The sequence below is a fragment of the Felis catus genome, chromosome E2, assembly GCF_018350175.1.
Source record: "Felis catus isolate Fca126 chromosome E2, F.catus_Fca126_mat1.0, whole genome shotgun sequence".
Classification (NCBI taxonomy): Eukaryota; Metazoa; Chordata; class Mammalia; order Carnivora; family Felidae; genus Felis; species Felis catus.
The window spans coordinates 862,199-978,993 of NC_058382.1; the positions used below are offsets into that span (position 1 = coordinate 862,199).

The 116,795-nt window shown below is 43.1% G+C and overlaps 2 protein-coding genes, 1 long non-coding RNA gene and 4 pseudogenes across 5 annotated transcripts; 6 read left to right on the forward strand and 1 right to left on the reverse strand.

Moving 5' to 3' along the window:
- The first annotated feature begins 2,572 nt into the window (after positions 1-2,572).
- On the forward strand, positions 2,573-18,206 carry LOC123382178. The gene is made up of 3 exons (XR_006590157.1): positions 2,573-7,827; positions 8,618-8,736; positions 17,221-18,206. It is a non-coding gene; the product is annotated as an uncharacterized LOC123382178 (long non-coding RNA).
- FELCATV1R-PS36 (vomeronasal 1 receptor felCatV1R-ps36 pseudogene) lies at positions 19,045-19,937 on the forward strand (annotated as a pseudogene).
- Positions 22,763-35,925, forward strand: LOC101091741 (zinc finger protein 256). The gene is made up of 3 exons (XM_045045546.1): positions 22,763-22,894; positions 24,767-24,893; positions 30,896-35,925. Exons 1-3 carry the CDS (start codon positions 22,862-22,864, stop codon positions 33,211-33,213), a joined length of 2,478 nt encoding a protein of 825 aa, XP_044901481.1. The 5' UTR covers positions 22,763-22,861; the 3' UTR covers positions 33,214-35,925.
- On the reverse strand, positions 26,948-27,745 carry LOC102901780 (annotated as a pseudogene).
- A 1,724-nt stretch (positions 35,926-37,649) lies between the features above and the next one.
- On the forward strand, positions 37,650-45,463 carry LOC101091981 (annotated as a pseudogene).
- Positions 40,836-41,591, forward strand: FELCATV1R-PS49 (vomeronasal 1 receptor felCatV1R-ps49 pseudogene; annotated as a pseudogene).
- Positions 45,464-47,716: 2,253 nt separating the features above from the next.
- LOC123382177 (zinc finger protein 418-like) lies at positions 47,717-69,416 on the forward strand. Of its 3 annotated transcripts, none has more exons than XM_045045544.1 (3): positions 47,927-48,110; positions 50,965-51,091; positions 64,016-69,416. In XM_045045544.1, the coding sequence occupies exons 1-3, from the start codon at positions 48,078-48,080 to the stop codon at positions 66,817-66,819; spliced, it is 2,964 nt and encodes a 987-aa protein (XP_044901479.1). In that variant the 5' UTR covers positions 47,927-48,077; the 3' UTR covers positions 66,820-69,416. The 3 variants fall into 3 exon arrangements, with proteins under 3 accessions (XP_044901478.1, XP_044901479.1, XP_044901480.1); XM_045045545.1 differs by lacking the exon at positions 47,927-48,110 and adding an exon at positions 57,500-57,649 and having other exon boundaries at positions 50,962-51,091; XM_045045543.1 differs by lacking the exon at positions 50,965-51,091 and having other exon boundaries at positions 47,717-48,110.
- The last annotated feature ends 47,379 nt before the right edge of the window (positions 69,417-116,795 follow it).

Below are 116,795 nucleotides of genomic sequence, written 5' to 3' on the forward strand. Positions count from 1 at the left end.
CTTTTTCAGATTCTGTGTCTCCCTCTCTCTCTGCCCCTCCCCCATTTGTGCTCCATCTCTCTCTGTCTCTCAAAAATAAATAAATTTAAAAAAAAATTTAATATATAAAATGGTTAAGTGGCACATGGGTGGCTCAGTCAGTTGGGCATCTGAGTCTTGATTTTGGTTCAGGGCATGATCCCAGAGTTGTGGGATTGAGCCCCATGCTTAGCTGGGAGGCTGCTAAGATTCTCTCTCTGTCTCTCTCCCTTGCTCATGCACTCTCCCTCTTTTTCTTAAAAAAAAAAAGTAAAAAAATAAAATGGTTAAGATGGTCAATTTTATGTCTATTTTACTACGATAAAAATGTAAAAATACTCAAAGGTGACTTTCTCAAATGGTAGTATCACTCACTACTGAAATTTGAGGGTTTCATGATAATGCTGTGGATGGAATTTTCAGTGTTTTGGAGTTCTGAGATGGAAACTGTTGGGGAAATATAATTATCAACAAAATCTGCTGCTGACCCAGAAAACTTCTCCACACTAGCAGACAACAGTCTTATTCTTGAACAGGATGTAATGTGCATCAGGGACTACCCACTAAAAAGACAATAAAATCAATAAGAACTCTCTGCTTTTTATAGGTCAAAGAAATACAACCTAAGACATCCATGTTCTTAAACAATAACTAGACGTCAAGTAAGATGACTTCATAGCACCATTTGTTGCACAAAATCCATCTTAAACTCACTTCACAATTAGAATGGCTGTTGGTGTTTGCTGATTGCCTTATCCTAAGGAAAAATAAATTTCTTGTATCTTTATGGCAGGAAGGAATTTTGTAACTTGGACCCTGGCTCCTGCAGAAGTTAGGCTCCTATCTTCCCTTGGAATCTAGGAGATGGTATCTTAGTTTTCTCCATATCATTTCAAAGAGATGCCCTTCAGATCTTCAAGAAAAAAAAATCCTGGGTTTTAAAACTGGCATGGGGCTTATCTAACTTTTATAAATATTTATATACATTTCAAAGAGCAAAGGAAGAATTCACAATTATAAGTTTTGTAAAGCAAATACTCTAAGAAAAGTGATGGATAGATGGAGTCTCTTTCTCTTCTTACCTCAGGTTTTTTTTTTTCTTTTTTAGATTTATATTTACCCTTACAAAACTCACTGCTAATCTGAACTTTAAACTAATGACTAAAAGATTTATTTGCATTTTCTAAGCATATAGGGTGAAGGTCCTTTCAAATGGAGAGAAAAGTCATGGGAATACCCAGATTATGGAGGCTGATAATAAAGACTTCAGAAAACTGAAGGGAATTTAAGAAGTATGTGAGTGCATATAAGACAAAGCAGAGGAAGTATTGATCATTTCTTCTGTTAGGTCTTGATGGATATGCCAAAGATGAGAATCTTTACAGAGGGGACATGATGGGTCAATAAGCATTTATTCGCATAGGTGAAATGATCATATTTCTTTAAAAATTTAATTAAATAAATTTACTTTATTGACTGTTACATTTAACCACCAACGAACCAGGAAAAATACTAAAGGAATAGTTTGGAATTTTTTATGAAATGAAAACAAATTTTAGAAATATTTGGTGGTCACTGGCGCATAATGGCAACTTTCAAAGACCTGGATTTTCATTTCCTCATTATCTATATTTCATAACCATTTGTCTTTTATTTATTTTAAAAAATTTAGTATTTATGTATTTATTTACTTTTTTGAGAGAGAGAGAGAGAGAGAGAGAGCGCGCGCACACAAGCAGGGGAGGGGCAGAGAGAGAGGGAGAATCCGATACATGTTCCAGGGTTCAAGATGTCAACACAGAGCCAATTCAGGGATTGAACTCACGGAGCAATGAGATCATGACCTGAGCAAAGTCAGATGATTAGCTGACTGAACTACCCAGGCGCCCCCCCCTCCCATTTGTCTTTTATGATGACTAACATAAAAATAATTCTTGGTCATTGAAAAATAGTCTTATCTGTGGCTAAATGTAGTTCTGTGATATCTGCTTTAAAAAAATCGATTTGAAAATTGTTTGAATTTTAGTATTTAATTACTGTTTAAGTAAATATGAAGCACATGTTTGCCTAAATAGCACTTTAATCCAATATATTTAAGTAACATGGGTGTTATAAATGATAAATCATGGTGATTTAAGTTATATTTAGTATTTCTAATAAACTCAATAACAACATAAATTTCCATAGGAAGAGTTGTTTCTTTTCAACATTAGTCTATATTCTAATAGAAAATAAGAAACTGCATGATTTCCTTGAAGCTTTTTTCTTTTGAAGTTTTTACTTTGATGTTTTAATAGTTTTCACAGTCTAAGAGTTTTTAGTAAATGCTCAGTGGCTTACCTAGATGTCATCTGAATGAGATGCAATTATTTTGAAATGTTGGATCTTTCCATTGTTTTCACAAATACTGACTTTGAAATCTGGCCTAATGCAAGACACTCAAATTACATGTTCATGTATTGCATTTTTCAAAAGTACATATATTATATGAGGGTTTTTGTGCCTATGCACCTTGTCTGTTATATTCCAAAACTTGGGGCATCTGGTTGGCTCAGTCGGTAGAACATGCGACTCTTGATCTCATGAGTTCAAGCTCCACGTTGGATGTAGAGATTACTTAAATAAGTCTTAGGGAAAAAAAGAATCCAAAACTTAACTCCAATTTGTCTCAGTGTAAACAAAGCTCCACTTGAAAAATTGGTTTATGAAACTCTCAGAATCACTTTTCTTTTCTATAAATGTGTTGTAGGTTCTAGTAATGATGGAGTTACACGATCTGAATCACACCCTGCACAGTGGAGAGCAGATTATGTATGAGGTTAAGAGAGGAGGGAGGGAGGCCAGAAGGAGGCTACTGCAATAGTCCTGGTGAGTGTTGGTGAACCAGAGTAGTGGCTGTAGAGGTGGGAGAAGTGGTTGGTTTCTGGGTCCATTTTATGATTTATTGTTTATTTATTTATTTCACACAATTGGAAAGGAAGAAAGAGAGAGAATGGGTCTATTTTTAAAGAAAGACCAAGTAGACATTTTGATGATGTAGGTGAGGGAGAAAAGGGAGGAGTCAGAAAAGACCTTAGGGTTTTTGGTCCTAGCAGCTGAAACAGTGGAAGCTCCATCAACTAGGATGAAGTTGGTGGAAGATTAATTTTTATTGGGACTATCAGGGGTTTTGTTTGGCTCTGTTAAGAGTCTATGATATTTCATAGAATGCTAAGTGAGGTCACCAAGTGGGCAGTTGGACACACAGGACTAAAAATATGGGGAGCAGTTCAAGAGGGAGACATCCAAAAGTGGTGAACCTGAGTGGAGCTTTGGGTCACATGTAGGAGGGGGAAATTTATGTTATGGTGGTGATGCTCTTTTTTTTATGGTGGTGATGCTCTTAATAGGTTAGGAAGATGGTACCCAGGATTGGGCACCATGGTTGAGTGTGGAGGGCACAAAGGTGAGGAGAGGATGGTCTGGCAGGTGACCAAGGCTTCCCTGGGATGAGTAGATATGAGACAGATATGAGGACAGAATAGTAATTGAGTCAAGATGACACTGAAGGCAAGGCTCCTGCTTATTCTTACTACTATACCGAATCAGCATAATTTTGTGATGAGCTTTGGTGAGGTCTGGGATTTTTCAGTCTTGCTGGTGGATAAGATCTGGAGCAAAGGTTGTCATCTGTGAGAGATACTATGCCTGGCATAGTAGTGCTGGGATTTTAATGGAAGTTTTGTAGAGAATGGTGGGTAATGGCTGCTGAGGGGATACCAGTGCAGCACAGAAGTGCAAGAAAGCTATGCGTGTCTCAAACTCACTTGTAGTTCTGGGTGGTTAATATTGAAGAAAGATTCAGAGGCAGGCTATGAGGCCTTCAAAGCAGCATTTGGGACTTTTCCTGACTGTGGGATCCATCAGAGGTCTGGGGTTGTGCTGGATCATGTTTGAACTGGTCAAGCACTCTTTGGATGCCATGTGCCCGGTACCTGGGTGAGTCCAGGGAGATACCTGTGAAGGGGGGCAGGGAGGTGGTGGTGACTATAGTGTCTGGAGATGTGAGAGTATGGTCCACAGAATGATGTGCATATAGGGGGGAAGCGTGATCTGATGGCTCCAGGGCCTTGCTATGGGGACTGAAGGTAGAGTTGTGAAGACAGGTTTGGTTGTATCTGGGAGTCATGATCTTGGGGGCCCCAGGGTTATTGCCTGGCAGGAGGGTTTGCACCCTGCAGGCCAGGCTCACTGCTTAGATGGGGTCTATCTCCCCACCTGCCTGTTGTTAGTGAGGTCTGAACAGTATTAATGTGACCAAGAGGAGAGCATAGTCATCAGTGGGACCAACGACTGGTATCTAATCTGAGATGTGGATCTCTGGAGGAAGATGAGCTTGTATTGTGGGACCTCAGAGAGGCTACTCCTGAATTCAGCTGTCCCTATAATGACAGGCACTATGACATTTGGGGACATGCTTTTGTATTTGTGGGAGGAGTGGGGGTTCCTGGATGAGTTCCAGAGATTCCTGTACCACAATGTGAATCTGAAGAACTTTGCACTTATATGCTCATATCCTCACTGGGCAAGGCATTCATGCCCTCCCCAGTGCTCTGGTCTAAGCTTTGTATCCCCACTCTCCAACCCTGCTTTCCCCAGATGGTGCTCTGTCCTTCTCACATCAGGACCATGGACACTGTTTCTGTTCCCAGTTCCTGAGCAGGTGCTGTGGTTGATAGGGCTGGACTGTTTGCACTGACCTCTTCCCTCCTCATGCCCCAACATCTGCCTCATAGGGAAATATTCAGGGTCAGTACTCTTATAGTGAGCCCAAGGATCTCACTTGCTTGCCCTCTCCCTGGCCAGTGACTGTGTTTAGGTCCATGGAACCTCTGTACCTTAGGTTTTACTCCCTTACTTTAACTGACATTTCCTTGTGCAGGCTCGTGCCACGAATTCCTTGCATTCTCATGGCCTCTACTTACCTGGACCATGAGCTGTTTTTCAAGCCTCCTGCTCAGTTCCGTTTGTAGTGTGGAGATCTCTTTTGTGGTCTGTTGTGTGCTGAATTGCCCTGGCCCGGTAGTGACCACTCACCTGACAGTTTTTTCCTTCAGTGCTTGTATCCTCCATGTCCCATGTAGTTGCTCAAGTAGGGCTTCAGAAGAGTCCTTTCTGCATCACAGGATGGATATGACCTTAGCCGTGACAGGGTGGGCTCAGAGGGGGTCTGCCCCTGGTGGATGGCAGCTGGGGAGTGTGTGATGTCTGGGCTATGTTCAGATCATACCAGCAACCTGTCCTTTCCAACCAGGGTTTTGGTGCCATTGCCAGTGGCCACACCCCATTTCTATTTTTCTGTTGTTGGTACTGTGCTGACTTGTTGAAGTCCAGGGGAAATCTCGAATATCTCTGTATTCCACATCTTACCTATCCCTCTCAACAATCTTTCTTAAGTGCTCTGCCACACTGACCTGCCTATGTTGTACCCCAAGGTGTACAGTATCCTGACATTGGCCTTGAACTCCCAGTCATTTGTTGCAGTTGGATTTTCCTGGGCTCTCACATGCCTCTGCATGGCCTTCAATGTCACCAGCAGACAAGTTCCTGCTGAAAGCCTTTGGTGGAAGAAGATGTACATCTGCTTTGCTTCCCTGTGCCACACCCTGTCCCATGTCCTCCTGGTGAAGCCTCTACTATTCTGTGACCTTATGGTTTCAGTAATGCTCAGCAGCCACATCTGCAACCAGAACCCCACTCCCATTTCTCAAAAGCATCCCCTGAATTATTCCTGGTTGCAATTCAATTGAGTAATTCAACTGGATGTGATTCATTGAGTCAGTGTAGACACATTACTCCAATAACGTCAACACATATTTCACTGTTACTTCTTTGCTTTAAGGTTCTTGGTGCAGATCAGAGAACAAAGAGGTACCTTATGAACAGAGTGTTTCTGTAGGAGTAGCACAGATCAGGATTTTCAAGGCAGGTCCCTTCATCCAGAAGATCCACCCCTGTGATATGTGTATCCCTATCTTGAAACACATTTTACAGTTGTCTAAGCACCATGGAAAGCATCATGGACAGAAACTGTTTACAAGAGAACAGCATGTACCAAACAATTTTATTTTAGTGCAAACCCTTAGTGTCACCAGGAGCAGCATTTTGGTGAAAAATTTCAGAAGAAACATGGAAAGGGCCTCATGTGTGAAGAGATGCAAGTTCCATGTGTTAAGGAAGCCCTTTACCCGTGGGGAGGTTAGGAAGGACTTCCTGGCCACCTTGGACTATGTTTATAAGTAGGGCACTTATACTAGGGAGAGAGCAAACAAAACCATCAAGTGTGGGTTGGTAGAAAAAGTCATTAAAACTGGGAAGAACGCAAGACAGCCTTCAGCTACACCGACACACTTGCTCAGAATCAGGGTGTCTACACTAAAGAAAATCCTTACAGTATAGTGAATATAGGACATCTTCTGGCGATAGCCTCACCTTCAATTATCAATGGAGAGTTCACACTAGAGAAAGACCACAGTTTGGAGGAAATGTGAAATTTCCTTGTTCAGTATAACAAAAATGGATCAAAACCTCTGTGAGTATCCATCTGTCTGCTTTGAATCTCATACATCTGAACCTCCATAAAGGGAAGATGCCCCATAAATTTCATTTATGTGGGAAGCATATGTGGCTATGTTGCACTTTCTAACCAGCCCAGGGCTCTTTCCAGATTCATGTCACTGCCAGTTTCTGTGGCCAAAGCCACTTCATCTCAACTACCTGGCAGGTTCCCCTCCGGGAAGCTGGCATCTGTTCTGCCATGTATTGGAGAAAAGTAGTAGTAGCCTGAGCCCTTAGAAGGTCCATATCCCCTTCTCTCTGATTAGTTGGCATGGACCTCACCTAGTGTTGTCCCAGAGGAAAGCAAATGAATTCTACTGGCAGCTTGCCAAGAGCTACCTTTTTCAGGTACGTTTGTCTCACGCGATACTTGCGATTAATTTTTCCCACTCCCAAGTCTCCAACTTGGGGACTGCCTATCACATATTGCTTTGGTTTGTACCATAAGAAAGACCTTATTTTTAAAATACTCTCTAAATTTGGGGTTTCTAGCTACTATGCAGTGGTTTATGATAGATTTGGGCTTTGCAAGCATTACAATTTTTGTCGATTCCCGAACTCTGTGTGCCTCTAAGGGAACAGTATGGAGGAAATGGCACCTCAGTGTTGGGCAAATTTGCATCGCTGCCCATAGCCTCTTGGCAAAGATTTGTTATCCTAATTCATGGCTTGGACACCTGGGTGATTAGTCTCCAGATATCCGCACATGGCCTCCTTAAAGAAGGACCGCCCAACCTCTACCCTTGAACAAGGGCCTTCCATTTCCCAGAGGCCCTCTCAGTAAATCTTGGCCTTTTCTCCTGGAGTCAGGTGGAGAACCCTCTTTCCTAGGCCTTGGGAATCTGTGGGAACTAAATTTCCCAGAACGCCCAGCGTTAAAGACGGCATCGCTGAGCCAACGAAGGCTTAGAAAAGAGGTGTTTCCGTTTGAGCACAAAGGGTTGGGGCGGGGCTTCCTGTGTCCAGTCTGTGGCCATCGTTTTGGCTGTCGGCAGGTGTCTTCGCCTTGTGAGACGTTCCGGAGGGCCGGGCCGCGGCGAGAAAGGAGGCTTTGTCCCGCCGTACTGAGGCGAGTCTGGGGGCGGGGACCTCGTCGCCAGCGAGCCCGGCCTGGAGACTTCTGTGCCCGTGACCGTCGTGTTCACTCAGTTGTCATCACTTCACTCCGCCCACAGTCCGATGGCGGTGGCCGCGCCCAGGGACCCGGCTGAGGTAAACCCGCGGCCCCCGGGCCCCCGCCTCCGCCCCTCCAGGCCAGAGCGCGGGGCACCTGCTCGGGTCTCTGCAGCCCAGGCCCCAGTGTCCGGCCCCGGGGAGGTGCTCGTGGGCGGGGGCCCAGTGTCTGAGCGCTGGCGTGACGGGGTGTGGGAGTGGGCTGCAAGGAAGGGGCCGGCTGGTGCAGGGCTGCAGGGGGACCTGAGGGGGAGGATTCGGGAGTGTGGGGTCCTCCTTCTGCCCTCGGGGAACATAAGTGCCGCGGAGTCACGGCGGGGGGGGGGGGGACTGGCGGGCTGGAGGGTTGTCCTTTCACGTGAGGACTCTAGACGCCAAGGACTCTAGACACTAGACGCCAAGTTTTGGCCAAAGGAGGGACACGATCTCCGTAATGAGGGGTGAGGGGTGGTGAAGACCTTGTGGCCCTGGGAGGTTGAGTCTCTGTTCAAGGTCACACCTGGTAAAAGGCATAACTGAGTACTCAGGCACAAAAAATAGAAGCCAGCCTGAGGTCAGCTGGCTAAGGTCCTAAGTCCATGTCAGGGGTTATATGTGGATGTTCCCTTTAATGGCGACCGTTTTAAGCAGGTGTGGAAGGTTAACCCAGGACTGGGTACCAAGATGTGCAAGTGCCTAGAGGTAAAACTAAAGTCAGGAATGTTCAAAACCACAGGTCTCCGTTTCTTTCAAATAGGAATAAATAGCAAGTGGATAGGTGTCATGACAAGAGTGACTGCCTGCACTTCTGGGTGTGTGTTCTAGAAGTAACGAGAGGTTTTGATCACAGGAAGGAGGTGATGTTACCAAGGTCTTAGAAGACTTCATCTGGCTTCAGAGTGGAAAACAGACTATGAGCTTGAGGGAGCAAGAAGGACAATCACTGTGGTGGCTACTGCTATAGTCCAGGTGAGGGGTAATGGACCAGGGTTGTTGCTTAGGAGATGGTTGTATTCTGGCTGTGTGTTAAAAAATTTTTTTTATTAATGTTTTATTTTTGAAAGAGAGAGAGAGGCAGAGCACGAGCAGGAGAGGGGCAGAGAGAGAGGGAGACACAGAATCTGAAGCAGGTTCCAGACTCTGAGCTGTCAGCACAGAGCCCAACACAGGGCTTGAATTCATGACCCATGAGATCATGACCTGAGCCAAAGTTGGTCGCTTAACAGAATGAGCCACCCAAGTGCCCTGTGTCTTTCTTTATTTTTTATTTTGTATTTATTTATTAAAATAAAATTTTTTTTGTATTTATTTTTGAGAGACAGAGAGAGACAGAGCCTAGGTGGGGGAGGGGCAGAGAGAGAGACACACACACAGAATCTGAAGCAGGCTCCAGGCTCTGAACTGTCAGCACAGAGCCTGACATGGGGCTCGAACCCACAAGCCGCGAGATCATGACCTGAGCTGAAGTCGGACACTTAACTGACTGGACCACCCAGGTGCCCCTGTGTGTTTTTAAAAGGGGCAACTAGACTTTCTGATGTGGACAGTGAGAAAATGAAAGAGCTAATCAGTGATGACCTCAAAGATTTTGGTCTTAGCAGCTGTAGGAATGGAAGCTGCATCAATGTGTTACCGAACTCCAGTCCTTGGACCCAGTGAGAGTAGAAATGAACCTGGACCCACGATTTAAAAATACAGACAAAGCTTTATTGGAGCAACAGCTGTAACTGAATGGAAACACAGTCACAACAAGTTAGACTGGCTCTCTGAAAAATAGGGAATTTTAAAGGACCTAGGGCGGAAGAGGAGTGACGTGTAAGCATGTAGGGGTGGGGAAATACAAGGAATTGGGCACGCAGGCGCAGTTGACAGAACATGCTTCTTCATACATTGGGTGTTTTGTTTGCAGTTAAGCCTCCACCTCTGGGCGTGATTTTCAACATTGTAGTGAGTTAAAGGTAACTCTTGGTCACTCCATGATCCATCTGTGCTGGCGTGAGTTAGGGGTTAAGCTCCAACTGGTCTGGGCCGCAAGAGCTCTTCCTCCAGGCAGTCGTGATAGCTTGAGGGGTAGTTTTGGTTTCCATCATGGGATGCTCTGCCTCTTGGGTCTTTGGCCTGAGTTAGGAGATAAGCTGGAAAGAAGAGCCTAAGAAAAATGTGGGACAAAGGTCGGTGGATACAAGCAGGTGAGAAGTAAAGGTCAGGTCTTGGGATCTAGCTGGTAGCACATTCAGATGAGCAAGTTGGTATTCACCGAGGATATCAGGAGCTTAGTTTTGACCATGTGAAGAGTCTGAGGTGTTTCAAAAATCAGTGACTGGAGGCATCAAATGAACAGCTTACAGGTCGGGAAATCTGGGGAGGGATTCAGGTTAGAAACATCCAAAATGTGGAAACTACAGTGGGGACGAAGAGGACTGAGCGGTGGGTCGTATTTAGGCAAACTTGAGGTTGTGGTGGCAAAACTATTTGGGGGCCAGGTGTGGAGGGTGAGGGCCAGGACTGGATCTCTTGCTTGGATACCTGGGTGATGGTTTCGGGCTGCACAGATGCAGGTAAGTAGACATGAGGTTTGGTGTATCAGACAGAATACTCTGTAGATGGCCAGAGCTTCCAAGGGAAGAGTGGATTTGCAGTGGATGCAAAGAGACGAGAGATAGGGGACAAAAGATGACGCCCAGGCCAGAACTGGTATTTATTAGCCACTTTTTAGACTTAGCGAGATTTTGTGAGGACTTTGGTGGGACCTGATGTGTTTCATTCAGCCTGGTCAGGGAAAATAGGGTCGCCTGTGAGAATCACTAGGCCTGGGGTGGGCAATCAATGGAGTTGGTCTCGAAGGTTAGGGGGACAGAGAAAATTTTTATTTGCTGAGGTGATAGCAAGTGCATCAAGGAAATAGGATGGGCCTATGGATATGTGAGATCTGCCCATGGTTCTGTGTGTCTAAGTCAGGCAAGGATCAGAGCCACAGGATGATCAGAGCCATAAAATGATTTGGAATAACACTGCTGTTGGGACCCGTATGAGGTTAGTGGTCTTACAGGATCCTGTTTGAATTTGCCACTTGAATTGTGGGTGCTGTGTGCCAAATTGTGGCATAAGGCCTAAACCCTGTATGATACGCTTCCTTGACGTGTGGAGGTACCTAGTGCTCTCAGATGGCCTGAGTGCAAATTCTCCTTCCCACATTGCTTCATGGGATAATATCTCCTAGCCTAACAACCCTTTTCATAAAGGGAACAGGGCACGGTTCCTGCTCATCTCTTTGTAGCAGGTTTCAGTCCCCTCCCAGCCCACAGACTTATTCACACAAGCCAGTCACAGCCTATGGGATTCAGAGGGCTCCCAACCTTTTCATCCTACAAGGATAGCATCTCACAGCCCCTATTTTCTCACTTTTTTCCAGAATGCAGCCCCTATGTGGGCCTTTATGGTGAGTAGTATCCTGTTCTCAGAGGGGTGAATTTGTGATAAACTGCTGTCAGTCACATCTGTCCAGTCTTAGGTGTTATGTGTTCAGCCATCACCATAATCTGAGGGTGGGGTGAGGAGGAAGCAGTTTAAATATAGGTAACTTCTGGGCAGGTCAGGGAGCTGTCTTTGGAGTGGGACAGTGAGGCGGTGGCAGCCGCAGTAATTTGACTGTGGGTTACGGGCACTAAGGGATGTGCAGCCTAAAGAAAGATGTGGATTTGGAGAGGGAACATGTCAGATGATCCCAGGGCCCTGCATTGCTAATTACATGACAATGACCATACCAGGGGAATTGCTTGTCAGGAGGTTGTGGATCCCTGTGTGCCAGGCCCACAGCTCAGGTATATATTTTTCTGCCTGTCTTTTATTGCTGGTGGTTGAACCCAGTGGCCAATGGGACCATGAGGAGACAATAACACCAGTGGTACCAGGGCCTGATTTCTCCTCTAAGTTGGGAAGCTTGGGAGATGGATGGTCATAGGGAGATGTGCGGGGGAAAGGATTGTTGTGGCTTCTCAGAAGTAGAATGTAGTTTTATCTGTCATCATGCAGGGCAGTGTGACCTTTGAAGATGTAGCTTATAGTTGTCTACACTATAAGCAAGATGAAGCAGACTTACTATCACTGTTACTGAATTTTGAATAAAAATATCCTGGAAGACTAAATGACATGAAATGTGAGCTTACAAATATATAAAGTTGATTAGATAAATAATGAGATGTTCTAGAGGGAACTTAAAGCCTAGAGACTATACTTGGAACATTTGTTTTTCTTGCCCAGCAGGTAAAGCAGGACTGAGACACCCACATGTCACTGTCAGAAAGCATGAAGGGGTGAATGTTGGGGAGGCTGAGGAGACCAGTGTAGAGGTGTTCATTAGACTATGTTGTAGGTTCATAATCAGAGTTATTCAAAAAGATGAAGTAGAAGAAAGTAAAAGGCGACTGACGTATTCATTAGGATGAGACATGGCTCTTGTCTCACTGAGATGAGAATAGAGTTTGGGGCTTTGGTTTCACAGGAAGGTCTGGGGGAAAGGCCGTGGCTGTGAACATGGTGGGCTTGTTGCTTGTACCCGATCAGGACAAGGACATGGAGCCACTTGGTAGATGAGGCCAGAGCACACAATGTCAGTGGATGACAACATGCATACATGCAGTGAGGTGATATGTCTAGAATATCCAATGAATACTACTATATATTTTTTTAGTAGTTTTTATTTATTTTGGGGCCATTTACTTTCATAGCAGTAAAGTTACTTAATGTAGATTCAGGCTGCAGGAGAAACCAGTGACACTTTGGAGACATCATTCTAAGCTCCAACCACTGCAAAGTATTATGGCAAAGCTTAAGGTTCTGAAAGCCACTCAGAAAGCAGGCAATGCTGAGAAAAACCTGCCCCTTGTGTGAAAATAAAGACAAGGTAATATCCAACATCATTCCAGAAAACATTTCCTTCCAAAAGCTGTCATTGGCTGAGAAATCTCATTAGAGGGAAGCTTTATTGAGTTTAAAGATAAGTTGGTTGAAATTCAAGTCTGTTAATAACACCTTCTGTGCTGTGAGAAAAGTAAAATTATAAAGATAATATAAGGATCCCACATTCAGTATGGTTGAGGAAGATAATATCCAAATTTTAGTAGAAACCATTTTATCAGTTTAGAGGACTTGGGCGGTTTGATTTTCCTTGAATCAGAGAAATATGTAAACTTTAAAATAAAATTGGATTGGGGCACCTGGAAGTTGGTGGAGCATGTGACTCTTGATCTCAGGGTTGTGAGTTTGATAAATAAATAAGGCTTATTATCTTTACACTCAGAAGTCATTTTTCATGTAACCGACTTTTCCAACTCAGTATAAATAAACATTAACATCAGGTCTTTCACACACACAAATTTAATTTTTGGAGGGTTTTTTAATACTACCAAAGATTGAAACTAATTTGATGTCTGTCAATGGAAGATTGAATAAATCATGACGGATACCAAGATGGAGCATTAGCTTTGGAGGAAGTTCTCCCAACTGCTACAGCTCTGGAACATACTGTTAGGTGAAAAAGAAGAGGGAGAAGGTGTCATAATATTTTGTGCAGGTAGCTGTATTTTTCTAAGAATGGAAGGAAAATTTTGTTTGTTTGTTTCTCTTGAGTGTCATTAGGAGCTTATTGGCTCCTAAGTAAGAACTTACTGAATATATTGATACTGACTTGATGAAAATAGAGATAAGGAGATAGTATGTTTTTTGGAATGTCATATAGAGAAAAGTAGCAATGGTAATGGCCCCATATGAATAATTCTACCCAAGTACCAAATCTAATTTTGATCCCACCCATTGATTTTAAGTGACTGTTTAAAGGAACAATGGGGCATCGAAGATTATATTAAAATACATTATGAGTAAGCAGTAAGCCAAATTAATATATGTGAAATTCTATAAGATATATGAACCCTTTCATAAAATGTAATATGTTAAGATAAAAGGGATAGGATATATGTAGAATATAATAAAATCTAGAGAACATATAAATATGATACAATGGTCAGAAAAATATTTGAGTGCTGATTCCAACAAACAACTCTAAATATTTAATCAACACATCACAATTGAATACTGACTTGGTAATTGATGATTTTAAGCACCTATTATTTAATTTACATGTAATAAAAATACTTTATGTTAAATGAAATATTCTTTTATAAAAAACATTCATTTATAAATATTCACATAAGTGTTTAGAGGCACAATTATATGGCTTCTTAAATTATCCTTAACATGAATTGGCTTTGGAGGGAAGTTGGGTGGGTTTATAAGCGAAATGAGTTTGGCAGTGGGTAGGTTCTGTGAAACTGTTATGGGTTCACATGGTTCATTTTATTAACCTTTCTCTTTTGTAGATGTCTGAAAATTTAAAGTTATTGTTAAAATGTCATTATTTCAATAATTAAATACAGATAAAAATGTTTTTCCTCTATTTGCTAAAATCATTTTCTAGGGCACCATTCATCCTTATATTGCATTATTTAGCCTTCAATTTTGAGAGTATTACATTGAAGTCTCTTTCTGTTACTCTGTTTCTCATCATTTTTCCTAAGCAAGAATCAATAATTTATATGCTTTCTACGTTGGGAGGAGAGGTCAGTGAAAGGAGTAAGGTCAGCCATGTGGGTAGAGCTTGCATACTGGAGAAGAGAAGACCCCACTAAGTTAGCTGTTATTTTGTATTTATGATCAGTTTTTTACTTGTTAAGCAGGTCATCAAATCCAGATTATTATTTTAAAAAAAAATTTTTTTAACGTTTTATTTATTTTTGAGACAGAGAGAGACAGAGCATGAACATGGGAGGGGCAGAGAGAGAGGGAGACACAGAATCGGAAGCAGGCTCCAGGCTCTGAGCCATCAGCCCAGAGCCCAACACGGGGCTCGAACTCCTGGACTGTGAGATCGTGACCTGAGCTGAAGTCAGACGCTTAACCGACTGAGCCACCCAGGCACCCCAGATTATTATTTTTTAAATTAGACTTTATGATTTTAGGGCAGTTTTAAGTTCACAGCAAAATTAGTGGAAGCTACAGAGGTATCCCGTATATGCCTTCCCCCACAAAAGCACACACTTCCTGCTATCAACATCCCACGTCAGAGTGATATGTTTGTTCACAATCTATGAATCTGCGCTGACACATCATTTTCACTCAAAGTCCACAGTTAACATTAGGGTTCACACTTAGTGTTGTGCATTCTGTGGATTTTTACTATCTCCATAGTTCAACCTTTTCCAGAATGTCATATACTTGCAATCCTACAGTATGTACCCTTTTCAGATTGGTTTCTTCCACTTAGTAATATGCCTTTTCATGACTTGATAACTTCTTTTTTTTAATAATTTAAAAAATGTATTTATTTTGAGAGAGAGTGCAAGAGAGCACATGTGCATGAGCAAGGGAGGGGCAGAGAGAGATGGAGGGAGAATCCCAAGTAGACTCCGCACTGTCAGCGCAGAGCCCGATGTGGGGCCCAATCTCACGAACCATGAGATCATGACCTGAGCCGAAGTCAAAAATCTGATGTTATCCAACTGAGCCATCCAGGTGCCCCTTGATAACTTCTTTTTAGTGCTGAATAATATCCCATTGTCTGGATAGGACATAATTTATCCATTCACCTATTGAAGGACACCTTGGTTGCTTCCTAGTTTGGGCAGTTATGGATAAAACAGCTAAAAATGTCTATCTTCAGGTTTTTATGTGGACATACATTTTCAACTGCTTTAGGTAAATACCAAGGGGCACAATGCCAGATTGTATGATAAGAGTGTGATTAGTTCTGTAAGAAACCACCAAACCATCTTCCAAAGTGGCTGTACCAGTTTGCATCCCTACCAGTAATGAATGAGAGTTTCTATTGCTCTGTATTCTTGTGAGCATTTGTTGTCATCAGTGTTCTGGATTTTGGCCATTTCTATTAGATATTTAGTTATATCTCATTGTTTTATTTTGCAATTTCTAATAATAAAATGATGTTGAGCATCTTTTCATATGCTCGCTTGCCATCCATCTGTCTTCTTCGGTGAAGTATCTGTTCACGTTTATGTTAAAAAAAAAACAGTTTTATTAGCTACATTAAGTTAACGACACCTAAACCATCCAAATTTGAGATTCTCCCAGAGAATTCAAATTAGGATTCATCACAGCATCACTTACTTCAAATCCATAATAATATTTTACTTGTTTACATTAATAGTCCATAAGTTATTAAATAACAGCAAATTATTAATTGGAATTAGACTTCAGGGACCGTCAGATGTTTGGTAAACTACAGGTTAGTTACCACGAATATATGCTAACAAATAAGTATTTCTGGAGGGATGCACAACAATTGATGACAGAACTTAACTCTTGCGTTATAGGAGATAGGGCGTCAAGTAGGAGAAAGAGGAAATACTAGGTATTGTATGTGTATGCACATAAATCTCAAAATTTTCTAAACAAAAAGATTGTATACATACTGAAAAATAGTAAGGAAAACAGTAATAAACTAGAACAAACAAAGTGTGTGTGTGCACGCATGTGCGTGTGAAATTAATCAATAAACATAAATAATAGAAAATTATAGAGGAATTGTAATAAAGAAAAAGTATGAAATGAATTTAAATAATAATCAGATGTAACATGTAAGTGGGAGTCAGAACCACAAGATTTGGGTACATAAAGAGATCACAAAAGATCTTTGAGTCCTGGACCAGTTGTGGTTACCTGTCTCACTCCTACTAAGAACTATAGTCATTTGTGGAAAAAAATCAAGCCTGTGTCCTGTCTTTTATCACATAGTTTCTGTAGAAGGACACTTAGGGACTAAATTGGCACATCTTATTTTCAGGAGAAGTAACAGGAGACTCCCCACCTCACAGCTCTGTGGCTTAAATTCTAGAGGTCAGATCAGACCAAGTTGTCACTGCTCAGAGGATGAGTGGGGCAGCTGCTTTAGAAATCCTTGCAGATTTGGAGCAGGTGCTGATATCCAGGGGCCATATAAGTGCCAGAGAAACACTTGGGCCTTGACACCGTCATACACCTTTGTGATTCCTGGCCTCTGCACTCGGTGATCTTTCACTTGTTCTTTCTCTTATCCAATGAGGTGTTTATTCTGAGTGAGAACACTTGTGACAGCACTCCGGCTGGTTTTAAAGGTTAACTTGCTTCTAGTTGACCCGCTCCTTACTTGCTGACCTGAGGTCCTTGATCTATAACAGCTCATTTATACTCTCTTTGAGATTTGCAGACCACCTGTCTTGAGGTGTGAGGAACTAGAACTTTCCCAGGCCACAGAGGCCAGCAAATTGGTTTGAAGCCACCTCGGCTTTCTGATTAGCCTAGCAATTTTCTTTTCTTTTCTTTTCTCTTTTTTTTTGTAGAAAAACTTTTTTTTTTTTTAGGTCACAGAAATGTTTTTCCTCACCTCCCTTTTTGTATCTGTAGACCTTGCCCTCCTTTGCAGAAAGAACAGAGTCCTCCTGCACAGCACATAACCAGGACCCCGTCGCACAACTACCAAGCACCGAGACAACATCTATAACTGGCACCATCGAGTTTGCCCGTGACCAAGAAATGTTGCAGGTCACGGCACTCCCTTTGCTGAGTAGCTGTCCTAAACCCTTTTACCAACCCCTGGGCCAGGTAGAAACCTCAGAGTTGGCGTTTGGACAAGAGTCCTCTTCTCCCCAGGTTGCCGGCCTTGTATATAAAGCTCAAATTCCTTTCCAATTAAAACTGGTCTCTTGAGTAATGATCTTTCAGGCGACTGCCAGCCAAACTTGGGTTCAGTAACACTTTCTTTGTGCTGATCCCAGAAATTTGCTATAGACATAAAATACAGATGAAATAATGTGCACCCAGCTCCCCAGGACCAGTAATAAAGTACACGGGGTGTGCAGTTTTGTAACTGATCACAGAAAGTTTTCAAAGACTATTCATTCATCGGGCTCTCCAGAGCAACAGAACCGAGAGAGAGAGAGAGAGAGAAACGTCATATTCATTTTTTCCTCGGTAATATTGGCTTAATGGAGACACGAGAGAGAAAGGAGAGAGATTTTAAAGGAACTGGTTCACAAAAATGTGGAGGCTGGAAAAGTCTAAGATCTTAGATCTTAGATCTAAACTGGAGGTCCAGGGAATAGTGGATGTTCAGCGCTAGTCTGAAGCCAATCTAGAGACAGAATTTCCTCTGTCTGTGGAATCCCTGACTGTGCCCTTCTCATCTGAAAATATATTGCATATTTTAGCTATTTGTTTTGTTTGAAGTTTATCTTTCCTGATGGTAACATTGGCTTAATAGAGGCAGGTTCTTTGCCAGACATTTTCTTCCTCCTACTTCTCATATACAAGAATAAGGTGTGACACACATTGCATGCTTAACATGTACCTATTGAAGCAGTGAATAAAAGTATACCTACCTTGTCCCTGTTCATTTTTAAGAATGTGAAATCTTTCCTACTTCTTTATTTTCATCTTCTAGCAGGCTGCAATGATGCACAAATAACAGAAATTTAAAGTAATATATTTTTAGGTGAAACACTTGGGTTGACCAAAAACACATCCCAGTAAACACATCTTCCATCTTAGCTGTCTTCTCTCAATGATTAGACCTTATCTTGCCTGTCGTTTTTACCTGGTGTTTTCCAGGCATTTTAGATATGTTATAGGCTGGCTGTTTCTCTCGAATAGTTTTTTAAAATTTTTTTAACTTTTTAATTCTTTGAGTTTATTTATTTTTAAGAGACAGAGAGGGGGCGCCTGGGTGGCGCAGTCGGTTAAGCGTCCGACTTCAGCCAGGTCACGATCTCGCGGTCCGTGGGTTTGAGCCCCGCGTCGGGCTCTGGGCTGATGGCTCAGAGCCTGGAGCCTGTTTCCGATTCTGTGTCTCCCTCTCTCTCTGCCCCTCCCCGTTCATGCTCTGTCTCTCTCTGTCCCAAAAATAAATAAACGCTGAAAAAAAATTAAAAAAAAAAAAAAGAGAGAGAGAGAGAGACAGAGCATGAGCAGGAGAGAGGCAGAGAGAGAGGGGGAGACACAGAATCTGAAGCAGGCTTCAGGCTTTGAGCTGTCAGCACACAGCCTGACCTCGGGCTCCAACTCATGAGCTGTGAGATCATGACCTGAGCCAAAGTCTGATGCTTAACCGACTGAGCCACCCAGGTGCCCCAAAAAACACTCTTAAAAAGTTGAGTTGTAAAGGGTGTGAGTGAGAAATGGTAGAAGCAGGAAATGTACCGGATGGAAGAGTGAAGTATAAATGTTTTAAGGTGTCCAACAAAGTTATTTTAAGTTTTTATTTAAGTAATCTCTACACCCAACATGGAACTCAAATTCACAACCCAAAGATCAAGAGTTACATGATCTTCTAACTGAGTCAGCCAGGCACCCCCAACATAGTTATTTTAAGAGATTTAAACAACTTGTCTTTGCCAACTCCTTACAGCTTCTCTCTAAAGAGTACCTTCCGACAGTGGTGGCTTTGGAAGGAAATATTTTCTAGGTGACGTTGGACATAAACTTGTCCTTCATTTTCACAGAGGGGCAGAAGGATCTGTCTCAGCACTACATTCTCTCAAGTGACTTCTTGGCCAATACACTTTGCCCCAGGATTCTGAGGTGGGTGGAGCTAAGAATGATGTCTCCAAAGTGCCTTGGACTCTGCTCTTTCCTCTAGTGGGCCCTGTAACTCCTGCTAAATTCCTTTCTTGCCATGAATAGACGGGAGCAATAAAAAGGAAAAACAACTCCAGAAAAAAAAAATAATTCATGGAAACTGTGATGCAGGCATTCCAGAAAGATATATAGTCCCAGTACATGAATTCATGTTGTTCGTCATTCACATTGTATGTTCTCACTTCATGGTCTACCAAGTGGCTCCAAGGGACTTTGGTGCAGACACAAGTGGAGAATCCAATACAGTCACAGGAACCGCCTTTCCCCTAGACTTTCTCGTAAGCAGCATTCTTATCCTGGTGAGACAAAAGCCACATTCACCATTCTCATCCTGGTGAATACGTTTGTCACCCTTTATCTTTCGGAATATGAACCTACACCATGGTCTGATGAATAGCTTTACACTGATTTCTTCAGGCTCCCTGACATTCATCCCTTTGTGCTCGTTGGTAGTGACACCCAGGTCTCTCAGTTATACTTTGCCGGCTAGGCAAGAAAAACATATGTTCCAAGTGTAGTTTCTGGGCTCTAAGTTCTCTCTAGGACATCTCACCATTTCTTTAAATAAACTTTACATGTTTGTAGGCTCAGATTTTATGTCATTTAATCTGAGAAACTTTAACTCAAAGGTGAATAACAAAGATCATAACTCTGTTCTATATTGCTTATATTGTGGAAAACATGAAGGCCACTCATTCAAAAGTAATTTTCTAAAATTGTATGATGTAGTTCACTAGAGGCTCAGGTAATTTTATGATCTAACAGTGGGAATGTTCAGAATATAGGAGTTGAGAGTATAAAACCACTTCTGATTAGAAATTTATGCTGACATTTAAAAGATTCTAATTAACAAAGCATAGTGGCAGGGGAGGGGGTGTTTCAATTGGAGAAAAAAAGACCTGGGAATACTCTGAGATGGAAAGGCACATGGAATTCAAAAGACTGAAGGAAGATCAATGGGTGTTTAGTACAATGTATGATGGGGACTGTGGTGAGAAAAGCAGCATAGAAAGTGGGTGAGGCTTTTTCTACGAGGTATCAGAGGACACCTGAACTGTAAGAATGATTAGAACTTTGGGTAAGGGAAATAATGGGTTTGTGAGAGATTAATCAGATGGGATCAATAGTATTGTTAATGATAACATTTTAAGTATCCAAATAAATGTATTAAACTTTACATTTTAGCACCTTTTAATATTTGTTTTAATTGAAAGGTTTTTGTTTGTTTGTTTTTTTATTTTTTTTTTCAACGTTTATTTATTTTTGGGACAGAGAGAGACAGAGCATGAACGGGGGAGGGGCAGAGAGAGAGGGAGACACAGAATCGGAAACAGGCTCCAGGCTCTGAGCCATCAGCCCAGAGCCTCACGCGGGGCTCGAACTCACGGACCGCGAGATCGTGACCCGGCTGAAGTCGGACGCTCAACCGACTGCGCCACCCAGGCGCCCCGAAAGGTTTTTGTTTTAAATAGTTCTTATAAATGCATTTACAGTACTTAGTATGAAGCTTTTGGAAATTGTTTTTATAAAAGTCAATTTTCGTAATTATTGTGAGCCATTGGCACCTGGATGATACTTTCAAAAAGTTGCTCTTTTTCTCTTTATTACATATCGTTAGTAAGCCATTTACCTTTCATTACCACTAAAATGTTTATTAATGTAATATTAATATTTGAAATCCTAAGCCAGAATGTGTATTTGGAGAAAGAGCATTCATAGAGGCAATTAAGGTAAAATGACATCATAAGGATGGGGCACTACTTCATTAGGACTGATTTCTTTATAAGAATAGACACCAGGAGTATGCTCACAGAGAGGAAAAGGCCCTGTGAGGGCACAGCAAGATGGCCATCCACAAGCCAAGGAGAGAGGCCTTAGGAGAAACCTTCATCTTCAACTTCCAGCATCCAGAGCGGTGAGAAAATAAATTTCTGTTCAAGCTGCTTCAGTCCATACTGTTTTGTTATGACAGTCCTAGTAGGCTACCACAATTGTCATTTAATGTGTTCTTCTCACCAAAAAAATAAATAAGCTGGACATCCAAAAAGATACAGTTAGGGGACACAATGGTCACAATTCTAAAAAGGCTACACCTGCCCTGGCTGGCTCAGTCAGTGGAGCATGTGACTCTTGATCTCACGAGGCTGTGGTTCCAGCCCCACCTTGGGTGTACAGATTACTTAAAATTTTTTTTAAAAAAGTAAGGCTACACAATTATAAATTAGCTTTTACAAAATATAGAGGGTTTAGTATAGAGCTTTTACAATTTTACTTCCGCTTCTGTTGATTTTTGCTTCCACTTCTCAAAATCACTTATGATACAGGTAAGGGAGAAGTTTTCTGTGGGAGCCAGAAACAATTCCTCTTTGTCCACCTGTGTCAGGGTGGTGTAATATGCCTTTTCTTGCTTTTCTGTGATGGCCCTGTGTGGAGTCTTTTTTCTTCTTCCTGACAAACACACACATAAAACTGAGTAATGCTTCAGGCCATATACATTTGAGGAACAATACCTAATGTTTCCAGCTATGTGTGAACTCTTTTATGTTTTAATGATGTATGGAATCAGATGCCATTTTAAAAATTTGTTTGTTTATTTAGACCAAGTGAGCACATGTGAGCAAGCCAGGGAGGGGCAGAGGGAGAGAGAATCTCAAGTAGGCTCCATACATACTGCGGACCCAGGAGTGGGGCTCGATTTCACCACCCTGAGACCATGACCTGAGCTGAAATTAAGAGTGGGCCGCTTAACCCACTGAGCCAGCCAGAAGCTCAGCCGGGCGCTCCTAAAATTAATATTATTTGAGATGTGCCCAAATCCTCTTTCCAAATGGCATCTCTGGCACCTGGATGGCTCATTTGGTAGAGCATCCCACTCTCGATCCCAGGGTCGTGAGTTCAAGCCTCACGTTGGGCATGGAGCCCATTTAAAATAATATTTTTATCCTCAGGGAGCAGGCTGAGCTTTATAGAGTCGAAATAATGTCTCTAAGCCACGTTTAACAATGAGCAAAAACCCCTTCTCCCCACTGACTCTGAAGCGTCACTAACCTTGCCTGCGTGCCGTGTGGCCCACGCAGGTAGACACTGCGGACCGTGTGCTACTACTACATTTCCCAGAAGATCCTGCGCTGGGCGGCCGCAGTCAGGAGCCAATGAGGGGCCATTTCCGTGCGTGCGCGTCGTCTCGGGGCGGGACTTCCGGGGCCGTCATCCTGGTCCTTTTGGCACGTTCTTTCACACAAATTCCGGAGCTCCGGGTTCGGACTGTGGATGACCGAGAAAAGGCGGGAGGAGGCGCCGTACGCGGCGCGCCGACCGGGATTCACGGCTCGGCGACGCCGCCCGTGCTGCCCCGCGCCGGGGCCGGGACAGGCACCGCCCGCCCGGGTGTCCGCTCCGCCCACAGAGTCCGATGGCGGCGGCCGCGCGCAGGGACCCGGCTGAGGTAAACGCGCGATCCCCGGAACCCTCCTCTCTCCACCCCCGACCCTCAGGCCCGAGCGCGGGGCGCTTGCTTGCGTCCCTGCGGCCCCGGTCCCGGTGTCCGGGCCCGGGAGGCGCTCGTGGGCGGGGTCCCAGTGTCTGAGCGCCGGCCTCAGGGGGTGCGGGAGCGGGCTGCAGGGGAGGGGCCGGCTGGTGCAGGGCTGCAGGGGGCGCCGAGGAGGAGGAATCGGGGGGTGTGGGGTCCGCCCTCTGCTCTCGGGGAACAGAGGGTGTGCGGCGAGGGCACTGGCGGGCTGGAGGGGTTGCCCCTTCATGTGAGGACTCTAGACGCCAGGGAGAGTTCTGGCCTAGCAGAGGGGGGAGGGTTTGGTCCTAGCAGCTGAAGCTACGGAAGCTCCATCAACTGGGATGGGGACGTTGGCGGTGGGCTCATTTTCACTGTGAATGTCTTAAGTTTTTCGGCCCTGTTAAGAGTGTGAGAAGTTTCAAATGGGCCACTGGACACTCAGGTCTGGAATCTGGGAGAGGTCCAGGATGGAGACATCCAAGAGTTCTGGCTATTGTGTGGACCAGGTGGAGCTTTGGATCACATATAGGAGGGGTGAGATGCAGGTGGTGGTAGCGTGGTGGCAGTGCTGTTGGTGGGCTGGAAAGAAGAGGGTGCCTGCTGAAGGAGAAGTGTGATAGCGGGAACAGTGTGGGAGAGAGGACCATCTGGCAGGTGGCCAGGACTTCCCTGGGAGGAGTGGACAGGAGACGGCTGCGGAGGCAGAACTAGTCGTTGAGTCAGGATGACAGTGAGGCCTGTTTATTCGCTACCGTGCAGATTCACCAGAATTGTGGCGAGATTTTATGGCATCTGCAGTGTTTTAGTCTTACTGGTGGATAAGGTCTGGGGCAAATCTGTTCATTTGTGAGGGTCACTCCGCCTGGCATGGAGACCAGTGGGGTTTTGATGCACTTTTTTTTTCCCCCGTTTATTTATTTTGGGAGAGAGCACAAGCAGGGCAGGGGCAGAGAGAGAGAATGGCAAGCAGGCTCTGAAATGCCAGCGCAGAGCCCGATATGGGGGTCAATCTCATGACTGTGAGATATGAGCTGAAATCAAGAGTCGGACGCTTAAGAGACTGAGCCACTCAGGTGCCCCTTGATGCACTTCTAATGAAAGTTAAGTGGAGAAAGGAGGGTTGCTGCTGCTCTGGGGCCAGCAAGGGCAGCACAGAAGTAGAAGAGGGTCATGAGATTCACTTGTGGTTCTGGGTGACTAATACTGAAGCAGAGATCCCAGGCAGAGAGATGGGCAGGCCTTCAAAGCAGCACTTGGGGTTTCTTTGTCATTGGGATCCCATCAAAGGACGGGGGTTATACCAGATCATGTTTGAAACTTTCAAGCACGCTGGATGCGGTGTGCCCAGTACGTGGGTGAGTCCAGGGAGATGCCTGTGGTGCGGGGCAGGGAGATGATAGAGCTTGGGAGTGCATTTGAGGGATCCGTAGATGTGAGAGAGGTCTACTGAATGATGTACACGTCAAGAGTAAGTATGAGCTGAGAGCCCTCCGGCCCTGGGATTGGGGACCTTGGGGTGAAGCATGAGCCCATGTGGCCGTATCTTGTATGTATGATCTGTGAGATGTAGGAGAAATGCTTGGTAAGAGGGATGGGGCCCTGAGGGCCAGTCCCAGAGCTTCCTTGACATCATGTGCACTGCAGCTTGTTGTTGCTGAGAACCGCTGTCAGTGGCACTGGGGCCCGGTACCTCCTCTAGGGTGGGGAGTTCTGGAGGAGGATGGATGTGGAGTAGATGTGTAGGAGGTGGATTGTGGGTTCTCAGAGAAAGAATGTTCATGGTTTCATCTGTCCTGTTCTTGACAGGGTGGTGTGACCTTTGAGGATGTCGCCGTGTACTTCTCCCAGGAGGAGTGGAAGCTCCTTGATGAGGCTCAGAAACGCTTGTACCACGATGTGATGCTGGAGACCTTTGCACTTATATCCTCACTGGGTAAGACCCTCCCCAGTGATGTGGACTAGGTTTTGCACTTCACCATCTGTAACCCTCTTTTCCTTTTTTTTTTTTTTTCCTTGTCCCTCTTGCCCCTGGGGTCTTCTCTGTCCTTTTCAACATACAGACCATAGGTACAGCTGGCTTTCCCCGTTTCCTGGATAGTTGCTGTCCTAGGTAGGGCTGTTTTTGCACTGCCCTCTTCTCTCCCCACAGTCCCAGCACTGTCCCTACTGAACTTTTACAAGAAGGATTTGATTTCGGTAGTTGTGCAGTAAGGCTAACGGATGGCATCTTGTTTGTCCTCTCCCTGGCCAGTTCATCTCTCTAGGTCCATGGCTCTTCTGTGTCCTTGGTTTTGTTTGCTTATTTAATCTGAGATTTCATTGTGCTTGCCTGTGCTGGGAATTGCAGGCATTATCATGACCATTATTTACATGGACCGTGGACTGTCTTTCAAGACCATCCCGGTTCTATTTATAGTGTTCAGACTTCTTTTTTCTTTTTCTTGTTTGCCAGCTTTATTGAAGTATCATTGACCAATAATTTTGTATATATTTATATTTATAGTGTATAGTGTTATGACCTTGATATTCATGTATATTATGAAATGGTTACTACAGTTGATTTCATATCATCACTTTACATATTTTTTGTGAGTATAAGAACCCTTAAGATCTATTCTCTTAGCGAATTCAAGTGTACAGCACAGCATTATTAATGATAATCACCGCAGTGCATATTAGATTCACAGAACTTGATCAGTTTGTAACAGATCAACATCTCCCTGTTTCCCATAGCCTCCGGCCCCTGGCATTCTACTCTTTGTTTCCTTCCTTCCTTCCTTCCTTCCTTCCTTCCTTCCTTCCTTCCTTCCTTTTTTTGATTCCACATAGAAGTGATACCATATAGTATTTGTCTTTCTCTGTCAGACTTATTTCACTTTGCATTATGCTCTCCAAGTTTATTCATGTTGTCATAAATGCATGATTTCCTTTTTTATGGCTGAACAATACTCCATTGTATATATATACACCAGGGTTTATTTATCCATTCATCCATAGATACTTACCTTGTTCTCATACCTTGGCTGTTGTGAACAGTGCTGCAATAAATACAGGAGTACAAATACCTCTTTGAGATACTCAGTTTTTTTAAGGTTTTATTTTTTAAAGTAATCTCTATACCCAAAGTGGGGCTTGAACTCACAACCCTGAGATCAAGAGTCTCATGCTCTTCTAACTGAAACAGGCACTGCTATTTTTTTTTGTAATTTTTTTTTTAACGTTTTTATTTATTTTTGAGAGAGAGTGTGCTAGCAAGGGAGGGGCAAAGAGAGAGGGAGACACAGAATCTGAAGCAGGCTCCAGGCTCTGTGCCTGGATGCAGAGCTCGTACCCATGAACCTTGAGATCATGACCTAGCCAAAGTTGGACACTTAACGGACTGAGCCACCCAGGTGCCCCTGGTGCTGCTATTTTTAATTTTTGAAAGCTTTTCCATTCTGTACCGATGTGTGTACCAATTTATCTTACCAACTGTGATGATTTCCTTTTTTTCACATTCCTTACCAACACTTATTCTCTCTTGCATTTTGATAAGAGCTATCCTAATAGGTGTGAGGTGATTTTTCATTGTAACTAAGATTTGCATTTTTCTGATGTTAGTGATGTTGAGCACCTTTTCATGTACCTGTGGGCCATTTATATGTCTTTGGATAGATGTTTATTCAGGTCCTTTGCTCCTTTTTAATTGGGTTATTTGGGTTTTGTTGTTGAGTTTTATGAGTTCTTTATATATTCTGGATATTAATCTCTTGGCAGATATTTTCTCTTTTCTTAGGTTGTCTTTTCATTTTGTTGATTATTTCCATTGCTATGAAGAAGTTTTTGGTTTGATACAGTTCCACTTATTTATTTTTGCTTTTGTTGCAAAACAAAATGGTGTCCTATCCAAAAAATCATTGGCAACACAAATGTCAAGGAGCTTTTTCTGTATGTTTTCTTCTAAAACTTCTATAATTTTAGGTCTTATGTTTTAAGTTTTTTAAAAAATCCAATTCAAGTTAATTTTTGTGAGTGGTGTAAAATACAGGCCCAGTGTTTTTGTTGTTGTTGTTGTATTTGGTAGCCTTAGGGTTTATTAAGCTGTGCCTTAGTATAGATAGGCACTGGGGCTTGCCCATGGTGCTCTTAACATGGAAAACCCAGGTGTTCTGCCAATTCTTCTTGAGCACTGACAACAGGAAATTGACAGCTAAGTAGATATTGTCCACAAGGTCCTCATCTGTCACCTTCACATGGCCAATGGCCACTGCCCAACACAGCATTTTCTTCATCTGGAATTTGATTGTGAACTTCATCCACATAGGCCACGTATTCTCATTATGGGTCAGCAAGGAAGGGAACTTATCAGCCTTATTCAGGCCTGGGCCCAGGATTTGTGTAATCTGCTTGATCAGAGATTCTGAAAGCAAAAAGGCATCATAGTTCTTGGCCAGCTTCTTGACTAATTTTTTTATTCTTGTTGAGTTTCTTCAGTGCCTCAATATCCATGTAGGGAATATCCACAGCCTTGGCCTCATCACAGTGCTGCTGGCACCCAAATTACATATGGAGAACTTGGGGTGGGGAGTGGACAAAAGCCTGCAATGTCCACATTCACCGACAGCTAGTCTGGCTTCTCAAACCAGCTGGCAGGCTTGGCCAAAGTCTCCCCATGCCTCCCATCTTATTTTAAGACCCAAGGTGGAGGTCTTTTTTCTTTTTCCATGTGGATATCCATTTATTGAAGAGACTGTCCTTTCCTCGTTATGCATACTTGGTGTCTTTATCAAAGATTAGTTGACCCATGTGTGCAAAGGTTTATCTCTGGGCTCTCTATTCTGTTTCATTGGTCTGTTTTATGCTAGTACCATACTGTTTTAATTACTATAGCTTTGGAATATTTTGAAATCAAGAAGTGTGATGTCTCCAGCTTTGCTCTTTTTTCTCAAGATTGCTTTGGCTATTTGGAGTTTTCTGTGGTTCCATATGAATTTTACAATTGTTTTTTCTATTTCTGTGAAAAATGTCATTGGATTTTGTTATGGATTGCATTAAATCTGTAGATTGCTTTGGATAGATTACTGTGGTAAAATGGACATTTTAACTATTAATTCTTCCAGTCTGAGAACACAGGATGTTTTTCCATTTGTGTCTTCAATTTTTTTCATCAATTTCTTATAATTTTCAAGATACAGATCTTTTACCTTCTATGTTAAATTTATTTTGAATATTGTTTTCTTTTTGATGCTATTTTAAGTGGGATTGTTTTCTCAGTTTTTTTTCCCCAGGTAGTTTATTATTGGTGTATATAAATACAATTTAGTTTTGTATGTTGATTTTTTTTTTTTTTAGTTCTACAACCTTACTGAATTCATTAATTACTTCTAACAGTGTTTTGGTGTATTCTTTGATTTTCTGTATGTTAGGTTGTATCACCTGCAAACAGACCATTTTACTTTCATTCCGATTTGGATGCCTTTTATTTTTTTTCCTTAATTACTTGGGGCTAGAACTTCTAGTTCTAGGTTGAATAAAAGTGAAGGTGGGGCACCTGGGTGGCTCAGTCAGTTGAATGTCCATCTCTTGATTTCTGCTCAGGTCGTGATCTCATGGTTTGTGGGATTGGGCCTTGCATCAGGCTCTGCACAGACAGTGCAGAGCCTGCTTGGGATTCATTCTCCTTCTCCCTCTCTCCCTCTCTCCCTCTCTCCCTCTCTCCCTCTCTCCCTCTCTCCCTCTCTCCCTCTCTCCCTCCCTCCCTCCCTCCCTCCCTCCCTCCCTCCCTCCCTCCTTCCCTCCCCTCCCTCCTCCTCCCCCACTCACACTCTCTCAAAATAAATAAACTTACTACATCTATTGATGTGATTATATGATTTTTACCTTTTAAACTCTTATTCCATTAAGGTGGTATATTACATTTATTGATATGCACATATTGAACTATCCTTGGATCCCAGGGATAAATCCTGATTGATTGTAGTGTATGATCCTTGTAATATGCTTTTGGATTTGGATTTGGTTTGCAAGTATTTTTTTTTCTTTCTTTGAAGAGTTTTGCATTCATGTTCATTGGGGATATTGGCCTGTACTTTTCTTCTCTTGTACTACCTTTGAGGTAATACTGGCCTCATAAAATGATTTTAGAAGTGTTCCTTCAGTTTTTTGGAAAACTTTAAGAAGGATGGCATTGATTCTTTAAATATGTAGTGGAATTTCCAGTGATTCTGTCTGGTTCTGGGCTTTTCTTTGTTAGGAGATTTTTTTTTTAAGTTTATTTATTTATTTTAAGACACACAGAAAGAGAACATGAGCGGGGGGTGGGGGCAGAGAAAGGGGGAGAGAGAGAATCCCAAGCAGGCTGTGTGCTGCCAGTGCAGAACCCAGTGTGGGGCTTGAACTCATGAAGTGTGAGATCATGACCTGATCCAGAATCAAGAGTCGGAAGCTTAACTGACTGATCACCCAGGCACCCCTGGGAGATTTTTTTTTTTAATGTTTATTTTTGAGAGAGAGCAAGTGGGAGAGTGGCAGAGAGGGAGACCGAGAATCCCAAACAGGCTCTGTGCTGTCAACACAGAGTCCGATGCAGGGCTTGAGCCCACGAACCGTGAGACCATGACCTGAGCCAAAATTAAGAGTCAGAAGATTAACTGACTGAGCCACCTATGTCCCTTGTTGGAAGATTTTTTATTACTGATTGACTCTCCTTACCAGTTATGAGTCTGTTGAGATTTTCTATTTCTTCAGTATTTAGTATTGTCAGGTTGTATGTTTCTGTGAATTTATCTGTTCTAGGTTAGCCAATTTGTTGTCATGTAATTGTTCATAGTAGTCTCTTTTGTTTGATTATATTCCTGCAGTATCACTTGTGATGTTTCCACTTTCATTTCTGGTTTTGTGTCTTCTCACATTTTTCTTAGTCTAACTAATGGTTTGTCAAATTGTTTATCATCTCAAAAACCCAACTGTTAGTTTCATTAGTCTTTCTATTTTTCTAGTTTCTGTTTCAATTATTTCTACTATAATTTTTATTCCTTCTTGTAACTGATTTTCTTACATTCCATAAGTTTTAATGTATTGTGTTTCTATTTTCATTTGTTTGAATATAGTTCTTGATTTCTTCTTTGACCCATTGTTCAGGATAATGTTGTTTAAGTTCCACATATTTGTGATATTTTCCAGCTTTCCTTCTATTAATGATTTCTAGTTTCATACCACATAGTTGAAAAAGATCCCTGGTATGTTTTCAGTCTTCTTAAGTGTTAAGAATTTTTTTGTGATCTACATGTGAGAGAGTCCTAGACATGTTCCATGTGTACTTAACAAGAATGTACAGTTGGGGCGCCCGGGTGGCTCAGTCAGTTGAGTGTCCAACTTCGGCTCAGGTCATGATCTCATGGTTCGTGAGTTCAAGCCCCACATCAGGCTCTGTGCTGACAGCTCAGAGCCTGGAGCCTGCTTCTGATTCTGTGTCTCCCTCTCTCTCTGCCCCATCCCCACTCATGCTGTGTCTGTCTCTGTCTTAAAAATAAATAAAAAAAAACATTTAAAATTAAAAAAAAGAATGTACAGTTTATTGCTGCAGTTGGATGGCATCTTCTGTGTATGTCTGTTAGGTCTCTTTGGTATCAAGTGCAGTTCAAATCCAACATTTCCTTACTGATTTTCTGTCTGCATAGTCTGTTGATTGTTGATAATAGGATATTGAAGTCCCCTACTATTATAGCATTGCTGTCTATTTCTGCCTTCTGATCTGTATTTGCTTAATATATTTAAGTGCTTGGATATTGGGCACCTATATACTTGTAATTAATTATTCTATCCTCTTGATAAATTAACTATTTTATCATTATACCAGACCTTGCTCTTTTTTGGTTTTTATTTGCATATTTGTAATTGGGTTGCCCTCTTCCAATAAAGTCAGCGTGTATTTCACTAGTGTTTCTTTGCGTTCAGGTTGCTGCTGTGGGGCAGAAGATGCGGAGGCACCCCTTGAACAGAGCATTTCTGTAGGTGTGTCACAGGCCAGTGTGCCCAAGGCAGCTCTGTCTTCCCGGAAGACCCATCCCTGTGAGATGTGTGGTCCGGTCTTGAGAGACGTTTTCCACTTGGCTGAGCACCAGGAGAAGCCAAGTAGCCAGAAACTATTCAAGTATGGGGCATGTGTGAAGCAAATCTATTGCAGTGCAAACCTTCAAGAGCATGAGAAGCAGCACATGAGAGAAAAATCCTTCAGAAGCAGTGTGGACAGGGCCTCATTTGTGAACAGCAGCAATTTCCATGATTCAGAAAAGCCCTTTACCTATAAGGAGGTTGAGAAGGACTTCCTGACCACCTCAGAACATCTCCAACAACAGGCAGCTCATACTGGAGAGAACAGAATCACCAAGTGTGGGATAACTTTTCAAAGCAAAGAAAGTCATTACACCTGGGAAGAATGCGGTAAAGCCTTTGGTCCCAAACACACACTTGTTCAAGACCAGGGTATCCACACTGGAAGACAGTGTTTTGTGTGTCCTGAATGTGGGAAAACATTCAGGTACAGATCTTCACTTGCTATTCACCAGAGAATCCACACTGGTGACAAGCTTCATGTGTGTAGTGACTGTGGTAAATCATTTATGGGAAGCTCAACCCTCAGTCAACATCGAAGAATTCATACTGGACCAAGGCAGTACAAGTGCAGCAAATGTGGGAAATCTTTTAGCCAAAAATTTGTCCTCCCTTATCCTCAGAGAAGTCACACTGGAGAAAACTGTTACGTGTGTCGTGGCTGTGCTCAGTCTGTTAGTCAGAGCTCCATCATTATTCGACAACGTACAATTCACACTGGAGAAATGAGTTATGAGTGCACTGAATGTGAGAAATCGTTTCGACGAAAATCCGATCTCATTGAACACTGGAGAGTACACACAGGAGAAAGGCCTTATGAATGTAGTGAATGTGGGAAATCTTTTACTTCTAGCTCTGCCCTCCGTTATCATCAGAGAATTCATACTGGAGAAAAACCTTATAAATGTAGTGAATGCGGAAAGTCTTTTACCTCTAGCTCTGGCCTCCGTTACCATCAGAGAATTCACACAGGAGAAAGGCCATATGAGTGTAATGATTGTGGGAAATCTTTTACCCAAATAAATCACCTCATTATACACCGAAGAGTTCACACAGGAGAAAGGCCTTACGAATGCAGTGAATGTGGGAAATCATTTAGCCACAAATCTTACCTCTCTCAACACCAGAGAGTTCACACGGGAGAAAGGCCTTATGAATGTAGTGAATGTGGAAAATCCTTTACCTCTGGCTCTGCCCTCTGTTATCATCAGAGAGTTCACACTGGAGAAAAACCTTATGAGTGTAGTGAATGTGGGAAATCTTTTACCAATGGACCGATACTTATTCGACACCGTAGAGTTCACACGGGAGAAAGGCCTTACGAGTGCAATGAATGTGGGAAATCCTTTACCCAAAGAAATCACCTCAATATACACCAGAGAGTTCACACAGGAGAAAGGCCTTATGAGTGCAAGGAATGTGGAAAATCCTTTACCTCTGGCTCTGCCCTCCGTTATCATCAAAAAGTTCACATTGGAGAAAGGCCTTATGAATGCAAAGAATGTGAGAAGTCTTTTACCTCTGCCTCTGCTCTCCGTTGTCATCAGAGAGTTCACACAGGAGAAAGGCCTTTTGACTGCAGCGAATGTGGGAAATCTTTTAGGGATAGTTCCCAATTGAATCAACACCAGAGAGTTCACACTGGAGAAAAGCCTTACGAATGTAGTGACTGTGGGAGATCCTTTAGTCAGAACTCATATCTCTCTAAACATCGGAGAGTCCACACTGGAGAAAGGCCTTACGAGTGCAGTGAGTGTGGGAAATCTTTTACTTCCGTCTCTGCCCTTGGTTATCATCAGAGAGTTCACACTGGAGAAAGGCCTTATGAGTGTAGTGAATGTGGGAAATCTTTTACCAATAGCTCCATACTGATTCGACATCGCAGGGTTCACACAGGAGAAAGGCCTCATGAGTGCAGTGAATGTGGAAAATCCTTTACCCAAAGAATTCACCTCATTATTCACCGGAGAGTTCACACAGGAGAAAGGCCTTTTGAGTGCAGTGAATGTGGGAAATCTTTTACCTCTCGTTCTACCCTCCATTATCATCAGAGAGTTCACACAGGAGAGAGGCCTTATGACTGCAATGAATGTGGGAAATCTTTTAGCCGAAAATCAAACCTTTCTCAGCACCAGAGGGTTCACACCGGAGAAAGGCCTTAGATGGGTAAGAAGCATACAGTTTCCTTGCTCGGTGTAATGATACCAGAGGCAACTCTTTGTAAGGCACCATTTGCCTGAATTCAATCTACTGCATCTAAATGCCAATAGTAGAGAGGTTTCTCATAAGTTTCAGCTATGTGGCTGAAGCATGTGTGGCTATGTTACAGTTTCTAAACTGCTGAGGGCTTTCTCCAGATACATTTCACTGCCAGTCTGTGGCCAAAGCTATTTACTCCTCCCCTGGCAAGTCTCTACATCATGCATCATTCATCACCCCCCTGTGCTCAGGGAAGCTGACCTCTGTTCTCATTGCTAGAGGAAATTAGGAGTAACCTGAGTCTCTGGGGGACCCACATTTACTTCTTTCTGACTAATTGGCATAGACCTGGCCAATGTTGTCCTAGAGAACATCAAATCAGTTCAGCTGGCAGCTTGCAGAGAAGGATGAGCATTTGCAGGGACATGGTCTCCAGAGACATTTGTGATTAATTTTTCCAGCTTCCAAGCCACTCACTCAAGAACTGCTAGCCCCTGTTGCTTTGGTTTGTGCAGTAACAAAGTCCATGTTTAAGTCCTTTTCAATCTTGTGTGTTTTATCTACCATGTGTGGTGGTTTATAAACATTTTGCGATCTACAAACATGAAGGGGTGAACAGCTTTCATTGGGGAGGGTCTCAAATTTCTGTGCCTCAAGGGGACAGTATGGTGGCAGAAATGAGCTTACCAGTTTTTGCCAAATTTGTACTGCCCGTGACCTCCTAGGAAAGACTGCATAGAGATCACCCTGAGGAGGGGCAGGTGTGAGAACCTCAGGTGCTTCTGCGAGCAGCATGATTTTTTTTTTTTTTCACAGGGGATAGCACAGGGGATGTCAGCACTGTTGAGGGACACCTCTTTCCCAGGTCCTGCAAAGAGCCATGTGTCCTGATATCCTGTGTTTTGTCATTGATTGTAAGGCCATAAGGTTCAGGGGAGACCAGAACTGCTATAGAAACACTGACTTAACAGGGAGTGGAGGAGACTGCAGCCAACTAGACAGAATGTGCCTCTTCTAAAAGTGTGCCCACATATACTGCAGCAGAGGCTGTGCAGAGCTGGGGTGTGCGCAAGTCCATGGACCTCCGGGTGGATGGATCTGGTGTAGCTTACATCGTTGCCATTGGAAATAATTGAAAGGTTTTGTGGATTCCTGCAGCCTCTTAGTGATGTTCATCTCAAGACCACTGCTGCACAGGCAGGAAAACAGATCGAGAAAAGGGGGATCTGTAGTCCGGGGATGCGGCTTTTGTGACCCAGCCAGCAGTCCTCTTGACTCTCATGGAGAGTCCTTCGTTGATCGCTATATTTGCTTTCACAGCAAAACTAGCCTCCGCGGGGTGAGACTGTGTTGAATGTAGGGTTGCAAAACCTATTTTCCAAAAAGAGTTGGACAAACAGATTTTTTATCTTGAATTATTTAAGAAAGGTTTATTAAGGTATAATTACATGTAATAAACTGTACATATTGGAAATGTAGTCTTTAGTAAGTTTTGATATACTTATAAACCTCAGAAAACATCGTGGTCTTATAGTGATCATATCGGTCATCGTATATTTACCTCATGTCCTTTATCTGCCTTCACAGCACTCCAAGTAATCATTGATTTACTTTCCATTAAAGGAAAAAAAAACCTCTATTTTCTATGACTTATATAGTGGGAATCAAAGTATTTTTTTTTTAAGTTTTTAAAATTTTATTTATTTTGAAAGAGAGCAAGGGAGGGAGAGAAACTCACGCAGGCGCTGCCCTGGCAGCGCAGAGCATGATGTAGGGCTTGAACTCACGAACCATGAGGTCATGATCTGAGCCAAAATCAAGTTGTATGCTTAACCAGCTGAGCCACCCAGGTGCCCCCCCGCCTTTTTTCCTACTTTTGTGTTGCATAAATAATTGTAGATGCATCAATGATATATAAGTAGGTGATCTTTTTTTTTTTTTTTTTTTGGCTGAGAAATATTCTTTTGAGTTATACCACTCTTAGTTTACCCATTAATTTGTTTACAGGCATTTGGGTATTTCTAATTTTTGCATATGGAAAATAAAGTTGGTATAAACATTCATGTGTAATTATTTATATGGATATGTGTTTCACTTATTTTTTGTCTGTAACTCAGAGTGGAAAGTCTGAGTCATAGGGTAAATGTTTAACTTAAAGAATTTAGCATATTGTGATGTAAATGGTATACCTTTTTGTACTCTTACCAGCAGTGTATGAGAGTTCCATTTCCTCCACATCCTACTGAATTGTTTGGTTTGGTCATTCTTAATTTTAATCCTTTTTATAAGTTTATAGTGCAGTCTCAGTGTTTTAACTGCATTTTCCTGAGGAGTCATGATGAGCATTTTTTTCTGATGTGTATTTGCTATCTATATTTTTGCTAAATGGTTCATATCTTCTGCCTATTCTATGAACTTTGGTTATTTTCCTTTTACAAAAGGATGTGAAACAACAGATGTACGTTGGAATTTCATTTTGTGACTTTTACTTTGTGGGATAATTATTTTTAATACTGAAAGTATATGTTCTCATTGTTTTCAGTTTTTTAATGCTATTTCAGTTTTTAATGCATAATGGACACACATAAACACTTTTAATCTACATTAATATATTCTCCTTCACTTTCTAAAGTCCAGACATTTAATAATACAATAAAGCCTTGCTTTGTAGTGTCCACCCATTTTCCTGGTCTGTCATTATGGAGGTTGGTAGGCTGGAGCAGGACTCTCGGGGCACCAGGTGGACTCAGGATGGAGAAGGTGTTTTTTGAGTCCTAAAGCCAAACAGAGAGGATATAAGGCACTGATCAGGATCCCTAAGCCCTGGGTTTGAACCCCAGATCCCCAGGACACATTCCCATCTTCTGTGGGCCTCAGGTTCCTCTTCTGTAAAAGGCGTGTAAGGTGTAGGCTGCTCCTGAGCATTTGGAGGTCATTTGCTGTGCAGTGGCACCTGTGGCCTATCTAGCCCTGAGCAACTCCAACTTCTGCCTGCAGTGGCACCCCTGGGCCAGGCAATGTTTCTCCAGTGCCCCAACAGCCCTCTATCCCTTGGTGTGTTTGAGAAAGAAATGGGGCCTTCCAGTACCTGCTAACCTGCCTGCAGGGGAAGCGGGGCTTCACCTGGGAATCTGGGCAACTTGTTATTGCTCCCGGAGTCTCAGCTCCCTGACTGACAGGGAGGCAGTGATGGTGCTTACCTTGGCCCCTGTGGGAATTACTAAGACTCGCACCCTGGGCATTTATCAGTGTCAGGACTCGCGGGCTTGCATTGTGAGCATCTCTAATTATGGCAACCTGAGGAGGTGAGAATGATTTTTGTATTTCCAGGGAAGTCCAGGGTTGGAAAGATGGAGTTGGTTCCTCAAGGTCATATAACAGACAAGTGTCGGATTTGAGAGACTGGATTCAAACCTGAACAACTAGCTCCAGCCCTGGGTGTGTGTAACCCCTGTAGCACAGTTCACGAAGCCCTCAGCCCAGGGCAGGTGCATAGCAAGGACCAAGGAGGTGCTGTTGCTGCTGCTGTTCTCCTTGGAATGGTCATGACTGTTTTCCCACTTGTCCTCTGCCCCCACTGTCCTCATGGGGAGGCCATTGTCATCGCCAGTGGCCTTCCCCAGGGAGGGCTTTTCTCTCAGTCACAGTAGCATTATGTACACGACTGCATTAGCCTCCTCCTTGAGCCCAGCACAGAGCTCAAACCTTAAGACACCTTGGTGATTCACGGTTGGGTCTCTCTATCTTTATCAGCAATGGAGTGATAAGCTCTGATCCCACTCACCAACCCGAAGGCCAATATGATGCCTTAGTTTGACTTCCAGGTGTTTATGACCTTCACTCTGGTGGGCTGGGCACAGCCCAGAGAATCTAGTACCTGGAGGTGATGCTGGAGACCTTTGGACTCCTGGTCTTGCTAGGTAAGGGCTCACCTCCCCAAGCATCATCTCTCTCCCTTGCTGCATCTCTGCTTTTCCCATAGGAGGAAACACTGAGCTCTGGAAAGAGCCAGGTCCCAATGCAGCCTCTGTCTCCCTAGCTGTGTGACCTTGACACACACACCTGGCCCAATGAAGGCCTGCCGGCAGCTGCTTCTGAGGGTCCACCATCGGTTATCCTCTTGCTTCTCAGAGCCTGTAACACCGACATGGGACATGGAGAACAAAGTTGTACCAGCAGGCGAACACCAGGCCACTACGGCAGCAGGATGACAGCCATGGGGTAAAGTTGGAGGTTATAAAATCGACAAATATTGGCCATCGCTTGCCTTAGAGAGAGTTTGGGAAATCAGAAGAGCACAAGGGAGACTGCAAGGGGTAGTGGAACAGGGATAGAATCAGGTGGCAGAAGCCCCAGGCCCTCCCTGCCCTGCTGCTTCCTGCTGTGTGATAGCCTCTCATCTGCCCGGTGGAGGTTATAACCTATGCCCCGCCTACCTTACGTGGCCATTATGAGAAAGAGGAGATAATGGCTGCCAAAATACCAAACCGGTATTAGCTTTCATTTTTGCTACAATTTTTAAGATCTGGTGTCTGACCCAAATGCGTTCACAAGGGGGGAGGGGAGAGGGGGAATGGCCAAACTGCTTTCCATCTTGGTTACAGGGTTCTACATCTCCACCACTAGTATTACTGAGAATTTGATGGAAAGAAGCCTCAGTTCTCGCTGCCACAGGAAAAAATTACAGGACAGCAAAATGAATGTAAAGGTGAGCAAAGTGTTACTAAAGTACACTCCAAGGGAGACAAAGCTCCCCCTCCCCCCAGGTGGCCTTCGGTTGGGGCTCTCCATCAGGACATCTAAGGTCCATCCTCCTGTTGCGCATGCCTAGCTTCCTGCCCAACAGTAGCCTATGAATTTCAGTTTCTTTAGATGCTCACCAACCCTTGCTGTAATCGATCTTTTTAGTGTTAGCCATTCTGATATTTGTCTCTTGGATCTCCTTACAAAAATGTGGAGCACGGAACCTGGTAGGCTTCTTTGTCTTTAAGAAGCAACATTTCCTCAACTAGAAACACTTGTCCTATGCCAGAGGATATGGAGGCCATGGATGGGGTCCTATGGGAAAGAGCTGTGCAGCAGATCTGGGCTGTGGTGGGAGCAGTCCTGTCCACTGGGCCACAAAATTGAGCAGACCACCTGGTAGGAAACATGCAGTGTGGGGTTTGAGTAAGAGTCCAAGCCAGAGAATCACAAGACAGTCCCCCAGGGCTCTGGAGGAAGCCTATGTGTCTGTAGTACAGACTTCTACATCATTTTGACACCATTCCTGTTGAGTCATTGTCTCCAAATAAGAACTGAACAGTGAATAGGGTGTATAAATATCTGTGCATCCAGAACAACCCACTATGAGGAGAGTTCTCTTGGACCAACCAAATTATAAAGTCAAAGGACTCCGGTGTATTTAATTAGAAGGTAGAAATGTGCAGTCAGGATTGAGCCAAATCAGATCTAGAGAACACAACTGGGCTTCATGAGAACCCACCAATGTGGCAATAGCTCACTATAATGGCTGTACTGGGCATTAAGGGCTTGAGCTTGGGTTCTGCTTGGCTCATTTTGGTTTATGGTTGCAAGTAAAATCAACGGTAGCTGCATCACAGCCATATTCAAGGTGTCCCTGAAAGACAATGAAGAAGCAGCATTTTACCTATGCTTTGGTCTGGCCATCCACTTTGTGTGGAACAATTATTATCCCAAGCCGATAATATGTGTAGATTGCAGGTAGTAGCCAGTGATCTGCCCTGGTGAAGAAGGAAGAGTGAAGAAGATTGGAAACCAGGGGGTCTGTAGTAGAGACATGCAGATGTACTTACAGAAATGTGCACACAGGAGGGAGATTTCTGTCTGGCTTACTAAAATTTACCAACCAATTCAAACAACAATCACATCAATTGTCTTATACTCCAGGCAAGCTCCTGGTCCTGGGACATTGTACTGGCTATTTCTTCTCCATGGAACATCTTCCCCAAGATTCCAAATCTCTCCTTTCCCTCCTTTAATTGTGTGGTCAAATATCTCCCTATAAGAACAACCCTGACCCCTCTATTTCCTATCGAAATCCTCCTGAATCCACATCCTTGCCATTACTTGGTAATGCTTATTTCATATTTCCACAGCACCTGCCACCTTATAATTTAGTATAATATAGAATAGTCTCTTCACTACTTATTGGTCACTCCCCTCAATAACTTTGAATGCAGGCTACGGTAGGGCACATTTCTTTCTTTACTGATGTGTAACATATCTAGACCAGTCTCTGAACCAGGTAAGATGTTGAGTGAACGTTTTTGAAACAATGAAACAGCACAAGACTATATAGCTTTCCTTCCACTTTTCCATGTATTTCTATTCTCACTTGATTATTTCCTTCCCTCTAAGTGTAATTTTCCTCAGAGTTCTCAAAGTGAGAAAAAAATAAACAACACGCTTTTTAGAAAGAAGAATTTCCTGGTAGCCAAGTTTCCAGTGTAGCCGTGGGTTCAACTTAATTCTTTTACACCTTAGAACTCAATGGTCTGTGCTTACTGCCTGAAGGTTCTGCACTCTTGTCCAGTGTCAGTGGTACTGGGGGTATGCGTGGGGGATGCACACCAAGCAAGTCTCTGACACCATCTGGGTGTCCTACAATTGAAATCGGTTCTGACGCTATCTACCTGGAGATAGCGGGGATCCCACAGGTTGAGGGCTCAGTCCTACAAGACTGCTGCCCCTCCCCCACTTCAGATACCAGTCACAAGCCCATGTTGTCACATGTCCTTCTCACCTACCTGTGTTCCATCTCTCTGTGAGCTCCTTTCGAGGCATTAATGTAATTTTGGATTTCCCTCATTACATAACTCATTTGTTCAATCCTTTGAAAATTACAAAGATGCAGAAGTAGAGGGCTTTACACCAGGTGATACATCCGCATTCACTGTTAAGCCTCAGTTTTGCCAGAGAGGTGAAAAGGTGACTATCACCAGAAAATTATAATGGTTTAGAAGGTTTGCATCAGGAACCAGGGACAGATATATATTATTTCAGATGTGAATGAGAAACGGTAGTATTAGAGGAAGTAATCAAGAAGTCACCATTGGTTGAGTGAAGAGATGGGCCTGGGCAGTCAGAGGCTCCAAACCCCTCCCCTGTCCTGGGAATGTCCACTCTGCTTGCCTTCCCTGCACTAGAAGCTGCCCGAGGACACAGCCTTGCGATACTAAGTGTTGTTGATACCATCCGGATGGTATATGCAGCTGAACCCAGTGAAGGCTTCTATATACATTTTAAGATTCCGGCGGGCAGATGCAGAGATCTGTTTATCTTGCAGTCACCCAAGGTAAGCCTCACACATAAGTTTCCTTGCTTAATTCTGCCACCTAGCAATCTGGAGCGGTCTGCCTCTGTCCTCTGTGTACAAGGGCCAGTTTCAGATGATACCCAGGAAGCTCCCCAAATTATGAACTAATAGGTAGAAACAAGAAATGTACTGGATAGAAGAGTGAAACTATAATTGTTTTAACGTGTACAACATTTAAAGATATATTTTAAAAAGAGACTCAAAGAGAGTGAATAGTACTGATGGGGAGAATATCTGTTAAGAGATATGGTTAAACAACTTGTCTTTGCCAACTCCTTGGGGCTTCTCTCTAAAGAGTTCCTTCAGACAAGGGCAGCGTTGGAAGGAAATATTTTCTAGGTGACATTGGACATAAACTTGTCCTTTATTTTCACAGAGGGGCAGAAGGATCTGTCTCAGCACTACATCCTTTCAAGTGGCTTCCAGGTCAGTAAGCTTTGCCCCAGTGTTCTGAGATGGGTGGAGCTAAGGAATGATGTCTCCAAAGTGCCTTGGATTCTGCTCTTTCCTCTGGTGGGCCCTGTAACTCCTGCTAAATTCCTCTCCTGCTATGAGTAGACTGGACCAAGAAAGAGGAAAAACAACTGCAGAAAAATATTCATAGATACTGTCTTTCAGACATTCCAGAAAGATGGACCATCCCAGTACACACATTCATGTTGTTCTTCGTTAATGTTATGTGTCCTAACCTCATGGTTGGCCATGTGGCTCCATGATCTTTGACCTACACAGGCACAGGAAGCAAGGCCGTAGAATTCACAGCAACAGCCTTTCCCCCAGACCTTCCCACGAGGCTTAAGCCCTCAGCACAATTCTTGTTCTGGTGAATGTTTGTCTCCTTTTACTCCGCCTTCTATTGTATATTTTCACATAGCCCTGATTATGGGATTATGAAGCCACACCTCTGATGAATGCCTCTGCATGGGTGTCTTCAGGGTCCCTGACAGTCATCCCTTCAGTCTCTTTGGCAGTGAAACCCAGGTCTCTGTTTTGTTTTGCCCACTGGGCAAAACCCCAAATGTTCCAAATGCAGTTTCTGGGCTAGAAGTCCTCTCTAAAACATCCGATCATTTATTTAGTCAACTTTATGTATTTGTAGGCTCTCATTGTATACCATTTAATCTTCCAGGACATTTTGATTCAAATTGAGTAACAATGATAATAACTCTGCTTTGGATTGCTTATAGTGTGTGGAAAACAGGAACGCTATTGATAATTATTTTTAAAGAATTTTCTAAAATTGAATACTGTTAATCACTAGAGATATTCAGGAAATTTTATGATAGTATAATATAGGGAATTGTCACCTTAAATAGGGAGGTAAACTGGAACAAGCTTGAATTACCAGAAATTTATTTTATTTAGGAATGACAGAGAAATTGCAATTCAGCACATATAATGTAGAAAGATACAGGCAAGTCCAATGGGGGTTTCAAGCAGGCTGTATTTAGGGCTTGCAGTGCAAAGATAGAGGAGTCAAGCCCAAGTCCAAGCAGGAAGTTCATTGTCTTGAGGATGGAGATTCTTGGGGGATGTTCATTGGTCAGGTGACAAGTCTTCTGTAAATCAAATGTTTACAGCAAATCAGTCTCTCAGTTCTTTTTTGTTTTTTTAATAATTTTTTTGAATGTTTATTTGTTTTTGAGAGAGAGAAAGAGAGAGACAGAGCATGAGCATGAGCATAAGCATAAGCAGGGGAAGGGCAGAGAGAGGAGATACAGAATCCAAAGCAGGCTCCAGGCTCTGAGCTGTCAGCACGGAGCCTGATGTGGGGCTTGAACTTGTGAACTGTGAGATCATGACCTGACCCCAAGTCAGATGCTTAACTGACTGAGTTACCCAGGAGCCCCGGGTTTGTTTGTTTTTTTAATATTTTAATGTTTATTTATTTTGAGGGAGAGAGAGAGAGAAAGCACAAGTGGTGTACAGGCAGAGAGAAGGAAACACAGAATCCCAAGCAGGCTCCTCACCATCAGTGCAGAGCCTGATGTGGGGATTGAACTCATGAATCATGAGATCACAACCTGAGATGAGATCAAGTGTCAGATGCTTAACTGACTGCACCCCCCCAGGAGCCCCAGTCTCTCAGTTCTTAAGTTCCACTCTTCTGAGAGTCTGTGTGTGAGAGTCTCCATTTCATATTTTCTGGTTCCATTTTAAATTGAGATCCTTTCACAGAATGTTCAGGATTTAGGAGTTTAGGGTAGAAAACACTTCTGATTTGAAATTTATGCAGACACCTATATATAGATATATTTAAATTTACAAAGCATAGTGGGGGCAAATGTTTTAATCAGAGAGAAGGAAAGCCAGAAGTACTCTAAGTTGGAGAGATGCATGTGGAATTTAAAAAACTGAAGAAAGATCATTGCCTCTGTGGAAAAATGTATGATGGAGACAGGGGCGAGAAAAGAAGCCCAGAAAGTAGGTGAAGGGTTTTCATGCCAGGTATCTGAGGACACCGTAAAGACCAAAATGTTCAGAACTTTTCTTAGGCCAGATGATGTGTTTGTGAGGGTTTAATCAGGCTGCATAAATAATCAGCGTTGCTTATGATACAAAATGATGAAATTCGAAGTGGGGTTCATGAGCAAACAGCTAAGAAAGAATTCTTGAGACATTTTTGGAGAAAAAAGGTGATTTTATTATAGCACGGGGACAGGACCCATGGGCAGAAAGAGCTGCACTGGGGTTGTGAGGAGTGACTGATTATATACTTTTAAGTTTGCAGAGGGAGTGGGGATAGAGAAATTTTGAAGCAAGGCTTTCAGGACCTTGAGGGGCTAGCTGTTAAGGTTACTTTTAGACTTTAATAAAATATAAACATAAAGTCACTAAGGCAGCCATGAGTTCCTTGGGGAAGGTCACACTCTGCATGTTTCAGGTGTCTGTCAGTGGACTGTGAGCTGGAAAGAGATTTAATTTAAGCTACATTTTTCTTGCCTTTGTTTCCATCATCACAAAATACTAAGTTTCAATTGAAAGAAATGTATTTTACTTTATTAAACTCTATGTTTTAGCACTTGGTAATATTTGCTTTATTTTCTTAAGTATTTGAATTTTTTAAAGTTTATTTCTTTTGCGGGGGGGGGGGCATAGAGAGAGGGAGACAGAATTCCAAGCAGGCTTCGCACCATCAGGGCAGAGCCTGATGCAGGGCTCAAACTCACGAACCATGAGATCATGATGTGAGCTGAAGTCATACACTTAAGTGACTGAGCCACCTAGGCACCCTGTTTTCTTTAAGTAGTTCTTAGAAATAATGCATTTACAAGGGCACCTGGGTGGCTCAGTCAGCTAAGCATCCAAGTCTTGGTTTCAGCTCAGGTCATGATCTCACAGTTTGTGAGTTTGAACCCCACAACTCCCCATGCTGTCCATGTGGAGCCTGCTTGGGATTCTCTCTCTCTCTCCCTCTCTCTATGCCCCTCCTCCATGTGCACTGTCTCTGTCTCTTTCAAAATAAATATGTAAATTTAAACAAACAAAAAGAAACAATGCATTTACAGTTGATACTGTAAGTAAATACCACTAAATGCATCTTTTGGAAATTACATTTTCATAAAAGTCACTTTTAGAAGTTATTGTGAGCCACTGGCAACTGGAAGATACTTTCAAATAGTTGAATGGTCTTTGTCTATCATCTAACTTTAGTAACTCCTTTGCCTTCTATTACCACTAAAACATTAATAGAATATTTTTCATATGTTGGAGCCCTAACCCCTAAGCGACTACTTTTAAAGAGGTCACTAAGGTTAAATGAAGTCACTAAGGTGGGGTCCTACCCTATTCAAACTGGCTGCATTTTAAGAAGAATAGACACCAACACTGCTCACCAGGAGGAAAAGTCCCCATTAGGACACAGCTAGAAGGTAGCCATCCACAAGCCAAGGAGAGAGACTATAGATCACCGAACCTGTTGACCCGTCCATCTCGCACTCCCAGCATCCAGAACTGTGAGAAATACATTCTGTTGTTGAAGCCACCCGGTCTGTGGTGTTTTGTTGTGGCCACCCCAGCAGACTAACACAGCTCTCACTTCATGTGTTCTCTTTGCCAAAGACATAAATAACGAGGCTCCACACCCAAAAGATGTAGTTGGGGACACACCTGGTATAATTCTAAAAATGCCACAACAATTTAAATCGGCTTCTTAAGTTTTTAATTTTTTTTTTTTTTTTGAGAGAGAAAGAGAGCAGGGAAGGGGCAGAGGGAGAGAGAGAATCTTCTTCTATTTTTAAAATGTTTATTCATTTTTGCCTCTGTCTTTGGCTCCTTGCATAGGTCGTTCCTTCCTTCCTGCTTTGCCCTCACCATTTGCGGTATGCCTTAGAGCCTCCGACCCTCCTACACCACCTGAGGCTTCAGGAAGCCGCCCCCACGATAGAAGAGGACCAGGAGCTGGAGGGAAAAATTCCTGGATTGAACCTCAGTGGCTGAAGGTGAGAAGAAGACAGCCCTGGAAATGTGTGACAATTGTGTGACATTTTTGTTGCACAAGGAGGAGGACCATACCCTAAGAAATGCTCTTCGTTACATGATCATGAAGAACCCAGAAGTGGAATTTTGTGGTTACACTACAACCCATCCTTCAGAGAGCAAAATTAATTTATGCATTCAGACTTGAGGTGCTCTTCCAGCTGTTGAGCAGCTTCAGAGAGGTTTAACAGGGCTTGTGAATGTCTGCCAGCATGGGCTGGACAAATTTGAGGCCAGCATAAAGGAATATAAGGATCAACAAGCAAGCAGAAATGAATCCACATTCTAGTCTCTTATGCACTGTTGTTGCTTGAGTTGTTAATGTTAGCCATTTTGACAGGTGGGAGGTGGTATCTCATTGTGGTTTTGATTTGTATTCCCCTGATGATGAGTGATGTTGAGCATTTTTTAATGTACCTGTCAGTCACCTGGATGTCTTCTTTGGAGAAGTGTCTATTCATGTCTTTTGCCCATTTCTTCACTGGGTTATTTGTTTTTTGGGTGTTGGGTTTGATAAGTTCTTTATAGATTTTGGATACTAACCCTTTATCTGATATGTCATTTGCACATATTTTCTTCCATTCTGTCGGTTGCCTTTTAGTTTTGCTGATTGTTTCCTTTGCTGTGCAGAAGCTGTTTATATTGATGAGGTCTCAGTAGTTCATTTTTGCTTTTGTTTTCCTTGCTTCTGGAGACGTGTTGAGTAAAAAGTTGCTGCAGCCAAGGTCAAAGAGGTTTTTGCCTGTTTTCTCCTCAAGGATTTTGATGGCTTCCTGTCTTACATTTAGGTTTTTATCCATTTTGAGTTTATCGTTGTATATGGTGTAAGAAAGTGGTCCAGATTCATTTTTCTGCATGTCACTGTCCAGTTTTCTCAGCAACACTTGCTGAAGAGACTATCTTTATTCCATCGGATATTCTTTCCTGCTTTGTCAAAGATTAGTTAGCCATACGTTTGTGGGCCCATTTCTGGGTTCTCTATTATGTTCCATTGATCTGAGTGTCTGTTCTTGTGCCAGTACCATACTGTCTTGATTATTACAGCTTTGTAATACATCTTGAAGTCTGGGATTATGATGCCTCCAGCTTTGGTTTTCTTTTTCAAGATTGCTTTGGCTATTCGGGGTCTTTTCTGGTTCCATACCAATTTTAGGATTGCTTGTTATAGCTCTGTGAAGAATGCTGGTATTATTTTGATAGGGATTGCTACCTACCTGTGTTCTTTGAAGAATGTAAATTGCATGAGTATTTGTCTTTCCAGTGTTCTAATGTTTCTTTTTTTTTTTTTAACCTTTTTTAAAATGTTTATTTTTGAGACAGAGAGAGAGCAAGCAACTGGGGGAAGGGCAGAGAGAGAGTGGGGGACAGAAGATCTGAAGCGGGCTCTGCACTAACAGCAGAGAGCCCAATGTGAGGCTTGAACTTGCAAATGGTGAGATCATGACCTAAGCCAAAATCAAGAGTCTGATGCTTAACTGACTGAGCCACCCATGCATCCCCTAATGTTTCCATTCACATTACAAAAGTGCCTAAGTGCCTGCAACTGAGTATTTGCTCAGTGCACAGCAGTAGAGCTGTGGATAAACAGGACACCTCAGTTTCTTGTCCATTTTTAGTAATCTGGCTACTATAGATGTTCACTTCCACTCTTCCCTCCAAGGTGGTATTGCTTAATATTTTCAAGAAAAATAGCTCTGCTAAAAGTTCTCTAACATCTTAACTTTCTTCAACATCCCCTGATATTTTCCCAGAGCTATTTCTAACACTATCTCTAAACTGCAAAAACATTATTACTGGGCACCTGTCTGGCTCAGTCAGAAGAGCATGTGACTCTTATCTCAGGGCTGTGAGTTTGAGCCCCAAGTTGTATATGGAGATTACTTAAAAGAGAACCTTAAAAAAAAAAAAAAAGAACAAAAACATTATTACTAATTTTCTGAATTTGCATTTCCAAACTACTCTTCTGAAATAATCTCAGTTCCCCATGCACAACTGTACCTGCAATGACTGGAAAATCATAGTCACTTACCAGTCAGGCAGGACATGACATCATGGGGGTCAATTACACCCTTTATCTGGAGGTTCAGATACTCTGCATCAGACATTCTGCAACTGTTAAAGTTGTAGCCACTGACCCAAACTAAAATAGCACTAAGGTTGGTCTCTGTTTGAGGTAGATGTCACTTTGCGAAATAGAATTGAGTGTATCTTAGAACACTGAGTAAGAATACTAGATAGTTAAAAATGGGCAGGACACAATCACTGACCCTACAGGCAAGGAACAAATTTTCTGTGGGAACCAGAGGCAGAGATCCTGTTTGTTCTGGCCTAACATCTTTCTTTATTCCCAGTCACGGCCCTGTGTAAAGTTTTTTCCCTTACTCTTAGTCAATCATAATAGAACTCACAAAGTGATGACAAAAGCATCAGCTACATTCATTTGAAGAGGAGTAACATACTGCCTTCAGCTATGCGTGGATTATTTTATGTCTGAATGGTTCTATGGAATGATAGGACCATTTAGATCACTGGATTTGGGAACATCTCATTTCTGGGAAGAGGCTGGCAATCACGGAGTATGAAATTATGCCTGTTCATCGCAGTTCACAAGGAGCAAACTCCTTCTCCCTCTAGGTTTCCAGCATCCCTTGGAGAGCAGCCTGGCCAATGCTCAGATCAGAATGGAGAAAACCCTCGCTGCTGCCTCTAGGGATCCGCCAACTACATTTTCCAGAAGACCGTGCGCGGAATTGAGCCAATGGAAGCGTTTCCGCGGGAATTCATCCCGTAGGGGCGGGACTTCCGGCCTCCTCCTTGTGGCGGCCATTTTGCTGCTCTCGGGCGTGCCGGGGCGGGACCGAAGTGACGGAACTGTCAAGGCTCAGGAGTCGTTGTCCCCACGGCGGAGAGGCGGGTCCGCGGCTCGGCGACGACGCCGCCCGAGCTGTCCCGCGGCGGGTGTCTGCTCCTCTTTCGCCGCTCTGGGCCCCGCTCCGCCCACAGAGTCCGATGGCTGCGGCCGCGCGCAGGAACCCGGCTCAGGTAAACGCGAGGCCCCCGGACCCTCCCCCACCCAGACTCCCGAGGCCCGAGCGCGGGGCACCTGCTCGCGTCCCTGCGGCCCAGGTCCGGTGTCCGGGCCGGGGAGGCGCTCGTGGGCGGGGCCCCGTGTCTGAGCGCCGGCGAGATGGGGTGCGGGAGCGGGCTGCAGGGGGCGCCGAGGGGGAGGATTCGGGGGTGTGGGGTCTGCCCTCAGGGACACAGGGTGTGCGGCGGGATCACGGGGGGACTGGCGAGCTGGGGTGTGGTACCTCCGTTCTGAGGGCGCTGGAGGGTCGTGAACCGAAGAGGGACACGGTCCGTGTTTGGGTGTGAATAGCTTTCCGAAAGCTTCTCAAGAGAGAGGTGAAAGGGGGTGATGAAGACAAGGAGGCCCCGGGAGTGCCGTTCTTGTCGAAGGTCACAGAGCTGGTAGGAGGACTGAGGCACCGAGGTTGGTCATCCCGAGGTCCCTGGGTTCCAGGGCCGGGCGGGATGCAGGGGAGGCCTGACCTGGTAGAGCCCAGCCCTGGTTGCCTTCACTCAACCACAAGTTCTGAAGGTTGTGAAAGCTCATATGGCACCTGCGCAAGTCCCTCACTGATCTTGACATCGCCAGTACGGTGTCCAGGATTGTGGTGTCTTGAGCCCCTTCCCTTGCTATTTTTCCAACGGCTGGGTGTGGGGTCCCTGAGGATACCCCAAGCCGAGGCTCCTGAGTGCAGGCCAAGGGTTACATATAAACAGGTGTGAGAAGCTATCCCAGAAATAGATATCAGAGTGTGCAAATGCTTGGACAGGTACGACCTGCGTCCATTCTCCCTGTCGGGAACAAAGCAGAGGGTCAAGGATCAGGCCTGTAATGTGGCTGTTGAGAATTTGGGCACCTCTTTTGGAGGCAGTGAGAGGCTTGGATAAGAGGGGGAGGGGCTGGTCTTACCGGAGTCTTAATGGGCTCTTTCCGGTTGTAGAAAAGATAGCAGACCTTGGGGGTAGGGGAGGAGGCAGGGAGCCCGGGAGGAGGCAGCAGCTGCAATCCAAATGAGTGCTGATGAACCAAAGCAATGGCCATAGAGGTAGGTGAAAAGTTGGACTCTTCCATTTTTAAAAGAAGGGTAAAGTAGATTTTTTGATGTTGTAGGTGAGGGAGAGAAAAAAGTCAGGGATGACCCCAGGGATTTTGGTCCTAGCAGCTGAAGGGATGGAAGTTTCATCACCTGGGGTGGGGAGGTTGACGGTAGGTTAATTTTCTTTGGGACTGCCAGGAGTTTCGTTTGGTCCTGTTACGAGTCCTGTTAGGAGATATTTCAGGGCACAGCTCGTGGAGACAGCAAGTGAGTAGCTGGATTTGCCGGTCTGGAGATTTGGGGAGGAGGTGCAGGATGAAGACATCCAGAAGTGGTGGCTGTTGTGTAGACCAGAGAGGAGCTGTGGACTATGTTTAGGTTGGGGAATGCAGGTCATTGTGACAGTGCCTTAGCTGGCCAAATAGAGGGAGGTGCATGATGAGGAGTGATTTTCTTGCTGTGCACCTGATCAGGGTTGCTGGGCACACAAACACGGGTGAAGCAGAGACGTGATGGTGGGGAACACATGGGAGAGAGGATGATCTGGCAGGTGATGAAGGCTTCTGTGGAGTGGAGGCCATGGAGGCACGGGAGTAATTGAGACAAGAGGACACTGAGGCCAGGCTCCTGCTTACTCACTATTGCAGTTTCACGGGAATTTTGTGGTGAGCTTCGGTGGGGTTTGTGGTGTTCAGTCTTGATGGTGTGTAGGTCTGGGGCAGACTTTCAAAAGCGGTGGCTATCGGACCAGGATGGAACTGTGGGTCACACTTTAGGAAGTGTGTAATGTAGGTTATAGTGGTAATGCTGTTAGCTGGTCAGAAAGACTAGGGTGCATGCTGAGAGGTGCTTCTCTTGCTTAGCTCCTGGTTGACATCCTAAGTATGAGAAACACAGGCGATAGGGAGAAATGATGGTGTGAATGGTGTGGGAGAGAGGATGATCAGGGAGGCTAAAGCTTCCATGGCACAAGTGGCTGCAAGATGGCTTCGGAGGAGTAATTGAGGCAAGATGACACTGAAGGCAGGGCTCCTGCTAATTCACCACTGTATGGATTCACCAGAATTTTGGGGGGGCTTTGATGGGGTCTGGGGTGTTCGGGTCTTGCTGGTGGATAAGATCCGGTAAATGTAGTCCTTTGTGAGAGTCATCATGCCTGGCTGGGGTTTTAAGGAAGGTTGAGTGGAGAGGTGCGGAGTTGTGACCACTGAGACGACAGCAAGTCCAGCACAGAAGTGGAAGTGGGCCATAGCCATCTAATGCATATGTGCTTCTGGGCGGCTGACACTGAAGCAAAGATCAGAGGCACAGAGGAGGACTTCAAAGCAGAATTCAGGGCTTTGCCCAAAGTAGAGCTGTAGGGACTGGAGATGTGAGAGAGGAGAGTCTGCAGAGCAGTGTGCACATCAAGAGGAAGTGTGTGCTCAGGGCCACAGGGCCCTGGTATTGGAGGCTGAAGGGTACAGCATGAGCCCACATTTCAGTGTGTCTTAGGAGTCTCAAAATGGAGGTCCTAGGGAATTGTATGGTTGGGACCCTACAGGCCAGGATGAATTTGGATGACATCTCTGTCTCCCTGCCTGATGTTGCTGAGGGCTGAACTCAGTGAATAAAGAGACCCTGAGGATGGGGGGGCGGGGGGGGGAGGGAGGGGCGGTGCTAGTGGCACATAGGCCTGGAATTCTTGGAGTGGGGAGCTCTGGAGGAGGAGGAGTGTGGGGTAGATGTATGGTGAGATGGATTGTGGGATCTCAGAATGTTCATGGTTTCATCTGTCCCCATCGTAACAGGATAGTATGTCCTTTGAGGATGTCGCTGTGTACTTCTCCTGGGAGGAGTGGAGGCTCCTTGATGAGGCTCAGAGATGTCTGTACCACGATGTGATGCTGGAGAACTTTGCACTTATATCCTCACTGGGTAAGGCCCTCCCCCTCCCCAGTGGCCTGAACTAGGTCCTGTTCTCCCCCAACCCATCCCTTCTCAGTCTCTCTTACATGTGGACCATGGGCACTGTGGGTTCTCAGCTTTCTGGGTAGTTGCCATGTCGATAGGGCTGGTTTGTTTGCACTGCCCTCTTCTCCCCGCTCCTGCAGCCTCAGTACCTGCTATACTAAAACCCTCATAGGGAAGGATTCAAAGTTAGTCGATTTTTAGTGACCGTAATGGATTCCACCATGCTTGTTCTCTTCGTTTGGGTCAGTGAGTACAGATCCATGTCACTTCTGTATCCCAGGGGTTTTGTTTGTTTAAAGGTAGCTCTACAGCCTTGGGTCTTGAACTTAGAATTCTGAGATCAAGAATTGCATGCTCTACTAAGTGAGCCAGCCAGGCTCCCCTGTTTCCCAGGTTTTGATCCCTTCTTTTAGCTGACATGTCTTCCTGTCTCCTTGTGCTGGGTTTGCAGACATTGTCAGACTACTTAGCTGAATCACAGGCTACTTTTCAACAGACTCCTGCAAGGTTTGTACTTTAGGTGTATTTTCTTTTTCCCCCAGCCTTCTGGAGATACAAATTTATATATATTCAAGTGTACACTGTAGTGATTTGATATATGTATACACTGTGATATAATTTCCACAATTGAAGTTAATTAAATATCCATTCTTATAAAATTATTACATTATTTTTCTGTATGAATGCCTAAGATCTACTTTTAGTACTTTCAGTAAATTTCGAGTATACAGCATCATTATTAACTGCAGTCACCATGCTGTATGTTACATTTTCAGAACTTTTCATCTTATTACTGAACGTTTGTACCATTTGACCAACATCTCCCCATTTCCTCCACACCCCGGCTTCTGGCATTCTATAGGCATACCTTGGAGGTATTGCTGGTTTTGCTCCAGACCACTGCAGTGTAGAAACATCACAGTAAAGCAAGTCAGATGAATTTTTTGTTTTCCTGGTGCACATAAGTTATGTTTGCATTATTGTAGTCTATTAAGTCTGTCATAGCATGGTGTCTCAAAAACAATGTAGCTGATTTAAAAATAGTTCGCTGCTGTCATCTGAAATTGCAGCCAGTCATGTTTTTGTTGGTGAAGGGTCTTGTCTTGATGTTCATGGCTGCTGACTGCCCAGGGTGGTTTGTAAGGTGAGTGGCTGTGGCAGTTTCGTAAAATAAGACAACAACAAAGCTTGTTGCATTGGTTCACTCTTCTGTTCATGAGTGATTTGTCTATAGCATGCGATACTGTTTAATAGCATTTTACCCACAGTGGAACTTCTTTCAGAACTGGAGTCAGTCCTCTCAAACCCTTTTGCTGCTTTATCAGCTAAGCGTATGTAATATTCTAAATTTTTTGTTGTCATTTCCACAGTCTTAACATCTTCACCAGGAGTAGATTTCATCTCTTTGATTTTTTTTTAAATTTTTAATGTTTATCCTTGAGAGACAGAGCATGAACAGGAGAGGGGCAGAGAGAGAGAGGGAGACACAGAATCGGAAGCAAGCTTCAGGCTCTGAGCTGTTAGCACAGAGCATGACATGGGGCTCAAACCCACGAACCGTGAGATCATGACCTGAGCTGTCATCAGATGCTAAACCGACTGAGCCACCCAGGTGCCCCTGTTTGAATTTATTTTATTTTATTTTATTTTGAGAGAGAATGAATGCATGTGTGAGGGAAGGCAGAGAGAGGGAGAGAAAGAATCCCAGGTAGGCTCTGCTCTATCAGTGCAGAGCCCATGAACTGTGAGATTATGACCTGAGCTGAAATCAAGAGTCGGATGCTCACCTGAGCCACCCAGGTGGCCATGTTTTGAATTTTTAAAACTTTTAATTCCAGGATAGTTAAATACAGTGTTTTTATATTTTCTAAATTTTGGATTCCATCTCAGTAAACTACTTTCTTTGTTCATCCATATAAAGCAACTCCTCATCCATTCCATTCAAGTTTTATCATGAGCTTGTAGCAATTCAATCATATCTTCTAGCCCCACCTCCAGTTCTGTTGTCATTCCCACCACATCTGCAGTTAGTTTCTCCAAGGAAGTCTTGAACCCTTCAAAGTCATGGTGAATCCTTTCCAGAAGGTTTCTATTTACTTTGCCCAGATCCATCAGAAAAATCACTGTGGCAGCTCTGTCTGGTTTTACAGGATGGTATTTCTTAAAAATAATGCTTGAATATCAAAATTATTCCTTGATCCATAGGCTACAGAATGGATGTTGTGTTAGCAGGCATGAGACATTAGCTCATTGTACATCTCCATCAGAGCTCACGGGTGCTTTGTGACTAAGCAGTGATATTTTAAAAGAAAGCACTACGTCTCAACAGTGGGCTTAAAATATTCAGTAAGCCATATTATAAACAGATGTGCTGTCATCCAGACTTTGCTGTTCTATTTATAGCACGGGCAGAGTAGAATTCCTAAGGGCTTTTCAGAATGATACGTGAGCCTTGGCCCTAACAAGCTTGACTTTTCCAGCTATGAAAGTGCTAGATGGCCATCTTGCAGTCGAAGGCTGCTCGGTCTGCATTTGGAAAATCCGTGGTTCAGTGTCACCACCTTCATGAACGATCTCCGATCTCCGCTAGGGCTACCAGAGCACTTGCTGCAGCTTCTCCGTGAGCACCTGCTGCCCCACCTGGTCCTTTGCGGTTAGGAGACGGCTTCTTTCCTTCAGTGTCACGAGCCAGCCTCTGCTAACTTCAAACTTGTGTTCAGCAGCTTCCTCACCTCCCCTGGCCTTCATAGAAGGGAGAGAGTTAGGGCCTTACTCTGGATTAGGCTTTGGCTTAAGGGAATGTTGTGACTGCTTTGAGCTTCTGTCCAGAGCACTAAAACTTTCTCTGTATCCGTAGTAAGGCTGTCCTGTGTTCTTATCATTTGTGTGTTCGCTGGAATAACACTTTTTTTTTAAATAATTTATCCTAATTAAAAATATAACGTTTATTTATTTTTGAGACAGAGAGAGACAGAGCATGAACAGGGGAGGGTCAGAGAGAGAGGGAGACAGAGAATCTGAAACAGGCTCCAGGCTCTGAGCTGTCAGCACAGAGCCCAACGCTGGGCTTGAACTTACAGACCATGAGATCATGACCTGAGCCGAAGTCGGACGCTTAACCAACTGAGCCACCCAGGCGCCCTATCCTAATTAAAAAAAAAAAAAAAAAAAAAAAATATATATATATATATATATATATTTTTTTTTTTTTTTTTTTTTTTTGAGAGAGAGAGAGAGAGAATGTGAGTGGGGGGGGGGCAGAGAGAGAGGGAGACACAGACTCTGAAGGAGGCTTCAGGCTCTGAGCTGTCAGCATAGAGCTGGATGCGGGGCTCGAGCTCACGAACCTTGAGATCGTGACCTGAACCAAAGTAGGATGCTTAACCGACTGAGCCACCCGGGTACCCCTGGAGTAGCACTTTTATAAATGCTTGTTGGGGCGCCTGGGTGACGCAGTCGGTTAAGCGTCCGACTTCAGCCAGGTCACGATCTCGCGGTCCATGGGTTCGAGCCCCGCGTCGGGCTCTGGGCTGATGGCTCAGAGCCTGGAGCCTGTTTCTGATTCTGTGTCTCCCTCTCTCTCTGCCCCTCCCCCATTCATGCTCTGTCTCTCTCTGTCCCAAAAATAAATAAAATAAAAAAAAAAAAAAGTTGAAAAAAAAATAAATGCTTGTTTATTTTATTTTGAGAGAGAGAGAGAGAGAGCAAGCATGTGGAGGAGAGGCAGAGAGAGAAGGAGAGAGAATCCCAAGCAGGTTCTACACTGTCAGCACAGAGCCCGACTCGGGGCTCGATCTTATGAACCATGAGATCATGACCTGAGCTAAAATCAAGAGTAAGATGCTTAACCATGAGCCACCCAAGGGCCCCTGCATGTTTTGTTTTGTTTTGTTTTGTTTAATTCCAGTACCATAATATTTTGATTACTATTGTTTTCTGGTATAGTTTGAAATTACAAATGTGATTCCTCTAACTTTGATCTTTGTAATCAAGATTTCTCTCTTTGATGTCATTTGTGGTTCGAATTTTAGGAGTCTGGTTCTGTTTCTGGTAAAAAATCCCACTGGAATTTTGGTAGAGTGTAGTGAATTTTAGGTTGCTTTATGTAGTAGAAATATTTTAATAGTGATTCTTTCAGTCCACAAACATGGGATATCTTTCCATTTATTTGTGTCTTCAATTTCTCTCATTAATGTCTTACAGTTTTCATTGTACATATCTTTCATCTGCTTGGCTAAATGTATTCCTAAGTATTTTATTTCTTAAATGCTATTGTAAATGGAATTGATTTCTTAATTTCTTTCGAGATATTTCATTGTTAGTAATGGGCATATCTGATTTTTGTATGTAGATTTCTTATCCCGTAAATTTACTGAGTTTATTCATTTTGACAGTTTTTTGGTGGACTTTTTGTAGTTTGCTTTATACAAGATCTATGTCATCTACAAACAGTTTTACTTCTTTTCTGATTTGGATGCCTTTCTTTTTCATCTCTGATTGTTCCAGGTAGGACTTCCAGTACAATTCTGAATAGCAGTTATGAGAGTGGACATCCTTGTCTCATTCCTGATCATAGAGTAAAAGTTTTTACCTTTTCACTGTAGAATGTGCTTTTAGCTGTGGGCTTATATGTGGCCTTTGTGTATTGTGGTGTATGTCTTCTTTACCTAATTTTGGGGAGTTTTATCATAAAAGGATTCTGAATTTTGTGAAATGCTTTTTTTTTTTTTTTTTAATATTTGTTCATGTGATCATATGAGCTTTGGCCTTCACTCTTTTATAAGATAGAACACATTTACCAATTTACTTATGAGAAACCACCATTGTATCCCAGGGATAAATATCACTTGGTCACAGTTTATGATTCTTTTCATATACTGTTGAATTTGGTTTGCTAGGATTTTGTTGAGCTTTTTTACATCTATGTTCATTAGAGATGTTGGCCTATAATTTTGTTTTCTTGTAAGGTGTTTTGGTGTCCTAATTCTAGTCTTCTAAAATGAATTTGAAAATGATCCCTTCCTCTTCAAATTTTTGGAAGAACTTGAGAGTTTAATCCTTCACTCAGGTACCACCTCACGCCAGTCAGAGTGGCTACAATGAACAAATCAGGAGACTAGATGGTGACAAGGATGTGGAGAAACAGGAACCCTCTTGCACTGTTGGTGGGAATGCAAACTGGTACAGCCACTCTGGAAAACAGTGTGGAGGTTCCTCAAAAAATTAAAAATAGATCTACCCAATGACCCAGCAATAGCACTGCTAGGAATTTACCCAAGGGATACAGGAGTGCTGATGCATAGGGGCACTTGTACCCCAATGTTTATAGCAGCACTTTCAACAATAGCCAAATTATGGAAAAAGCCTAAATGTCCATCAACTGATGAATGGATAAAGAAATTGTGGTCTATATACACAATGGAACTACGTGGCAATGAGAAAGAATGAAATATGGCCTTTTGTAGCAACGTGAATGGAACTGGAGAGTGTTATGCTAAGTGAAATAAGTCATACAGAGAAAGACAGATGCCTTATGTTTTCACCCTTATGTGGATCCTGAGAAACTTAACAGAAGACCATGTGGGAGGGGAAGGAAAAAAAAAAAAAGGTTAGAGAGGGAGGGAGCCAAAATATAAGAGACTCTTAAAAACTGAGAACTAACTGAGGGTTGATGGGGGGTGGGAGGGTGGGTGATGGGTATTGAGGAGGGCACCTGTTGGGATGAGCACTGGGTGTTGTATGGAAACCAATTTGACAATAAATTTCATATTAAAAAAAAAAAGATGTTGATAGAAATCTTGTGGTCATGACCTTTTCTTTGTTGGGAGATATTTGATTTCTGAATCAATTTCCCCTTGTCATTTGGATTTTATGTCTTACAGTTCAGTGTTGGTAGGTTGTATGTTTGTAGGACTTTATTCTATGTTATCTAATATGTTGGTGTATATAGTTCATAGTAGTGTTTTATGATCCTTTGTGTTTCTGTGCTCTCGCTTGCAATTTCTCCTCTTATATTTCTGCATTAATTTATTTGAGTCTTGCCTTTGTTCTAAGTCTAACTAAAGGTTTTTCAAGTTTCTGCTCAGAAAACCAGCTCTTAGTATTGTTTGTCTTTTTATTTTTCTAGTTTCTATTTTATTTTTGGTCTGATCTTTGTGTTTTCCTTTGTTTCTCTAACTTTGGTCTTAGTTTGTTATTTTTCTAGTTTCTTAAGGTGTAAAGTTAGGTTGTTTCTTGGAGATCTTTTCTTTTCTTTTTTTAAGAGCCGGCATTTATTGCTTAAACTTTTTTCTTAGAACTGACTTTTCACATTCAATATAGATATTTTTATGTATGTATGTATGTATTTATTAATGTTTGTTTATTTTTAAGAGAGAGAGTGAGTGGGGCAGTGGCAGAGGGGTACAGAGCACCTGAAGCAGGCTCTATGCTGACAGCAAAGAGCCCAATGTGGGGCTTGAACTCACAAGCTGCGAGATCATGACCTGAGCGGAAGGAAGACACTTCAACTGAGCCACCCAGGTGCCCTCCATATAGATACTTTTAAATGTTTATTTTTATCTTAGCGTGATCGGGGGGAGGGGCAGAGACAGAGGGGGACGGATGTTCAGAAGCAGGCTCTGTGCTAACAGCATCAGACTTAATGCAGAGATTGAACTCATGAACTGTGAGATCGTGACCTGAACCAAAGTCGGACACTCAACTGACTGAGCCACCCAGGCACTCCTCACGTTCCATAGATTTTGTTTCCACTTTTGTTTTTCTTAAGATACTTTTTTATTTTGCTTTTGATTTATCCTTTGGCCAACTGATTGGATAGGCATGTGTTGTTTAATGTCCACATATTTGAATTGTTAAGTTTCCGCATGTTACTGATTTCTAGTTTCATCCATTGTTGGGAAAAGGTACTTGACAGAATTTCAGTCTTCTGAAATTTGTTAAGACTTGTTTGACATGTGATTTATCTTAGAGAATATTCTGTGTCACTTGAGAGTGTGTATGCTGCTATAGTGAAATGGAATGTTCTATATATGTCTTTTCCATCCATTTGGACAAGAATGTTCAATTTAGATATATATCCTTATTAGTATTTTTTGTCTGGATATCTGCCTGTTGTTGAAAGGGGGATATTGATAATTAATATCTGATTGCTGTCTTTTCTGTCTTCAGATCTAGTCGAATTTGCTTAATACTTAAATTAGATGCTTTGATGTGTGATGCATATATACATAAAATTCGTGCATTCTCTTTATGATTTCATTCTTTTATCATTATGTAATGACCTTCTTTGTCTCTTGACAGTTGTTAACTTAAAGTCTGTTGTATCTCCTATAAGTATAGCTACCCCTATTCTGTTTTGGTTTCTATTTGTGTGGACTATCTTTCTCAATTCCTTCACTTTCAGCTTCTGTGTGTCCTTAAGGCTGAAGTTGCTCTAGTGTTGGCAGCATATAGTTGGGTCATGTTTTGTTTTGAGTTCAGCCACTCTGTCTTTTGATTGGAGAATTCTATTAGGACCTACTGTTGCCATGTTAATTATCGTCTCAGAGTGTTGTAGTATCTTTCTTCTTCATCTTTTGCTGTCTTCCTTGGTAATCTGATGATTTCCCGTGGTCTTATGCTTCCATTCCTTTCTCTTTTGTATCTCCTATAGGTTTTTGCTTTGTGGTTACCATGAGGCTTACATAAATAATCTCGGGGCAGCTGGGTGGCTCAAGTCTGAGCGTCTGACTCTTGATTCACATCGTGATCTCATGGTTTGTGGGTTTGTGCCCCGCATTGAGATCCACACTGACAGCACAGAACCTGATTGGGATTCTCTTTCTGTCCCTCCCCCCACTCACATGTGCGCGCGTGCGCTCTCTCTCTCTCTCAATAAATAAACTTAACGAAAAAAAAGAATGCCTCATCAAGAATGATGAGATAAAGTGAGGTGAATGATATAGGCATTGTGACATAGCATTAGGCTACTAGAGACCCTCTGAACTGTTATAATGAAGGAGGATCATTTACTTTTGCAACTTTTTTTTTAAGTTTATTTATTTTGAGAGATAGCATAAATGGGGAAGGGCAGATAGAGGGAGAGACAGAATCCCAAGCAGGCTCCGTACTGTCAGCATAGAATCCAGTGCAGGGCTTAAACTCACAAACTGTGAGATCATGACCTGAGCCAAGATGAAGAGACGCTTAACTGACTGCACTACCTAGGTGCCCCCATTTGCTTTTGGACCATGGTTGACCATGGGTAAGTGAAACCTTGGAAAGTGAAATGGATGAGGGACTCCTGTATTTTGACTATGACTATATAATTGCATTTACCAGTGTATTCTATATTTTCATGTTACTAATTAGCATACTTTCATTTCAGCTTGAAGAACTGTTGTAGCATCTTCTGTAGGGTACATCAAGTGGTGATGAACTCCCTTAGCTTCTGTTTGTCTAGGAAAGCAGTTCTCCTTTATTTCTGAGTGACAACTTTGCTAGTAAAGTATTTTTGGTTTGCAGTTTCTTTGTTTCAGCATTTATAGAACACACCATGCCACTCTCCTAGTATTCAGTGTTACAGCTAAGAACACTACTCATACCCTAATGGAGGTTGGGGGGGAGCGGTTCCCTTGTGTGAGTTCTCTTCCCACAGCTTTCAAATTCTCTGTCATTATATTTCGAATTTTATTATATAGTTCACTTTTTTTTTTTTTTTTTTTTTTAAGAGCGAGAAGGCACAAGTGAGCAAGGGGCAGAGAGAAAGAGAGAATCCCACGAGGGGCATAGAGAGGGAGAGAGAATTGGGGCTCACCTGGGGTTCACGCTCACCTGAAGCAGGGCTCCAGCTCACCCGATACGGGACTTGAACTCACAAACTGAGATCATGACCTGAGCCTTCTTAACCAAAGCCACCCAGGGGCCCCATATAGTTGACCTTTGAACAACACAGGGGTTAGGGACGCTAACCCCCATGCAGCCAAAAATGCATGTATAACTTTTGACTTCTCCCAGAACTTAGTTACTATTAGCCTACTCTTCACCAAAGCCTTACTAATAACATAAATTAACTCATATTTTGTACATTATACATCTACTGTATTCTTACATTAAAGTAAGCCAGAGAAAAGAATATGCTAAAATCATAAGGAAGAGTAAATACATTTATAGTATTTTACTGTATTTACTGGAAAAAGTCTGCTTATAAATTAATCCACACGGTTCGAACCCATGTTGTTCTTAAGGGTCACTGTAATGTGTCGTCTTTTTTCTTTTTTCTTTTAAAGATTTTAAGTAATCTCTGTATCCAACATGTGTCTTGAACTCATGACCCCAAGATCAAGAGTCTCATGCTTTTCTGACTGAGCCAACCAGGTGCCCCTGTAATGTGTCTTGGTAAAGTCCTCCTTGGTTTGAATCTTTTTGGGGACTTATGAGCATCATATACCTGTATGTTCATGTCTGTCCCCAGATATGGGAAGTTTTCATCCATTATTTTATAATCTGTGACTTTAAATGAGATTTCTGTCCCTTTCTGTCTGTCTGTCTGTCTGTCTGTCTGTCTTCTCCTTCAGGACCACCATAATGCAAATATTGTTTTATGATGTATAATCCACACAGACTTTCCTTATTCATTTTTTTTGTTGTCTTTTTTCTAATTTGAATAATTTCAAAAGTATCTTCAGTTTCAGATTTTCTTTTTTTTTTTTTTTCTTTTCAGATTCATTCTTTTGATTGATCAGGTTGGCTGCTGATTCTCTCTTCTGTATTTTTTGGTTTGTTTCATTCATTGTATTCTTCACCTTAACTTTTTTTATTATTAAATTTAAATTCCAGTATAGTTAACATACAGTGTTATATTTGTTTCAGGTGTACAATATAGTATGCCATAATTTGTTTGGTTCTTTTTTATATTTTTGTATCTGTCTGTTGAAAATCTTTTGTAATTGTTTTCCTTATTTCATTAAATTGTATTTTCTTGTAGCTCAGTGAACTCCCTTAAGACAATTATTTTGAATTCTTTGACAGTTCATAGATCTGCATTTTGTTAGGGTGATGGATAAATTACTGTGTTCCTTTGGGGGTGTTCTGTTTCCTTGATTTTTTTGTGTTTCTTGTAGCCTTGCATTGATGTCTGTACATTTCATGGAGTAGTCACTTCTAGACTTTACAGAAAGGTTTTAGTGGGGAAGATCTTTACCTGTATGTGGCAGTTCCCACTACAAGATGGCCAAGAGGCTTAGTGTCTGCAGCTCTGTCATCTGAGATCAATGTTAGAAAGATTGCAGGAGTCCTCAATAGCTAAGGCTCTGTGTGTCCACAGTAGTAGAGAAACACTTTCTCCCACAGGAAGTATTTTGGCCATGGGGTTCCCATCTTGATGCCCAGTCCAGCTCTTGGGTGTCTTCGTGGTGGTGGTAGCATTGGTGTCTGATGTGCAGGCACCTGCAGAGCAGGTACAGGTCTGGTTTCTAGGGTGTGAACTGACACAGAGCATTAGCAATTCTAGGGTCCCAGATGCCAAATAGTCTGCAGCAGTGTTGAGTGTGTTATGTGAGATGCGGTTGGACACTGAGCATTGATGGAACCTGTGACAGGAGCATGGGTACATTTAGACAGTGTCTCTGGGTTTTGAGGAGCTGGCTCGCCCACAGTGGCCATGGCTTTGGTACTTGAGGCTTGGGCACTCAGGTGACAGCCATGGGGTCAGGTTATGGAATATGGGCAACCACGGAGCAGTTGCATCTCTTGGGTCCAGGGTGTGTGCGGGTTTGATGTGAGTGCCAGCTCTGCTCCCAGGGTGGAGCAGTAGCTCCTTTTTTGGCAGAGGGAGCAGCTCAGTTATTATTCCCTGGCAGGTCCCCATGGTGTCAGCTGTCGGTCATGTTAGTGCAGAAGCTGCCAGGGTCTTCTGCACAGCAGACATCTGGGGTCCATGTCTACAAACACCTGGACACTTCTGCTGTGTAACCTGTGATAGTCCACAGCTGTAGTGGGACTTGTTGAGGTTCGCAGCAGTGGCTGCTGGGGTCCCCTGTAGAGTAGGCCACTGCAGAATGCAGTGGCATCACCCCTTTGGCTGACACATATAGTGCCCACCCTTATTTTCTGTCTCTCCAGGTGTCTTCACTAAGCCAGTGTCCCCATCGATCCTTTTTGTGGTTATTCTCCTTTTTGTGTGCTCCCTTGTGTTGCTGTTGTGTCTTAATTGGACTCTTTTTTAATATTTTTTTAATGTGTTAGAGAAAGCAAGAAGGGGAAGGGCAGAGAGAGAGGTAGAGAGAGAATCCCCTGCAGGCTCCACGCTGTCAGTGCAGAGCCCAACGTGGGGCTCAGTCCCATGAACTGTGAGATCATGACCTGAGCTGAAATCAGGAGTCGGATGCTTAACCAACTGAACCACCCAGGTGTCCCTCTTGTTAAAAATGTTTTAAAAATTTCATTTAAGTCCAAGGTTGTTAACATGTAGTGTAATAATGGTTTCAAGAGTAGAATTTAGTGATTTATCACTTACATATAACACTCAGTGCTCATCCCAACAAGCATCCTCCTTAATGCCCATCACCCATTTAGTCCACCCTTCGCCCACCTCTCCTCCAGCAACCCTCAGTTTGTTCTTTGTATTTAAGAGTCTCTTATGGTTGTCTCCCTCTCTGTTTTTATCTTATTTATTTTTCCTTCCCTTCCCCTATGTTTATCTGTTTTGTTTCTCAAATTCCACATATGAATGAAATCACAGAATATTTGTCTTTCTCTGACTTATTTCACTTAGCATAATATATTCTAGTTCCATCCACATTATTGCAAATGGCAAGATTGCATTCCTTTTGATCACTGAGTAATATTCCTCTGTGTGTGTGTGTGTGTGTGTGTGTGTGTACACATGTATGTACGTACGTACACATGCCACATCATCTTTCATTAGTCGAAGGACACTGGGTTCTTTCCATAATTTGAATATTGTTGATAGCCAGCCGCCCCTCTTAATTGGACTCCTAAACCTGCTAAGGTCAAAGGCTGGTTTCCTCTGCTGTCATGCTGACATCATCTACCTTGCTCTTTTTTCTAGGCCTCTTGTGTGCTGGACAGCCCTGGGACAGGGCTGGCTATTCATTTGTCCTGTTTTTCCCTTAGGACTTGTATCATCCATGTCCCATGTAGTTGCTCAGGGCTCACAGAGAAGAGTCCTTGCGTATTACAGGATGGACATGACTCCAGATGTGGCAAGGTGGACTCAGCGGGGGAAGGGATGGGCTGGTCCTGGTGAATGGCTGGAGAGAGTGTGCCATCAGGGATGTGCTCAGATTACACCAGAAACCTGTCTTTATTCACCCCCACTTTTCATGTCATTTCCACTGGCTGCACTTCATTACTACCTTTTTCTTCTCTGGCTTGACACTGCCAATTTCTTGGTTCTTCTCATCGTTTCTACTATGACTTTCAGTGCAGTGATGATCATCACCTCTCTGACTCCTCATCTCACCCATTTCTCTCAGTGTTCTTTCTGTGTGCTCCAGCATTAGCCATGAGATATTCACGTGTCCTTACAATGACATGGAACAGCAGCTAATCTGTTGCAGCTGGATTTTAGTGGGCTTGGATGCATGCGTCTACTCAGCATCTCATCAGCAGTGGCAAAGGTCCTGCCAATAACCGTTGGCAGAGAAACGGGTTGTAGTCCTCATCTCTCTTCCTTGTCTCATATGCTGTCTTTGTTTCCTTCCCTGGTGGGTTATCCACCAGTCTGTGACCTTAGGATCCCAGTAATGCACAACTGAATTCCAACTCCTGTGTCTGGAAAAGCATCCCATAAACTTGTGCCTACACGAGACAGGTGCATATGCATGACGGGCTTACCCCTCACTGTAGTCACCATGTATTTCATGAGAGTTTCTTTGCGTTCAGGTTGCTGCTGTGGAGCAGAGGATGCGGAGGCACCCCTTGAACAGAGCGTTTCTGTAGGTGTGTCACAGGCCAGCACACCCAAGGCAGCTCTGTCTTCCCGGAAGACCCACCCCTGTGAGATGTGTGGTCCGGTCTTGAGAGACATTTTCCACTTGGCTGAGCACCAGGGAAAGCCAAGCAGCCAGAAACTGTTGAGGTGTGGGGCATGCGCAAAACGATTTTATTTCAGCATAAACTTTCAGCAGCAGCCAGAGCAGTACACGGGAGTGAAACCATTCAGAAGCAGTGTGGACAGGACCTCTTTTGTGAAGAGCTGTGGATTCCATGATTCAGGAAAGCCCTTTACCTGTGGAGAGATTGAGAAAGACTTCCTGCCTGGCTCGGGGCATCTGCAACAAGGGGCCATTCATACTGGAGAAAAGCTAAACACAATCAGCCAGTGCAGGGCAACTATACAGAGCAGAAAAAGTCATTACACCTGGGGAGAATGCAAGAAAGCCTTCGGTCCCAAACACACGCTTTCTCAGGACCAGTGTTTTGTGTGCAGTGAATGTGGGAAAACATTCAGGTACAAATCTTCATTTGTTATCCACCAGAGATTGCATACTGGAAAAAGGCATCATGAGTTTGATGAATGTGGAAAATCCCTTCGGCAAAGCTCAACCCTCAGTCAGCATGGAAAGACTCACTCCGGATCCAGGCAATACAAGTGCAGCAAATGTGGGAAATCTTTAAGCCACAAATCCGTTCTCATTCATCCCCAGCGATGGCACGGTGGAGAAAACAGTTATATGTGTGGTGAATGTGCAAAATCTTTTAGTCAGAGCTCAGTGTTGATTCCATGTAGAGTTCAAACTGGAGAAAGGCCTTATAAGTGTGGTGACTGTGCAAAATCTTTTACCTCTATCTCTGCCCTAAGTTATCATCAGAGATCTCACACAGGGGAAAGGCCCTATGAGTGCAGTGAATGTGGGAAGTCTTTTATCTCTAGGTCTGACCTCCGTTATCATCAGAGAGTTCATTCTGGAGAAAGGCCTTATGAATGCAGTGAATGTGGGAAATCCTTTATCACTCGTACTGCTCTCCGTTATCATCACAGGGTTCACACTGGGGAGAGGCCTTATGAATGCAGTGAATGTGGCAAGTCCTTTACCCGAAGAAATAACCTCATTATACACCTAAGAGTTCACTCAGGTGAAAGACCTTATGAGTGTAGTGAATGTGGGAAATCTTTTACCTTTAGTTCCAGCCTGCGTTATCACCACAGAGTTCACACTGGAGAAAGACCTTATGAGTGTAGTGAATGTGGGAAATCTTTTAACAATAGGTGGACACTCATTCGACACCGGAGAATTCACACAGGAGAAAAGCCGTATGTGTGCAATAAATGTGGGAAATCTTTTACCTGTAGCTCCACCCTCCAGTATCATCATCGAGGTCACCTTGGAGAGAGGCCTTATGAGTGCAGTGAATGTGGGAGATCTTTTACTACTAGCTCTGCCCTCCGTTATCACCAGAGAGTTCACACTGGAGAAAGGCCTTATGAGTGTAACGAATGTGGGAAATCTTTTATTTCTAGATCTGACCTCCATTATCATCATAGAGTTCATTCTGGAGAAAGGCCTTACGAGTGTAGTGAATGTGGGAAATCCTTTATCCGAAGAAATAACCTTATTTTACATCAGAGAGTTCACACAGGAGAAAGGCCTTATAAGTGTAGTGAATGTGGGAAATCTTTTAATAATAGGTGGACCCTGATTCAACACCAGAGAGTTCACACAGGAGAAAAACCGTATGTGTGCAATGAATGTGGGAAATCTTTTACCTGTAGCTCCACACTTTGTTACCATCAAAGAGTTCATGAAGGTAAAAGGCCATATGAGTGCAGTGAATGTGGGAAATCTTTTACCTCCAGTTCTACCCTCCGTTACCATCAGAGAGTTCACACAGGAGAGAGGCCTTACAAGTGCAGTGAATGTGGGAAATCTTTTACCTTTAGTGCCAGCCTTCGTTATCATCACAGAGTGCACAGTGGAGAAAGACCTTATGAGTGCAGTGAATGTGGGAAATCCTTTAAGGATAGATCACAATTCAATAAACACCGGAGAACTCACACAGGAGAAAGGCCTTATGAGTGCAGTGAATGTGGGAAGACTTTTAGCCAAAAATCTTCCCTGTCAATACACCAGAGAATTCATAATAGTGAACGGTCTTATGAGTGTAGTGCTTGTGGGAAATCCTTTACATCTATCTCTGGCCTTGGTTATCATCATAGAGTTCATAGAGGAGAAAAGCCTTATCAGTGCAGTGAATGTGGGAAATCTTTTACCAACAGCTCCATACTGATTCGACACCAGAGAGTTCACACAGGAGAAAGACCTTATGTGTGCAGTGAATGTGGGAAGTCTTTTACCAGTAGCGCTACCCTCTCTTACCATCAGAGAGTTCATGCAGGGAAAAGGCCTTACGAATGCAGTGAATGTGGAAAGTCTTTTACTTCCAGTTCCACTCTTCGTTATCATCAGAGAGTTCATGCAGGAGACAGGCCTTATGGGTGTAGTGAATGTGGGAAATCTTTTATCTCTAGCTCCAAGCTACGTTATCATCAGAGAGTTCACACTGGAGAAAGGCCTTATGAGTGCAGCGAATGTGGAAAATCCTTCAGGGATAGTTCCCAATTCAGTCAACACCGGAGAGGTCACACTGGAGAAAGGCCTTATGAGTGCAGTGAATGTGGGAAATTTTTTACACGAAAATCTACACTCTCTCAACATCAGAGAGTTCACACTAGAGAAAGGCCTTAGGTGTGCGGGGAATGTTCAATTTCCTATCCACTGTAACAACTGGAGGGAGCTTTGAGGAGTCCTCTATCTGGACTGAATCTCAGACATCTAAACATGCTCAGTGGGGAGATCCCTTGTAAGTTTCATTGACATGGTAAGCTTGTGTAAATATGTTGCACTTTCCATACTGTTCAGGGCTGTTTCCAGATTTAGGTCACAGCTAGATCTTGTGCCCAAAGCCTGTTCTCCTCTACTGCCTGGCAGGTCCCCAAGGTGTGCATTAGTTCACCACCACAGTGTGTTCAGGGAGTCTGACCTTTGTTCTCTCATGAATTGGAGCAAATTAGGAGTAACCTGAGCCCTTAGGGGTCAGCTTCCCCATCTCCTTGACTACCTTCAGCCTGAACCTGAATCATTGATGACCCAGAGAATATGAGTTTGGCTGGCAGCTTGCAGAGAATAACTACCTTTTTCAGGGACATGATGGTCTCCTGTGATACTTGTGAGATGTTTTTCCAGTTTCCAAGTCACAAACTTGAGAGTGGTCTGCTGCACATTGCTTTGGCTTAAACAATAATCAAGGTCCTTTTTTTTTAATGTTTATTTTTTAGAGCGAGCACACACGAGTGGGAGAGGGCCAAGAGAGACAGAATCTGGAGCAGGTTCCAGGCTCTGAGCTGTCAGCACAGAGCCCTGTGTGGGGCTCAAACCCACAAACCATAAGATCATGAGCTGAGCCAAAGTCAGATGCTGAACCAACTGAGCCACCCACGTGCCCCTCGAGGCCTTACTTTTTAAATCCTTTTTAATCTTGAATGTTCTACTTACTCTGTGGGGTAGTTTATAAACAGATTTGGGCTCAACAGCCATCAGAGGGTGAACTTTTTAGGAGTCTCAAATTGTCCATGCCTGAGGAGGGAGAGGATGATGGCAGAAAGTAGCTTGCCAGCCTTGACCAAATCTGTATCACTGCCCCACAACCTCTGAAAAACTGCAGGGCTTTCTGGTTTTCATTTGAGGTCTGGATGCTTTGTGTTTTAGGAGTCTCAGTGATGACCCCAAGCAGGGGACAAGTGTGAGACCCTCAGAGGCTTTTGAAAGCAGCATGAATTTTTCACTTATTCAGAGGAGCTATCACAGGGGATGTCAGTACTGTTGAGGTGTTTTCTTCCACAGCTCTGCAAACAGCCATGTGCCCTGATGTCCACAATCCATTGGGCCAGGGTCACTGGTTGTAAGACCACAGGCATCTGGGGAAACCATAATTCATAAAGAAACACTGGCTTAATAGGGAGTGGAGGAAACTGCAGCCAACTTGATGGAATGTGCCTCTTCTAAAAATGTGTCCAGGAAAGTTTCTGTGACCATGACTTTGCAGGATCAGTGTATACACAAATCTCAGGACCTCCGGGCACATTTATCTTATGTAGCTAAAGTAATTGTCAGAGAAAAAAATAAAAATTAAAATAATCAAAAGGTTTTGTGGATTCTGTGGTGTTTGCCTCAAAGCCGTTATCACACAGACAGGAAAAGAAAAAGATAAAGGAGGATCTATATTCCTGGGATGTGGGGCATTCCTGTTGACTTGTATGGAAATATTCTTCACTGTTCTCCACATTTGCTGCCACTGAGGTGATACCCCCATAGGCGTGGGGAAGATTGATGGAGTCAATGTGTGAAACAGGTTGCCAAACCTGTTTTCCAAAAAGAGTGGGACAGTCTGTCTTGAGCTTTATTCAAGATAATAGCCTACATGTACTAACCTGCATATATTTAAAGTATAATTTTATAAGTTTTGACATAGTTCTGAACCTCTAAAGCCATCATCATAGTCCTGATAATAACCATATCTGTCACAGTATGTTTACTTAGGTCCTTTTATAATCCTTGCATCTCCCACCTCTGTAGGTAACCATTTGTTTCTCCTACAATAGATTGAGTTTATGTTTGGAATTTATGTGTCACAATTACTTTGAGACTCATCGATACTATGTGAGTAGTGGGTTTTATTCGTTTTTGCCAAGTAATATTTTTGGATATACCAGTTTATCCATTTATCAGTGTACGAGGATTTTTTTTTCTAGATTTTGACTACTGAAGATAAGGCTAGTATAAACATTAGTGCTCTCTATGTGAATGTATGTTTCCTTGATCTTCTGTCAGTAACTTAGAGTGTAATGTCTGGGTCACAGGGTAGGTAAATGTCTTACTTTTGATTCTACATTTTGCATCTTCCCAGCAGTGTCTCAGAGTTCCATTTCCTCTGTTTGGCCAATCATTTTAATTTTAGTCCTTTTAATAAGTTTTTAGTGTTATCTCACTTTCTGTTTAAATTGCATTTCTGTAAGGATTCACAATGGGCACTTTTTCCAACGTTCATTTGCTATCTACATCTTTGGTAACATGTCTGCACATATCTTTTTCCTATTCTTTGAGCTTTGACTATTTCCTTTAAGAAACAGGACAGTGAAACAAGTGTGTGTGTGCACAATTCACAATGGGATGGACACTTATGCTGTACCCTTTTAAATTTTTTCTGCATTATTAACATATTCTCCATCACATTCTTAAGTCCAGTCATTGAGGAATACAATAAAGCCTTTCTTTGTAGTGGTTTACCCATTTTCCTGCTTTATCACCATCGGTGACCATTGGTTGGTGGGCTGGAGCAGGTGGCCGATAACATTGCATCAGGATGGGCTGGGTTAGACTTTACTTTGAGTCCCAAAACCTGGCGGGACGGAGGGTGGGGTGGTAGTGATGTAGAGGTCATTGATCACACTCCCCAGGTCCTGGTCCAAGCTGCCTATGTTTAATTCTTGGATTCCTGGCCATAATAAAGACCCACAGGCAAATGCGCCCATTGGGGGCCTCAGTTTTCTCTTATGTATAATGGGCATTAGGAGTTGCCCCACCCCTGGTCCTTTGGAAGATGTGAAGAGCTGTGTCCATTCCTGTATAGCTCCACCTGTAGGGGGCATCCTAGGGCCAGGCACCTGTAGCTCTCCCAGTTACCACCAGACGCCTATGCTCCCACGTGTGTGCTGGAAAGAAATGGGGCGTCTCAGAAGCCCCTGATCCAAATCAGTCCCCAAAAACCACCTGTAGGGAGGAGGGTCTGCACAATACCAAGGTCTTGGTGTGGATTCCCCAGCTAGGAATATCTGAGCAACTAGTTAGGGCCCCCTGAGCCTGTTTGCTGACTATGACATAGAAGTGATAATGGGGTTTACTTGAGCTCCTGGGAGCATCAATAAACGTAACAAAACACTGAGCACTTATGCCGGATTCCCATAGGACTTTGAGCTTGTATATGATGTTTTATATCAAGTTTTTAATATAAATATTTCCATAACTTTCCTTTTTCTCAGTTCTCTCACTGTGCTTAACTCGGATTTATTGGCATTTATATTGCATTAGTAATACCCTAGTTTTGTTCGTTCTATAGAGTGCCTCATAAATCAATGTTTACCATAGAACTTTGACTAATCCATCTATATATGACCTAGTTTATTTTCTCTTCTGAATCACTCTATAACTGAAGCCAAGAGCATGCTTGTCAATTGGTGGATTATCACAGAAATATTTTGATTCATTTTCATATATACTGGGAGAGCTCTTCTTATGGACCTCTACTTGCCCTAACTGCTGAATTAACTCTCCTCACACCCTCTTACAACAAATTCATGATGCTTAAATGCAAAATGATGAGTACTATTATAAAGGTGTGTTATTCCACACCAGAGATTCTTTTCATAGTTACCTTCTGGGTTCGTTAAGGATCACTTTTTTTCTTTCCTAAAAATTCAATGCAGGTTTTATTTAAAATTTATATTGTTTAATATGATGTAAACAACAGATGATAGTTGGAAAAACAAAAAGCATTCTTATTTTAATGAATATTCATTTGAGTGCACTGGAAAGCTTCCAAATACATTTTTTAAAAATTCAGTGAAATGTGGCTGGTAAAAGTGTAAGTGATAAAGTATTAAGTATTCTATAAGTTTTCTACAATTAGGATGTTTTTTGAAACATTTAAAATTTTCAGTCTACTTTAGCTCTGAATGGGTTAAAGGGAAGTTTTTAAATCAAAATGAAATCAAAATGAAACTTTTGTATAGGTGTGTGTGTGTGTGTGTGTGTGTTTGTATCTTCATATATTGGATAGTTTCCACAAAAATTGTTTTAAAATTTTGCCTAATATTTTATGGCTTGTGTGAATACTGAAAATATCAGTTCTGTTTTACATTCTGTGTTATTTTTGTGATTAATTTTTTAGTTGTATTTTTTGTATTTTGCATATATTTTTATTTTTAAAAAGTGAAAAGCATATTTTGTGGCTTTAAATTGAGATCTTGTTTTGTAATGACTTGGACATTTAAAACAATTTTTTTAATGTTTATTTATTTTAGAGAGAGAGACAGAGTGTGAGCAGGGGAGGGGCTGAGACAGAGGGAGATACAGAATGCAAAGCAGGCTCCAGCCTCTGAGCTGTCAGCACAGGGCCTGACGTGGGACTTGAACTCACCAACGGTGAGACCATGAACTGAGCTTAAGTCGGACACTTAACCGACTGGCCACCCAGGCACCCCATGACTTGAACATTTCAAGTGCAGTTTTGTTTAAAAAAAATTTTTTTTTATAATTTTTTTTTCAACGTTTTATTTATTTTTGGGACAGAGAGAGAACATGAACGGGGGAGGGGCAGAGAGAGAGGGAGACACAGAATCGGAAACAGGCTCCAGGCTCTGAGCCATCAGCCCAGAGCCTGACGCGGGGCTCGAACTCACAGACCGCGAGATCGTGACCTGGCTGAAGTCGGACGCTTAACCGACTGCGCCACCCAGGCGCCCCTTAAAAAATTTTTAAATAATCTTAGGCTTTTTGTTTTAATGTTAGGATTGGTGCAGTTAATTTTCTATTTGAACTGAGATTTTTTCCTTCTCATTTGCAAAATCCATCTTAATATTTATTTCATTATTTTCTCTACAAATTGATAATCAAATTTAATACGTGTATGTCTCTAAACGTTTACCAGTATGTAGATGTCAGAGATGTTCCCAGGCTGTCTACTGTGTACCACTAACCCATTCTGGTTTTCCTTCTAGAATAAGTTTCTAGATATAAATGTAAGGTTTCTCATTAAAGTTACATTTATTATTTATGTATTTTGAGAGAGAGAGAAAGCAGGGGAAGGGCACCCCAAGCAGGTTCTGTGCTGTCAGCCTGAAGCCTGACACAGGGCTTGAACCTACCAACCATGAGGTGAGATCATGACCTGAGCTGAAATCAAGAGTCAGACGCTTAGCCAACTGAGCCACCCAGGTACCCCCATTTATTACCCATTAAAATACATTAAAAAAAAATTTTTAATTGAGGTATAGTTGACATGTAATATATTAGTTTTAGAGGTACAACATAGTGATTTGACACATACATCATGAAAAGCTCACCATAAGTGTAGTTATCATCTGTCACCACTCGAAGTCATTACAATATTATTGACTGTATTCCCCATGCTGTATTTTCATGTCTCTGACTTCCTTATTTTACAATGAGAAGTTTGTACTAATCAATCCCCCTCAACTATTTTGCAAATCCCTCTTCTCCTTCCTCCCTGGCAACCACTAGTTTTCCATGATTCAGTTTCTCTCCTTTGTTGTATTGTTTTTTAGATCCCACACATAAGTGAAATCATATGGTAGTTGTCCTTCTTTGACTTATTTCACTTGGCAAAATGCCCTCTACATCCATACACACTGTCGTGAATGGCAAGATTCCATTTTTTTTTTTTATGGCTGAGTAATAGTCCATTGTGTACACATACCACATCTTTATCCATTCATCTCTCAATGGACACTTTGGTTACTTCCATATCTTGTCTATTGTAAATGATGCTGCAATAAATGCAGGGGTGCACAGATCTTTTTGAACTAGTGCTTTTGTTTTCTTCAGGTAAATATCCAGAAGTGGAACTATCGGACTGTATCGTTCTATTTTTAGTTTTTCAAGGAACCTCCATATTGCTTTCCAGAGTAGCTTCACCGACTTACATTCCCATAACTGCATGAGCGTTCCCTTTTCTCCATATCTTCACCAACACTTGCTTCTTGTCTTTTTGATACTAGCCATTCTGACTGGTGTGAGGTGATGTCTCATGTGGTTTTGATTTGCATTTCCCCGATGATGAGTGATACTGAACATCTTTTCACGTGTCTGTTTGTCATCTGTATGTCTACTTTTTAAATTTTTTTTTAATGTTTATTTATTTTTAAGAGAGAGAGAGAGTGTGAGCAAGGAAGGGAAGGCAGAAAGAGAGGAGATGCAGAATCCAAAACAGGCTCTAGGCTCTGCACTGTCAGCACAGAGCCCAACGTGAGGCTCGAACTCACAAACCATGAGATCATGACCCAAGCCGTAGTCAGATGCCTAACCGAGCCATCCAGGTGCCCCATGCCATCTGTATGTCTTCTTGGAAAACTGTCCATTCAGGTCTTCTGGAAATTTTTAATTGATTTGGAGCTTTTTGGTGTTGAGGTATGTGAGTTCTTTACAAATTTTGGATATTAACTCCTTATTGGATATATCATTAGCAAATGTCTTTTCTGATTAAGTAGCTTGCCTTTGCATTTTTGTTGATGGTTTCCTTTGCTATGCAAAAGGTTTTTAGTTTTAGTCCTATTTATTTTTGCTTTTGTTTTCCTCATCTACAGAGACATATTCAGAAAAGTATTGCTGAGGTCAATGTACACGAGATTACTGCCTGTTTTCCTTTAGTAGTTTCATGATTTCAGGTCTTCTGTTTAGGTCTTTAATCCATTTTGAGTTTATGTTTCTGTATGGTGAAAGAATGTGGTTCAGGTTCATTCTTTTGCATGTAGGTGTCCATTTTCAATAACATTGATTGAAGAGACTGTCTTTTCCCCATACTACGTTCTTGCCTCCTTTGTCATAGATTAATCAGATAAGTGTGGGTTTATTTCTGGGCTCCCAATTTTACTTAATAACCTCAGGAATATTAGCATTTTTGTTTGAATTGTCTTTTAGTAATTTTATTTATAATATCTAATCTTCCTATATCAAAAATGGCTTATATCTATTTTTATTTAGGTCTGCTTTTCACAATTCCCATAAGTTTTTAGGTTTCTTTCCATTTTTTTAAAAAAAGCTTTTAGTGTTTATTTTTGGAAGAGAGTGATAGAGCGTGAGGCAGGGAGGGGCAGAGAGAGAGGGAGACACTGAATCCAAAGCAGGCTCCAGGCTCTGAGCTGTCAGCACAGAGCCCAATGAGGGGGCTCTAAGTCATGAACCATGAGATGACCTGAGCCCTTGTAGGATGCTCAACCGACTGAGCCACCCAGACGCCCCAATTTCTTTCAATTCTTTTGTCACATTTCTTAGTATTTATTTTTCAATTTTTTATTTATATTGCATTAAGATATTTTCTCTAAATGTTTAGATGGGAGAAAGCTTCCTACAGGATTACCATTGATTTTTTTTACTTTATTGCATTTCCATGTTAATATTTCATATGATTTTAAAAGGATTCTCAGCTATAGAAATGTCATTTGTTCTAAGTATAATTCATAAATATGCCCTCAGCCTTAGAGCATTAAATATTCCAGACATATCTTACCACCCATCCTCTGATCCATATCTCTTACCACTTCCAGAGTAGACAGACACACAGCTTCTCAGGTAGCCATTCCAGTTGTGACTTCTGCACTCCTGCTCTTTGTTCGCACACAAAAGAAAGGCTAGTGGTTTCCTGACCATCCCCAGCTCAGTTTTACCTGAGAACTTACACATCTTGGTACATCTCCCATAGTACCCTCCACACCTGTTTGCACTGGTTGCAAGAAATGGTAATATATATATAAAACCTGACATGGATTTCAGTCCCTGGGCTTTGGGTTTCTCCATGAACTCCAAACTCAAGGACTGGGGAAATGGAATTTAGACTAACAGGGAACCACAACCCTGAGAACATGCCAGTGGGGTCTCTGAGCGGCTTTGGAAGGCTGGACTTGTGTCTTCCTGTTCACGATCTTTCACTGGTCTCAGCGCCCTCAGGACGTAGGTACCACACCTCAGCCCGCCACTACAGCAGTGACTGCGCTGCACACCCTCTGTTCCCCAAGGGCAGAGGGTGGATCCTACACCCCCGATTCCTCACGCGACGGCCCCCCTGTAACCCGCTCCCGCACTCAATCACGCCGGCGCTCATACACGGGGCCCCCGCCCAAGAGCGCCTCCCCGGCCCGGACACCGGAACCTGGGCCGCAAGGACGCGAGCAGGCGCCCTGCGCTCGGGCCTGGAGGGTCTGGGGGGAGGGGGAGGACCCGGGGGCCACGCGTTTACCTCTGCCGGGTCCCTGCGCGCGGCTGCCTCCATCGGACTCTGTGAGCGGAGCAGACACCCGGGCCGGCAGTCCCTGTCCCGGCCCCGGAGTGGGCAGCCCGGGCGGCGTCGCCGAGTCGCGAACCCGCCTCTCTGCCACGCGCCCATTTCTCTTCCATCACCTTGGTCCCATCCTGGCGCTGGAGAATCGGAACACACCCTAGAACAGCAAAGCAGCCACCACTGGGAGGAGACCGGAAGTCCCGACATAAGCGATGAATTTCAGCGGAAATGCTTCCGTTGGCTCAACTCCGCGCGTGGTCTTCTGGGTAATGTAGTTGGGGGCCCGTGGAGACCGCTGCAGAGATTTTCTCCATGCTGACCAATCAGAATGCAATGCGGCTCCCTAAGGGATCCTGGAAACCTAGAGAGAAGAGCTGCTTCTTGTTAACTGCGGTGAAGGCATAATTTTGAGAGACTACAACATATCAGGGAGATTATTATACGCAGGATAATACCCATTGTTTGGAGTGCACTTTGGAGCCACTGTCCCTAACACCAAGCCAACCAATATAAGTCAGAGGGAAGGCCTTGTGGAAGGAATCACCTTTTAAGCCACCAAGTGGCTTGTTCTTTGAAGTTAACTAATTGAGTTCAACTTCTGCAGGTGTTAACCCATTTATAGTAGGTGGTGTTAGCCACAGCACAGACAACTCCTTGCTCAGGTAGAAGATAATCAAGAGCTCTTCTATTAAAAACAAAAAAAAAAAGTTAATGTTTATTTTTGAGAGAGAGAGGGAGGGAGGGGACAGAGAGAGAGAGGAGGGGGAAACACAGAATCCGAAGCAGGCTCCAGGCTCTGTGTCAGCACAGAGCCTGATGTGGGGCTCAAACTCATGAGCTGCAAGATCATGACCTGAGCCAAAGTTGGACATTTAACTGACTGAGCCCCCCAGGCGCCCAGAGCTCTTTTATTATTAAGAACAACTTTGGTTAGAGACTCTAAAGATCTTTTTCAGAAGCTATTGTCTTAGCACAAATTCTATAATATCTACCAGAGGTAAGGGCTTTCTGATCACATTTGCCTTTACATTTACTCCTACCCAGCGAAGTATGGCCCTGCAAAATGAAGCAAATCCTGAGTCATGAATACCTCCTTGTAGGTCTGTCTTGACAATGTGAAGCCAAGGAAGTTGGTCAATAAGATGCCTTAGTTTGCTTGTGAAAACAAGCAGTTAGATAGCCTAAGAGGGATTGCCCTGCTGTGTGCTAGCTATCTAGACGTTCATAGGCCCAAGGAGAACGATAACATTCACAGGGAAAGACAAACCCTGTCAGCGCACAAACTGTTCTCTTTGAAGTGTACTGCAGTGGGTGGGAGATGGGCTAGATGGATGATGGTCCTTCTATGAAGGACGGCACTTGTTATGATGAGCACTGGGTGCCGTATGTAAGTGATGAGTTAATTCTACTGAAACAATATTTCAGTGTATGTTAACTAGGATTTAGATAAAAATTTGGGGGAAAAAAGTGGTACTGTTCATGGATTCATTTGTAGGGATTGCTGTGTCTACCCATTCAAGCCAGGAGCCATTTAGGTTTTTGTTTTTGTTTTTTAAGTTTATTTATTTATTTATTTTGAGAGAGAGACAGAAAGAGGGAAAGAATGTGAGCAGGGGAGGGGCAGAGAGAGAGAGAGAGAGAGAGAGAGAGAGAGAGAATCCCAAGCAGGCTCCATGCTGCCAGAGCAGAGCCCCAATATGGGGTTTGAACCCATGAACTGTGAGATCATGAACTGAGCTGAAATCAGGAGCTGGATGCTTAACCGACTAGCCACCCAGATGCCCCAGGAGCCATTTAGCACATATGGAAAGAAAATCTAGCCTAAAAGAGTGAATCCTTCTAAATACCTTGCAAGGATGTTTACTGCTGGTGAGATCTTTTAGTGAGTAGGGGCAGATCTGACATAGATAATCAAGGGAAGGTGATGGTACAAACATACTAAGATTTATATGAAGTATTTGTGCCTAATTTGGTACATACAGTTATAACTGAAGGAAGGTAAAAACAAGGCATAGGTTTTTCTTTACACAAAAGTGGAATTTGGTAAGGGGCAGTAGGGGTGGAGGGGGGTTGATTGTAGTTTGCATTTACAAATAGAATAGAAGAGTGGTCACAGGGAGAACTAAGAGGTTTCTAGTCTCATGGGAAGATTGGTATCTTTGATGACAAATCCAGCAGCCTGAAAAAGTCACCCCCCCCCAACCTTAGCAGTGGCCTGGGAGTTACTAATAAACGTGTTATCTTTCCAGGTCAATGCCAGAGTAAAGGAAAAAAAGTGAAGAATAAAAGATTTCATGCTTAAAGTATGAAGTCTTGATCCAGCATCTTGGACGGAAGCAGTCTGCTTCAATGTTAGCTGTTTCTCTTATTTGTTGATTTTATTTGCAGGTCTACAGCGTCTGTATAGGACCAGATGTCAGCTGGTGACTTTAGCTGTGAGATGTGTATCTAAGGCTCAATTACAGCTAGTGTTGAATTAGTGTTGGTGGTCAGGAGCACTTGAAAGGTCCTTTCCAATGGGTCTCTAGAGCTGTTTTTCTCTAGAGAAACATTTGTGATGTTTCCACATACCCAGTCACCAGGCTCCAGACTATGACTAACAGGATCATTGGAATTAGAAACAGGGAAAGATTCTTTAACCTTTTGGTGATAGGTTTTAGCATAAGACACGAAAAACTTAGAATCACTGGTTATATTAGTATGAGATAACAAGGGATCAGCAGAATGTGGGATCAGCCAATAAACACTGGTTTACTGGTGACTATTTCATATGGAATGAGTCTATGTTTTCCAAAAGGGGTACTGCAAATAGCAGAGCCAAAGGCAATACCTTAGGCCAAGGGGGTCCAGTACTTTCAGCAAGCTTAGATATTTTAAGTTTTAGGATTCCATTAGTTCTCTCAACGTTGCCTGATGGATAGTGATAACTCCAGAAGGTTTGAATGGCACTCATTAAAGCTTATAAGATTTTCCCAGTGAAGTGGATGTCTCAGTCACTGGAAATTATGGAAGGTATACCCCATGTAGGAAACATTTTCTAACAGTTTCCTTGCCACTATAAGGGCATCGGCTTTGTGGCAGAGGAAGGTTTCAACCCATTTGGAAAACATACATATAATAAGGACATATTGATAACCCATACTAAGTGGCAATTGAATGAACTCCAGCTGTGGGTAATCAAGAGATATAGAGGGAGGAGTTTGAGGCCTCTGGAGGGAAAATAGTTTGTCCAGTATTAGATGTTGATGGTAACCTGTTTTTGCAATTTTGTAGAAGTCTACCCACCGATGTTTACTTATAACTGAGTCATCTTGAACACACCTTGGTTGATGAAGGAATGTAAAAACAAATAAAAGGATTTGCCATGGAGCTGGGAAGAACCAAACAGCTGTCTTGGGTTCCCATGGCCCTAACTGTTTATTGAATTTGCAACCATTGTTCTATCTTATTTTTTCTGATCGGGGAGCAGACTATTGTCACAGGGACATCAGGATGGCAAAACTCTGGCAGCAAGAGGTCATTTTTTGTTGTTGGAGAATGGCCTTAATCCACATGTGGATAATTGCAACTTTTACAGATTCTATTGCTGCTGCCTCTGCATGACAGTCAGCTAGGACATTTCCTTGGTACTTAGGTGTAGTCTGTTTAATGTGAGCCTTAATTTTGATGACAACAATTTCAGAAGGTAGGAGAATAGCAGTAAGAAGGTCATTTACATGTCCTTTTAAAAAAATTTTTTTAATGTTTATTTAGTCTTGAGAGAGAGAGAGAGAGAGAGACAGAGTGTGAGTGGGGAAGAGGCAGAGAGAGAAGGAGACACAGAATCTGAAGCAGGCTCCAGGCTCTGAGCTGTCAGCACAGAGCCCAATGCGGGGCTTGAACTTACGAATTGTGGGGTCATGACCTGAAGCAAACTTGGATGCTTAACCAACTAAGCCACCTAGGCGCCCCATTCATTTTTTTAAAAAAGTTTTTAATTCATTTTGAGAGAGAGAGAGACAGAGGGTGCACACAAGTCGGGGAGGGGCAGAGAGAGAGGGAGAGAAAAGAATCCCAAGCAGGCTCGTTGCTGTCAGCACAGAGCCCAATGTGGGGCTTGAACCCAGGAACCATGAGTTCATGACCTGAGCCAAAATCAAGAGTTAAATGCCTAGCCAGCTGAGCCACCCAGGTGCCCTACATGTTGTACATTTTTGATTGGGTCCCAGTGGTTGTAAGAAAACCCTTTGTTTCTATAACATTCTAAAATTACGGATGACCCCAAAGGTATATTGGCTATCAGTATAAATATTAGCAATTTGGCCTTTCGATAACTGGCATGCTCTGATAAGGGCATAGGGCTCTGCTTGTTGGGCTGATTTAGCCTGTAGGGGATTTTTCTTCTCAAGTAGTTCATATTGGGTGATAACAGCATAACCAACCTGGAAATTATCTTTTTTTTTTTTTTTTTACAGTGTGACCCACCAACAAACAAAAATAGATCAGAATTAATTAATGTGATGTCTCAAATCAGGATGTGGTATATGAAATGGGACATTATTACCCCACAGTCATGGGACTCACCTTCATCAAAGGTAGTGACATGGCAGGATTAGTAAGATTATAGTGTTAGGTGGTGAAAGCAGGTTACTCTGCATGCAGAGAAATTAATTCAGAGTTAAGAGGAGTTTTTTTTTTAATTTTTTTTTCAACGTTTTTTATTTATTTTTGGGACAGAGAGAGACAGAGCATGAATGGGGGAGGGGCAGAGAGAGAGGGAGACACAGAATCGGAAACAGGCTCCAGGCTCTGAGCCATCAGCCCAGAGCCCGACGCGGGGCTCGAACTCCCAGACCGCGAGATCGTGACCTGGCTGAAGTCGGATGCCCAACCGACTGTGCCACCCAGGCGCCCCAAGAGGAGTTTTTTAATGTTGGTTTATTTTTAAGAGAGAGAGAGAGCAGGGAAGGGGAAGAGAGAGAGAGTGGGGACAGAGGATATGAAGTGGGCTCTGCACTGACAGCAAAAAGCCTGATGTGGGGCTTGAACTCAGGAACCAGGAGATCATGACCATAACCAAAGTTGGATGCTCAATCCACTGAGCCACCCAGGTGCCCTACATCTATCTGAATTCTTATAGGCTTTACACTTTTTATTCTCTTTAGTCAGCATTGGAAGGGTCAGATTTTTGAACACCTCGATTAAATTAGAGAACTATTGTTGGAATTTTTCCTCTTCTATATCAAAGAAAATTATAAAGAATATGGGTATAGATCAGTCAGGAAACTAAGGTGAGAGCTCCACTGAAGGCAACAGATTAGCCCTTTTAATTTAGAAAGATCTCTGCCTAATTGATTGGGGCTGTATCATACAGGAAAATGGAATGTTTTTCATTGAAAGACCCTAGAGTCACTTGTACTGATTGGTATAGAAATTTTCTCTGAATTTTATGAGACAATCCCTCTATGGAAACTTTTTCACTCCTAGAGATGTTGTTGGCCTATGAGAGTGGGAATTAAAGTAGACAGTGTAACCCCAGTACGTACCAGAATTTGTCAAGGCTTTCCATTAAATTTAGCTTTCCCTTGGCTGTTTAAGGGTATTACTGTATGTAGTTTACTGGAGGGCCCTCTGGAGCCCCATCTATTTGGAGAAGATTCTGTTTGATTGAATGTTAATTTGTATAAAACAGGGGGGAAAAAAGCTGATGAGGAAGCTATTTGGTTCAGTTGATGAAGCCTTGACTTTTGGAGAGAAACCCATGCTCACAGAGGCATTCTGGGCTTCATTTGGTATGTTTGTTGCTGCAGCCTTTGGTATCTTTGAATAAAACCAGCTGTGTCCTAATTGGAAAATGGGAAATGATAATTTGATCCCCACATACAGCCCTTCAGGTTTATTCTCCAAAATTGGGCAATCGGTTTTTGGAACACTGCTTGGCTACGATATTCATTAGACTCTGGAAAAAAATGATCAATTAGAGGCACCTGGGTGGCTCAGTCACTTAAATGTTGGACTCCGGCTCATGTCATGATCTTGAGGTTGCTGAATTGTGGCCCTGCGTCAGACTCTGCACTGACAACTCAGAGCCTGGAGCCTGCTTCTGATTGTGTGTCTCCCTCTCTCTGTCCTCCCCCGCTTATTCTCTCTCTCTCCCCACCTCTCAAAAAATTACCAATTGGGGCGCCTGGGTGGCGCAGTCGGTTAAGCATCCGACTTCAGCCAGGTCACGATCTCGCGGTTCGTGAGTTTGAGCCCCGCGTCGGGCTCTGGGCTGATGGCTCGGAGCCTGGAGCCTGTTTCCGATTCTGTGTCTCCCTCTCTCTCTGCCCCTCCCCCGTTCATGCTCTGTCTCTCTCTGTCCCAAAAATAAATAAAAACGCTGAAAAAAAAATTTAAAAAATAAAAAAAACAAAACAAAACAAAACAAAAAATTACCAATTAACGGATCCATATTATAATACTGTCTTGCAGGTAGGTTTCTCTTGTAAAAAGGAGATATTTGGAAATAGAACCTTTAAGATTTTGTTTGCATCTTGTATGTGTTTCCAAGTACGTTGTGAATATGAAATATTTTCTCTACCTCCAGATGGTCTTGCTAAAGTTTATTTGTAAAGGAGTTCTATTTAGTTGTTTTAAATGTAAGTTCTTGTAAGAATTAGGCTGTCAACAATAGCCAAATTATGGAAAGATCCCAAATGTCCGTTAACTGATGAATGGACAAAGAAGATGTGGTGTACACACACACACACACACACACACACACACACAGTGGAATACTACTCAACGATTAAAAAGAGTGAAATCTTGCCATTTGCAACAACGTGTATGGAACTAGAATGTATTATGCTAAGCAAAATAAGACAGGCAAAGAAAGACAAATATATGATTTCACTCATATATGGAATTTAAGAAACACAACAGGGGCGCCTGGGTGGCGCAGTCGGTTAAGCGTCCGACTTCAGCCAGGTCACGATCTCGCGGTCCGGGAGTTCGAGCCCCGCGTCGGGCTCTGGGCTGATGGCTCGGAGCCTGGAGCCTGTTTCCGATTCTGTGTCTCCCTCTCTCTCTGCCCCTCCCCCGTTCATGCTCTGTCTCTCTCTGTCCTAAAAATAAAATAAACGTTGAAAAAAAAAATTTTTTTTTAAATAAAAAAAAAAAAAAAAAAAAAAAAAAGAAACACAACAGATGAACATAGGGAAAGGGAAGGAAAAATAAGATAAAAACAGGGAGGCAAACCATAAGAGACTTAAATACAGAGAACAAACTGAGGGTTGCTGGAGGGGAGGTAGGTGAGGGGTGGGCTAAATGGATGATTGGCATTAATGAGGGTACTTGTTGAGGTGAGCATTGGGTGTTATATGTAAATGATCAATTAATCACTGGGTTCTACTCCCGAAACCAATACTACATTGTATGGTAACTAACTTGAATTAAAATAAATATATTTAATAAAAAAGAGTTAGGCATTCTAAAACTCAGAAAGATAGAAACTAATCCAAATGTTTTTCCTGTGATCTTGGATAATATCCAGTATTAAAGCTAATTTAAAGTTGTTGGTTTAATTAAAATGGACATGACTTTAGGGGCACTTGGGTGGCCCAGTGGGTTAAGCATCCAACTTTGGCTCAGTTCATGATCTCACAGTTCGTGAGTTCGAGCCCCGCATCAGGCTCTGTGCTGACAGCTTGCAGCCTGGAGCCTGCTTTGGATTCTGTGTCTCCCTCTCCCTCTGCCCCTCCCCTGCTCACACTCTGTCTCTCTCTCCCAAAAATAAATAAAAGATTTTTTAAAAAATGGACATGACTTTAGAGTTATCAACATTACATACAAAACTTATTCTGCCTATACTTACTAAAACTCAAGTAAGTTGATGTTATTGCCATTGGAAAATTTGTTAGAAAAGAAAAAAAAAAACTTTAAACTTTGTCTAATGCTTTGTGAAGTTTTATGAGTAATCCAAGAACAAGTAGTAATTAATACTACTGGAGGGGTGCCTGGGTAGCTCGGTTGGTTAAGCATCCACCTCTTGATTTCAGCTCAGGCCATGATCTTGAAATTCATGAGATGGAACCCCTTGTTGGGCTCTGTGCTGGTGGTGGAGAGCCTGCTTGGGATTCTCACTTTCTCCCTCTCTGTCTGCCCCTCCTCCACTCATTCTCTTTCTTCATCTCTCTCTCTCTCTCTCTCTCTCTCTCTCTCTCTCTCTCTCTTTCTCTCTCTCTCTCTCTCTCTCTCTCTTTCTCAAAATAAGTAAACTTAAAAGAAAGCCTACTGGAAATAATAAGGGAAATTCCATATGCAAAGAAGTAGGAAAAACTTTCTTCTCTAAAGAGGGAAAGCTTAGGAAAAAATCTGAATGATGTAAAATGGAAAGTTGTAAAAGGTTTATGAGAAGTGAATCTTTGGAAAGGAATTTTGTGCCTGGTCAGGACTGGCTGAGATTATGGAGAATGGTGTGTAAAAAAGTTTACTAGGGGGTGACCACTACCTGGGGAAGAGAAAGGGTAGTGAGAGAGAAGTTGAGCAGTGATACAATATCAACAGAAGCCTAAGCTGATTCTCTGAGGAATCTCAAAAGTTGGATTACCCTTCAGACCCATCCTAAATTGGGGCAAAAGCAATGGGCTTTCATAACAGTCATTGCATGTGACCACCCGGGAAGAGAGCATGCAAAGCAGCTATCTTCAGCCAGGCAATCTGATGGTGTCTGACATTGAGAACTGTTGGCAGCATTCCAACAGCTGAGGGTCCTTCACTCATGGTGAAGATTCTAGTTGGCACATCACAGCATCCCCCACAATAACTGAGATCCATGCAGTGCTCTGGATGTCCTTCTCTCAATAAGTGTATGTATCAACATGCAAGATGACAGCGAAGAAAAAGGAAGGACTGCATAAATTTAAAAAATAAAGTTGATCTTATTGGAATAAATGAGTTTTAATATCAGAAGTACACCAGTAAAAAAATTGGAATTTGGCTTTTCTCTCTGTTAAAATGAGTTTTCTTAGATTACTGGTCAAAATTGTAAACAGAAATTTTTCTTTATCTATAATCTGCTTGTAAAAACAAGGTTTTAATATTTTGTCTTTATTTGGTCTTTGATTAAAGTTGAATCTTCTCAATATTAAAAGAGATATGTTTTTTTAAACAACTATGTAACCCTGTGCATTTGCCTTTCGAATCTCTTATTGTCACCTTGGCATAATAGATAATTCAATTTTGTAATGACCTGTAATCTTACATAGGCATGTGCTTTAAAACCTCTGATTTTTCCGACACACTTCCTAAAATTTACCTTCTAAATGATGTCTTTTTAACTAATTAGGCTTATTTGGTAGGTTAAATGTCAAATTATATGCAAAGCATTGTCAAAAAAGTGATGATAAACCTTCATAGGTTATATTGTGTGGGTGAATGCTGTAACTATTCCAGAAATTCCTAACATTTTGATATGTCCTAAAGTAACTATTGAAGCATTGTGTGTCAGAGAAATAACCAAATTTCCTTGTCAATGGCATTGTAATGAACTATGGCCATTTGGGCCCCCTTTTTTTGTCACTTACAGTTATTGTTGTGCTCCGATGCTCTTGCAAATGTGTTTCAACTTTAAAGAGATTCATAGAAGGGATTTTGACAACTACAGGTCTCTGGTAATTTCCAAGACTAATGGGAAAACTGCATTCAAACAGGCATGGAACTGAATGAATTAAGGAAGATGAGTAGTTAAAGTGTCAAATGATGAAGATTCCTTTTGTACATTGAAGCATATTCTGTTATCAATAGGAAAGGACAGAAAACAAAGGCTTCCAAGGATGGATAAATGCATGGACCATTGATGGAATTCTCCCTTAAAAACCTTTATGCCATCCAAGAGATTCAAGCTGAAGAAAACATGTTTAGACTTATTTGTCAGTTCACCATCATTTTTGGTCATGAATTTGTTAAAGCAGGTTGGTATTAGTGCTATTTGTAGGAAGCCAAAAATATGCAGATGACACCCCAAATAAGGGTCATGACCACTTACTCTCTGAACTGGTGATTGCAGTAAGATATAGAAAGCAAAGAACTGTCAGCGGTGCTATGGTACCTTACATGACTAGTCAAGATTGAAATACTTCTGCACTTGAAGTGGTTTCTGTAACCCTTATCAGAAAGATTAAAGGTGGTTCCTGGAGCAACAACAGATCCATTCGGTACCAGCTATTGAGAAAGTACATTGATTATGCTAGGCAGTCTACCCAGTGCTACCCACAGAAGCTACTCAAATTCTTCAAGATGAACTTGGGTTAATACAAGACCTTTCAGGACAACCTTTTTCTCCATGCCCCAAATGACTACAATTGAGACATCAGGTCCTGGGTGAGCTTTTTGGTGATGGACCCTTAAGCTCGTGCAACATGGGTGGCCAAGGTGCTTTTTGGCCTGTCTTTCTGTCTTTCTGTCTGTCTTTCTTTCTGTCTTTATATGTTTGTTTGTTTATTTATTTATTTATTTATTATTTATTTATTTATTTATTTGTTTAAATTCAAGTTAGTTAACATACAGTATAGTCTTGGCTTCAGGAGTAGAACCCAGTGATTCATCTCACATATGATGCCCAGTGCTCATTCCAAAAAGTGCCTTCCTTAATGCCCATCACCCTTTTAACCCATCCCCCACCCACCTCCCCTCCAGCAGCCTGCAGTTTGTTTTCTGTATTTAAGAGTCTTGGGGGGAAGGGCCAAGATGGCAGGGCAGCATGAAAATTCTCTGCTTCTCTCATCCCTAAAATGCAGCTAGATTAGCACAAACCATTTGCACCCTAAAAAATTGACCTGAGGATTAACACAACAATCTGCATAACTTGAGCCACAGAATCTGGCAGGTACATGACATGGAGAGGTGAACTAGGGGAGAGAGAAGCTGCAGAGAGTAGGGAGCTATTTTTGTGGAGAGAGGACAGAGAAAGGGGGGAGGGTAAGGAAAAGCACTTCTCTTGAAAGTAGCTGAAGAGAAAGAGAAAGAGTGGAAACACCCACAAGTGACTGAACAAGAAAGGGAGAAAGGAGAAAGGAGAGGGTTTCAGTATCATTAGGACTCTACAAACAGGGGAGAGGGGACTCAGAAATTCCTCAGCTCAATACCTGGTGGTGCTCTGGTGGGAAGGGTGAATCCCCAGGAGTAGGCAGCAAGGTCCCAGAGGTCTAGAGGCCACAAAGAGAGAAGTGGTTCCCCTGCTTGGAGAGTATTGGGTAGAGGCCATTATGGCCTTCCCACAGGCAAAGGTCCCAGTGGACCCTAGAGAACAGCCATGTTTGCTGGTATTGAAACAAAGATGCCAGGATGTGGTGAAACCCGGCATTGGTTGTGTGTTGTGATTTACCATAATCCCTGAACTTCTGCTGCTGTGGGATTGCATGCACTTTTTCTGGAGCAGGCTGGCACCTGGCCATTGCTTGGTGAGACCCTCTGCCAGAGGGTGAGAGCAGGTCCAAGCCACAGGGTCCTCAGAAGTGAGGGGTTTGGAAACAGCCCCATCTGAGATAAAATTCGGGTGGGAGGTGCTGCCTGGAAGACTGATGGCTTGGACACAGACAGTGTAAAAGTAGAGGGTGGACAGAAGTCGGAGATAAAGGAGGGGTGCTTGGTTGCCAATTGATGAGAGTGTAGTGTTCCTGTGCCAAGAGACTGGGAAGCTGAGTGAAGCCATTTTCACTTCTCCCACGCATGCCACACCTATCCATCCCAGTAAGGTAAGCAGTGCCACCTAGTGGAGAATGGGGCTCTTACACCAAGCCCCATCCAACCACACCAACCAAGCCCTAGAGGACCACAGTCTCTCTGCCTGCTTAGTGTATGGACTATAAAGTGCTTCATAGTTTGACTTCTAGGGGAAACTGAATGTAATTTCATTTGGATTTCACTCTGTTCACTGGTCCATCTATTCATTATTTATTTATTTATTTTTCTTTTCTTTAAAAAAATTTAAAAAAAAATTTTTTTCAACATTTATTTATTTTTGGGACAGAGAGAGACAGAGCATGAACGGGGGAGGGGCAGAGAGAGAGGGAGACACAGAATCGGAAACAGGCTCCAGGCTCTGAGCCATCAGCCCAGAGCCCGATGCGGGGCTCGAACTCACGGACCGCGAGATCGTGACCTGGCTGAAGTCGGACGCTTAACCGACTGCACCACCCAGGCGCCCCTAAAACATTTTTTTAATGTTTATTTATATTTTGAGAGAGCATGAGTGGGGGAGTAGCAGAGAGAGAGGAGACACAGAATCCGAAGCAGGCTCCAGGCTCTGAGCACAGAGCCCGACACGGGGCTCAAACCCACAAACTGTGAGATCATGACCTGAGCCAAAGTCGGTCGCTTAACCAACTAAGCCACCCAGTCGCCCCCTTTTTCTTTTCTTCTTGGATGCAGAAAGAAAAAATTTATTTTTATTTTCTGTTTTTACAAAAAATGGGGAAAAATATCTTTACAATATTTTTTGAAAATTTTTTTATTCTTACTTTCTTCATTTCACTTTATTTTATTGTGTACGTATGTTTTAATTTTTAAACCTTTTCTTTTCTTTTCCTTTTTTCTCTATTTTATCAAGTGTCTTTCAATAACCAGACCAAAAAAACTAGGAACTAGCATCCTTTATTTGATTTTTTGTGCTCTTTTTAAACTTTATTTTATTAATTATTTTTCTTCCTCCAAAATGACAAAACGAAGGAATTCACCCCAAAAGAAAGAACAGGAAGAAATGACAGCCACAGACATAATCAACACAGATAAAAGCAAGACGTCTGAACTAGAATTTAGAATCATGATAATAAAAATACTAGCCGGGGTTGAAAAAAAGCATAGAATCCCTTTCTGTGGAGATAAAAGAACTAAAATCTAGTCAGGATGAAATTAAAAATGCTATAACTGAAATGCAATCTTGAATGGATGACACGGAGGCAAGGATGGATGAAACAGAGCAGCGAATCAGTGATATAGAAAACAAAATTATGTACAATAATGAAGCAGAAAAAAAAAGAGGAAAACTAAGGCAAAAGAGCATGGTATAAGAATTAGGGAGCTCAGTGACTCATTAAAAGGAATAACATCTGAATCATAGGGGTCCCAGAAGATGAAGAGAGAGAAAAAGTTGTAGAAGGTTTATGTGAGCAAATCATAGCAGAAAACTTTCCTAACCTGGGGAAAGACACAGACATCAAAACCCAAGAAGCACAGAGAATTACCATTAGATTCAACAAAAACCAACCATCAACAATGCATATAAGAATCAAATTCAGGGGCGCCTGGGTGGCTCAGTCAGTTGAGCATCCGACCTCGGCTCAGGTCATGATCTTACAGTTTGTGGGTTTGAGCCCCGCATCAGGCTCTGTGCTGACAGCTTGCCCAGAGCCTGCAGCCTGCTTCAGATTCTGTGTCTCCTTCTCTCTGCCCCTCCCCCGCTCATGCTCCATCTCTCTCTCAAAAATAAATAAATGTTAAAAAAAATCAAATTTACAAAATACACAGACAAGGAAAGAATCATGAAAGCAGGAAGGGAAAAAAAAAGTCCTTAACATATAAGGGAAGAGAGATCAGGCTCATAGCAGACCTATCCACAGGAACTTGACAGACCAGAAAGGAGTGGCAGGATATATTCAACATGCTGAATTTGAAGAATATGCAGTCAAGAATTCTTTATCCAGCAAGGTTGTCATTCAAAATAGAAGGAGAGATAAAGAGTTTCCCAGACAAACAAAAGCTAAAGGAGTTTGTGACCACTAAACCAGCCCTGCAAGAAATTTTAAGGGGGGCTCTTTGAGGGGAGAAAAGACAAAACAAAACCAGTAACACCAAAAGCAACAACGACTAAAAGGACCAGAGAATGTCACCAGAAACTTCCAACTCTACAGGCAACAGAGTGGCAATAAATTCATATCTTTCAGTACTCACTGTAAATGTCAATGTACTAAACGTTTCAGTCAAAAGACATAGGGTATAAGAATGGATAAGAAAACAAAACCCATAGATATTCTGCTTAAAAGAGACCCATTTTAGACCTAAAGCTACCTGCAGATTGAAAGTAAGGGGATGGAGAATCATCTATCATGCTAATAGTCACCAAAAGAAAGCCACAGTAGCCATTCTTATATCAGACAATCTAGATTTAAAATAAAGAATGTAACAAGAGATGAAGAAGGGCATTATATCATAATTAATGTGTCTACCCACCAAGAAAATCTAACAATTATAAACAGTTATGCCCTCAACCTGGCACACCCAAATATATAAATCAATTAATCACAAGCATAAAGAAACTCATTGATAATACCATAATAGTAGGGAACTTCAACACCCCACTTACAATAATGGACAGATCATCTAAGCAGAAAATCAACAAGGAAAAAATGGCTTTGAATGAGCTGGATGGACTTAACAGATATATTCAAAACATTTCATCCTAAAGCAGCAGAATACACATTCTTCTCCCATGCACATGGAACATTCTCCAGAATAGATCACATAGTGGGACACAAATCAGCCCTCAACAAGTACAAAAAGATTGGGATCATACCATGCATATTTTTAGACCATAATGCTATGAAACTCGAAATCAACCACAAGAAAAAAATTTGGAAAGACAACGAATACTTGGAGACTAAAGAACATCCTACTTAAGAATGAATGGGCTAACCAAGAAATTAAAGAGGAAATTAAAAAGCACATGGAAGCCAATGAAAATGATAACACCACAGTCCCAAATCTCTGGGATGCAGCAAAGGTGGTCATAAGAGGGAAGTATATAGCAATCTAGGCCTTCCTAAAGAAGGAAGAAAGGTCTCAGATACACAACCTAACCTTACACCTTAAGCAGCTGGAAAAAGAACAGCAAATACAACCCAAAGCCAGCAGAAGGTATGAAATAATAAAGATTAGAGCAGAAATAAATTCTATATAAAAAAACACACAGTAGAACAGATCAATGAAACCAGGATTTGGTTCTTTGAAAAAATTAACAAAATTTATAACCACCCTAGCCAGTTTGATCAAAAAGAAAAAGGAAAGGACCCAAATAAATAAAATCAAGAATGAAAGAAGAGAGATCACAACCAACACTGCAAAAATACAAACAATAATAAGAGAATATTATGAGCAATTATACACCAATAAAGTGGGCAATCTGGAAGAAATGGACAAATTCCTAGAAACATAAAACTACCAAAACTGACACAGGAAGAAATAGAAAATTTGAACAAACCCATAATCAGTAGAGAAATTGAATTAGAATAAAAAATCTCCCAATAAACAAGAGAGTCAAGGGCCAGATGGCTTTCCAAGGAAATTCTACCAAACATTTAAAGAAGACTTAACACCTAATCTTTTGAAGATGTTCCAAAAAATAGAAATGGAAGGAAAACTTCCAAACTCATTCTATGAGGCCAACATTACCTTGATTCCAAAACCAAAGACCCCACTAAAAAGGAGAACTATAAACCAAATTTCCTGATGAAGATGGATGCAAAAATTCTCAACAAGTTACTAGCCAACCGGATCCAAAGATACATTAAAAAAATTATTCACCACGATCGAGTGGGATTTATTCCTGGGCTGCAGGCCTGGCTCAATATCCACAAGTCAAACAGTGTAATACATTCCATTAATAAGAGAAAGGACAAGAAGCACATGACCCTCTCAATAGATGCAGAGAAACCATGTGACAAGATACAGCATCCTTTCTTGATAAAACCCCCAAGAAAATATGGATAGAAGAATCATACCTTAAGATCATAAAGTTCATATACAAAAGACCCACCACTCATATCATCCTCAATGAGGAAAAACTGAGACTTCCCCCCTAAGGTCAGGAGCACAACAGGGATGTCCACTCTCACCACTGTTATTCAACATAGTATTGGAAGTCCTAGTCTCAGCAATCAGACAACACAAAGAAATAGAAGACATCCAAATTGGCAAGGAGTAAGTTAAATTTTCACTCTTCACAGATAACATGATACTCTATATGGAAAACCCAAAAGATGCCACCAAAAAATGGCTAGAACTGATCCATGGATTAGGCAAAGTTGCAGGATATAAAATCAATGCACAGAAATCGGTAGCATTCCTATACACCAATAATGAAGCAGCAGAAAGAGAAATCAAGGAATAGATCCCACTTATAATTGCACCAAAAACCTTAAAATACCTAGGAATAAACCTAACCAAAGAGGTGAAAATTCTATACACTGAAAACTACAGAAACTTATGAAAGAAATTGAAGAGGCACACAAAAAAATGGAAAAACATTCCATGCTCATGGACTGGAAGAAGAAATACTGTTAAAATGTTAGTACTACCTGAAGCAATCTACATATTCAATGTAATCCCTATCAAAATAACACCAGCATTCTTCACAGAGCTAGAACAAACAATCCTAAAATTTGTATGGAACCAGAAATGACCCCAAATAGCCAAAGCAATCCTGAAAAAGAAAACCAAAGCTGGAGGTACCACAATTCTGGACTTCAAGATATATTACAAAGCTGTAATCATCAAGACAGTATGGTACTGGCACAAAAACAGACACTCAGATCAATGGAACAGAATAGAGAACCCAGAAATGGGCCCACAAACGGATGGCCAACTCATCTTTCACAAAACAGGAAAGAATATCCAATGGAGTAAAGACAGTCTCTTCAGCAAATGGTGTTGGGAAAATTGGACAATGACATGCAGAAGAATGAACCTGGACCACTTTCTTACACCATACACAAGAATAAACTCAAACTGGATGAAAGACCTAAATGTATGACAGGAAGCCATCAAAATCCTCAAGGATAAAGCAGGCAAAAACCTCTTTGACCTCAGCTACAATGACCTCTTACTCAACATGTCTCCAGAGGCAAGGGAAGCAACAGCAAAAATGAACTATTGGGACCTCATCAAGATAAAGCCTTCTGCACAGTGAAGGAGACAATCAGCAAAACTAAAAGGCAACTGACAGAATGGGAGAAGATATTTGGAAATGACATATCAGATAAAGGGTTAGTATCCATAATCTATAAGGAACTTATCAAATTCAACACCCAAAAAACAAACAATCCAGTGAAGAAATGGGCAAAAGACATGAGTAGACACTTTTCCAAAGAAAACATCCAGATGGCTAACAGACACATGAAAAATGCTCAACAGCACTCATCATCAGGGAAATACAAATCAAAACCACAATGAGATACCACCTCACACCTGTCAGAATGGCTAACATTAACAACTCAGGCAACAACAGATGTTGGTGAGGATGCAGAGAAAGAGGAACACTTTTGCACTGCTGGTGGGAATGCAAACTGGTACAGCCACTCTGGAAAACACTATGGAGGTTCCTCAAAAAATTAAAAATAGGACTACTTTACGACCCAGTAATTGTACTACTATGTATTTATCCAAAGGACATAGGTGTGCTGTTTCGAAGGGGCACATGCACCCCAAAGTTTATAGCCGCGCTATCGTAGGCTCAAACCTAAAAACCGTAAGATCATGACCTGAGATGAAGTCAGATGATTAGTTGTCTGAGCCACCCAGGCACCCCCACACCATTTTAATTTTACATTTCTCACATCACTGGATCTCATAGCCAGATGCTCATGCCTGCCACTACCTACCTGCCCCATTCCGTAGGCATCTCTCTAGCCTCTCCACACATTACTTGTATTTTAATCACCTTCTCTTTACACTATAGATAAGGGTAGGATTCTCACTCAAGAGTTATGGGGATGGCCAAATAGACAATTCCTGAAAAGCAATGGGTGAGATCAACAACATTATTATTAATCACATATATTCACAGCCTAGAGTAAGGAGACATTACACACATCCACATGGAGGTTTTACTCTGGAGAACAGAGAACAACCAAGAGTGGTGAAATACAAACCTTATAGGATCAAGAGGTGTGGTGTTCTCTGGTTTCTGCAGAAGGATGTGATTGGATTAAGTAATTCCATGGCCTGGAACTGAAAAGTGCTACAGAGGAATAAGAAGGAATTGTGTTGGTCCATTAATAAGAAGAGGCTCCATTAAGTAGTTTCTGAAATGTCTGAGACTGTTGTAGTCAAAGCAAAGCTCTTGATAACCTCAGGTAATATTATTCCTATTCTCAATGTACTTGTCTCAGTCTATGGAGTTTCCATCTCTAGAGCTGCTGTGAACAAATACCCTGAATCCAGTTTTACCCCACTTTCCACGTTAGAAAATCTAGTTACCTCTTATTAGGACATGTATCCACAATCCAACCACATCTCCTAAGCCATGACTCTGACAAGTTAAACCTCACCTGAACACAGCATTAGCCTCCACTGTAATTTTGCTTCCTCCTCCCTCAACCTTGCAGTCTGTTCTCCATTCTGCAGCCAGATATAGCTCACTGAGACCTTGATATCAGATTCCTTTTACCTCCAGAATAGACACCCAAGTTTCAACCAGGTGTTCCAGTCCCAACTCTTGATCATCTGCTATTCTTTCCCACTTGAAGGCAGACCTGTGGGTTTTGAACACTCTCAGCTCAATTGTGTTTATAAGCACTTGCACATCCTAGTGCCAATTTCTGGGATAATTTAACATGCCTGTTTACACTAATTACCACAAGCCCATATAACCTGTGGAATTGACTTAGGACCCTGGGCTTGAGTTTCTCGGAGTTCCCAACCCTAGGATTGGCATTAGGAATGGCACTTAAGACTCCCAGGAAACCACAACTGACAGAACATAATGATGACTTTGGGGCCAGTAAGGGACTGGAACACCCTCCATTTATCTGTGTAGGCTCCATTGGTACATCTACGGTGGTGGGAGCCTGTGGGAAGAGGCAAACCTTAGAAGAATGTGTCCATGGGAGGGTTAAATGGGTTCATGTCTCACTCAACTTTTGCTTGGTCCGGGGTCAGGTGACCTCAGGCTAGCTTCTATCCTCTGTGCCTCAGTACTCAATGTCACCTCTTACCAACTATGTTGTGTGATTTTGAGCAAAGATGCTCAAATTCCCAGGGCCTCTGTGTCCTCATCACTCCTCTCTGGTCTGTTCTTCCTTTGAAGTTTCCTTTGAAGAAGCTTTTAAAACACAAACATAGATTGTGTCCCTCTTTTGTCCAAAACTCTCCACAGCATCTAGAGTCCTCACAATGAAGGATAACCTTCTGCCTGCTATTGCAGGCTTAATTCAGCATCAGACATTCCATTCCCTGCAGGCAGAATGTAGACCCCAGATTCCCAACTCCCACCCCCAGCTTAGTCTTCCCTTCATGCAGCTTAGGGCTGGGCGGGCAACAGGAAATCCTGCAGCTGAGTTCTTTTGGGGTCCCTGTTGGGAAAGTGTTGGGGAAGATCTGGACCTTTAGACCAGGGTATCTTGGTCCTCCCTGCAGAGGTGGAGACCCTCCTTCTCTCATCCATCAGGACGCAGGTGCACACAGGTACCCGCAACCACTGAATCCCAGCTTCCTCCTCCATAGGGCGTGTCTTCACTGTTGACACCAGAGGCTGAGTCCCCACTTCTCCCTCAAGAGTCTGATGCCCCACCTTTAGCACCTGAGTAGTGTTAGTTCCATGTGTCAATCTGCAGGGCAACATACAGCTGGCACCATGTGGCCTTCCTAGACACTGCATTGGGCAATAAAGCCAAACCTGACCCCAACCAGCAGCATGTGACAGTTTTGGTTCTGCAGGCCTAGTATGGCATCACCAGCATCCTGGCCTTCATGAGACACTCCCTGGCCCTACTTCTCAGCCCCAGTGACACTTGAGAGCATCCTGACCACGAAGGAAAGATTCTGAAGGACTCTAGGAGTTTCTGTGGCCTGGGAGGAGGGGCCCTGTGGGAACCTAGGGGCTGTTGGTAGGCTGGGTCCAGCTGGGGCATGCAGAAACAAAATGGAAGGCAGTTTTCACAAAGAGGCAGCTTTAGGTCCACAAAATATGGAGATAAGAAGGTATCAGGTATAAAATGAGGAAGTAATTGTAGGCTGTCCCAGATATATTAAGTGAGAAAGTCAATGTATGGATCAGTATACAATACATGACTTGATTTTTGCTAAGAAAAACAACATGTATTAGAATATGTTTGAACACAGACATACGCACAGATTGATGCGCACATGTGCAGACACGATCCTAAAAGGATAAACCTGTTACTGTAAACTTTGCTTTTCTCCAGGAGTTAGATTGATCAGAAACTATTCATGTTATATTTTATAAATGTATATAACACGATACCTCTTTAATAAAAACTTGAAATTTTGACATTTTATATACTTCTTAAAGTTTTGGGAAACAAATATACTGATGCATTTTTGCAAACTCAGTGCAGAAATCTTGCAGATTTATAAGGGATTCCAAGTAATTACAAGAAACATGGGCACCCTGTCCACAGGACTTAACAAAAGAAGGATGGACTGTTCTTCACATGCATCGAAATCACCTGGAGCTTGTTAAGACAGACCTTCTGAGACCTGACTCCCAGAGTGCCTGACTCAGTTGGTCCACATTCAGGACTGATAAGATGCATTTCCTATGGAGGTCCCCAGGTGACACTGAAGGTGAAGGTCCAAGGATCAAACTAGGAAAACCGGTGTTGTACGAAATCCAGCCTAGTTCTGGGCCAGAGTCCACTAAAGGAGGGAATTGGAGGTTCCAAGGGATAGACCAAGTTTTCTTACTCACATCCTCTGAGTGTCTCTACGGTGAGGAAAGCAGATGGATGGCCATCTGGGATTGAGTCCCACATCCCCCCACTGCTGTTGGACCCCGTTAGGGCTCCACCCATCAAAGCCAGTTAATCACTTGCTTCTTCTGCTCAAAACTTACTTCAAAAATACCCGTATGGCTCATTCTTTACCTCTTTCAAGTGTTTCCTCAATGGACCTCTAATTAAGGAGAACCTCCTTCCCCCTTACTGTGCTATGTAATATATTCCATTGTCTTCTTGTTTTCATTGTTTTACCACATGCTAACTTACTGTGTAACTTCGTGATTTTCTTTCATATTACCTGCCTGTGTTCTTTGAAGAATGTTAGCTGCATGAAGACAATGTCTCTCTTGTGTCCCAAGGTCTCCCATTCACCTACAATACTACCTGAAACAGCATTTGCTCAACGAACATTTGTTAAAGCTGTGAATAAACAGGACACCTCAGCTTTGTGTTCATTTTTACAAATCTGGCTACTGTAAATATCCACTTCAACTCTCCTTCTGACCGAGCTGGTATTGCTTAATGTTTTTGAGAATAAAAGCCCTGATAAAAATTCTCTAATATCTTAACTTTCTTCAAAGTTCCCTGATATTTCCCCAGAGCTATGTCTGATACTGTCTTGAATAACTGCATAAGCTTTACAACTAATTTTCTGAAATTTGCATTTTAAAACACTTTTGAGATAACCTCAATCCCCTGTGCAGAACTGTCCCTGCAATTACTGGAAGATAATAATCACCTTGCAGCACAGAGAGGAGATCATGGGACTCAAATGCCCCATCTCAGAGTTCAGATGCTCCCTTTATACCTTGACCTTTACTAAATAGCAATAGTTGGGGTAAGAGAGAGAGGGTTTTGTGTTGCTCTCAGCCTATCAATAATGATGCAATCAGCTAGGAATTCCTGAGGTTTGGTATCACTTGTGGCGAGCCCCCATAGATATTTCCCTGGAGCCAGTGTTATGGCTGGACCACACCTCATGGTTTTTATTATGATTGCAGGATGCAATCAGGGAAAACGATCAAGGAACTTTGAAAAACCAAGGTTAATTACTCACAGGTCGCAAAAGATACAAAGCACACCCAAGGGCCACACAAGGAGGTCGTAATTAGAGAGAAGGAGGGAGTTTGGACCTGGGGCTCTGCCTTGATTATGGTCATGAGTGGGCTGCCTAGGGTTTCACAGGCTCCCTCTTTATTGGAGAAGTTAAAACATAAGAGTGGGAATGAGGGCACAAAGGGAAAAACAGGGTCACTTCAATGGTCAGTTATTTAGGTTACCTGGGGCTTTATACCAGTTGTTTTACTAGTAGCTGTTATATAGCTGGCAATACACTTTCCAGATGCATGTGTTTGAAATTGATGTCTTGGCGATCAAAAGCTTATTGTCAGTCCCTTACACTACAGGGAGGGATGAATAGGTGGAGCACAAAGAATTTTTAGATCAGTGAAACTTCTCTATATGATATTATAATGGTGGATACTTGTCATTATACATTTGTCCAAGCCTATAGAATGTACAAGAGTGAAACCTTACACAACTATGGGCTTTGGATGATGATATATCAATGAAGGTTCATAAATTGTAACAAATGTACCGCTCTTGTAGGGGTACACTGGTAATGGGGGACCTTTGGAGGGAATGCAGAGATATAAGGGGAATCTGCTCAATTTTGGTATGATCCTAAAACTGGCATAAAAAATAAAGCCTATTACACACACACACACACACACACACACACACACACACACACAAAGATAGCATTAGTTAAGTTGCTTTCATATTGAGACGTTTCTCAAATTGCTAAAAGAAATTGAGTATATCTTAGTCTATGCGGTAAAACATGGAAAACAAGTGTTTTTCAGTGTGTAGGACACAATCACTGATGATATAGGCAAGGGAGTTTTCTGTGGGATCCAGGCGCAGAGCTCCTGTTTGTCCACCGGCTTCAGTCTGACATCCTTCTTCCTTCCCTGTCACGACCCCCATCACGACCGTCTATGGAGTCTTTCTAGGCTTCCTGTCCAAACATAATGAAACAACACCGAATAGCGCTTCAGGCCACAGCATTTGAAGAGCAATAATATAACGTTTCCAGCTATTCAAGGACCATTTTATCACTGAATGATTATGGGACGATAAGGCCATTTATGTTGCGTAGATCTGGGAGCATCTCACATGAGATTTTTAACCTCTGGGAGCATGCTGATTTGATGGAGTCTGAAACAGTGTTTTTCCTCCGCCTTGACCACGGGCGAACCTCTTCCTCCCTTGAGGTAGGAGTCCCATTTTCCAGCTTCCCTCGCAGCGTCGCGCAGCCAAGGCTCTGGGTCAGGATAGAGAACGCGCTCTCCCGCCACCTCGCGAACTCCAGGACCACATTACCCAGAAGATCGTGCGTCAAGAGGAGCCAATGACCGACCAGGACGAAGCATATCTGTGCGTGCGCATCGCGTGAGAGGGACTTCCGGCCGCTTGCCCGCGTTTTTGCGGTTCTTGGGATCCCTGGCGCAGCGTTGAGACGCGCATGACAGAACGGAGTAGGCATGGCAAGAGCCGTCGTCACAAACGAGACGCGGGCTACCGGCTCGGCGACGTTGCCGGTGCTGCTCTGCGCCGGGGCCCGGACAGGCACCGCCCGCCCGGGTGTCCGCTCCGCCCATAGAGTCCGCTGGCGACGGCCGCGCGCAGGGACCCGGCTGAGGTAAACGCGTGGCCCGCGGCGCCCCTCCCCCCCCCCCCCCCCCCCGACCCTCCAGGCCCGAGCGCCGGGCGTCTGCTCGCGTCCCTGCGGCCCAGGTCCGGTGTCCGGGCCCGGGAGGTGCTCGCGGGCAGGGACCCCCGCGTCTGAGCGCCGGCGTGAAGGGGTGCGGGAGCGGGCTGCTGGAGCGGGGCCGGCTGGTGCAGGGCTGCAGGGGGCGCCGAGGAAGAGGATTCGGGAGTGTGGGGGTCCTCCCTCTAACCTCGGGAAACTGAGGATGTGCGGCGGGGGCACGGCGGTCAGGAGGGTTGTCCCTTTATGTGAGGACTCTAGACGGCAAGGAGAGTTCTGGCCAAAGGAGGGACATGATTTCCATTAGGGTTTTTTTTTTTTTTTTTTAATATATGAAATTTATTGTCAAATTGGTTTCCATACAACACCCAGTGCTCATCCCAAAAGGTGCCTCCTCAATACCGGTCACCCACCCTCCCCTCCCTCCCACCCCCCATCAACCCTCAGTTTGTTCTCAGTTTTTAACAGTCTCTTATGCTTTGGCTCTCTCCCACTCTAACCTCTTTTTTTTTTTTTTTCCTTCCCCTCCCTCCATTAGGGTTTTAAAACTCCCCCAGGCAGTTCAAAGGAAGAGCAGATTGGAGGAGGGTTCGTTGAGACCCTGGGAGGGTGGATCTTTGTGCAAGGTCCCACAGCTGCTAAAAGGCCATACTGAGCACTGACGCCCAGTGGTTAGACAGCCAGTCTGAGGTCACTTGGCTTCAGGACCTGGGAGGGGTAGAGAAGGGCATGAGCCCATCCACCTCCCTTTCCACCACCTTCGCATGACACCTGCCTTTTCCCGCAGAGTTCCAGGACTGCAGAAATACTTAGGGAACCAACACAGGTATGTAGAGGGGGCCCTGATCCCTTACTGGCCCTGAATGCCACTCAGATGGCAGTCCTGGGACTCTTATGTGCCATTTTCCTACTCCTTGGGTCTGGGGACCCTAGAGAAACCCCCTCTCAAGGTCCTGAGCTCATGCCAGGGGTTATACGCAGGTGTTCCATTCCTGTCAGCTAACATGAAGGAGTGTGTGGAGTTAACCCAGGGTCAGGTACCAGGAAGTGCAAATACATAAAGGTAAAGCTGAGCTCAGGGTGTTCAGGAACCACGTGTCTCCTTTTCTGATATGAACAAAGAGCAGGTGTCAGGATGGGAATGACTGTCTGAAAAGTTGAGTATGAATTCTGGAGGTAGTGGGAGGTTTGGGCCAGAGGAGAGAGGTAATGTTAGCAAGGTGGAAACAGTCTCCTTCTGACTGTAAAGTGGAGAACAGACCATGGGAATGAGAGAGGAGCAAGGAAAGCCAGGGTGGAAGCTACTACTATAGTCTAGGTGAGGGTTAATGGACCGGGGCTGTGGTTTAGGGTGGTTGCATTTCTGGATGCGGCCATGGGATACAAGTTTTAGAACAGAGAAACTGGGTTTTCTCATGTGGGTGGTGAGGGAGGCAAACGGAGGTATCAGGGATAACCCCAGAGTGATTGATCTTCGCACCTGTAGGGATGGAAGTTCCAACTCAGATGAGGAAGTTGGTAGTAGGAATAATATTCACTGGGGATATCAGGAGCTTTGTTTTGGCCACGTTAGGAGTCTGAGGTATTTCGGAGATCACTTAGTGGAGGCATCGAATTGGCATCTAGAAACACAAGTTGGGAGATCAAAAGAGGGGTTCAAATTGAAGACATTCAAAATGTGGTAGTTACTCTATGGGCCCAAGTAAGTAACCTGTGGTTACATTTAGGAGATACAATCTTCATATTCATGGTCATGAAGCTGTTTATGGGCCAGGAGGTGGAGGGTAGAGACTGAGCACTAGGTCTCTTGCTTGGGACCTGAGTGACGGCATTGGAATTCTTAAATGCAGGTGAGGGAGGTATGTGGCACTTAAGGTAGGGTGTATCAGACAGACTAGTCTAGCAGGTGGCTGAGGCTTCCAGGATAAGAGTGGACATGAGAGACATAGCGGGAAGGGGTAATTGAGGCAAGATGTCACTCAGGCCAGAGCTCTTGTTTATTCACGTCTCTGTGGATCCACCAAGATTTGTGAGGATTTGGTGGGGGCTGGGATGTTTCATTCAGCCTGGTAGGTATGATCAGGGGCAAATATATGGTCATCTGTGAGAATCAGTAGGACTGGGGTGGGTGATACATGGACTGGACTCTGAATGAGGGTTAGGTGGACACAGAAGGTTGTCATTGCCGAGGAGACAGCCTGTGCAGCACAGAAATGGAAGAGGGCCCTGGGTATTGAGACCCACAACTGATTCTGTGTGGCTGAGTCTCAGTAGGGAGGCCTTCATAGAAGGATTAGGTGTTTCCAACTCTAGTGGGAGCCATGGGCATTCTTGGCTTGTATTGGGTTCTGTTAGAATTTTCCAAGTAGCTCTGGATGTTTTCTGTTAAGTTCATTTTATGGCTTAAAATGAAGGCCCATTTTTATGTGCTGCCTTGACACCTGTTGAAGCCCCAAGTGGCTGATGTGGCCAAGAGTGTATTCTTGGGTAAAGTGTCCTAGCCAGGCATCCCTTTTCATTGAGAGGACCAGAGCACTTCCTGCTTCGGCCTTTGAAGTGGGCTTCACTTGTCTACCGGCCCATGGAGTTATTCACACAAGCCGTTCACATCATCCTGTGGGAACCAGATGGTACCCCAACTCTTGATCTTGTGAGACTTGCATCTCACAGCCCCTGGTCATTCACTCTTTTCTAGTATACAGCATTCACATGGCCCTGTAAGGTGTGTGGTGTCCTCCCCTCTGGGCTGTGAATATATGTAGTAAACTGCTGTTGATCTCATCTGTCCAGTGTCCGGTACTTTGTGTTTGGCTGTCCCCATAAGCCTAGAACAGGAATTCTCAAACAAAAGTGACTTATAGGGAGGCCAAGGAGATGCTTGTGCCACGTGGCATTGTGCCACCAGTGTCCAGGAACATGAGGCTGTGCATTCTGAAGAATACTTGGAGAGGGAGTATGTCTGAAGGTCCCAGGGCCCTAGGAATGACACTTGCACGACAGATCATATCAGCATGGAGGAGTAGCTTGACAGAAGTGGGTGCATTCATCCACCCAGGACCACAGCTCAGACATCTGTTCACCTGTGTGTTGTTGCTGATGATTGGACCTCATGACTCATGAGCCCACGAGTAACCAGCAGTGCAAGTTGTCCCAAGGCCTGGTTTGTTTCCTAGGTTGGAGGCTTGGGAGGAGGGTGATCTTGGGGTAGATGTGTACAGGAGGGATTGGGTACTCAGGAGAAGGGCTCTTGGTGGTTTCATCTGTCACCATCATGACAGGACACTGTGACTTTTGAAGACGTGGCTGTGTACCTGTCCCGGCAGGAGTGGGGTCTTCTTGATGAGTTTCAGAGACACTTCTACCACGATGTGATGCTGGAAAACTTTGAACTTACAGTCTTTCTGGGTAAGGCCCTCACACCACCCCTGTACCCTTAGATGTTCTCTGCTCTTCCCCTTTTTCCCAAGGGCTCGTCTGTGCTTCCTGTATCAGGACCATGGACACTGCTTCTTGCCCCAGCTCCCCAAGTATGTGCTGTGGCTGGTAAGGCTGAGGTATGTGCACTGCCCTCTCCTGCAGCAGTCCCAGCATGAGGTCAGGCATCTAGCAGTCACTGTAGTTGATTCTACTTCGCTTGCCCTCTTCCTGGCCTGTGACTTTGTACAGATCCAAGGCACCAGAATACACCAGCGGCTACTTCTTTCCTCTAGCTGACATTTCTTCATGCCTGCTGTGCCAGGAATTGCTAACACTGACACGGTTACGGCTGTCTTGCGAGACACTCTTCTGAAGTTTTCTGTAATCGGTTTCGCCCCCTGTGGTCTATCACATGCTGAGTTGTGGCCCAGTACTGTCTGCTCTTTTGTAAGGTCTTTCCCTTCGTAGTTGCGTTACACAGGTGCCATGTATTTGCTCATCTGGGGAGGGTGGAGAACCTTTAAGCAGTTCACAAATGGCTGTTCGGCCACAGCAACATGGGTTCAGGGAGATCCTGATCTTGACCGGGGGTGCCTGGGTGAGGGTATAACACCGGGGCTGTGTTGAAACTGCAGCAAGAGTCTATGCTCTGTGATTGGTGTTTTGGTGCCGGTGAGTACTTCTCATGTCTGCTGTTTCTTCCCCAGTCTCGATGCTTGGCCTCCTTGTCAGCTCTGCATGTCACTTCCGCTCTCACGTCCTGTGCGGGACCAGTCTGTCCCTTTTGGGACTCTATGTCTTACCGACTTCCCTCGCTGCTCCCTTCGGCAGTGCTTCGCAGCATCGACCGCTCCGTATTGTGTCATGAGGTGTGCATGTGTCTTCAAATAGTACTTGACCATGAGCTGCTCTGTCGCGGTTGGAGTTTCTTGGTCCTGGACGTACCCTTCTTCATAGTGGTGACATGTCACTGGTAACAAGGGCCTGCTGAAGCTCTTTGCGGAGAAACCGGTTATAGACCCTGCTCTCCTGCACGTCACACGTCGTAGCCATGTCCCTCGCCATTGGACCCCTTCCCCGTGTTCTGCTCTTTATTTCCTTGCAACAGAGCAGCTCTGTCCTCAGCCTGAGCCGATTCGGGTTCTGTAGACAATCCCTGGACTTGTCCTGAGTTTATCAAACACATTCTTGTGCGTGGGCGGTCCCCCCAACCGCAGTAAGCATGGATCCTCCTCATTTGGTTCCTTTCAGGTGGTTGGTGTGGAGGAGACCACGAGGAGGAGCATTTCTGTAGGCGTGCCACAGGTGAGGACTCCAAGGCAGGTGTGTCTGCCCAGAAGGCCTGCTCCTAAGGAGATACGAAGCCTCGTCTCAAGGGACATTTATGTGCACCAGGGAGCACATACCACGTGGAGGCTGTACACCCATGGGGCAGGTGGGCAGTGAATGTTTTATTGCAGACCTCCTGTAGCACCAGAAGCAGCACATTGGAGAGAAACACTTGCGGAGCAGAGTCTCATTTGTGAAGAGCTACAGGTTCTGTGTCCCAGAAGCGCTTTACCTACATGGCGAGGCGGGGCGGGGGGGGGGGGGGGTCGGGAAGGACCTCAGGAATGACTTCTTGAGCAGCTCAGTGTCTCTTTGATGTAAGTCCCTCCCATTGTGGAGAAGCCCAAGAGAGTACCGAGTGTGCAGTGGCCTCACGTGGTATGAAAACTCATTCGAAACGGAGGACGCATGAAAGCTTTCAAGAACAGATACACATCTGTCCAACACCAGAGACCGCTCTAGAGGAAGACCTTCCATGTGTGGTGCGTGTTCCATGTGTGGAAGTCTTGCAGCAGAAGGCACAGCCTCAGTCACCATTGGAGAGGTCACACTGGAAGAGGGCCTCAGGGGTGCAGGGAACGGGGGAGATTATTTAGCAAGGTCAACCTCACTGAGCATCACAGAGGTTACACTGGACAAAGGCCTTGTTTGTGCAGGGAATGTGGGCACCTCTTTACTTACAGATCCAGTCTCTTGAACCTGAGGTTTCATACTGAATCCAGGCCTCACGGGTGCGGGGAATGGGGGAAATCTTGTAGCCAGAGTTCTATGCTCCTTCAGCATCAGAATTCATGCTGGAGAAGGCCTTTTGAGGACAGGGAATGTGGGAAATCCTTTAACTGAAGCTCTGTGCTCCTTCAGCATCAGAAAGCTCACACTGGCTGTAGGCTTCCTGCGTGTGCGGAGTACTCAGGTGGACGCCCCGTCTCACTGAGCACCCAGAAAGTCACATGGGAAACTTAGGTCATTACCGTAGATGTGCAGGGGATGTACGATCTCTGTACTGCTGAGAACCCTGGAGGTGGTCCCTTGTGAGGGATCTAAATTCCACCTGAATTTAAACTCCTACATCTGAACAGCCACCAAATTCCAGGTATGTGCGAGGTATGTTTTCTTTTTTCATTAAAAAAAAAAGAAACTTTTAATGTTTATTTTATTTTTGAGAGAGAGAGAGTGCAAGCAGGGGAGGGACAGAGAGGGAGGCAGACACAGAATCTGAAGCAGGCTCGAGGCTCTGAACTGTCAGCACAGAGCCTGATGTGGAGCTCGAACTCAATGTGGGGCTCAAACTCCCCAACCGTGAGACCGTGACCAGAGCCGTAGTCAGATGCTTAAATGACTGAGCCACCCAGGTACCTCTGGGAGAGGTATGTTTTAAAATCTGCCTTTGCCAGATTTATGCCCCCCAGTTCTGTTGCTGAACCTGTTCTACGTCTACCCTGTGGAAGGTGCCCATGGTATGTATCATTCACTAACTACATTGTGTTCAGTGAAGTAGCACTTTCCTGTTGGTGGAAGGGTGTCTGAGAAGCCTGAGCTTTCATTCCTTTCTCATTTCCTTCTCTCTGATGATTTAGGCCATGGATCTGATCCAGTTTGGGCCTGGAAGACTTTGCTCATGACTTGAAAACAGACTTCCTTTTTCAGGGATGTTATTGGTCTCACATGACTTTTTTTTTTTTTAATGCTTATTTATTTATTTAAATCATTTATTATTATTATTTGATTTACATCCAAGTTAGTTAGCATATAGTGCAACAGTGATTTCAGGAGTAGATTCCTTAATGCCCCTGACCCATTTAACCCATCCCCTCTCCCACAACCCCTCCAGTAACCCTCTGTTCTCCATATTTAAGAGTCTCTTCTGTTTTGTCCCCCTCCCTGTTTTTATATTATTTTTGCTTCCCTTACCTTGTGTTCATCTGTTCTGTGTCTTAAAGTCCTCATATGAATGAAGTCATATGATGTTTGTCTTTCTCTGACTAATTTCATTTAGCATAATACCCTCTAGTTCCATCCACATAGTTGCAGATGGCAAGATTTCATTCCTGATTGCCGAGTAATACTCCATTGTATATAAATACTACATCTTCTTTGTTCACTCATCTGTCGATGGATATGTGGGCTCTTTCCATACTTTGGCTATTGTCAATAGCACTGCTATAAACATTGGGGTGCATGTGTCCCTTTGAAACAGCATACCTGTATCCCTTGGATAAATACCTAGTAGTGCAACTGCTGGGTCGTAGGGTAGTTCTATTTTTAATTTTTTAAGGAACCTCCATACTGTTTTGCAGAGTGGCTGCACCAGTTTGCATTCCCACCAGCAGCGCAAAAGAGATCCTCTTTCTCCTTTCCAACATCTTTTGTTCCCTGAGTTGTTAATATTAGCCACTCTGATAGGTATGAGGTGGTTTGGTTTGTATTTCCCTGATGATGAAATACATCATTGTATTTCCCTGATGATGAGTGATGTTGAGCATTTTTTCATGTGCTCATTTTTTCATGTGCTCATGGCCATCTGGATGTCTTCTTTGGAGAAGTGTCTACTCATGTCTTTTGCCCATTTCATCACTGGATTATTTGGTTTTTGGGTGTTGAGTTTGATAAGTTCTTTATAGATTTTGGATACTAACCCTTTATCTGATATGTCATTTGCAAATATCTTCTCCCATTCTGTCAGTTGCCTTCTAGTTTTGCTGAATGTTTCCTTCACTATGTAGAAGTTTTTTATTTTGATGAGGTCCCAATAGTTCATTTTTGCTTTGGTTTCCTTGGCCTCTGAAGACGTGTTGAGTAAGAAGTTGCTGTGGCCAAGATTAAAGAGGTTTTTGCCTGCTTTCTCCTCAAGGATTTTGATGGCTTCCTGTCTTCCATCCATTTTGAGTTTATTTTTGTGTATGGTATAAGAAACTGGTCCAGGTTCATTCTTTTGCATGTCCAGTTTTCCCAGTACCACTTGCTGAAGAGACTGTCTTTAATCCATTGGATATTCTTCCCTGCTTTGTCAAAGATTAGTTGGCCATATGTTTGTATGTCCATTTCTGGGTTCTCTATTCTGTTCCATTGATCTGAATGTCTGTTTTTGTGCCAGTGTTTGTTTATTTTTGGGAAAGAGAGCGAGTGCATGTGCATAAACTGGGGAGAGGCAGTGAAAGGGAGGGGGACAGTATCTGAAGAGGGCCATGTGCTGACAGCAGAGAGCCTACACAGGGCTCGAACTCAGGAACTGTGAGATCGTGACCTGAGCTGAAGTCAGTTGCTCAACCAATTGACCCACCCACATGTCCCCTTCATGTGGCTCTTGTGATGGAATTTTCCAGCCTCCAAAGCACAAACCTGGGAACAGCCTGCCTTCCACTGTTCTGGTTTGTGTGATGAAGTCCTTATTTCAGGCACCTTTAATCTTGGGGGTTCCAGTCCCTGTGTTTGTGGCGGCTTGAAAACAACCTTTTGAGCTGTTCTGCTGAGAACAGTTGAGTTGTGCTAGCATGAAGGTGTGACTGGCTTTTGTTGGGATTCCAAATTTGGTGCACCTCAGATGGGATAATATTACAGCAGAATACGTGTAGCTCTCTCCTTTTGGCCTAGTTTGTGTTGCTGCTCTTAGCCTCCCGGAAAGACTGCAGGGCCTTATGGTCCTTATATGTAGCTTCGATGTTGTGGTGTTTTGTCGGTTCAGAGGTCAGCCTGAGGAAGAGACCATTGTGACGACGTCTGGTGTTTGTGGGAGTAACAGAGTATTCTGTTACTCATTCATAGGGGATGTTGCGCTTTGCTCAGCACTGGTAAAGGAAATCTGTTCCACAGATTCCTGCAAAGGAGCATATGCCCTCGTGTCCAGAATTCTTTAGGTTAGTGGTACCGGTTGAAAGATTAAAGGGGGATGGGGCTCCTGGTGACTCAGTTGGTTAAATATCTGACTCTTGATTTCAGCTCAGGTCGTGATCTCACGGTTGTGGGATATAGCCCCACATTGGGCTCTGCACAGACACCATGGAGCCTGCTTGGGATTCTCTCTCTCTCTCTCTCTCTCTCTCTCAAAATAAGTAAATAAACATTTTAAAGAAAAATTATAGGGGTACTCATAATTATTATAGAAGACTGGACTTATAGGGAGTGAGGAGACTACAACAGACTGGTTGGATTGTGCCTCTTCTAAAAGAGTGTCCACGACGTTTAGTTCCTGTGGCTGTGAAGGATGAGAATCCGAAATTCTCAGGATTTCTAGAAGAGTATATCTTGTGTAGCTGAGGGCCTGTCAGAAAGAATAAACTGAAGGTTTTACGAATCTTACAGCTCTTTTTGGGCTATCTCAAGGCTGTTGCTGTGCAGGGAGGAAAACTGGGGGCAGGGAGGGGTAGAGAGAAAGGAGGTGTCTTGGTCAGTGATGTGGCCTTTGTGCCTCAGACTGCTGTCCTTTTGAATCAAGTGGAAATGGCTTTCATTGCTCACCAATATTTGTTATCACTGAGGAGGGCATCTGTTCCAGGAGCATGAGGAGAGATGGTGGAGTGGATATTGGAGGATTTTACAAAATAGTAGGAAGTCCAGATTTTTATTTCAAACCATGTTTCTAAAGCTTTGATAAGGTGTAGATGGCATGCAGTAAACTGTACAACTAAATAACCCAGGAAACCCCTCACTGTCATGATAATGGACCTGCCCATCACGCCCATATCTATAATGATGCCTTTCTCTCTCTCTCTCTCTCTCTCTCTCTCCCCCTCTCTTTCTCTCTCTCTCGCTTGCCTGCCTGTCAGGCAACCATTGGTTTACTTTCCTTTATAACAGATTAATTTGCATTGTCTGGAATTCTACATGATTGAAGTAATACATTGTTTACCCTTTTTCTTTTACTGCCATGGATGCCCTCTGCAGAATGTTTATTTTCAGATTCAGCAATGATACTTACATGATCGTTCATTATTTTTATATTACTGAGAATATGATGTTCTATGAACTACCACTATTTGTATTTTCATTCGTCTCTTTATGGATATTGACTTCTTTCCAGTTTGGGTGGTTACAAATAAAATTGCTAGACATTTTAATACAATTCTTTATGTGGCTGTGTTTCATTTCTCTTGTGTTAGTACTTCAGAGTGCAGTGCTGGAGTCACAGGCTAGGTGAATGTCTTAGCTTTTTAAGAAATGTCAAAACTGGGGGCGCCTGGGTGGCGCAGTCGGTTAAGCGTCCGACTTCAGCCAGGTCACGATCTCCCGGTCCGTGAGTTCGAGCCCCGCGTCGGGCTCTGGGCTGATGGCTCGGAGCCTGGAGCCTGTTTCCGATTCTGTGTCTCCCTCTCTCTCTGCCCCTCCCCCGTTCATGCTCTGTCTCTCTCTGTCCCAAAAATAAATAAACGTTAAAAAAAAAAAAATGTCAAAACTGGTCTAAAATGGTTCTCTCGGGGTGCCTGGGTGGCTCAGTCGGTTGAGCATTGGTCATGATCTTGTGGTTCGTGGGACTGTGTCGGACTCTGTGCTGACAGTTCAGAGCCTGGAGCCTTGCTTCCGATTCTGTGTCTCCCTCTCTCTCTCTGCCCTTCCCCTGCTTGTGCTCTGTCTCTGTCTCTCTCTCAAACAATAAACATTTAAAAAATGGTTCTCTCTACTAGCGGTGTATGAGAGTTCTGGTTCCTCTATATCCTTGCCAGTAGTAGATACAGTTGTTAAAAATTTTGACCCCTTTAATGAATATTTAGCAGTATTTCACTGTGGTTTTAGGTGAATTTCCCTGATGTTTCATGATGTTGAACATTTTTTCATTTGTATATTTGCCAGATACATGTCGTCTTTGGTATAATGTTGGTTCATATCTTTTACCTGCTTTTTTTAAAAAAAGGTTAGAGGTACCTGGGTGGCTCAGTCAGTTGAGTGTCCCACTTCAGCTTAGGACATGATCTCATGGTTTGTGGGTTCGAGCCCCATGTCCAGGTCTGTGCTGACAGCTCAGAGCATGAAGGCTGCTTCGGATTCTGTGTCTTCCTCTCTTTCTGCCCCTCTCCTGCTCATGCTCTGTCTCTCTCTCTCGAGACAAATGAAAACATAACATACCAAAACATACTGGATGCAGGGAAAGCAGTTACACAGAAAGATTATAGATCTAAATGCCTACATTAAGATAAAAGATGGATCTCAAATAAACAACCTTACTTTACACTGCCAGGAATTAGAAGAATAAGCCCCAAATTAGCTGAAGAAAATAAATGGTAAAGATTAGAGCAGAAATAAATGAAATAGAGACTAGAAAAACAACAGAAATGATCAATGAAATGAATAATTTTTTAAAATATTTATGTATTTTGAGAGAGAGGGAGCAGGGGAGGGGCAGAGAGAGTGGGAGAGAGAGAGAATCCCAAGCAGGCTCTGTGCTGTCAGTGCAAATCCCATTGTGGGGCTCAATCTCACCATGGGGTCACGACCTGAGCCGAATCAAGAGCTGAACACTTAACCGACTTAGCCACCCAGGTGCCCCTCCTTTTTTTTTTTTTTAATGTTTATTTATTTATTTTGAGAGAAATTGTTTTAAGAAAAGCAAAATTGACAAAACTAGATTAGCGGAGATAAAAAACAGGATCGAATTAAAATTATATAAAAAGTGGAGGCTTTGCAGCTAATACCACAGAAATAAAAGGATCACAAGACTACTGTGAGCAAGTATAGAGCACTGAGTAAGAAGACAAAAGCAGTGGGGCAACTGGGTGGCTCGGTCGGTTAAGCGTCCGACTTCGGCTCAGGTCATGATCTCACAGTCCGTGAGTTCGAGCCCCGTGTCGGGCTCTGTGCTGACGGCTCAGAGCCTGGAGCCTGTTTCAGATTCTGTGTCTCCCTCTCTCTCTGCCCCTCCCCTGTTCATGCTCTGTCTCTCTCTGTCTCAAAAATAAATAAACGTTAAAAAAAAAATTAAAAAAAAAAAAGACGAAAGCAGTAAAGTTTGGGGTTTTGAGGTCCATCTGGTGACAGCAATGACTGAAAAACTGTCCTTGTGCCCTAGATGAGAGCTGTTGAAATTCTAGTTACAGGGAGAAAACCAAACATTCACATATTTTTCGGAATCTGGGAAGAGAGCTCTCCACATCACAAATGACGTGTGTGTTCTTGTACATTCTGTCAAGACAGAATTCCACAGTCCCTTCGGTGTTAGGTTTTGTTTCATTTGAAACAGTATTTCTTCTCTCAAACACGGAAGTCCTACAAGATTTTTAATTCATAATTCATGACCACTCACCCATTTGTAACACAAATGAACTCATAGCAAACCATTTGCCTCATCCCTGGAATCCAGTCACTCAGACCACAAATAGGATTTAAAAGGTTTTCCTAGGGGCGCCTGGGTGGCACAGTCGGTTAAGCGTCCGACTTCAGCCAGGTCACGATCTCGCGGTCCGTGAGTTCGAGCCCTGCGTCAGGCTCTGGGCTGATGGCTCAGAGCCTGGAGCCTGTTTCCGATTCTGTGTCTCCCTCTCTCTCTGCCCCTCCCCCGTTCATGCTCTGTCTCTCTCTGTCCCAAAAATAAATAAACGTTGAAAAAAAATTAAAAAAAATAAAAATAAAACGTTTTCCTAAAGCACAGACATTTGTGAGTAGGAGGAATGCAAAGAACAAAGGGGTTGAGAGACAGGATGAGCTTAGATGAAAGCTGCTTACGTAAGGAAAAACATCTTAGGGAAACATTTGAATTTTGAAACTCATAAAATCACTTAAAACTTTTGCTCTCTGAAGTAACTCAGTCTTTTCCTGAAATTCATGTTTTCTCCCTTTAAGGGGGGAGGGAAGATTTTTCTCTTTTGCAGGTCACAGGGTTTTTTCCTATGGAAGCACAATCCTGATTTCTTAAGCATGTTCTCAGCCAGCGACAGAAGCATTCATCATAATCCAGATGGTGTCATGAGATATGGAGCCTCTGCCTGGACTGGGAGCTTCCCACACACTGTGCATCTTCCCTTCATCTGTGAGAGTACGTGACAGACACGGCCGCGGCTCTGCAGCGGGAACAGGCAACGTGAAGGTTCCAAAAGGCAGACGGAACAGCAGACGGAAGACAGATGCAATCTGATTGCACTGTAAAGATGAGGTTTCATAACTACATCAAAACCACACTCCATTCTTGAGGATTCTACCAAATCATATGAAAAACAAAAGATGTCCGACATCTAGGAGCTGTCCTAAATTCAACTCCATAACATTTCGTCTTCATTTGTCAGGAATAAAGCCATATGAAGAATATTCCAAATCTGAGGAGCCTTTCCAGATGGCTCATCGTTCTCCTGTGTCCCGGTTTCTGGAAGTTTAGTACACTTTTACAAGTGGATACATTTAGTAAGTTACGCATGGCCAGGTGTGATCTTGGATCAGAGAGTTAGAGAACAGACACATAGGGTAAAGCAAGAGAGAGTGATACAGCAGACAAAGGTGAGAGAAGAGGGAGGGGAAGAGAGAACAAGAGATGAATCATGTTAGAAGCCAAAGATTAAAAAAATACCAGAAAGTGGCACAGTTCTAGGAAAATGGGACAGATGGGACAGTATAAGTCTTCAGTAGTGACGAAAAGGACTGCGTGTCAGGAACTGAACGAAAGTACATTTTCTAACAATTGAAATGGACTTAAATGGAGACAAATCAATACAGAATTCTGATAAAGATTTATTTTGCCGAGCCAGCAAAGTGTCTCCGTGCCCCTATGTAAAAAGAATTGGTGGGAACAGTTTTTGGAAGCACAGTGGATTCACAAAGGAAAGCATGCATTCAGACAGCAGTTACAGGAGTGCCCTGGGATGCTGTGCTGCTTGTTGGGGTACTCCTTTCTGAGTCCTAGTCTCTGTTGGGTTCTGAGCCTGGCACTCCCCCTCTCATCAGGATAACGTCCAAGCTTCTGTTGTTAGAGAACAGGTGGTACAGCTGTGCATTGAAGATCTGTATGTATGTGACTAGGACCCTTTCCCATCTTCTAGAATCATGTGCTAATGTCCTGAAACTCAGATTCATAATACAGTTGGATGAGAATTCATCATCGATCAGTTTCTAGAATCTAGAATTACTTTCAAGGTTCTGAATAACTGTCAGGAGCTAAGAATAAGCAGTGAAGACTTTTGCCCTCACAGCCTACAATCTAACGTATGTAGAGAGTGCCTAAAATTTTTTTCTCAAGTAACTAGTTGCAGGACATTTTTACTATAAACCTATTTTTCATATCGACTTTCACCTAGAGATCAAAGGGGAAAGAAGAGCTACTGACACTCATGTATTCCATGCCCCTAAATGTGTACGTTTCCCCATTTAAATGTGTAAAAGCTTTTAATTAAAACTGTGATGATCTTTTTAATTTTTAAATAAACTTATTTTTTACAGTTTATTTATTTATTTTGAGAGAGAGGGAGAGAGAATCCCAAGCAAGCTCCACACTGTCAGCATGAAGCCCGATCTCACAAACTGTGAGATAATGACCTGAGCCGAAATCAAAAGTCATTCGTGCAACCGACTGAGCCACCCAGGCATCCCATCAAAACAAACTTATCTGTTTTTTTTTATTATTATTTTTAATGTTTGTTTTTGAGAGAGAGACAGTGTAAACATGAGGGGCAGAGAGAGAGACAGAATCTGAAGCCAGCCTCCTGGATCTGAGCTGTTAGCACAGAGCCCGACGCGAAGCTAGAACCCACAAACTGCCAGATCGTGACCTGAGCCAAAGTTGGACACTTAACCAACTGAATCACCCAGGCACCCCTAAAATAAATTTATTTTAGAGCAGTTTTAGGTTCAAGACAAAATAAAGCATAAAGTTCGAGGAGTTCCTGTATACTGCCTGCCTGTCCCCAGATGCACAGCCTCCTGACTATGAACATTCAATATTAGCGATGTCCATTTGTTAACAATCAATGAACCTAAACTGACACATCATTATTACCCGAAGTTCGTAGTTCATTTTTTTTTCATAGTTTAAGTTAGAGTTTGCTTTTGGTGTTGTACATTGTATGGATTTGGTGCATGTGTAATGATACGTATCCATCATCATAATATATGGAATAATTTTACTGCCCTGACAGTCCTTCATGCTCTGCATATTCATCCACCCCGTGCCTTATCCCCTGGAAACCACTGATCTTTTTACTGTCTCCAAAGTTTTGCCTTTTCCTAAATGTTATATAATTGGAATCACACAGTATGTAGCCATTTCAGATTATTTTCTTTCACTTAGCAATATATTTTTTTGGTTCCTGTGTGTCTTTTTCATGGCTTGAAAGTTCATTTCTTTCTAGTGCTGAATAATTTTCCATTGTATGAATGTACTAGGGTTTATGTATCCATCTATTAAAGCAAATCCTAGTTGCCTCTCAGTTTGGCAACTATGAATAAAGCTACTGTGAACATCTGTGTGCAGGTTTTTGTGTGCATGTGTTTTCAACCCATATGAGTAAATACGAAGGAGTGTGATTACTGGATTGTGTGGTAAGAGTATGTTTGGTTTTGTTAGATACTGTCAGACTGTATCCCAAAGTGTCTTATGCAACTGTTCACTCCTACCAGAAGTGAATGAGAGTTCCTGCTGCTCCACATTCTCACCAGCATTTGATGTCAGGGTTTGGGATATTGGCAATTGTGTTAGGTGTGTAGTAGTATCTCACTCTAAATTTGCGATTTCTTAATGACGTGATGTTGAACATCATTTCATATGCTCGGTGGTGATATATGTATCTTTGGTGAGCTGTCTGTTAAGGTCTTTTGCCCATTTTTTAAATGGTATTTTTTGCCCATTAAAAAAAAATTTTTTTTTCAACGTTTATTTATTTTTGGGACAGAGAGAGACAGAGCATGAACGGGCGAGGGGCAGAGAGAGGGAGACACAGAATCGGAAACAGGCTCCAGGCTCTGAGCCATCAGCCCAGAGCCTGATGCGGGGCTCGAACTCACGGACCGCGAGATCGTGACCTGGCTGAAGTCGGACGCTTAACCGACTGTGCCACCCAGGCACCCCTGCCCATTTTTAAATCAAGTGTTTTACTGTAGGGTTTTAAGAGTTCTTTGTATATATTTGATAACAGTCTTTGATTAGATGTGTCCTTTGCAGATGTTTTTTTCTGGTCTGTGGCTTGTCTTCTATTCTCTTGACATTGTCTTTTGCTGAGCAGAAGTTTTGAATTTTAATGGAGCCCAGCTTATCAATTATTTCTATAATGTATTGTGCCTTTAGTTTTGTATTGAAAAAGTTATCACTATCCCCAAGGTTATCTAAGTTTTTTCCTATGTTATCTTCTAGGAATTTTATAGTCGTTGTTGTTATGCATTCAGGTCTGTTATCCACTTTGAGTTCATTTTTGTGAAGGGAATAAAGACTATGTTTAGATTTTTTTTTTTTTTTTTTTTTTTTTTTTTTTGCATCTGGATGTTCAGTTGTTCCAGCGTATTTGTTGAAAAGGAAAAGATTATCTGCGTTCCATTGCATTGCATTTGTTACTCTGTCAAAGATCATTTGACCATAGGTCTATTTCTCAGCTCACTATTCTGTTCCATTAATCTTTTTATCAATTCTTTGGCCAGCAACACACTGTCTTGATCACTGTTGCTTTAATTTTTTTTAATGTTTATTTTTGAGAGATGGAGGTTGAATGGGGGAGGGGCAGAGAGAGAGAGAGACACAGAGTCTGAAGCTGGCTCCAGGCTCCGAGCTGTCAGCAGAGAGCCCAGCGTGGGGTTCAAACCCATGAACTGTGAGATCATGACCTGAGCTGAAGGAAGTTGGCCATTTAACCGACTGAGCCACCCAGGTGTCCCCTGTCACTGTTGCTGTAGTAATCTTGAAGTTGGGTAGTGTCAGTCTTCGACTTTGTTCTTTTTCTTGAATATTGAATTAATTAGCTACTTTGGTTCATTTGCCTCTCCATACAAACTTTAGAATCAGTTTGTCAATATCCACAAAATAACTTGCTGGGATTTTTACTAAGAGTGTATTGAATATGTAGATAAATTTGAGAAAAACTGACATCTAGACAATATTGAGTCTTCTTGTTCATGAACCTGGTATGTCTCTCCATTTATTTAGTACTGGATTCTGTGTCTGTGTCTTCTCCGCGGAGTCCTACCCAGACAGGCGTGCTCTGAAACCTCAGGCTGGCCGCCCTTAAACCTCAGCCCCAGAGGCTAGCATCAGAGGTCAGGTGCAGGTGGCCGCCACCAGCCGCTGCATCCTGGCTTCCTCCTACAGAGGCAGTGTCCTCGCCTCAGGCTCAGAAGCCGGGGCCCCACTTCCTCCTACTCCAGAAGGTGATGCCCCACCTGTGGCAACCAAGCAGTGCTGGTGCCTCTCTTGCACATGTGTTCATGCAATCTTGGGGACCTGCCCTTGGGTCAGGAGACTCTGCATCAGGAATCTCAGGTGAACCTGAGCCCTGGGACATGGTTGCCAGCCTCTAGGCCTTCATGCTGTCGTTACTTGGTTGGTTTTTCTTCCCATGGGGAGCTGCAGAGGGGCTTGATCAGCCCTTGGAGGACTCTCCTCACAGAGGAGTATTCTTTGGCCTTAGAGAAGGGGTCCTGCCAGGACTGGGAGGTGACGGATAGCCACAAGCCCTGCTTCCTCACAGCAGCTGGCCGGGTTTAGTACATGCAGTGCACAAAATGCATAACAGTCTTTAAAAGAAGGCAGCTTTAGGGGTGCCTGGGGGGGGGCTCAGGCAGTTAGGCGTCCAACTTCAGCTTAGGTCATCATTTCATGGTTCAGGAGTTCGAGACCCGCATCCGGCTCTGTGCTGACAGCTAGGAGCCTGAAGCCTGCTTCGGATTCTGTGTCTCCCTCTCTCTCTGCCCCTCCCTTGCTCACGCTCTGTCTCTCTAAAAATAAATAAACATTTAAAAAATTTTATGAAAAAATTAAAAGAAGGCAGCTTTCAGTCTACAAGGTGTCAAGAGAGGGAAGTATCAGGTAATGGGTGTAAAATGAGAAAGTAGCTTTAGGTTGTCCGAGATGTATTGAGAAAATCAAAACATGGGTCAGTGTACAAAGTCTGACTTAATTTTTCCTGAGAAAAACAGTTGATACAGGCATACATTTGAACACAGACACACACGTGCAGATACAATTCTGAAAAGATAATGCTCTACTGCACGTGTTTTTCTCCAAGAGGGAGAACTGTCATAGGCTTTTCACATGCTATTTTATAATTGTATATAATGTTTTGTATTAGGGAAAGTAACCTGTACTGATCTCTTCTTCTCCCCCTCTCCCTCCTCCTTTTCAAAATCCTGCAGATTTAGAGAGGACTCCAATTACTGTGAGAAACACCATGACCTGAAAATCACAACAGTACAGTGGAATGTTATCAAATGTACCAGAATCACCTGGAAAATTGTTAAACCACAAATTCTAGGTCCTGATCCCCAGAATCTC

Bases quoted from the DNA above. Each gene is read 5' to 3' on its own strand.
- LOC101091741 (XM_045045546.1), top strand. From the start codon at position 22,862: ATGGCGGCGGCCGCGCGCAGGGACCCGGCTGAG. The intron at 22,895-24,766 runs GTAAACGCGCGA...TGTTCTTGACAG, and splicing joins CGCGCAGGGACCCGGCTGAG to GGTGGTGTGACCTTTGAGGA. The intron at 24,894-30,895 runs GTAAGACCCTCC...CTTTGCGTTCAG, and splicing joins TGCACTTATATCCTCACTGG to GTTGCTGCTGTGGGGCAGAA.
- LOC123382177 (XM_045045543.1), top strand. From the start codon at position 47,750: ATGGAGAAAACCCTCGCTGCTGCCTCTAGGGATCCGCCAACTACATTT. The intron at 48,111-64,015 runs GTAAACGCGAGG...CTTTGCGTTCAG, and splicing joins CGCGCAGGAACCCGGCTCAG to GTTGCTGCTGTGGAGCAGAG.